At 41.2% G+C, this 144179-nt stretch overlaps 3 protein-coding genes across 3 annotated transcripts; all 3 read right to left on the reverse strand.

The window, feature by feature from the left end:
• Positions 1 to 1251: 1251 nt before the first annotated feature.
• On the reverse strand, positions 1252 to 91079 carry slit1a (slit homolog 1a (Drosophila)). Its single transcript, XM_035529789.1, is given in 44 exon segments — positions 1252 to 2839; positions 2841 to 2861; positions 2863 to 3025; positions 3611 to 3622; positions 3736 to 3952; positions 4199 to 4240; positions 4243 to 4303; positions 4306 to 4406; positions 4409 to 4468; positions 4471 to 4488; positions 6059 to 6249; positions 7640 to 7770; positions 8383 to 8611; positions 10493 to 10630; positions 10859 to 10952; positions 11225 to 11364; positions 13043 to 13137; positions 13828 to 13952; positions 14145 to 14308; positions 15513 to 15584; positions 18366 to 18437; positions 18695 to 18766; positions 18886 to 18954; positions 20321 to 20453; positions 21081 to 21247; positions 21540 to 21683; positions 21889 to 22032; positions 22121 to 22195; positions 22541 to 22685; positions 24904 to 24927; positions 25884 to 26047; positions 27424 to 27567; positions 27799 to 27870; positions 28183 to 28254; positions 30400 to 30471; positions 34931 to 35078; positions 40103 to 40266; positions 41891 to 41962; positions 42858 to 42929; positions 43588 to 43659; positions 77280 to 77351; positions 78217 to 78288; positions 80081 to 80152; positions 90351 to 91079. Coding segments are annotated over 44 exon segments (4647 nt in total). The 5' UTR covers positions 90554 to 91079; the 3' UTR covers positions 1252 to 2782.
• A 5496-nt stretch (positions 91080 to 96575) lies between these two features.
• On the reverse strand, positions 96576 to 102906 carry arhgap19 (Rho GTPase activating protein 19). Its single transcript, XM_027022862.2, has 11 exons — positions 102832 to 102906; positions 101654 to 101904; positions 101253 to 101333; positions 100587 to 100796; positions 99284 to 99510; positions 98931 to 99017; positions 98694 to 98759; positions 98088 to 98261; positions 97731 to 97820; positions 97512 to 97589; positions 96576 to 97165 (listed from the first exon to the last, which is right to left on the reverse strand). Exons 1-11 carry the CDS (start codon positions 102873 to 102875, stop codon positions 97100 to 97102), a joined length of 1374 nt encoding a protein of 457 aa, XP_026878663.2. The 5' UTR covers positions 102876 to 102906; the 3' UTR covers positions 96576 to 97099.
• A 913-nt stretch (positions 102907 to 103819) lies between these two features.
• Positions 103820 to 105595, reverse strand: LOC113585412 (neurotensin receptor type 1-like). Its single transcript, XM_035530251.1, has 3 exons — positions 104694 to 105595; positions 104528 to 104611; positions 103820 to 104411 (listed from the first exon to the last, which is right to left on the reverse strand). Exons 1-3 carry the CDS (start codon positions 105547 to 105549, stop codon positions 104353 to 104355), a joined length of 999 nt encoding a protein of 332 aa, XP_035386144.1. The 5' UTR covers positions 105550 to 105595; the 3' UTR covers positions 103820 to 104352.
• Positions 105596 to 144179: the final 38584 nt, after the last annotated feature.

Here is a 144179-nt window from a genome sequence, read left to right on the forward strand (position 1 = left end):
AAGACAACATATACATTATTAATCATTCCCCTAAATCAATACTGGCTCCAGTTAGGACAAGACCTCCCATTCTTTTCTGATTTTGGCCAAATTACTAAATTACTGTAGCTTTTAATGTGCTATGAGCAAGTGAGTTAAATGGCAAAATAAAACCTCAAGGAAGCCCACTAAATGTCATTCTGCCTTTTCAATAGTAACTTCCAAAAAACACAGATTAACTCTTTAACATATAAAAATACTATACCAAAATGAAATACAAATATATATTAGAATCTGTTAGGCATTTTCGTATAAAGAGAGGGCTAAAGGAGTTAGGTTACATCAGGACCAAAAATAATAAAACACAAGAAAGCAATGCAAAAAAAGCATTGAAATTAGGGGAAAAACATAGTAATAAAAGATGTTTACATATTAAATTGCAAGTGTTTTAAACATGCAATAATTTGCACAAGTAATACTGCAGGCATTGAGAGAGGAATGCAAGATTCCTCCTGCTCACATGGCGGGGTGGGGGGGGGGGGGGGGGGCAGATTATTTCCCTTTAACTAAGGCAATGCATGCTGGGAGAATGGTGGGCACAGGGCACTGCTAAGGTGGCACATGATCGTTGATCCCCCTACATCTCTCATCCTTTGACTTCCTGTTGCAGTCTGATAGAATAAACTGGAAGAATCAGAGACATCCCTCAATGGAGGAATCATGAGTTTATGTAGATATGTATGTGCCTGAATGTATTAAATAGTAGACCACTACTAATAGTAGACCACTTTTGCGTTGCATAATTAACAGTAATTCAGTTAACATGCTAACGATATTCATTGACTTGCTAGTTAAGCATGCTATTTATATCTGCACTTTCTGTTTACTGTATTTGACTAAGTTACACTTTACTAACAACATTATCCAGCAACATCTGGAAGCTTATTTGCTTCAGGGGCTTCAGCAAAGAACTGTAAAAATTATGCTATGAAACTACTTTTGCAACAAACCATAAAAAAGCTCAAAGCATTTTATTTCATTTTAAAAAAATCATATGTAGCTAAATCATTCATTCTATATGTTTAGGCCAATTTAATTCTTGTAAAATAGCTTTTATAATTGTTTTCGATAAATATTAGAAGACTATTGGTTTAGCCTACCTGAAACTAGCTGATAGCAAGTCAATATGATTTTATACAATAGCTAGAGTCCTTGGGATGCAGCCTGTGCAGGGGGATACACGATATGGCAACACACTGGTTAGTCTGTACATTGTTCCACTGACACCACTCAGACATTTAGTATGGGGTCAAACAACGAACCTGTAGGAGGGCTGTTTGTTCAAACACATTAATTAACTCCCAGAACTAATTGACAACACTGAAAAAATGTACTAATGGGGGCAATGTGCTTGGCTGTGTTTGGCTACAGGGCTGATTCCCCTATTTTACAGCAAGAAGAATATTAATTACAGTCCCTATGTGATGGTGGACATTACATCATGATGAGCATGCAACTTAAGAAACTACTCCAGTCAATCCTGCACTTATTTCAGTTGCCCTGCTTTACAAATTTCTCCTTTTTCTTCGGAAAATGCCCTCCATTTACACTGGGTAACAGAAATGACAGTGCAAAAACAAGAAGAAGAAAATTAGTCTCCACATTTGTGGACAAATTACAAAGAGATGAAAGAGCCAAAACCTGAATGTCACTTGACTTTCAGTGGAAGTTTCTAAATGATGGTAAGCCCTCTCTGTAAGTAACTGTACAAGTTAATGGCACCAGAAGCCTGTGCTCTTAATACCATTAGGTGGAAAGCTAAGAGGAACAGGTGCCCCATAACAGCTGATGCCCCATAACAGCTAGTTAACTCCTTGCTATAGCTCCTAAGTTTGGGGCACATGCACAGGTCTCTTGTAACCACTGATGTAAGCATCTGTGCTGTCACCAACGTTAGAAGCTCTCTGCCCTCACCAGTCACCTCCTTTAGCTTCTCAAACTACTTCAATGTTTTAGCTAATTTCTGTATACACAACGTGCCAGTAGTATCATCTGTGCCTGTTTGGATGTGGCACAGTAAGGTAGGTTAGTGAGTATATGCTGTGTCTGCAAGTCTATGTGTATATGTGTATAGATACTTAATGTACCTGTCTTTCAGTGATGATGATAGTGGGGCCATATGTATCATCACTATTACCAAGATGCCTTTGAAGCACCTTGCCTAGAAAGAGGACAGTCCTTGTGCTATGGGAATGCAGACAAAAGCCTTGCTTTTTTTACCCACCTCTCCTCGAATCCCCTACCATGCCTGCTTTGGGCCTGAACAAGCCAGGGGTGAGGCGGACCTCTCTATTAACGGAACATGACATTGTGTTGAGGCTATCTGAAGCCTAATAGATGGGCAGAAAGGGTCAAAATCTCAGGGGGCAAATGGGAATCGCGCAACACCTGCAAGGAACACAACACTTCTTGAAACTTAGCCGCCCTTGTTTTTGCTAAAGCAAAGTTTCACAGATACAATGCTTTTTTGTTGGTGTTGTTTCGTATTTTAATGTTCTTTTTTGGTCTTATGCCATACACCCCTTGGAAGGGAGGAAAAGTCCTATATTTTACAAACAATGTTGTCCATAATATATAGATAGGGTTTTTTTTTTTTATATATATTTTCTGTATATTCTCTACTTGCGCTGGGTCTCATTCTCACTACCCCGGTTTCTCTCTGACACTGCAACAATGATAGTGGGTTGGGGTTCACGTGAGGTGGTGGTGGTCGGTGGGGGGTCACACTAGCGAGAGAAGCGTGCTACATGCAGCCCACACAGCCGCACTTGATCGTCTTCTCCACCTCCTCGCTAAAGGAGGGTGCCATCACTGCACTCAAAGGGTGTATTTCCGGCGCTTCATCCTCTGACTGGCACAGCAGGCTCCTGTGTCACAGGCTCCACTGCACTCCACCCACGACACCATGCGTGTTGTTTGGCAGATGGCATAGCCTCGCTGCACCTGGTAGAAGTCCCGCACAGGCTTCCCCATGACACTCGGACTCCTGAGCGGAAGGGCAGAACAGAAACGCTTGAGTGGAGGTGGTGTAATTCCCATGGTTAAGTGGCAAACATCAGGTTAGACATGGAAGCAGGCACTCTCTTGGTTAAGGAGGAGCATATCTCAGTTTACTGTTAAAAAAGAAGCTAACAACTATTCTCTGCTCACAGATTTACATACTGTCTGGTGTATAGTGTAAGCTTAGATGGTAACAGAATCTTGCCTGTTATACTCTCATCAGCTATACAGAAGCACAAAACTATACAGAGGTTTTTGTTTGTTTGTTTGCTTGTTTTAATCAGTACACAAACCCATAGCAAGCAGTTGTCTACTTTGGACACAATGACAACAACTAGCATTTGTAACAAAATAGTTACTGCACTGAAAAGGTTTAGTTTGAAGCAGTTCAATAAAAAGAGTGCCATATTCATTGATGAGAACTACCACACAAATTTGGCTTGTGAGACGGCTAACAATCTACAACAAACTGACTAAGATTCTCTTGTTATAACCCATTAAATATGTAGACACTACATAAAAGAATAACAAGAAAACAAGGCAACTTGTAAGATCTGTAGAATATACACACTGGTAGCACACTCTAGATTTTGTGAAAATCATAGTAATTGCCCTCCGTTCTTATCATAATCAAATGAACTCATATTTAGGCAGTAGAAACACTTTATCCACCATTCCCACCTGCATCACACAAACTCTCCAGTATAGCCACTCTCACAGTGGCAGTAGGCATCGCCTGTGTCTGAAATTTGACAGCGGCCATGTTTGCACTGTAGCCATTTGCATGGGTTGTAGAGCTCCCCCTGCTGGTTGCACAGGGCACCACGATAACCCTCTTGGCATTCACAGCGGTAGGACTGCATGTCCAGTGGAATACATTTTCCATGGACGCACTGCACAAAAACAAAAGTTCCTGATTGAGCAATAATGGCTCTCTTGACAATGGTAACCATACTTAAACTATTACAAATGGATCTGAAATAATCTGCTGCTCCACGTTTTACACATTCATGTAATTTTTTGTTCTAAGCAAAAAAGTCGCATTATGCTTAGCCGAAATGGGCCCAGATCAGGCACATTAGAGACCAACAAATAGGGAAAGCAACCAACCCGCAAGTCAGCGTGAGCAGCTGGTGCAACTCTCTGCAATGTTACTCACTTGCTGCCCTGGCAGGGTTAGCAGCCGGCTGATCACAGTGTGACCACCCCAGCCCGGCTGGCAGTGGCAGACGGGGCCCAGTGCGGCATCCGGCTGGCAAGATGCCATTGCAGGCAGTAGATTTTGCGGCAGGGTTCGCAGCCCGGCACTACACCAGGCTTCATCTGTGTCTTGGTGAAGTCCTGCAGCTCGTTGTTGATGTAGAGGTCTGGATGCAGCCGTGGAAACTGGAGCCGTTCTGGATCTGCCACAAGCGCAGGGCGGGAGGAAGTGCACATCCACAGGCATGCCTGCCATTCCAGGTGGAGAGGAGAGTGACAGAAGGAACCTGGTCAGAGCCCAATGGAGATAGAGCCAGCGGCACACTGACACAGTTAACAGAGGGCTGGCACGGGAGTGATGGAGAATGGGGAGAGGGATATTTCAAAGAGCCATTGTCCCACATCTGAACTTACACCAGTGAGGTACAATAAGCACCTTAACTTGTACTTAATCCAAACTTATTTTTATGCAAACCATATAGTCAGTAGACTAGCAATGTAACCAAGTGTGCCATCATGATTTGTGCTATGGTACTACAAATATACAGCAAAACCTTATCATGATCTAATACATTTTTCTAAACTACAGTCAGACTTGTGTGAGTTTCAATGAGAGATGTTGCTAAACATTATTTTAAACATTTTATTACAATATGTGTAGCAGTAGTCTAATAAAAGTGCTACACATACTTCACAGGTCTGAAGAATGATGTTTCTACTTCTTGATCTCTTGAGGGATTGCATCCTCAGAACTAGCAGTGAGGTTCACATTCAAGACCAAGAGTTGACCTAAATATTTTGCTACAGTAAACATTCAGACAACTAAATCAAGGCAAGACTTTATTAGATTTCCTGTCAAATAAGTATGTAGAGATATAGCAGCATGAACTAATACTAGAGTCAATGATGTGGCACTCAGCATCTTTAAAATACTACGACAGGGTTTGACAATCATGCAAAAGTATTCTTGCAGCACAGCAGACAACAGTAACACTGCTTAAAACAACACAATGTGAAAATCACACAGAAAAATACAAGGGGCCACTCATGAGATTATCATATATCATATATATTTAATTTATTTTAAAAAGAAAGATGAAAGTTTTTTCACTAGTTTTTACCACTAGGGACAGTGGTAGCTCAGTGGTACTTGACTTGTAATTAGAAGGTTGCTGGTTCAAGCCTCACCAAGTTGCCACTGTTGGGTTCCTAAACAAGACCCTTAACCCTTAATTGCTCAAATTGTACTCAGTCATAATTGTAAGTCGCTTTGGATAAAACCGTCAGCTAAAATGTATAAATATAACATGCCATAAATGTAAATGTTTTTTGCATATATCACTTGTAATCACATACAAACCGTCCAGAATCTCAAGTACAAAGAATGCTCATGAGAATGTGATAGTTAGCATCCTCGTAATCCTTCATATTTTTTTGTGAATCAGCACTAGATTCCCCATTGGCAGCCTAATTATTTCAAGAGTAGCCAAAGTAACAAATGGTAACAACCTAATTTTAAAGAATACAAAAACACCACCATGCAGAGACACTTTCATTTCAAAGTTTAGACTGTATCTGATAGGGACTTATAAGTATGGACTGAACAACACTTGCCTGTAGGCTAGTTAATATTATGCAACTGTTCAATAAAAACTGGATATTTTGGGTGGGATGTGGGCCATAGCAAACACAGTCTAAAAAATGGTCTGAGGGGGAATTAGGTAGGTGGGGGAATATTGGGTGTGGTGTGACAGGGTGACAAGGGTATTGAAGGGAGGTGGGGGTGGGGGGTGATTGACAGTAGTGTAATTTAGAGTGCCTGCAGTGGAGGTAGGTATCTGCGGTGGGCCCCTACCCCCCACGTATAGCGGAGCCTCTCCATTCAGGGGCCGCAGCTTGCCGAAGCTGTCCATGGTGGTGGGAATGCCGCCATCAATAGACAGGTTCACCATCTGGTCAAAGGTCACTAGCTCCACTGTGTGGAACTGACCATCATTAATGGTCTCTGTGCTGGAGATGAATATACAGAAAAGGATACATTAAAGAACCACTGACCCCTAAAGATGTTTTTGATCACTGAAAGTCTCAGGTCCCAGTCTCAACTCTCCCATTTATAATTCTAATTTTTTTTAATCATTTATTTTTTTTAAATCATTTAATCATCATTTAATTAATCATTTAATAAAAGGTAGAAAGAATGCTTACTACATGACTCAAGAATACTTATTTTTCTCTAATGTTGCACAGCTGAGTGACTCTGCAGATAACAAAGCCATTTTTATAGTTGCTGCATAGTTTTGCAGTCTCAGGATAGAAAGCTGCTTAAAGGAGATGTTTAGCAATGGATAGTGTTTCCAAAGCATTGTTATTTCATGTGAGTTAAATGTCTGCAAGCTACCACATGCAAGCATCGTCCTATTGTGCCAATGTCTTGGATCAAACAGTTCGGTTAGCTCAATTAAGTTAATTTTGCTTTGTATCACCCAGTTAGCAGTTTGTGTGACCAGAAAAGCTTGAACTTCCACTGGCTACGTGGGAGAAAAAGCTGCCTGCTAGCTTCTCCCCTTCTCTTCCTTTACCACACTGTCGCCATGTAGGCTTCAAATACCCAGTGTGCTGAGAGAATTGGGACATTTCTCCAAGACATTGAGAGTTATTTTCCAGATTTATAAGAAGGGGATATCAAGCAAACATTTCTGTCACTATAAGGATAGTATTAAGCCACTGCTGCTCATTCCTAACTAGCTAACCTAGCTATTGTATTTCGTATTATCATGTTGTAGTGTTGGTGAAGTAGACATGTAAAACTCAATTTCTGTTCTAAGAAGGGCTTTTATTATCAAGTCTCCTTTACGTAGCAGTGCAAAGCCTTGGGACTGAGTTCAGCAGGGAAAATGGGTGGTAGATAAAAAAAATACAAGCACACACACAAAAATAACACTTGTAAAATGCAAGTTAAACTAAAAGAAAGGGGGGTTTGATTGAACAAAAAGACATTCACACAATCCAACTACCAGCATGGAGAACAACAAATTAAACATTACATTTAAGAACTACATCTGTGGAAAGGTACATATGAGAGTCCAAACAGTGCTCATTTCCACTTCCACAGCACAGTATCTCCAAATTGTTATCCTTGAGGGGCAACTCTATATGGAACAATAAAAACCTCAAACTTGTGCTGTACAAAAACTGCATTTTTACTCAGGAAACTGCTGTTTTCAAAACATACTTTGATCACTAGCTGAATGCTACTGGTGTAGCAGGGTAGAACATTACTGGAAGTGACACTGTTGTTGACAATATACTGGCGTAGCTCTAGGCTTACACAGATACCCATCTTAAAGCTAGAAATTCAATTTTCACTGTTATAACCTGGGCTGCAATGGTCATAACTCACCTGTAGATGGCATGGCCTGGTTGACTGCCAGGGTCGTAGCTGACCTTCACGTGACCCTGGTAGAGTTCCACAGCAATGTGGTCGTTATCGCCATTGTACAGAAGGATGCCATTGTCTTCGGCAGTGGACACCTTAATTACAGGCAGATGCAGAGCTACATCAGGACATGCAGAAGACCTTTGGGCTCAGAAGACCTTTGAGTTTGCAGTTTAGACTGACCCTCTTCCATGGGCCCAGATACCACTTGCACAACCCAATCCCAACAAACCATTTTAGGAGGAAATGAAAAGCTGTCCTTGAATCATTAGTAATATCCCATGATGCTCTAGCCCTTTATAACTTTCCACAAGACCTGTTTATTACTATCCTGAGCCCTTATGATAACATTTTTGATATGCAACATTATAAACACAACTTGGCCAGTTTAGGCCAAACTGTGTTTATACATTATAAACCATAAAGTTAGTGCACTAAAAAAGTGAATTATCCATGTGTAAAAGAAAATGGTGTTTAAAGGAAGTGTTGGGCATACTGTATACTGTAGTGTCTAAAAGATTTACAGTAATCACTACGTATGAGATAATGAATCACTGTTCACTTACAGCACTCCCCAGTCATGAAACTGAAACTCTCTTGAATGGTCACAATAGAAAACAACTAAGCAAGTAAGCAAACAGATAAGCAGGCAAAGAATTAATCAACCAGTCGAGCCGATCAGACTGACGGTTGCCAGTTGGCGGTACCTGCAGGGTGATGTTTGCCTGGGGCCAGTTCTTCATGTCACTCAGTAGCAGGTAGGAGTCACGATCCACGAAATTGACGCTCACCAGCTTCTCGCAGCGTGGCCCGCCAAATCCTGGAAGACACTGGCAGAGCGCCCGGCCTGCCCGCTCCACACATGGCGCCTCGTTCTGGCACTCTGCCAGGTCGCAGGGGGAGCGTGGTGATGGCAGCACCTCACACAGCTGCCCGCTGGGGCATGGGGGGGGGGGGGATGTCAGGGTTAGCTGGAGGGTTAGCTGTTATGGGGTGTTTTTCCTGACATTTTTCCTGAGAATGAAGGTGTTGCTGGGAGCTTTGTAATTTACCTGCACCCAAGTGGGCCATGTTTCTCTTAAAGAGAAGCTTAAAGGAAAGATTCAATGAAGGCCTCCAAAGTTTAAAAAAAAAAAGAAAAGTTCTTTCCTTACTTAGTACACTGAACTGGCAAGAGCCATATTTAGGGTCCAGTCACTTGGTGCTTGGAATCTTGTTGGAATTGTGCAGATTTTCCTCTTATGATTACTGTTTTCTCCAGTAAAATGAAATATGCAGCAAGGTGCAGCATCTGTGAAATGACTCAGCCAAGTAAAAAGACTTTTATTGGCCTGATGGTGGTGCAGCACATCTTTTAATATTTTGGTGATTTTCTGCCATAAAGTAAGGCGTACAGACAGATTTCCACTTTCATTGCATTCCTTGACCAAAGCCACATCAAAAAGGTCCAAAGAACACTTTGGACACTTACATTTTCTGATAATTTGCATAATATACAAAACCTATTTTTGTGAACTTGTCCTAGGGTTTTCATCCGATCTGCACAGATTTGGTGACAAAATATTCACCAGTTTGAACATTAACTATAAAAAACATTTTTAATATTTGCATACAAGCCGGCTGTCAAGTCAATTAACAATTCTGAGGCAGAGATTTCATTTACTTAAACAGTTGAATCTTAACATATTTTTGATCAACCTTTAAATTTGTCAGGCTGATAGGAAACATTGAAATGCTATGCCAAAATGCACAACAAGCATGCAAAAAAAAAGGTTTCTCATCAACTTTCAGTCAAGTTGAAAGCTTGCCAACCACATCTGTGGGACATCTCCTATTGGGATACTAAATAATGACTTTATAACTGCCACAACATGGCATCCATTAGTCAGTTAATTCTCATCAGGCTTACTATTGGCCTATTGACAAGAAGCTTGAATGCTGTGTAGAGTGAGGAATTTGGTACAAGCCTACAAATTATTACATTTGGCCAAAAGGGGGCACTATTACTATTACTAATTCAAAAATCAAGCATCTCTCTTACATGGTTTATCTTAGGGCTATGAAATTACAGACTGACGACTTTTGCTGTTAAGTATTGCTATAAACTATTTTTTTTCATCTGTTGCTGATTGTTTGCAGCACACACTTTTCAAGCTAGTCCTAGGAATTTTTTTCAATCACATGAAAAGGTCATCAAATAATGTACAGTGTCTGAAACTAAGACAACATTTACAGGAGACATGCCAAAGTAGGCTTTTAAATTGTAATGTTAAACTGTACACACACATATATATATATATATATATATATATATATATACACACACACACACACACACACACACACACACCAAATTTAGGGGTATGCTTAAAATTACATTCTGTGAATGTATGCCAAATTAGGTTTGAATTGGCCTAAGTCTTAGTTCTCAGTTTTAAATCCTAATAATATGACTGTTGAACTGCCTTCTATAAAACAGAGAGATGATTGGTTTGGTAATGCAAAACTCCTTAGCTGCAAAACCTCAAAACCAACCACTCAGACTGGTGAACCCTATATCATATGCAGCACTGTCACATCAGCTGTGATGTTCCAAAGATGTCCTAAACAGTGCTTGGACCCTTTATTGCTGCTTGAATAGCATTCTGCATTCTTTGGCCCAATGTTATTTTAAATTTCTGTAAGACCAAACTCCAGAAATGTCACAAACCACACATTTGGCTAGCCTCAAGGGAAGGCTAGCCATAAATGTATCTTAACATTTGTATTTGCATAACTAAGCTTGGAGATTTGTAGAAAAGGGAAGTGGTAGCTGACCTGTAGCCTCTGGTGCAGGTGCAGGAATAGCCGTTGATTTCGTCCACACACTCGCCGTTGTTCTGGCACTTGTGCTCCTGACAGTCATTGTAATTTATGCTGCAGTCATCGCCTACATATCCAGGTGCACACACACACCTAATACACACACAAAGGCACAAATTCTGTGGTCAGCATCAAAAATATTGGATGTAATATAATGGAAACAAACTTCAAACCTTTAACTAAAGTTTTACTAGTCTTAGCAGTCATTTTGTAATTGCTATTGTTTGTATATTAATATAAAGCTTTATACACTTTTAAATGTATAAATGAATGAACAAATAAATTAATACTCAGGTACATTTTTGAATAGAACATGCTTACTTAGGACCCATTGCAGTGATGAGACAGGTTGATTGCTGCTTGCAAGGGCTGCGTCCAGGCGCACAAATGTCTTCTATCTCTTCACACATCTCCCCTACAGACACGCACACATACAGAGTGAAATAGTGAGATATGAAAAACAAAAATCTACCTTCTTTGCCTAGCTCGAAATATATTATTATATAATATTATATAATAATATTATATATATATATAATATATATATATATATATATATATATATATATATATATATATATATATATATATATATATATATATATATATATATATATCCAGATAAGTGCACACAATGGCTGCTGCAGACAGCACAAACTGGAGAAGCTGTAAATGTGTGCCATGTACCTGTGTAGTAGGGTGCACATAGGCATGTGTAGTTGTTGACGCCGTCTTTACAGGTCGCACCATTCTCACAGTCATTGTCCTCACATTCATCAGTATTGATTTCACAGTTGGAGCCTTCAAAGCCCAGAGGACAGGAACAGCTGAGGGTAGAAACACTGAATGGTGATTTAAAGCTACAGTCCATGTGTTTCATGAACAAATTTCCTCATCTGGATAATTTGGGTAGCTGTAGACATGCTTTTTTTTCACTTAACTACATAAATATACCTAAGCAATGGACATTTGATAATTAATGCATATACAGTATACAACAGAAGTATGCCGCAGTTGAACAGTAGCGTTTTTGCTCTTATACAAAATAGATTTGCTATATTGAAATTCAGGCCCACAGTAGGAACTCAATATAACAAGATTCAGTACACCTTTTATTACTAAGTTTCAAAGATTTAATTTTTTTAAATACTTCATACCTTTTATTTTTTAAAACAGACTCAACCTTCATCAGCATGGAGGATACCACTGTTGCCAAACTACCTGGAGAGATGTTCTGGCATTTTTAGAGTGTTTTTTCAACTGATTTTTGCTGGGGTTGTGTTGCTCTAACCTTCCCTTTAAAATTCTTAAAAGTTACTCTATTGGATTAAAGTCTGACAAGGTCACAGTCTTTACTTTTTATTCTTTCTTCAGTCATCTTGTCAGTATTTTGGTATATCCACAGGCATTTATGGTGCTATCCTATAAATGTCGTTTCCCCAACACCTTTTGCCCTCATGCAGCCCTATATCACCATACTCCCACCTCCGTGCTTCATTGTTGGGTCTGTGCATTTACTGTGGTATGAACAGTGTCCTGGCCAGATTCACAAAAACATGCTGGATCCTATCTGAGCTGAACACATTTACGTCTGATCAAAGAAAGTGCTCAACATATATCAGGCTTCTTTTCAAATTTAATCTAGTAGTTTTGTGACAGAGTAAGCAAGGATATTTCTTGAACCTAGAGATTGACTTATAATATCCTTTCCATTGGTAACCCCTGTGCCAAGACTGAAGAACTTGTCCATCTAGAGCTAGTTTTTGCAGGATGGCCACTACAGCTCTGGTTAGAGTAGTGGTACTGTGGATTATGCTAAACCTGCTGCTGTAAGTGCGTATCAACTGATTTTTAGTTTGTAACGAATCTTCCTGTGTCCTTTTCCATCTTTGTGAAGTCTCACAATTCCTCTGGCAAGACATGTGAAGTCTCACAGTTCCTCTGTCATTTCTTGTCCATGTAGAGCCATGATGTGAACATGCAGATAGGTAAAGCCGATAGGTCCAAAAATGTGTTCGTAGGTCCTTTTATAACCATGTTCATGCAATTATGCTAATTGAAAATTACAGGTGTACTCAATTTTGTTTCAGTGATCACAGGATTTCTAAGTTGTGTCTGATCACAGGTGTATCCCTTTGTCCATCTGAGTTTCTATTTTGGGGCCTGTATTTTCAATACATGCTTCTAAAGTTTTCACAGGGGTGTACTCACTTCTGTTGTACACTGTAAATTAAATAGGGTGCTAGATAGTAAGAACCAGCTTTAAGTAATAATTGTACCTAATAAATCACTTCAAAAAAATTCTCAACTCATTTGAGGTGCTAATTTGTGGTGGTTTCACTTATTTGGAGATCAAAAAAAGTAAAGGCCTAATTGCAGATTGTAATATCTGGCACTATGTTCGCTCAGCATTTCTATTTGCCTTTGCATAATTGGTAATTTAGTACCAATTTAGTAGCAATTGTGCATATATTATAGTGCAGTACAAAGATGAGGCACACATACATGTAGGTGTCCCCCTCTCCAGTGACTTCACACATCCCGCCATTAGCACACGGGTTACTGATGCAGACATTGAGAGCAGTCTCGCAGTTCTTTCCCTGGGTAACAACATAGGTGGGCTTTAAAAGAAATCTTGGGTAGTGTTAGTTAGTTTGGCAGGTTACATTTACATTCACTAAGACATTATAGGCAACATACCTATAGTTTTAAACTGATTCAGATTTATCCTATAATGCAAATTTGTACACACACACACACACACACACACACGCACGCACACACACACACACACACACACACACACACACACACACACACACACAGGGCCTTGAAAAAGTATTCATACCCCTTGAACTTTTCCACATTTTTTCATGTTACACCTACGAACTTAAATACATTTTATTGGGATTTTATGTGGTAAACGAACACAAAGTAGCAAGTTATTGTGAAGTGAAAAGAAAATGATGCATGGTTTTCAAATTGTGGGCCTTTTCTAATTATGCCCAATCACAGGTCAACTTCAGTGAGATTGTTGGATTTAAAGGACCACTGAAAGGAGAAGGATGTAGTGGAGGGTCTGAATATTTAATTATGTAAATACTATGTGCAAACTGATGAAATAAATATAATTTGAATCCATTTCAAGATTAGTCTGAAATATACCAAAAGTGGAAAATAAAAAAGGTCTGAAGATTTTACATATGCAATTAATATACAAATGGATATTTATATATTTTATTTTATCATATATACTATTCTATGGTTATTGGCAGGCTCTGTGCTCTTACCTTGAAGCCATCTATACAAGTACACCTGTACAGTTCTGTTAAATCTGTTTGGCAGACACCATGGTTCCAACAAGGACTGGACAGGCATGGATTACACTTAGCCAGGACAGCAGGGTCAACATCATCTGCAGCACACACACACATCCATCATTAATTTAAAGTAAATTCACTAACATGGTCCTCAACAACCTAAGCAGAATAAATAAAGGTTATTATTTATTTAACCTTTATATTTATATAAAGGTTAAATCAATATAGGCAACGCATTAGGAAAGGCTGCTCCAAAGCACCAATCAACATACTGGATATTAGTTTACCTTGGCATTCGAACTTCTTGGCAGGGGTGGTGAGGAGCAGCTTGCCCTCCATGCCCAAGGGACCAGTGCAGCGGGCGATCCCTGGCTCCTTGTACCCTGTTTTCACCCAGTCTGACAGCCAGCGCAAGCGGCAGTCACAGTACAGGGGATTGGCACCGATGGCCCTGCATAACATCCAACAACTTCCGGCTAAAAACAAACTTCTCTGTAATAGACACTCATTAGGCTTTCATGCATTTTTTTTGGCTCATCTATTCTATTCAGAAATGGGGCAGGTGGTTTGCTCTAGTATATCTATAATGAGTGAAATAATAAGTTAAAGGCTGCACAGTGATGTGAACATTGCCACAATGGTTCTTTAATATAAATATTGTACATGTAATGTAATATTTTTTTTGCCAATAGATGGCTCTCCAGAGCCACCCATAATAATGGGTCGAGTTGGTTCAGTTGTAAGGTCCTTTAGGATGAAACTGACATCAGCCTGTCTGAATCAGTTAACAACATACAACCAATAAAGAGTGAAATTTATGCGGGTATTTTGGAGTTCCCATCATACGTGTGTGTGTGTGTGTGTGTGTGTGTGTGTGTGTGTGTGTGTAATCTATAGTGAAATCATTCACTATATCTTCTGAGCATGTTTTAAAAAGCAAGCAGTCTTTCAACTGCACCATTGTTTGTGTCTTACAGCTGCAAGCACAGGTTCCATATGCATGATAAATTGGCTCAAATGCTTCTGTAACAGAAAGCTGTCTGATCAGTTTGACAAAGTTGTGTCAGTTAATATGTAATTTTACTATCTCTGTGACTTGGGAGTGCAGGGCTACTACATTTTCTAAAGTACACATCATCACACTCTAAGCATGTGCATGCAAGTATGTAGTGTGTACACACACACACACACACACACACACACACACACACACACATTATGCTTTCGGAATTAAGAAAACATGGTAGACATGTGTAGGAGTTGTTGGAGTGAGGACAGACAGTGGCCAGTGCTGTGTATAAAAGCCACAGATAACTGGCAGATCACAGCATGCCTACACCATGTGAAGTGCCTATGATGGCAATGACAGTTGAAGCTCTGGGTGTGTGTGGGTGGGGGTGTATTTGCATGCTTAGATTTAACACAGAACAGATGTAACCAACATTGGCAGTGGCTCACACGGAGGAGCTTCATTTATGGTGTGTGTGTGTGTGTGTGTGTGTGTGTGTGTGTGTGTGTGCGTGTGTGTTTCTTTTCTTATTTAAACAGCATATGTTACTGACTTAGAGAAATCATTCACAAAAGAGTTTTGTTCAGGGTATATGTGTGAATGTGTGTGTGTGTGTGTGTACAGTTGACATTGTAGCAGTACTCACAGGTGCGACAGAGACACCACGTCATTGAAGATCCCATCAGGAAGCTCCGAGATGTCATTACCATGCAAAGACCTGAGAGACAAGCAATAGCAATCAGCAAGGCACACAGATGACCTGCAGTGTTTCAAACACTTCACGACGTTATTTATAACATTCCTTCACACATCAATGGCCATGTCGTTTGCAACATTCCTATCACACATAGAACTCATTATCCTTTTAATAGTGGTTACATTATAAGGTTTGAAGATTTAAGATTGAACAATTGGGAGCAGTCAGTGCAAATGAAGTAAGTGTAAGTGAATGCAAACTCTACAATAACAGTTGGGAGAAAGTTCCTGTCTCTTTAAGAGGTGCATCTGAGTAGCCACTGTGTATGTTTATTTGTGTGTGAGGCTCTTGTTCTGGTGATTTTTGGGAATGGCATGTTTTTGGCACTGAGGTTTGTAATGATGGTCACAGGGAGAGGTTTCATGGACTGAAGAATGCAAAGAATCCCCCACCCCACAGTTAGACTAGTTGTTTATCAGCAGCCAGGCTGGCTGGTCATAACATTTTTTATTCTGTTTATCATGAAGCTTCAGTTATCCCTCTCTTTCCCAGCCATCTAATCAAGACAAGGAACTTCAATTCATGGCTGAATCCAGATGCTCGCCTCTTCATGCATGAAACTAGCTTGATTCTTTCCTTTTTCTCTTGTTTTTCTTTGTGGACACCTGTCGCTGGTGCCACGCCGGACATTCAAGCTATCTATTTTCGCGCTGTGGGCTTGGCAGTGTGCTTGTGTGGAATTCAGGGGAGCTGGGTGTTGAGTTACCGTGGATGAACCACACTGGTCTGGCTGAGAAAGAGAGAGAGAGAGAGAGAAAGTGAAGTAGAGAGAGGGAAACTTTCTTCCCTGTCTCTCAGCAGGGTGATTAAGTGACAAGATGGAGAGGGCTTAAATGGCTGTTAAACAATATGACCACCTTAATCCATTGGGTCATTCCTGCATGATGCCAAAAAGACCTATAGCCGGAGCTGAGGTTGCTCATTCCCGACAACTTCCTGGTCCTTCCTGTTCCCTTAAACCACATAGCCACATTGGCCCTAGGTTGGCCCATTGCTTCTGGGAACAAAGCAGGTCCTGGGCTACTGAAGTCAGAGACCTGGTGCTGAGGAGCCTCCTAGGTGAAAGATGATCTTGGCTTAACCAAAGCCTCTTGCACGCATACTTCGCCAGCTCACTCTCTCTCCTCGTTGCCTATATTCTCATCTTTTTTTGCTCTCTCTCTCGGTCTCTCTTTCTCCTCCTCCCTCTCTTTTTTTTCCCATTTTCTTTTTTTTTCTCCTGCTATCTGCTGCTGATTGTGTGTCACCTCACCCTGCCATCCTTGAAAGGCCAGTTAGTAGCCAATTAATACCACATCTATGGCAGATGCAAAAAGAAGCTCAGGGCTGCCCAAATCCAGGTTAATTATTTTTCTATTCTACTATTCCAGCAGAAAAATAAAAGAAAGAAAGAAAGAAAGAGACTAGCCAAAGTGATACTTTACGACTGATGCTTCGACACCTATGTGCAGTTTTAGTGAAGGCACGGCTTGAAAATGTTGAAAGGGCCACTTTGAACCTCTGAGTCCTTTTGTAAATTGGCCATGTTTGTTATCGAGACACGACATGCATTAGGTGCTTTCATTTAACTGAAACAGTGTGGGGGAAAAAAACCGGCTTTGATGGATCAGACTAGCAATAAAGAGATCAAAGTTTTGGGTGACTGTGTGTCCTTCTGTTGGAGCTAAATGATGGAGACAAAATGGTGGTCAACTCTAAGGGGGCGGGGGTGTGTGGCTTTAAGAGATCATTGCAAAGGGATATGCTGCAAATGAGACTTACATGGTGCGTAACTGAGTAAGAGCAAGCGTTGATGCATATTTATTGACATCAAAGCCAGGGTGCAGGGCAGAAAGAATGTATATTTTCTAATGGTTGTCAGCTTTCAGTGCCATTTAGCTATGAAAGAGTGGGGGATGTTCATGGCTTTGATGCAGGCTGTAAAAAAAGCATGTCTGGTGGGCCACATGTCACAAGTCTGTTGCTTTTCTGTCCCCCTAACATGCATGCAAGCAATGGGGGCTAAGATATAAGGTCTGAAGAACATGTCCTGAATACACACACACACATACACACACACAGAGAGAGAGAGAGAGTGTCCCATCTGTCACAGTGTCCTCACTGTCTCCTGAGCCAGCCCTGTTCACAGATGGCTTCTCGTTTTGCTTGCATGCAGTGGTGGATAGTGGGGGGCGGGTCTCCAAATGAAAACACAGTTTGGTAACCCTCTCCTCACCATTTCAACTCCTTAACATTGTGGCATGCTTAAAGTGCATATGAGAATCCTGACATCATCTGTGGGGCTCTTAAAGTTGGAACTTTAACCCAACCGGTACTGAAATTTCTTAGACCCCTATCAAGCATCTTAGTATAGTAACAACGATGTAGGATCAGACCTACACTGATGGTGTAACTGTGCTCATTAGACTATAAAAGATTGAATTTTCTATCTGTAATTCTACTCTGAGAAGGAGTTGAAGCTCTGGAATACAAACTTCCTTTTAAGCATCTATAGAATCACTGGAAGCTTCTGGCATCTCCTCCACCATGCCCAGCATCCCAGCTGAATTCATATCCAAAACCCAACACTGACACATTGGTAGACTGGAGATGTGGTCCTGGGCTTGATCGCCTGCTCATTCAAAGCCTAGTATAATAACTGATGGTCGCAAATCGTGAAAGATTACGTTTTTTGAAGTACAGCAAATGGTATGAACTTGGAGAGCGAGGGCTGTGAATGGAGGAAATACGAGGGAGACGTACAGCAGACGGAGGGATCGAAGACCAGCAAAGGCGAGGCCTGGAATGCAACGAAGTGCATTATAACTCAGAATCCTGTAGAGGGGTAACCAGAGACAAGGAACAGTTCTCAAACTTTGACTTTGTGTTGTTAACATATCTGGTACTGGTAGGTCACAAGGTTAGAGAGTAGCTTTAAAGAATTAAAAATTTTCATTTGAAAATGACACATTTCATATGGACAAAAAATTTGAAGCTAGCATGCAAGATTTTTCCCTACTGTTAGCCATACTAGCATTTCCAGCTATACTTGTACATAATGTAATAACTGCCCATAAATTGTGGAAACATACAGGGTGGTGAGTTGACTCATGTTGGCAAAGGATGAGTTTGTCAAAGAGTTGATCTTGTTGTTACTCAGGTCACTAAAAAGAAACAAGTCCAAATACAACACCCTTCTTGCAAAAATCATTTCATGTTAAAGAATGGTGGACAGCAAACAATAGAAGATGAGGGGGTTGTTTAAGAGGTGGGGGGTACTCACACCAGCTGCAGATATTTGAAGGCAGCGAGCTCTTTTGGCACTGTGCTAAACTGGTTGCCATCCAGATACCTGTAGAGAGACGCAGTCACAGTTAAAGGCCTGTCCTCATTCCATAGCATGAATGAGAAAGCATATCTCTTTTCCTTGACAATAGACTTCCATGTCAAGTTCGTTGCCCACAGCGCATGTGACAATGGGGAGCTCTTTTGCTGCTTGGCTAGTTCCAGAAAGATTCTCTGGGGGATGCCTGGATTCAGTGGGCTGTGGGTTCCTTAGCCTTGGCTGGAGGATGAGGGAAGATAGAAAGATCATGAAAAAGCTTCGCTGGGTAAGCTTGGTGGGGTTCTGTGAAACAGTAGCATTAGCTTGTCCACATATGATAGCCTGAAGCATTTTGTGTGTGTGTGCATGTGTGTAACTCTATGTGGGTCTAAGAGTGTTACACTGATGCATGTTTGTATGCACTACAGCCTGTGTGTTTAGCATTGTATACCTCTGTCTGGATGATTGATGACCACATGCTTTGTGGCGTGCCTGTTTGTGATAGTTTGTGGAATGTGTCGCTCCCTCAAACATTACCCCCACCACCCCCCAACACACAGGAAGGACATTTTAACACCTTGGCTACACTGTGCACTCCCTCCCAGTATGTATTTTGATGAGGACTATACAATAGCTGCCACCAGGTTGGTGTGACTTGCTAGGGGTTCAGTGAAATTGGATGATTCCTTCACACCCGCTCACTCCTCCCATGGGTCATGCTCAGGGCAGACCCCATTGTTTTCGGCTTGGCCAAGGGCTCGCTGGGGAAAAGGGAGAGAGTTTGGGGTACTAACAGGGCAGAAAATAGGGAAGGAGGGTTCCAGATGCCCAGATGAACTTGAACCATGGATTTGAGACACATGAAAACATTTGCTTGGGGAATGGCAGCATGGTTTGTACAAAAAGAGCTCAACTGTCACGCAAGGTGGAAAGCTGAAAGACATTAGTCCATTGTATGTGAGTGTCCACAGCAAATATCTACAGGGCATCATTTCAACTTGGTAAACTTCTGGCTGTGAAGGTGATTAGAGCCTTGCTTATTGACATCTACCCCATGCCTCCAGCACTGAGCTTGAGAATGACATCAGCTGCAGCTCCTGTAGCTCTTGGGATCCTCACTCTGAAGAATGTGATGGTGAGACCCTGCTATTTATTTTTTTTCCATTTATAGCAAAACCAGCCATTCCAGTGCTCAGGAAGAGGAGGGCAAAAAAGGCAAAAAAATGCAGCGAATGCAAAGCTCAAGTATCTGGTGCCAATGCATCCAGCTCATCTGCATGTCCACCCTTGTTTGGATGTCAGTCTGATTACTTTTTCAACCTGAATAGATACTTGGCTAGTTCTTGCATGCTACAGAGAAGGTAATGGCATACTGGGCATCATCCAGACTTACAGCTCGGTAACGTTGCGAGGAATGCCCTTGGGGAGGGCTCGCAGGTGCTTGTTACTACAGCGCACCACTGTCTCCAGGCAAGTGCACTCGCTGGGACACTGAGGGCGTGGCATGCAGCTGACATCCTCTTGGCCTGTATTGCAGCAGACGGGAGAGAGTCAGAGAGGAAGAGAGTTGGGGAGAAAAGTGAGGAGTGGTTAGCATAGGTAGGGGAGGAAGGAGGTGAAAGATGGATGGAGGCAGGAATGATAGGGCAGAGGGCGACATTATGGGGTTGTTAGGACAGATGGAGATACAAAGAGAAGGTGATAAATGAGATGGAAACTTTTTCTAAGAGAAATAGAGTAAAGGAAAGAGAAGCAGGGGTGTGGACACAAGAAGTGTTGAATGGTTAAGACAGAACGGGTGAAGATTTAGATAGGTAGGAAGTGACAAAGGAATAGAGAAGACAACCACATGAGAGACACAGAGAGAAAAGAACAAGAAATACACATCCATTCAAGAGAGATAAGGATGGAGAGTGTCCAGCACAGTCTAATACAGTATTGATCTGGACTACAAAAACAAATGACTAAGCGAAACAGACAAAGGTTCTTGTTCACCGTATGAACTGAATACTTGACAAATGAAATATAGCTGATGGATCAATAGAGCGGTTAAATATTTATTGACTGAAAAGTCAGCCAACAGACCCATCCCTTAGCTGGGTGCATCAGCGAGTTGCTTCTTGGGTTAGCTAGGGCGAGAGAGTACACTCTACCATCTTCGCAGTGGAAATCTGGCAAGGCCACATCTTGCAGCGGGATCTCCTTCAGGAAAGCCGGCCGCTGGCAGCGTGGATTCCCTGTGACAATCTTGCGGCTCCGCAGCCAGTCACCCAGCCATGCCAGTCGGCAGTCACAGTTGAAGGAGTTAGCCAGTAGGTTCCTGCCACAAGAACATAAATAAGAATTAGAAGACAGAACAGGCTGAGCCTAAAGTCTGTTTTCTGTATGCTAATCAAAGCCAGCTTTTTATTCTCCCAGTCTTCAGTGCAAATCGGACTGGTCTGAAATTCAACACCAATGGAGAAATTGCCACAGCCATGGATAATTCTGAAGACTTCGTCAAACAGATGGTCAGATTTACAGCAAGCTGGTCTTACAAGGCCACAGACACAAAGGCCAAAGTTCTGGCTTGTGTGCGAACAAAAAAACCCAGAATGTGGTTGAGGACATACAGAGTAGAGAGGGTCTGAAGAGTGTCAAATGCTCCCGGTGTAATGGTGGTCAGCTGGTTGTCATAAAGAGACAACAGGCGAACATTATACAAGCCAGTGAAGCTGTTGTTGTGGATGCAGCTGATGCGGTTGTTGCGGAGCATTCTAAAAGGGAGAATTTATTAAATTATTTGTTGGATAATAGTAGGTGAAGCTTAAGTCTGCAATTAAATAAAAGCCTTAATTGTCAATGTACTACTGAAACTACTGATCTTGTAGTTAACATACTATTTAAAACCAATTAAAAATTAGCATGTCATGTCCAGAGAAAAGGGGAGTTAGCCTTCAACTCTAAGATAACTGAACTCACAGCATGCGTAGACCTTCCAAACCCCTGAACATGCCACTGCGTACAGAATCCAGTTGATTGGCTGTCAGATGTAACTCAGTGATGGAAGAGGCACCCTCGAAGACGCCATCTTCAATTTCCGAAATCTTGTTGTTGCTGAGATTTCTGTGAGAAAAATGGTGATGTCAAGCAGGCTTTGCCACACTGCATTTTGAAAAGTGAGCACCACTGTACCTTTGGCAGTCATGCTTACATTTTCTTCAGCTGTGTCAAAGTCTTGAATGCGCCAGTGGCCTCCAGAGATGTGATCTCATTGTTGTTGAGACGACTTCAGGAATAGCAAGGCAAAATAAGGTCAAGACAGGAGTTCACAATCAGGATGTTCAGAAGGAGTTGGCAGATAGCACTATGCCCTGTTCAAGGTCTGTTAAAACAGTAAGCTGCGCTAGCAAGGGAGAACCAAAATGTCCTTCTAAACAAGGACGGGTGTTTATGCTTTCTGCATTAATGACTACAAAAACCACAGCCATAAACTGTATAATAATGAGAGATAGGTTTTACCATTGCATGTACAACATCTACAAGTGAGAGAACCACATTTGGTAGTTGTACTGGACATTTGAGAGGTGAAAATATAAGCAAGGGTTTGTGTGATGTAGTGGAGGGTACTTACAGCTCAGCGGTAGAGGCAGGGATGTGGTCAGGGACCTTAGTGAGACGCAGGTTGGAGCAATCCACCACATTTGACTCACAGCGACACTTAGCTGGGCAGACAGGTTCATCATTGCACTCATTGTTCAGCCTGCTGTCCTCTGAGCCTGAGACAAATGTTCCCAAAATGGTATTCCAAAACAGTGAATGGTATTCTAGGATCAACATGTACAATTTTTTCTGGTCCCCTCAGATAACCTTTAGGCTTCAAACACTGGACCACCAAGACTTAACCATTCAAACTTTATCCTCTTAGTATTACATTTAGCTGATGCTTTTATCCAAAGGGACTTACAGTTATGACTGTATACAACTTGAGCAATTGAGGGTTAAGGACCTTGCTTGGGGCCCAAGAGTGACAACTTGGCAGTGGTGGGACTTGAAGTGGCAACCTTCTGATTTCAAATCAAGTACCTTAACCACTGAGCTACCACTTCCCTAGCCCTAGCCCATCAAGTGTTATGTTGCCTGTAGCATGTTATCTATCAGGACCTTCGCTGACTCATAATGAATTTCCCAGTCAGTAATTCTGCTTTCTTTTGGATCATGTGTTGTGAAACACTGGTAGTTTGGCTATCACAGGTCTGCTTGGGAATTGCTTTGCCAGATAACCATGGACTGTGGAATCAAAGCATTTTAACAGAAGCACTAAGATCTGAGAAGACATTTTTAATGTATGGCATATTACTTAAGCCATACAGACCACTGTCTTAAAAAAACATGTCCAGGAGGACAAGTCTTTTCTCTCACTGTTTGTGATTTGCTAAGAATAGACCGTACATGCCAAAGTGCTTGAAGGCAGTTATATAATAGGTATTCAATAATTGAGCACAAAAATTCCACTCAAAGCCACTTATAGAAGGAGCTATTGTGTGCTTTGGTTGGATGGTGCACTATTGTTGCTCTTGCTATGGCTGTGGGTAGCTGTTAATGGGCCAAAGTACACCCAACTATAATGTGTGGGAGTAAAAGTCCATGCTCACTCACCACAGGCAAGTCCATTTAATGAAAAATGAAAGCTAATTTGTTATTTAATCAAAGTCCACAATTCACAAATGCTGTCCAAAGGAATTTGTTAAAATTGAAGAGAACAGTCCTGGAGCAACTTTATAACTAATTTGTACATTCATGATTATTTATAGGCACCACAGCAATAAATAATGTTCAGTTCATAATTTCTACACCCAACCAATTATTACTGTTTTATTTCACATGAAAGAAGACTGGATCTATTTAGTCCTATTTTGAATTTGGTATGTGATTCTGAGCAATGGCTTAACTCAGAAACAGTAAAAAGATCCTGCTCAAATTTAGGAAGTTCAGACACACTAATGATCTGTATTAGTGACAAGTTTTGGAAGTGACTGGTGGAATTGGAATTTCCTGGTAGAGTAACAACAAAAAAGCAGCATGAGAGGAAGAGAGGAAGCAATAAATTTGTTGGAGCTCTTTGATATTTTTGGGGTGGGGGTGTAGAGATGTGGAGGGACGAGTTCCACTCTGTTCATCACTAGTACTTAGTTCCAATTAAGACCTCATCTATGCTGGAGACACACTGACTCACAGCTCGCCAAGAGCTTCAGCAAAGGGATGAGCACAGACCATTTCAGCTTTCCCGGGGCTGTTTATCTTTCAGAACTTTTTATTGGATAGAGAGGAAAAGGGAAGAAAAGGGAGGAGGGAAATAGAGAGCGGTGAGACTGATGGCATAGGCTTTTATGGCCTTTGGTGTAGCAGTATAAAACCTTAGGGCAGTTACTTTGCCTTATGACATAAAACCTCCCATTATTCTTCTAATAAAAGACCATTCAGCAGAACAGGATTGAGGCACCTTCAGTGTTTCATTATAATCTGGATAGGACAGATAACAAATTAATCAAGTATCTCTTTGATCTTTCCAGTACTTAAATTTCCATTAAAGCTTTCTGCTAATGTCAGCTCTTCATTTCATTCACTGAACGCTTTTCATAAAATTATTTTCTTGGAATATAGGAACATATCCAAATATGAATGTGGTATACCCCTCCTTAAAAAAAAACAAAAAAAACCCCACCACCGCCTTCACCGCAGAGGTGAAGTTCCTACAGAGTGTAACTTAAAAACCAAGCCATCACAAAGAAAATGAATAGCAGTAAAAATAAGCTTGCTTTTGATACCAATTCTGTCTGGAGAGAAGGATTTATGGATACCATTCATTACTGAATTAATATCTACAACCCAGTGTAATGGGGATGAATGGGAGATAGATGGATAGAGGGAGACAGTAATGGACAAAGACAGTGAGAAAAACAAAGAGAATGGGGTGGAATGTTGAAGCCCACTCACCTGGAATGGAGTACTGCTCTTTGGCTGTGATGGAGACAGGAGAAAGCAGTGACATCAGTTAGGGTGCAGTCAAATGGATGTAGCTTTTGACCCAGACAGAAGTGCTCCAACATTTCTGAACTCAAATTGTGCTGTCAACTGTTCATTTTCTTTTGTTTTTATCTTACAATGTGTTTCATGCTAGGAGCAAAATTACTAGGAGCTTCCTCCAGCAAGCATTTCCATACCCTCTTTTGTATCAGCACTACAGTTAAGAAGTTCAGTAAGTTCAAAGTTAAGGAAGTTAGTCCAAAAAACCACTAACAGTCTAATCTTCAGGCCTTAGAGAATAGCTCAGGCAAGCTCGCACGCCTGTGGGTCTCTGTTCTTTAAAAAAGAGCATGTTTGGCAGGGGCTGCTGCTCAGTCTAAAATCCTGCTCTGAGACTGTGTTTACAGGGCTGGGCCCATCCAGACTGGATTAGACAGTTGTTAGAGGAACCACTGGGGAAATATGTGCCAGGCTGCTAAGCTCCAGCACCAACCCATTTCAAATACACCAGGGCATACAGCAATGCACCTGGAGCTTAGGTTTATGCTGGAGTGGTGCTGTGTGTGTGCAGAACTCAATGACAAAGTCGAGTGACATTTCGTGGCTTCCATGTGAATCCAGAAACACTGTGCGCTAATGTGCTAATAAAACCAGACAGAGGAAATGAGAGGGGCAGTGTACGGAGGAAAAAATAAACATAGCATGGACCTCTATCATGTAGGTTCCCAACCACAAGTCGCTCATTCCTGCAGATCACTTTTCAGTTTGCTTTCTGTTGCTATTTGGGAGGATATTGATTAGTCTGGGACCAGTGGTTAGATGCAGTGCTGTTCAGTTTAGCAATGAGAGCAGCCCCAAGAAATGAATGTTAAAGTGACAAAGGAAATGGATGACGTGTAGGAATCTGATGATCTGCCATGGCAAAAACCAAAGCAAAGGTTTAGGTTTACCAGAACAGCGGAACTTCTTGCTCTTGATTTGGCCAATGCGCTTGTTAGCCAGGCGGCGGGGGCTGGCACAACGTGCTCCACTGGTCTCAATCGGGTTGGAACGGAGGTAGTCAGCCAGCCACTTCAGATTACAGTCACAAATAAATGGGTTCTGGGCCAGATGACTGTAGTGTGCATGAGGCAAAGACAATGCATAATCATTTCCTCACTAATTCACATGAATGTAAAACTGGAGAATGGATAATATTTTCCAACAGGTGTACATGTGTAAACTGTACTTAAGACAGTATTAAGCATTACTAAACAGTTGAGCCACATGCTTACTAACAATTTTATAACAATATCTAATGTTATATTTTATATACCTTTTATTAATGTACTCTTAAGTAGTTTATTAATGTGCAGTTACTTTAAAGTGTAAACAGAGAAAGTATTTTCAACAGGTCTTTATCATGTTTCAAAGTTAACCATTCTTTGCTAAAATGATGATGATCCTTCTACTTTATACATAAATCACTATTCTGTATTGTATAAGTTAATAAGCAAATGTCTTCAAAAAAGAACAATAGTATAATTCTCCTTGAACAATTCCTGATAGGGGCTTTAAGGCTATTTGATAATGCTGGTTCAATGACTGGTAATCCTTCTTTGCCACCTGATTGCTAGCCAAGAGCTGATAGAGGTGCCACACAGTAGCTGAGAATGCTTCAACCATAGCTGCTCAGTTGAGCTTTGTGTCTAAATCCAGAGCAATGCATACAGTGCACACTGGGGCCCAGAATTTATTTTAAAGCATTGTCTCTGAACTTGGTATAAATGTACTGATCATTTTAATAAGCGCAACTCAATACTCTTCTCATTTTTCTATGCATAATTAAATCTGAATGTTGAGTTCATGTTTGTTAGGAGAGACTTAAATAAAGATTTATCACCTTTATTTATCTGTAAATGTGTGTTCAGCAGTGCTACTATTTCCACTGGTGGCTCAGCATTGGTGGGAAACAATGGCGAAAATGTACTAGACAAAAGATAGGCAAGAAACATGTGGTCTGGCTTGGAGATTATTTCAAAGTGTGTGGGCTGAAGGTTATTCTCCTTCATATTCCATTGGGTATGGAACAGTTAGTGGAGGACGAGCTATTGCTTGATGTGCCTGCCAGGCTAATATTACCAGGCTGAAAGATTTATGATGCTCTTTACATCCCCTCTCCGCTGCTGTATTATTAGATAAGGTTACAGGTAAACAAAATGAGCCTGTACATGTTTTCTTGTGCCAGTAGGAGCAGTCTTCTGGTTGAGAAAGTGTAGTTTTAAACTAGTTGGGGAAGTAATACCTTTGCTCTATTTGCCAAGTGTATGCTCTAGGAGCACAATTATCATGAAGATAATGCAAAACGTTTTGAGTTTTTCTGCGTCCCCAGAGATGTGCCCTGGAATAAACTGTAAGTAAGTGTGTGTGGTGAATCAGACAGAGGTGAGTCAGCTGACACTGGTGTGGGACTCTGAACAGAGCTCAGAAGAATGACAGGTTGGCACTCACAGGGTCTGGATAGCACGAAGGGAAGCGAAGGTGCCTTTGGCCAGAGTCTGGATCTTATTATCATACAGAGAGAGCAGAGAGAGGTTCTGCAAGTCTTGGAATGCGTTAGCACGTACACAGTGGATCTTATTGGCATTCAGAAGACTGGGGGGAGAATACACACAATGGAAAGGGAGACAGAGAAAGGAGATAGGCAGACTAATCAGAGTAGGTCAAACAAGACAAGCTGTAAACACCATTTTCTATTATGCTTGCAATAAATTGAATAAAATCTTATTGATTCAGCATGCTTGCTCTTCTAAAAAATTCACATCCAAACTAGGTTTGCAGTAGTTATAGAACTGTCTCCTTCCTAAAAGATTCTGTTAAACTTACAGCAGCTGGAGGGCATAAAGTCCGTCAAATACACCTTTGGGCAACTCTGTGATCTTGTTCCCATATAGGACTCTGTGGGTCAGGGAAACAGTTTTTGTAGAACACAATGCCTGAATCACATCTGGTATTGATATTTCAAGAAAGTTTAACTCTTTCAAGCTTTCAGACTAGATGTGTAGAGTGATATGCAGTTTAAACAATTAAATGTACTCATAAAAGTAAACAAAGAAGTTTTAGAAATGGGGCTGAAAAAGGTTTCGGACTATGGACTATATAAGAGTTCAGTTTAATTGGACAAGAGCACATACACAAGTCCCATACAGACCTGAACATGTACACGTGTGCATGCGTGCACACACACACAGTTTGACAAGAAACACTTACAAGGAGTTGAGGGAACGCAGACCTTGGAAGGCGTCAGGAGCAATCTCAGAGATCTGGTTGTTGCTGAGGTCTCTGTGAGTAGAAAAAAAATGGGAAAGAAGAGAGAATGAGAGACAGAAGATGAGAAAGAAAGAGATGAGAAATAATCCGAAAGAGAGGCAGATACAGACATGCCATAAGCGGTCTGACCCATATTTGCCCCCCCCCCCCCCACCACCACCACCAAGACAGTAGCACCAGTAGAATATCAGTCACACATGACTGTCTCCACACAAGTTCCAGGCAGAAAGCTCTCAGCACATACTCAAACTGACACTCGATCGGCTTGCTGTTAATGGGCATGGGGCTTTGTGGCCTCTGCCTGCTTACATGGCTGCCCGCAGGAAGCTGGGCCTGGGCTGGCTGCCGACTCCACAGCACCGGGGCATGGCCGCAGGCTGGCTCTATCCTCTGGCCCTGCAGTGGAGGTGGTGACGTAGGGATATTAAAAAGGCATAGGGCTCCCCCAACCCCCAAATAGAATGAAGTTTAATAAACTTCGCGAGCCAGTGGCCCTCTCTCCAAACCACAGTGGGCATCCTCCCTCCTGTGAGCTCCTAGTGAAGAGAGAAGGGTAGGGGAGGAGGAGATTTACTATGAGGATGACACTGCAGCAAAGACGAGGTTGGTTCAGAAGGGAACCGTCTTCACCCATTTATGGGTCAAATGTTTGTAATTGTGTACTCTTGAAGAAACGGATGTTTGTCTTCTGACAGAAGCCTTGGACTTTCCGGGTAGTTGGCCAGGGCGGATAACAAGCCCGTGAGATGAACCGTACACCACACCTCGGGCCGCCTCCAGCCAGCCGTGGGTTTAAGGCGGAGGTCTCCCTGAGCCGCAAATATGTCTCGCACCTAAAAGTGACCAAACATGTGAGCATGAACCCCATGAAGGTCAATATATCTGCACCTTTGATACATATACATATACGGAGGACAGGAAGCACTACAGAAAAGTGGCGAATGGCTCATATCTACCTACAGGAATGTTGAGGCACATGCTTTTATTTTTTTTCCCCTCGGCCCTCACATCGGTGGATTTCTTTGACTTTTCCAGCCTGGTGAGCTAAAGAGGGACAGCTGGAAAAGCAGAGGGGACGTGGGGATACGTGGACGTGTGAGCATTAATTTTATGAGCAGGTCATATGGGGTCGTGGCTTGTTTGGCTACCAGGTTGCTGCTAAAGGACGAGCGAGAGGAGTGGCATCGGAAGGAAAAAAAAACCTTCTCCCCCATTTTCCCATGGCTGCTATTTGAGGGTTGGAGCTGGACAAAGGCCGAGGTTTGGTGGGTGTGTCCGCTAACAGAAGCCTGTGGGTCACTCTGGTCGCTGAGTTCTCCCTCTGTAAAGCTCGCCTTCCCATGGACTGTGATCACATTGGCCACGATTTATGGTGTGTTGAGTGAGTTGCTCCCACGCGCTGCTCTCCACACCTCTGCTCAACAAGGGGTGCATCGGGCAAGAATCCATGCTAAATATAGCCCCTCGAGCATCGCCATCAACTGCAAACCGTTGTAGCATATTTATGGGAATAAGGAGAAATGTCAGTATATGAGCAAAAGGGGAAACTCCACCCAAAAGAAAAATACTTTTTTTCTTCTTTTTCTTTTCTTTTGACTGCTTGATGCTGTAGTGCTACTTTTGCTTTCTAAGACACAGTTCTTATTTCCAGGTCTTGATGTGCTAAAAATCTCAAAAGATGTCATTTGGTTAGTCCTAAAATAGAAATATGCTTATTTAATAGGTTTTATTTTCCACAGTCAGGAAAGAGTTGCTTTCTCTTCTAAAAAGCATAAATCAGGATTTTCTCTCCTTTTATTTGTCATTAACATTGACAGGCAAATATGGAAAATAAATATTTTGTATATAATCCTGCATTAAAATTCAGTAATAATACACACTGCTGTTCAGCATGAATGCAATAACATACAGGGCATGCTCAACTTTTGTGCAGGATCCATTCCACATGCAACATTTACAAAATGTGTTGCAAAAAAATTGCAGGGTTTTGTAATTAGTGAGAAAACCCATTCATTATTATACCATGTAAAATAATGACTTTATGGTAGGCAAAATAATTAATGAAACCATTTTCTTAATGCACTTAAGGAAAATAAAAGGAGCTGTTCTTTTAGCGATGTGTTATTTTCCAATGGGTTGTGGGACCCATCAACTCACATTCTGCGGAGCTTCTTGTAAGGCGAGAACGCTCCCGGAGGAATGGACTTGATGCCGTTCTGTTCGAGTCGTCTGCGGAGGGAGAGAGGGGAGGGACATTGTTGCAAGTCAGACAACCAGACAACAAAAGAACGCCATGGTAACAAAGCTCATTAGTGTGCCTTAGCCAGGGCTGGATTGCGTAATGGTCAGGTGTGTCTCATTATCCCTGCCTTAACTAGATAATATTTACATAATGTCCTGCAGTAGGGCCAACAGAAAATGGCAATGCAAATCACAGGGATGCCTCAGATAATTTGCATGACAGAGTCTGTTTCCTTGGGCTGATACTTTGGACATATTTGCTCTTGAACTATGCTGAACAGGTCACTGCACCATGAGCACAGTGTTAAACCAAAGGCATTTACAGCATTTGACAGATGCTTTTACGTATATTAATATGTATGACATGAGGTATGTACCCTGGGAACTGAACCAATGACCTTGGTGTTGCTAGCATCATGTAAGTTGTGGGAGCACAAGACAGTTTGCTTAGTTCACTCAGACTCAGGTCCTCAGTTCAAAAGGATGTCTCATCAAACTGCTATTCATCGCTAATAATGAATGAGGACCAATAGGACGTATCTATAACATGGCATGGATCTGTTCTTGAACAGAGCACAATATTGGCTCCTGCTACAGGCTCTCGCTAACTCCAATAGCTCGACAGCATAGCGGTGGAACGCTAAGGCAAGAGAACAGGCCATAGGCAGGAGGAGAAAGGGTTTGAGCTGGGCAGTTATGGTAAGGTGCCTACGCGTCATGTGGAACATTCATGTTAAGAGATGCTGTCAGTGAGGGCTAAGCAAAGTCGCAGGCCTCTAATCCTAATGGCCCCTCCCCACGTGGCAGCTAATCTCAGCCAGAGCGGCTCACGCTGTCTAAAATCCATACCTGTTCAAAAACACACATACAGATACACACACGGATGTATTCTCACAGGCATGCACTCGTGCATGCACGCCAGTTAAGCAGTTGACCTGTTGTTCACCTCATCTATAAGAACTGCTAACTTCTCCATTTTCTGTCTCCTAGGCAACACAGGAAAAAGACTAAATAACAAGTGGCATCTGTGAGAACCTGCACAGGCACAGGTTAAGGTGTCTGAACCCAATGGGTTTGGTATTCATGGAGTTTATATTATAAAGTAGTGAAACTGCACCACCAAACTTACTGCAGAAATCTGAGGTCCTCCAAACCACTACACTGTTGGGATAATCAGAAACCTCAAATTGCTGTGGGTCCTTTCCACTTGCAGGCACCCAGCAGGGGAGTTAACATTAAGCCACACGCAATCAGTTCTCACCATCAATCTACCCAAGTGTCAGTTCCAGGCTCCGTCTCCATGGCTTTATCTCCATGCACCTGCCTTTGTGCACCACTATACACTTATGCATACATATATTGTTGCCATGCATATTAATGTGTATTGTATATACACACTCATGGACTAAATTTTTTACAAGCATGTAAGTCTCATATTTGTATGCTGATGATGTACTATCTTTGGCTTTTCCCCTAATTATGTGGATGTGTGCCATTGGCTATGTATGTATCTTTGTGTGTGTGTGTGTGAGAGACAGACAATAGCCAGTGAGCTGTGAGCCAAGGGTCTGATTCTGAACTGGTGGGATCATCCGGACTCTGCAAATCTGTCTTATAAATCGCATGTGTGCTACCCTCCCGTTACCCTTTCACTCACTCGCAGCAGAACCTTCAGGAACTGGACCGACCTAATCAGCATCAGCTGCACTGGAAAAAGCCAGGCAATGCTGTAAAGGCTCATTTCTCTCACCCTCTGAGAATCCCATTAGAGACTATGCAGGCTGGCCTGTTTTTTTTTTTTGTTTTTTTTTGCTTTTGCTTAATGACGGCATATTTTGCCCCCGTGGAGGGGCCCGAAACAGGCAGCTGCCTTTGAGACCCGATGGCCCCAAAGTCTTATTAAATGGGGGAATTTTAAAAGCTGTGAAGTGCCCCGGGTCGCTGATGCTGACCAAACCTCCCCGCTTGCATGCATGAACCTCTAAATTGTGCAATGTTTACAACATATTGCTTCCCCTTTCTTGCCGATGAGTCGCATAGATGACGAGATGACAAAGTTAAATGCGGATGCTTTTAAATAATGGTTCTGAGAAGTCTGGAGACATTCCCTTTCTTGTGAGTCTATGAAAGCTGAAAGCTGGGGTGAGTCAGGACTGACTTGGACAATTTTCAATTAAGCCTGTTTCTCAACTTCAAAGAGCAACTTAGTGGGAATTACAGCAATATGATTTCAAATTTGTGGACTGCAGCAACTCTAGACCACACGGACACAGCCATGTGCATTCCTGGGGTGCTCATGTTTTGGCCTTTATTTATAAGTGATCATCCAAATGAATTTATTGCTGATTTCACATTTGCTTTGACAGCTGTGTCTCAGCCGGCGCCTCAATTTCCAGGGCAACTACAATATGTGTGCACATACATATGTGTGTGGGCTTGCAATAAGGGCAAGACATATTGTAGCACCCCACACACACACTTCAAATCATACCAAATCAATATTTGTGGTGACTTTAAGCCCTATCATGACACAGGGATCAGATGATAGATATGGAGGCCTGGAGAATGGCAGATTGAAATCGATTAAGGGTCAAAGCAGAACTTGCAGGGAAGAAGAGAAACACTCCTGCAATAATCCCTTGGTGGATGATCAGCACATACCATACCATTCATCAACTCTGATCAGTGCTCAAACAGGTGGACAGAAGGCTAGACTGCGTGTCTGTGTTCAACTGGGGGATATTGGTAAGTGGCTGACAAAGGCATTGTAAAAGAAAAGCCCCATTGGCTGAGCAGTTCTTTAAGGGAGAAAAAAAAGCAAGTTTCTGTTTAGTCTTCTAATATCTGCAGATGTGAGTTGTTGTTTTACAAGTCAGTATTTCACCTCTATACAAGATTATATTAGAGTTACTGAAGTTGTAAGGGAGTGTATTAATCGTATATTTCAACTGAAAAGTGAAGCCTTCTGTCAAGATCACTGAAAATAAAAACAGCCATGGATGAACAATCTTTGAAAGCCAGAGGAAGGAGAGAGAGATCACACCTGGCTGTACATAGCCTAAGCACATGAGATTCATGGGAAAAAAGTAAAGAAATGGAGGAAATGCAAATAAATGATCAAAAACCTGAAGCTGTACAAGACTTTCTGCACTCTCTGTGTGTGTGTGTGTGTATGTGTTTGTGTGTGCGTCTACATCGGCACCCGTCTGAAGATCCCCCCATGAGATCCCAGGGTTGGACATAAACAGAGCTACTGAGCCACTTCAAACATGAACCCCTCATCCGGACTCCCATGCCACCTCGAAAATCTCAGTACCCCCCCCACTCAACAGCACTGCCAAGGCTTCGAAAATGGGTCAGGGTTATTAAGGAACACCAGTACATGTATATTTTTAAACAGTCGCTTTCTTAGAACCTAAAATGCAGAAACCAGTTCACCTTCTCCCTTGGCTTAATGAGGTGAAAGGAGAAGTTTGCTTTCTTTCACCTCTGAACCTACAGGAACCCAGAGATACCTTGTTGGTATGTGTTTATGGAACTTAATACTCATACTATAATTACATGAACTGAGGAACTATGTGGAGTAGAAACTGTTTGCCTGAAAAATGATCTGATTGTCCAAATATGCTAGCTCATTATAGCTGTAATGCCATCATGGCTGATCAGAACTCTGCTTTGGACTGAAGTGCAGGCTGCTAAAAAAAATCTGTCAGAAAAATATATTTCACTTTAGATATAATGTTACTAAATTCCTTTATTTAATAAATATGTATAAGCTACATTTGCTACGTATATGAATGAGCAATGTAGAATTTTGATAGAATGTAAAAGTGATCATAGGAGTGCTTTTTGAAAAAGCAGCTGGACTCAAAACTGGTTACCTAGGAGCAGTCAGTTTCCCTAATCAGGCTTACAACCCTTCATGTACTGGTCCATATCTATATGCAGATGAACCACCATTGGTTTCAAAATAAGTGTTCACATGTGTTCCCTGCATGAAGAGGGCAACAGAGGAAGCCCAAGATGATCAGTGTCCCCATGGGAACTGTGCTAGACCAAAATCTGCCGCTGCGCAAATGCCAGGCTCCTCCTTCATCCCGCCGGCAGCTGCCTGGGTAGATGGACGGCTCGGTTTGGATGTGTCTCCCTTTCCGTCCAGCTTTGCTGTGATTGGGTGCCAAATTCCTTCAAGCAGCCAATATATTTCCCTACAGAGTCCCTGTGCCTTCAACCTCCAGAGAGCTTGATGATAAAAGCTAATCTTCAAGCCAACGATCACAACTATAGTCGGTGCTTTTTGTCAGGTACTGTGACTAGACATGCCAATGCAGTGCTGAATTATTCATTGCCATGTTTGACAGATACAGCGTAACTGTGACATGGTAGTAATGTTAGCAGTAAGTGGTTATATGTGCTCAGTGCTGAGCTCAGGTCAGTCAACACTCACATCTCAGCCATGTTGTCGGGGAGGTTGGCAGGGATGGCTGTCAATCCTTTGCCCCTGCAGTCCACTATGTTGTTGCTGCAGGTACACATGGCAGGACAGGAGCCAGCGGCAAGATTGCAAGACTGGGGGCTGGAGTTCTCCAAATGACCTGCAAACATTGATTATTATAAACAGAAGTCAATGTAATGAACCAGTGCATTTCCTACATGTCTAAATACCATTTCCTATTCCCTGTCCCATGTATTGGAAGGTCATTCACTTTAGCAAACTGGACAGCTCCTCAAGTATTTGCAACAACTGAACTGAACTTCTCTCTGTACTTCCTAAGACACATAGTATTTAAAAGTCTCAGTTTCACTTACTGTATGTCTTTATTTGGTGGAACCTCACCATAACATTTATTATATTTATTTTATTGAAAACTGTGAAATGATGAATAAGGTTACTGATCATGTATATATTGTGACATTATTAAAATATATGGTGCTTTGATTAATCCATTCCCTTCCTGCTTATCTTTTCCCATTTCCTTTTACTGTATCATGCATGATGAAGTGAAGCAGAGCTGCCACCTAAAGCTTCCTGCCTCAGACGTGCTGTGGGAAAACAGAATGGAGCTCCTGCTACCACTCAACATTAGCCTAGGGAGGGAGGGATTATGGCTTTGGCTGGAAATGTCATTAGTTTTGACAAGACACTGGAAGAATGAGATTGGGCCTTAAGCTCCTTCCTTTCATCACAGGAGCTGCAATGGTTTCCATAACAGTCAAATAAAAATATATACCAACTGACTTGCAGATGAGAGCAGAGTGAGGATCCTGACATTGAACCATATGGGTAGGGGGAGGACAAGAAAGAAAGAAATGCAAAGCACGACAGAAAACACAAAGCATGTCATTCTACACTACTTTCAAGAACACTTCAGTTCCCTCTCAGCAAAGGTTTGACTCTGCATTCAACCAGCGTCTGCTGTTAACATGCTTCAATGGGAAAAAAAACAAGACTGAATATCTGAATAGTTCATTTTGCAAAAGGTCTCATACAGGCATTAAAATCTAAGTTGGTTGATTTGGTTAGTATTTGGTATGAAATGCCAATGTATCAACCAAATTTCAAGCCAATATCTCAGTTGAAATGAGGTCGAGTGCCCCGAGGGTTGTAATATTATCTTTGCAATTCCAAGGACGCGTCCTGTCAAATCATCTCCGTGATACCCTGAATATTAAGGATGTATTAATGCAGTTCACAGATGTGGCTGTGCTCCACTGGGCACTGTTTTGCCAACCAAAGGGACACTTTGAAATACGCACATTCAGCGCTTCACGTCGCGACCCTTTTTTTTTCATCTGAAACCAAAGACGCCACAGATTTACATACGATATGATACGTGTTCTCAAGGTAGCCGCGGGTAACTGATACCCAATCTGCAGTCTAACCCAGAAAACGAATAAAACAGACTTTTAAATGGGCTAATTTGTGCTGCAATACATAAATCTGGCTCTTTGGAGCCCTTTGGTCAATGAATATTTGATTCGCCTACTCTCCCAGAGTTCTGGTTGGGCCAGGTGGGAGCAGCAAGGCTGCCTGCTGGTTAATTCATAACCAGAGACACTTATCTGGTACATAGGCGGAGGGGAAAAGGCGCCTGAACAGCTTCGGTACCAGGAAGCATGTAGAGCAGAAGCAGGGAAAAACGGCAGGGAAATGCAGCATGGTGTCGTCCCTGCCTCAGATTTGAAACTGCGGGTGCCTTCTCGGCCATGGGGATTAAGAGGAGTTTGCAGAAGCAAGAAAGGAAACTCATGTTTATGTATCCATAATAATCACCCAAGTGCAGATTTACACTCCCAAACAGACACATTGACTAATATGCTTGCTACTGTCTGGCTCTGTTTGCATGGCAGACCCTTTTCCCTGAGTCTGGGGATATTGACCTGAACTCTACACCAAAAGGGTGCGTAAAGAAACTCTTGGCACCAGTTCATGGCAAATTGACCTAATTACAGTCATTCAAACACTTAAACAATCATAAGATCTTGCATTTGACTGATGTGATAGATTCATAATGTAGACATTGAATGTAGAATGTAGATAGAACACTAAGGAGTGAGCCAAACTTCAAGAAAACAAATAAAAATAAATGAAAATATACAGTGCCTTTAAGAACTTGGAGAAAGATAAGAACTGCTATTTGTTGGCAAGGTCATACAGTTGGGAAACGAATAACTAAAATACGAACAGTGGATATTTGGAAGGAATTTTGTCAGAAAATGCAAAATATTTTCTTTTCTTAGTCTTAAAGCAGTGCATTGTAACGCTGTAAGTCTCTTTCCATATATGTGTGTGTGTGTGTGCACGCATGTGCGTTTGTGAATTTAAAAAGGAAACGTGGAGTTGACCAAGGCAGCCATACATGAAGCCCGAAGTGCTGGAGTTCTGCTAGCTTGCATCTGAACAGGACCATGTGTCCCACTCAACCCTCTAGCCCACCCTAAATCCCACACAGGTGTCTCATCATGTGCACACACACACACACCACCTCTCAGCAATGCATCCAGAATGCATGTGTGTGCCAGCGAGTCACTCAGTAATGACTCTGCACTGTGAGTTCATGTGCTGGTCAAGTCTCTGGTGATATGGAGTAAGTCCGTGTGTGTGTGTGTGTGTGTATTTGGGAACTAAAGTTGAATACCTGGTGCTTGTGTGTAATAGTTTATACTAGGGCTGTTGATTAATTTTTTAATACTTCTAAGCATGTTCCCCTGTCAATCTGCACAGGTACTTGCTTAGCCTTTTGGTGGTTTTTGCCTTGCATAAGAATCATAGTTTTTTTTCTTTATATAAAAGTCAAAATATATGGTATGTTTTATATTCTTATGCACACTATGATTTCCAAAAAGTTTGCTCTGCTACTCAGTAAATAGTGCATAAGAAGGGCAAGCTTTGCAATGGTTAGTTTCATTTTAAAACTTCAAATTGCTAATGGGACAGATATATGTGCTGGCAAATTCAAATCATACAAGTTTAGCATCTTTGACTTATCATTTGGCAGCCAAACCTGCTAGTGTTAAAAGTGCTAACATTAGGCAACAGCTTGACATGGGGATTTTGTTAACACTGGTGTCTTTAACACTGGTATATCAGGCTCTGAAATAATAGACACCCTTATTACCTTACAATTAAGATTGTACCATTGGCTTACATATGCAGTGATTTCTGGTTACATTACTGTACTTCAGTCTTGCTACCACCAGAAAGAGCTTAACACTAATTAGAACAATAGAGGAAGATGCATTTTAACTTATGAAGTCAGTTTGAGTGGCGATTTGAAATATCGGCAAAATCAAATTGTTTCCTCACAGATCCTATTGTATCATGGCGAAGCCTAAGACTTACCCCATTATTGCTTATGGGAACTTTGACTCCATAAGGGTAATGGTAATGTATAAAATCCATTTAATACATCAACATAGACTGTGTATTGCTATTTTATATGGCTGAAATATCATAGATCATAAAAATAATGTAACCTGAGTCTTTTCACTTTCAATTCAAAGCTAAGTTCCTAAATTCATCATCATTAGCTCAAACACTGAATCCACACTATTAACTTAGCGTAAGCTTCCTATGGAGCTCTCACATTACGTATGATTAGGAGCCTCACAGTTTTCCTGCTTCTACATCATCTGCTCTGGAATGGCTTAGCTTGCCTATAGCTCACGGACTCTCAGTGGATAGTTCATGTTCTGTCATGCTGCATGCTCTTGTGAAAATTACGAGGCATGTAAAAAGGGCTCAGCATTTTTCTGGGCCCAGAACCCGAGCTGGCTCCCAAGCTCGGCTGTTATGACAGACCGCGGGTCGTGAATACCTTACGTAAATACACCTTGTCCTGTTCAGCTGAGAGCTGTTAGACTGACTATTATTTCACTAGAGGCCCTAGGGAGCCCAAAGGAGACAGGCCTGTTCGTCAGAACTCTGGGAAAACTAGTTCCCTGTGAATGCAACCTGCTTCCTTTAATAAGGGATACCTGTTAAAAATTCAATTTCTAAAAAAAAAAAATATTGACATTAGTATGAATTTTGTGTGTAATGCATATGTTATTTGTTATATGTTATTATAAACATATCTGACTAAAGTAACCATTCACGACTGACAACATCAGATCACTGATGATGATGATGATGCTATAAAAGCCGTAATGAACCATGGTAAAAGTTGGAATCAAGCCTCCAAACAACCATTAGTTGATACTTCCAGCAGATAGCAGAATGAACGCATTCTCAGGATTCTCGGGATTCTGAGGTTGGACCTCAATAGCTTGAGCAAAATTTTAGATGAGCTGTCTGTCTTCCGGCTACCAAAAACCATAAGCCCTGATGCAGACCCTCTGGTGCACATATGCTGTTATTGGTAGTTGACCTTGTAAGCCAGAATGGATATCATGCAGGCTCAGCATGTTCTCTGGGTGATAAAATCATAGTGATGTGGGTACCTGCCATCCTGTACTCCCCCATGAAACACAAACGTAACACCTGTCTCCATTAAGCCGTCAGATCTGGTAGTGAGTCAAGCCTGTTTTACCATTGATTTTAAGGTTTTATGTTTTCATTTTGATCTTGGAAAGACAGTTGTCTCCAGAGTGTGTGTGTGTGTGTGTGTGTGTGTGTGTGTGTGTGTGTGTGTGTGTGTGTGTGTGTGTGTGTGTGTGTGTGTGTGTGTGTGTGTGTGTGTGTGGCTACTAAGTGCACAGAGAATGAGGATGAGGAGAACCCTGTCAGCACAAAATATGGGAGACCATTACTTAGCTCTATAAAAATGATATCATCTGCAAAAACGATTTAAGTTGTATATTACCAAAAAAAGAAACAAGCAAAATAAAGTAAGATGCAGTTTAAATGGTCTGCCAGTTATAGCAAATCACTGGGTTATCAAGTAACATTTTGGTATTGTGGTATCAAGTCATCAGATCCAGGACATGATGCTGACATCATGTCCTGTTGAATCACACAAGAGGTACTTGAGACCAACATCCAAGAAAAGCTTCAGTGACAGCTGCAATTTAACTTGCACTGTCAGCATGGGACACAACAACCTTATATCCCTCTCCAGTAGAAGAGAGGAAAGGAGGACCTCTAGATGCAGTGGGTTCAGGGGAAGTGGGTGTTTACCTGAGCAGGTGAACTCATGCTTCTGGATCTCAGCCACGTTGATCCCTCTGAGCTGGGGTGGTGAGGAACACTGTGTGAACAGGCCAAGCATGGGCCTCTGACGCAGCCACTGGGACAGCCAAGAGAGGTGGCAGTCGCAGTTCAGGTTGTTTGAGTGCAAGCGGCTAGAGAACGGAAAAGTGAGTCATAATTGGGGGGTGCTGCCATAACAGCGACCATATTTTAGGTTCCTGTTGATGTCTGCCTGTTTTTTCTCCTTCCCTGGTATGAGAAGCCATGCTGGACTCCATTGTAGGGGATTCTGTAAGTAAGATCATGGCCCAAACCATCTTTAGTTCTGTATTACTGCAACAGTGTTAAGCTACACTTATACTAAGAAACAGCATATGACATACCTACTTCTACTATACCATTAGCAAACACATGAAGTTCCAACTTATTGATTATTCCTCTTAATAAAAGACATTCTGTTAGGTTACAGCATGCCAAAATAAAATAAAAATATAAGGGCTTAGATTTATAGGATCCAACTTCCTGAAATATACAGTGTGTTTTTTTAACCAGTGAGAGCCTATTTACTGAAAAAGCTGGATAATATTTTTTTTCTGTCCTTGTCCTCTAAACATCCATACCTCAGGGTGGAGAAAAAGCCACTGGTCCTGTCTGGTTTCCATTAGCTAAAACCATTACAGTCTATTCTTTCCTCAAGACTTCATGGCTCGGCATCTTTGACAAAATCATAGAACGTTCATCATATCTGTAATTGTGTCTAATGTCCTGTAATGTGGAACTGTTCAGATTTCCCAAATCATAACTCCTAAAAACAACAGCGCAAGGGAAAAATTGTGTGGATGTGGGGGGCAAAAAAACTATATGCAAAATGAATCATGGGAGGTAGTTATTTTTTCCCTGTCAAATTTCAGTGAAGCACAAACCTCTTTATTTCAACATGCTTTCACATTTGGCAAATACATCTAGACAATAGACCCGGGGAGGGGGGGGGGGTGTATTTAGTTCATTTGCAGTCCTCCGAAGGCCATTTGAGGAAATGGTTTCTGGCATGGTTGCAGACCCCAATGTGGCTTATGGCTGCCCACCAAGATTCCATGGAATGACACAGTATGTGTCTTCTGGCCCAAAACACTGTGGGATGGTGGTTTTGCTAGCTGCCGGGCTGCTTGCTGAATAGACCAAAAAGATAGACCCCTCCAAGTAAATAAAATGTCATAAATACTCAAGGAGTACGGTCCAACAAAACTCCAAAAGATATCTTTCAATCAGCTTTTGTGGCAACAGAGCTGCCATGAGAAATGTTTCAGTGTCTGAAAATGTCTACAATCTGTCACAGTGATAAATATTTCCCTTGACAGCTAGAAGGACTGAAATGTTTGAGAAAGAATGTTCAGAAATTTGAAATAGCTAAACATTTATCAGTGGTTCCTGTTTTTAATCTGTTCACATTTCACTGATTTATGAACTAAATATTGGCTTGAAGATAAAACCTATTGGAATACAATTCATATTTGATTAGTGTGGAGTGTTCAAAACAATGGGCTTATGTACTTGCTCAGTTGTGTATATTATAACTCAGTTTCACTTGTGGGTAAGGCCCAAACACAATAATGGTTCTGAAGCACAGGTGTGTTTAAGGTTCAAAAAACACATGCTTCTTTTATTCCTGTGGGAAAATTGGTAATTGAATCACATTTTTAAAAGTGGTGATTTGTTGTGCATTTGTATATTGTATCTATGTGTGTTTGTGTGTGTGTGTAAGTGTAATTTACTTACAAGGTTCTTAGCTTGGGCATGTGGTTGAAACTTGACACTGGTATGGCACTGATGTTGTTGTTGTTCAGGGTTCTGAGGAACACAAAGCAAAGGAGGCACAATTACTATCAGTCATTCATTCTGCCCAAGGCTCATTCACTTTAACTGACTCAGATCCTGCCACCCAGAGTGAACATGCCCATTCCTCTCCCCAGATGTTTTTTAAAGACTGATCTAGGGCCAGTTTTCCTTTCTATCTTATAGCAATACAGGTTTAGACTGGATTGCACTAAACTGCTCAGAGGCTAATTTGGCAGCGTTTGTGTACCTGTACTAAAAGTAGCACCTCTCTTGTCTGCCACTTCACCACCACCTGCCTTTACCCCCACCCCAACCCCACTGCTGTGGATGGCATCCTGTGTCCCTCACACCCCTAGCAGGCTTGTAGCACTTTCCATCTCCTGCAGATGGAGAGCAACCAGGAGTGGGAGCCAGCCATTATGAGCGCTGCACGGCAAATTAAACCAGGCCAGAAATGTTAAAAGGTGCTCTGATTTTGAAATAGCTTTTTAGAAAGTCTGTTTTCAAGGCATGTAAAGGCTAATGTATGATTATGAAGTGTCCGGAAGAGTGCAATAGTTTCCTAATAGGAAGCAGAGACATCTTTTGTTCCCTGGGCTGCTATTGGAGGTCATTTAATCAGATTCTACCTTGTTTTCTGTAATGCGACACACCCACACACACACACACACACACACACACACACACACACATAAGGGAACAGATATACACACATCCACACAAATACTAAGCCATACACAACATTATATCTACATTCTAATTTCTTTAGGTATTTTCAGATTAATGATGCTTGATGAAGATTATATCTTAATATATGGTATATGGGGGTGGGTGGTGGGTGGTGGGTGGTGGTAGTGGTCGAAAGTGTGAGAATATGTCTGAGGGGGTGTAGGTGTGTGTAACTTACAAAACCTCCAGGCCCCGAAGGGCTCGGAAGGCACCATCTTCGATACAGCTGATATGATTCTTGTCCAACTGTCTGTAGAGTAGAAAGAAAACTTGAAAGAATTAGTGAAAAGACTGAATGGTCCAAAATCACACACACACACACACACACACACACACACACACACACACACACACACACACACAAACACACACACACTTACACACTTTAAGATGTGACTGTGATCAATACACACAATCTGTTCCAAAATGAATATATAACAATGGAAGTGATGAGATCACAGCACACCCCACCATTGACTACTTTATTATTCTTGTACTCTATATAATAACAGTAATTCCCATAAGCAAGAGCTTATTATAGATGAGAACTAAGCATGCTGTCAGGTGAAATCAATACAGATTTTGTCATTATGACTAGTAAGGCCATTTGGATCTGCACCTACTCCCAGTGGTATTTTTGGTGGCTCAATTATGAATTAAGATGTATTGATGACGTGAATGGAGAGGCAATTAATTATGTCTTTGCTGCTTGCACATGAGTTAAGAGGAGGCACTTAGAAAAGATAATTTTGCACTACCAGAGCTGACAGCAATGGCAAAGATTCCTGCACCAAATAGCTGATTAACAGCTAAATACAGTTTGCTTACTTGGTTTTATTTGTTTGTTTATTTATTTCCTTATAGGTATTATGTTAGTGAGATGTGTTGGAGTTAGACAGTGAACTCACAGGTTATTGATGTCTGTAGCGCCACGGAAGGCCTTGCGAGGAATGGCCTGGATGAAGTTCTCACTCAGGTCTCTGTTAAGATAAAGAGGATGATACATTAATGCAAGAACCCTGCCATTCTTTCAACAAAGCAGAAAACTCTGAAGACCATGGTCCCATAACAGTTTTAATTACTGAAATTTCTTTATACATCCTTACACCTATACCAACATGATGTGCCAACATCTGTGACTGTGCATTTTTTTCCATGACTAAAATCTCAGTTCCAACACAAAAGCATGTCAAACGGCAAAAATGTGTGGCTGCTCCAATGTGGGGTCCCATTCAGACTGAAGGGGTGGACCCATTTAGTTGCTTCCAAAAGCTATTGATGGCACTATTTGGGAGGGGCGCTAGAGTGTGGATGGCGAGAGAGAAGTGGGGAAGAAGAGAGGGAAGCAGAAGAGCCCAATGAGGTTAATTAGCATGAGCTTTTGTTTGGGTACTCAATGGGGAGCTCAACACTTTCAGAGCAGGGCAGTTACCCTACCACCCGCTCACATAGCTTCTATGACAAACAACCAATGCACACACTTTCCCACAGAACATATTTTATCTTCTTGCAACCTTTTACCTTCCAGAGATTACCATAATCAATAAAAAACACAGACATTAAAACCAAAACCTTCCTGCAATATTTTAACAGTGTGAAAACTGGACAACTCACATTATAAAGTAATTTTAATACTTGGCATTTAATGGATATGTAGAGGAACCAGTTCCAATCGCAGCTCTGAACAAAATGCATTACCAAAAGCATTCACTTTAGAAAAAGCTTCAAGCTCTCTCCTAATTAATTAGCAATGAAGACCACTAATGAAGACCAGACAGAAAAATGGAGAACCTGCTGCTACAGTTTAAAACATCAACTACTGCAGTTTAAAACATCAACTACAAATACTTCTTACTTGCTCTGTACTTTTGCTTGCTGCTATAACCTATGAATTTCCCTCTGGGTTTAATAAAGTGACCTATCTAACAAATCACTGAGTGATTCTCTCTTCATGGTAGAGTGACAAATAAAACAAACAGCAAATGTCAAATATGTTATGTCAAAGGGGAGTTTGTAATTTTAATATATTGTGCTTGGATATGTATTACTCCTCCATTACACATTAACCAATGAATGTCAACAACATTCTAATAAGGGCTTAGGGGAACATTGCCAAGGTAACTGTGCTGTGTATTGTTGTATGGTATGTAGGGGTAATAGAGAGTACTATACAAGCCATGACTTGCTAAGGCTGACTGCACTATAAGATGGATTCCTATACAAGAGAATAATTCTAAATGTGGTGTACAAAGTGTGGCCTAAGTTAAACAACCTAGACAACATCCAATTATCTCAATGACCCTACATTTTTCTTTAGACACATCAAGTTAACTGGCTTTCATTCAGGAAAAAAAAAAATCCACATAATCATGAAATCATGTCATTGCCGCTTATCTGTAATCCAGATGTCCTTGGGCGTATTTTCTGTAACAGGAGAAGAGGTTTCTGGGACTTGTATAGAAATAGACCAAGCAATAAAAGAAGCTTAATGCCAACATTTTGTTTAGAAATTCATAGAGTAATGACCTGCACTTGGTGCATAACTAAAGGAAATTGAATTTCTACAGATTGTATGTAATGAGCGTTCAGTACAAAGGCTGACTGTCATTTCCGCCAGTTCAGCCTTTTGGTGTTTGGGCTCCTGTAGTGCTGATAATTGGCATCGGCTTGACGTGTTTTTATAGACTCGCTTTCTTACCACATCACTGGGTTTTGACTGTTAATTACCCTCCTAAGGGAGAGTACAAAGAGCAAAAAGAGACCTAGTGCTTAAAACAATTGCTGTCTGTTGCATGCTGTGCCATTTGTGCATCATGTGCTGTACCTGTATAATGTTAAAGTGAAGATTTTACAATAAGTCAGTGTTTTGCCCATTAATATACTAGCAATATGTATATTCTATATGAAGATTAAACTGTGCAAACACTCTAAGCAGTGTAATAAGGCTCAAAAATGGAACTACTGTGCAAAAGTTAAAAACAAGAAGCAACAGACTGACAAGCCGCATGTGTGCACAGACAACCATTGGGAAGTGTTGGAGAATGGTTGCAAATCAGCATCCTAAATCCTGTTAGTGCACATTAAGGTGATCGGCGGGCATGTACAAAGCGTGGCTATATTAGCTTGAACAGATTACGCGCTGATGTCATGGGGAGCTAATTGCATGTCTCACAACGAGCTAATGAGAAGGCTGAGGATGACAAATGTGGCATCTTCCTTCCTCAAGTGACTGTCTCCTTCTTTCCCTCCCACACATAATAGATTATTAATTATTGAGGCAGACCTTTGTGGAACTTCAACACTGTTCTCTTTGGGGATTTATGGAGGGAGTTGTGTGTTTCCAGTGCTAGAGAATTATTCAATTTAGCTGCTTTCTACTTCTGTATTTATACATATTTGAAAGACCAAGTGTGGCATTGTTGTGTGTGACCATAAATTACTTGAGATTGCTGATTGTGGGTGTTTGCTGGAGACATTTGCTCTATTTCAGCTAGATTGCACTAAAGGACATATTAGTATGCAGCAATGGCCACCCAAGAAATCAGAAGATGATTACAACTGTACAAATTACCTTACTTTATGATGAAATCCAGTTGCAAAAAGGAACACAATCAGAATTTATTCATGAATCCTGAAGAATGTGGAAAATCAAGCTTGCATATACTTATCTTGTAAATAGCCCATAGCCAGAGAGGTGCCTTTGTTTCATGAATGTAAATATATGCTATATTGTAGGATTTATGGATCCGCAAGATGACTGTAGGATGAGCTTAAGGTGTCACTAAGCTGATCTAAATTACCTCTTGTTTTGAAGCTACCTAAACCTCTCTGCCACAGTGATTCAGACTACCTTAAACTGATCCTGTGTGCTTGCTAAACCATGAAAATCTGGCTTTGTCATATAACTCACTCAGCAATGATAATGTGTTACAAAAATACAGACTTACCTGGCTACTTGTATCAGAGATATCAGTAAAACTACTCATCAGTCTACAGCATTTAAAACCAATTCTCTTTCTATATTTCTCACTCTTTCCAAAACAGACAACCGGGTAATGTTATTTTATGCCTTTCTTATTGAAGTCTACACCCTCCAGATCAGATCTTTGGTGCCTGGATTCTGACTAAAGTTTCAAAGGTCGAAATGGTGTCCTGTGGCAGCAGCTCAGAACAGTGGGCAAAAGGCGAGCAGAACTAATTGCAGCTGGAAGCTGCATATGTTAGAGTGGCAGTGCCCTCAAATCTCTGCCAGACAGGAGGCCTTATGGGTTATCAGATCATTCTGTTCTGGAGCGAAACAGCAGACAGCGTTAAGTTACAGCCATGGCGGTGACCAAGGCCATGTGGTACCCCCTTCGCACACAATAACAAGATCTCTGTAAACTCTTAATTATCCTGTGGAATTTGTCAATGTTCCTCCCCACCTCCAACTCAGCACACAGGAGGGTTCACTGTGTCTGTAAGGCTGGTTGCTGGCTTAGTGCCTTTAGGGATACTGTTCTGCCGTGCCTGGTGTCCCAGCTGGCTATGTAACACTTCAGCCCCAAAGTGCGAGAAAAGTTACTAATGAGCCCAAGGTTTCTTGACCCAAGCCCCCACCCTCCATTCCCATTTTGACATTTCAGTAAGCATACGTGGTCAGATAGAACTGGGTCTAAAGATTATATGTGTCATCAATATAAGCTACAGTCCTAAACACTTTATGCTTTTGTTTCTATCCAACTCCAGCAGCTGTTTGATTACGACTGCATGCAATCTGAAGTGAGAACACGAGAACTGCTCCAGACTTACCTCACTGAGATCAGAGAGCATTGCACTGCATGATTTATCAAGACTGTGATGCCTATAGTTCATATTTTACTGGACATGGCCTGTTATGGTTTTCGCAGTTCATTCCATTGCAGCTTTTATGATGAGGTCAATACAAATGTTTTTTGTCCTTAAGCTTGGAGTCTTTCAAGTTCTAGTAAAGTGAAAATTCAGCATACCTTCAAACTTAAAACTGTTTACTCCCTTCAAGTTAAATCCAAACTGTTTGAAAACTAAAGAGAGTATTCTAGAAGGAATATACACACTTCATAAGTCTTATAATTCTCTAAGCTTTATCAGGACCTGGGAAATGCGCCTAAACCCCACTAATGCCACTTGATCCTTCACAGGAAATACACTTAAAAAGAGAGGCACTACTAAACCAACAGACTTAGAGAAAAGAACACAAAACTGGGTTTTACATAGCCACTGCTGTGGTTATATGTTGTTATAATTACAGCACATTTTGCAAGCTGTATTTTATTATTTATTTCAAGATCAGAAAAAGCCCTGTGTAAGATTGCAGGTTGATCCAATTCATTATGCCCAATGCAAAATGTATACAATGTATACAAGACTTATCCTAAAGCTTAAATATATCTTCATATCTTCCCGTATTGCTCCAGATGCCTTTTATAGTGATGTGACTCTATTAAGGAGTCTATGTTAGGGATCAGTAACTGATCTGAGGGTAGTCCACAGAGCTGTTGACTATATGGCCATACTCCAACTAGTAATTGCAGAAGTATAGTAACTAGAGAGAACGCTAGGGCCAAGTCAGCGGAACAGATGCAATTCTTTCAGAGAGTCACAACACCAGTTAAAAGGCTTGCAGTTGGCTGTCATATATGATTCAAATCAGACAAAATATACTCATGTGGTGCTTGAAGGATATAATAAGAAGTTATTATCTGCATAAGGCAAAGTAATTTGCCAGTTCATCTAAAAAAAAAAAAAATTACAATCATGTCTACCACATCCTTTATAAACCAAGAACTGTAGAATGGCATAAGAATGCCTATGCACTCATTTTACCAAAAACTGTTGTACTAGGATTAAGGTTCTTCTCAAGATTTCTTTCTTGCCACTGCTTGACCCAAGATGTCTTTTTTAAAAAAGCCTGTTGTAAAAAGCACTATATAAATGCATTTTTTAAAAAAATTGGATTTGAAAAATGCTACACTGCTTTCAATTTTAAACTTAAGGCTCAATTAAAAATCTGACATAACTAAAGGCAAATCAATCAAATATATTAGTGAGCACTCCCTGTAGGCTAGTGGTGTGACAGGTCTCTTTAATAGAGGCCTGAAACAGTTAGTATGGAGTTCCTCTAATGTGTAATCTAGACACATCTACTTTCTCACAGAGCAGCAAGAAGGAGTGACCTCTAGTGAAAACCAAGCCCTTCACGCCTTTTGTCTCTGCAGTCATGACCCCAGTCACATTGCTTTAGGGCTTGATACACTTCACCAATAATCGTCTTGTGGTTACACAGACTGCCTGTGGTCACGCTCCATTAGGCTACTTACTACACTTTCTGTCTGCGTACCTCTTTATCTTTCTCTCTCTCTCCACACCTGCTTCTATCCATCTCCTTTCTCAAACAGGAACAAATAACCCAATTATCTCAGCAAAAACCCTGCAATTTAGCCCTATTTCAGCTGTGTTCTCGTGCCATTTGCAGTACTTTAAGTTGCTATAAAAGCATCAGATGCTTTTAGAGGCCTCAAAGTATCTTATAAATGGAGATCTCCATGGAATCAAACCAACCACTCTTCACATGTTCTCTTGAACCTTCTAGTGCCTAAATCAAATACCGATGCACATTTGTCTACTGTGTGTGTATGCTCAAAAGAGTACAAAGAGGGCCTTTAATATCTGGGCTGAATGACTGCAGAAGATGAACTGCTGCAAAATGAATACATTTGAAGAATGGAATGGATAAACTTTGAGAAAGAGAGGGAATAAAAGGTAACAGGTCTAAATTATTACTCTGAATAGACATAATACAACAATCAGTGCATGATAGTATGATTGGGGCCGTTAAGTATAAAGAAGAAAAAAGAGAGCAAGTAAGATGGTAAGAAAGAGAAATAGAGAAGTAAGAGAGAATGTCATTTGCTTTTTGATAATGGCGTATTCATGTCTGTGGCTGCTGTTTGAACACAGTGGCTTGTAATTAGACTATTACTAACTCATTACTAATAAATGAGGTGTAGAAAACAGTTAACAGGATATGACAGGGTTCAGCAAACTCTTACAATCCTCCTTTTATCTGGCTTAGAGAACTCACAAATGTATAAACAATGTATAAATGTATAAACAAATGAGTGCAAAAGTGCACACTGGGAACTATGCAGCTGACATAAGGAAATTTGACTAGATGGGAAAATTACATAGTAATGATGGCTCTGACTTGGCAGTGTAATTGAATGAGGGGGTTGTCAAATACAGCTAGGTCTATAACATTGCTGAGCTTAGCCTTGACCAGCACTAACACAAACACCTTAGTTCAGGAATGGCAAGGTGTGTAGCTGATGAGTTGAAGCAAGCCTGCTACATTAGGGAAAGCACTACACTATGCAGTGCTGTGACTCTTAAAATGAGAGTCTGGCACTAGGCAAACAGGGAACACTCCAACCCCATACGTCATTTTACTTAGAGTGCAGGAGAAGTGCTGCAAATGCCATAAGAGTAGGGCAACAATGATTAGCAGGGCCAAGTAGGAACTTTGGCAGAAGGTAGAAGTGGAAGTGTCAATTATACGCTTGGGGGCAAGATTCCTGCTGAATGACATAATGCTAGTCTGGGCGAGTCAGTCTGTCAGAAATCTTGCCAGACAGTTCCATGATGTCCACCATGGCAGCCAGAGCATGTAGACACATGCTGCCCTGTTTGGTATAGGACAGGAGGGCTCTGGATTGTGGTCCTAACACTGCCACCAGAGTTTCCCTCTGTTCATTCTAACAGTGAAGCCATTTCAAGCTAACTGCGAGGGTCAGCACGGCTCTGATGGACATTAGGAGCCAAGGCATGGATACTCAAAACATCTTAAGTCAAACTGAGCCATCAAGTCAAATCAGGTGTGAAAGTTCAGGGAAAACAATATGTTCTGTAAAACAACGACTGAGTGAGCAAATGGGAGTTTTATGATGACCACTAGTGTTAGAAAGACCATGAGGTAAGAGTGAGGCCAAACTCTTAAGCTTTGTGGGAGAGATAATCTCATAAAAGGAGAAAAAGAATAAGTGAGAAAGATGAAAGCAAGAGAAAAGTATTTATTTATTTATTATATTGCAGGAATCAGACAGCAGGTGGAAAACATCCGTACCCACTGTGAATCTCTCCAGGAATCAATAAATACCTCAGCAATTTGACATCAGGCCTTGCCGACACACTCCAACTCCCTAATAATGAGCCAATAAGGATTGTGGAAAGCATCGCATGCTATCCATCTTCTCACACAGTGGCAGACCTGCGTCCTCTGCTCTTGGTGGCTCTCATAAAGTCAGCCAGCCTGAAACCCAAAAGCGCCCAGCATGACAAATCACCTCTTGCTGCTTTCCCTCAGCATCTCTCCAGAGAAGGGGAAAGTGGTTAAGGAGTGGGGAGGAGAGGAAAAGCAAGGAGGGTGAGAAAGACAAGGCCAGGGTTTGAGGCACGACAGGTGGAAGGAGCGGAGCAGATGACAGTATGCTGGGAGCCCGATGAGATGAAAAGACAGAGAAGGTGTTAAAAGCAAGGGATTAAGGCAAAGGAGAGAGACAGGGGGAGAGAGAGACAGGAGTAGCAGTGGGATGAAGCAGAGAGCTCAATCATTGCTGGATGGCCTCAAGGTTTTTTGGGTGGATGCCAAAATACAGGATGGGTTTCTGTGGCAGCACTAGGTCTCAAGCTTGGATGTGTGTGGTCTACAAAACCTCAAAGTTAGACTCCTACACTCCTTGTGGGGGCTAGAATACGGTGTGTGTGTAGTCTATATACACTGCTCATGATTCTCTCCAACATGTAGTCCTAGCCTCTTCAATCATATTGTTATCTCCAGAGACCAGCAAATAGTAGTACCACCTCAACAACTAGTCTTTCATTGAGGCTCTACCATTAGACCTTGAATACTCCCCCACAATGTTAGACAGTCCCTCACAGGATGGAACTAAAGGTCTCTACAGATGGTCCTCCTTCACTTAACTCATCCCTCTTCCATTTAAACCCACAGCTAAGCACAGAGGAAGGCTCTTTAAAGGGGGCATCATATAGATTAAACAAATGTAAGCAATAAGGCTATATTTCCTTAAAGAATCCCCTTTGAATTCTCACACTGAAGTCTCACACCGTCTCAGCTTTCTCTTTCTCTAAACTTAAGGAAATTTGTCATGGGAAATGCTAATTGCTATCATGAAAAGAGAGATAGTGGGCTCAGTTAGTATTATGTTACAGGGTAAATGCTAACTAGTGCCCACCTTCCATGCCTTATTGATATCTGAAGCACTTGCTCCATAGCTGATACTATACTTGCCATTTTATAATACATGTTCTCTATAGGTTCTGGGATCTCTTATGAAAAGTAACTTCCTCTACTAATTAAGTATCACATTTAGCAAGACTACAATCAAGATTTGAATTAAATCTAAAATAACGTATTAGTATGCTATAATTAAACATGATTTTTGAATGAGCAAAGAATAAATTTAGCCAACATATGAAACTAGATTACTGAGTTTCACCTTCAAGCAGTTGCTTTGAAACAATTCTGCCAGTGCCTTTGGGCAAACAGCTCTATCAACAGAGGAGAACTTCCTATGTCAATATATGCTTTACATTTCCAAATCATCTGAGAGCTCGGGCATTTCATACCAGTAATGCATGCACATTTTCATGTCCTGTCAGGCCAGCTCAACTCGTTTTATTTATTTGAAGTAGTGAGTAGTCAGCAGGAAAGAACTCATTAGGCTGAATTATCTTGATTTGGCCAAGAGGTGGGGTGGGGGGTATGGGGTGGGGGTCGAATCAGATCACATGAACAGACCCTCCACTTCAGTTCCTTCTGAGTTAACTCTTGACATTCTGCTTGGAAAACTAATGCACATAAACCAATGTTATTCAAATAGTGAAAAATGATCTGTGCAGGCCTAGTAAATACAGGGTTATCTGTTTGCTACTGTCATCTAAAAGAAACTACAGAAAGTATCACACAACAAACATCTTTAACATACATGATACTGAGTTATTTCTTTTCTGGTAGTCTATGGTTGTTCTCTCAACCTTTACTACCTGGATTATTAAACTTCTGCTAAAAACATTCCACTAATATGGATGTCTCCCCAAATCTATTGGCTCAACTAAAAAATCTCAATGACATAAGACTCCTTAAATACACCCAGTCTGCTAGCAGCTGAAAAGCAGATATTGGCAGTCTGGAGGCAGACTTGCAAGACAAAAGAAATCGACTAAGCTTAAGTTGCAGTGATTGATTGCCAAATGGTTGGAGGCCGATCGATTCATCTCAGGATGTGTGTGTGTGTGTACATATGTACAGAGCTGATGTACAGAGATTTTTGTAACCTGTCAGAATATGGGTTGAAAGAAAGACGAAGAAATGCTGTGGACAAAATGAAAGGTGTAACTGTAGTTCAGGCTAATAGCCCATTACCCCATTAAAGCACTTTAGTACTTGGGCAGGCCAGCTCCAGTTTGTGACCACATAGTGCAGCCAACAAACATTTCAGTGAATTGGAATAAAACTAAATGACTTCAGCATCTCTATAGTACAACATGCACTTTTGTCCATCTCTGGGAACAGCTATCCAAAACAAGCGACATAGTTTGAGTTGGATATTGCTTTTTATTTTTTAATAGTGACCAGGTGCCAGGAGAGTTGGGGAATTATGCAATGTTACCTTGAAGAGGGAAGCAGATCTCATAGATGGATGCTGCCCCAGTCCTTCCAGAAACACATGTCCACACATTCTCCCTCTGACAGATCCCTGTCCCTGAGCCACAAAAAGTCAGCACGGGATACCAGCCGCAACCACATCAACGGAAGCTATGCCAATCAGCATAACTTTGTAAACAGCTGTTAGACATGCTTCATGCTCACAGCATCCAGCGATGCAATCCTAAAGCCTATCTGCATCAATAGGCAATTTAGCGGCTTTGCAAAATAGTATCTGCAGTGGCAAGACAATCAAAGCGACTGACCCTGCGAGCAACAGAACACAAACAGGCACTTGTAGTCCTGCTCAACAGACTTATTGCTAAATAAGGCTAGCAATATATGAATGTAATGGTTCTATAATTTAATTGCATTCTTACTTTATTTGGCAGTATTATTCCTCCAACAGATTGGCTGTAGTTAAGGTGCTGCTATGAAAAAGTCTGGCCCTGTTTGCAAGAGTCATGGGGCGCCGTTTAGGCCTGGAAAGATGACCGATTCGGTAGGACTGGCATCCCAGGAAGAGCCACAAAGGAGCCTACAGCCATGGGGAAGGGAACTGCCTCCCACCTTTAAATCATCTTCAGCATACAAACTGCCATGCAGAGACATGCTTCCACAACATAGAGAGGATGTGCCTCACACTGTAACGTCCAAACCCTTATTGATTTTGGCATAATCAAGGCCCAGGGTTGCGGTGGTTAGCCGCAGACAATCAATTGCGAAGCCTTGGACCAAACAGAAAAAAAACCCAAAAAACGCTACAACATCAACAACAAAAAAAAAAACAGACAGTCCAAGGGTTTAGACGGTGCTCATTATTGCAGCCTTGTTCGAAGGTAAGTGACGCCCGCCTTTTGTGTTACCCTCCACTCACTGTGGTATGGGCAGACTTTGGCCAGACAAAAGGAGTCGGAATGCAATCATAGCCATCCCCCCCCCCCCCCCCCCCACTTATCACTCCATTCTTTCAGAGCCTTGACTACTGCCTTTCAAAATGCGGCTCTTCCTTTGTCTTGCTTCCTTTCACTACTCTCTCACTTAAACCCTCTCAGATGCAGTAGCATTTCGACAGCATCAGACAATCATCTCTGCAGTAATGAAATTTCCCAGTCACCTCAGTATGGTAAGTGTGCGGCGAATGCTTTCGATAATCGAGAGAGGCAAACGATCCTCATTGAATTAAGTTAATAGTTTGCCCTCCCTCAGAGTTGTCTGTACTGATTTATCAGTGTGCTTGGGTCGCAGCTCTTATGACAGCTTCAAAGACGAGAACACTCTTATTCACTGAACAGTGAAAATCTCTCTCATCTATCCCCTCCCTGTACTAAACAGAATGAAACTTTATAGATGCACAGCCCACCCAAAACTGTTTTCCTCTTTTCCTTCACCTCTACCACCATAATTCCTCTATTCCTCTTCATGTTCTGAAGCGTGACCTCCTCTGGCCCTCCCCCTCATGACCTCCTCCTGTTATGATGGAGGAGGATAATATGGATTATGTGTGTGGATAGAGGGAGACTGTCACCCCTCAGGTATGCAAACGGGAGACAGGGGGAAGCATGGTGGTATAAATAAGAGCTAAAAACAATAAAGATATCAGTCCTGAGGACTAGCATACTGCGACAACATCTATAAATCACAAACACACACCCATCTCAAAGGACCTCCACGCTCTTCCTATCTCTATAGTGCACATGCTCTGTCCAAAGTCTCTCTCTCACACACACACACACACAATCCGCACGAGTAATAAAACAACTGCATTGTGTTTTAGAGAGAACTGATCAATCTTTACGTGCATTTGTCAGACTTATCAGGGGGCAGGAAATATCTCACCATCCACAGCATGAGTCAAAGCAGTTGTATGTGTGACATGCACTGACTCAATCCTTCTCTGACTTGTGACAACTTAAAATGTTGTAATGGCTCATTGCAAGCCAATATGGAAACTAGTATAAGACTGACTATGAAAGTGTCAGAGAGAGGTGACAAATGATTTAGACATCAGCAATCTGACTTCCTGTGTCCCTGTATAATCATGTGTATCTGCAACAAAATGCTTCAGTTGTTATAGGGTGTAATGTAAATAAGACAGAAGTGAACAGAAAGAGAGCACAAGAGAGAACGATCAGAGGGCTAAGAAAAAAGAGACACTGTATGTGTCTGTGTGTGGGGGGTGTATGTGCATGGTTTTCTTCAATGACATGAAGTCACACAGTTTAAGCAAGCAAGTTTCTGGATACACTTAACCCCTTGTTAATACAAACTACTTACACACATATCAATAAATGACTACCTCAATGGGAGAAACTGACAGAAATTCCATGTTCAGGCCTAGTTCTGTCACACCACCACAATGCATGTGACATATATGCTGATATACTCTACTAAATGCATGGTTACTCAGCCCATATTATTGTCAGTGAACACTCATTTTAAATATGGAGCACCTCCTAATTGTGTAAGAAACAGCCAGAAACATCTTGCAGGTTTTTAACAATAAAAATAAAACACTGTATTAGTGTAATGTTGCATCATTATATAAAAGTCAGTAAAGGGCTGTCTTAACTTTTGGCAGCTACATTCATGTACTTGTGAAACATGATTCAGATACAACAGGATCTGAGCCGCTGAAATGCTGAGCGCCTTCTGTGTGTGTCGATAACTGAAGTTACATCCCATGTCCTGAGCATATGTTCGAGACCAGGCACAGCATACAGACTCATGGCTACAAGGGCTGGCCTCTCTGTAATGGCTTATTACAGAATTCAGTCCAAGTTAACAATGAGAATGATCTTATTCATATGGATTGTATGAGACCAAGTTAACTTTGCTGAATGGCCTTTCCCAAAGGAGGGGAAAAAAAGTAATGAGCTTTGTTTTTGATGTTTTTTTCCACCCCAGTCCTGGGAAGCTGCTTTCCTCAACAGACATTCAAAACCAAACCCACAGCATGACATTCGACTAACAAGGCTAAAATACAGCAGTGGCATATTCACGCCTGTCCCAGGGAGACGGAAAAGGTCTTCCCAGGAAGGCGCATGGGCCAGTTGCTGAGCACTGCGATACAGACATCTGGAGGCTCTCCCGACCAGCAAAGGTTTGCTGCCAGAGGTGCCTCCAGTCAAATTTCTGAGGTTGAGGTTGCTAGGAGACCAAAGGTACCCAGCTGGAACTGTGACTAAGCCTTCGGGGGAGCGTGGGTGCGTTTGGGCGCACTTGTGTGTGTGTGTGTATGTGTGTGCGTTTTTGTGTGTGTGTGTGTGTGTGTGTGTGTGTGTGTATTGGTGAGTGCAAGAACAATGGAGTTGGTCCCAGCTGTGCCGCAGTGGGAAGAGGGCAAGGTCCAGGGAGCTGGGGTAAGAGGGGACAATAGGGGCTAGGCGGGACACAATGACCAGAATCTCATATTTACTCTGCTCTTCAGAGGTCATAAATCCCTCTCTCTCGCTGTCTCTCACTCTACCCCAGTGCTCTTCATCATCACCATCTCGCCAAGACGATAATGGCGAGAAAGGCAAACTTCCCATGCGGACAAACAGAACCTCCTTATTCAGTGAAAAGAGGTCAAACTTCGCTCCTCTCCTTAATATACGGTATATTTGCATTGAGCAATGCTGCATTTACAGAAGGAGAGAAAAAAAGAAAAAAAAACCTAGGCAACAATACATGAGAGGAACAAAGAAATCAGTTAGACCTAGACGTGCAGAGTACCCAGTAGACCAGGAAACTGTAAGGCATGAATATACATAAATTCATCATTTAAACACGCAGTTTGAATGAACTGCAGAGAGGATATTAAAACTAGCAGACTTTACTGAAAGCCATCACTGCTAATTCCCAGTCTGCTTTGCCCCAATATACCTTGCAGGTGGATGAGTAACCACTGTCAGTGTCTTATTAGGTCTGGCTGGTCTTAAAGCCTTTGAAACAGGGCAGGAACTAAGCTGCTTTCACTCCTGCCACTGTGCAACACTGGACCATCTGTGTTGCTGCTAGTGCACTAGCACAGCAGCACAAACAGTGCCTGGGTTGCTGGGGCAATGTCTGCTCTCTACCCTGAGGACTGACTCAACCGTTACCTGAACCCTGCCTTCTCTTGTTTTTACACACACACACTTGCATACATGCTTTCCCTTTACACCAATATAATAATAAGGCCTTATACTATCCTCCTTCTGGCTAGGAATTCTACAGTTAAGCATTCTATTGAAAAAAAAGAATAAAAGAGAGAGTGATGAAAACTTTGAGCAGGGAAACCACTTTTAAGTGCAACTCAGGAATGAGAGGCGTGTCATTGAGACAGTGCTAATTATGATTGCTCACAACCCGATACCGACTGGCGTCTGGTCAAAGCTGTGGCGAGTGTACCCTGTACTGACACATGGAAGAGCAGGTGTGTCTGTCAGCAATGCAGCTGAAATGCCAGAAAGCATTCGTGGGATTGAGGACAGACACAGGCACTAGCTTCTTCTTAACTGACTGTTCCCTCCTGATCACCACCCCCAACCCCTTTCTCATTTTGGAGATCATTACGCAGGTTTTCTTTATAGCCGTTCATGGGCTGGGGTGTGTGTGTGTGTGTGTGTGTTGGAAATGACAGTTGAAAGGAATCAGGGTTGTCATGGTTAATGAACTCCTGGGGCCGCGGTGGCCGGAGGGGTGACTGGAGCCCTGGGGCCAGAGCTAACGCTTCTGCTCAGGCAGCATGGGGTGAAATCCCCCATTGCACCGCCCACCAGCCAAGGAGACACGAATGGATCCATCAGGAGGAGGACAGAGGTAATGAAGCTTAGTGTCACAAATATGCTGCCTTCAGCAGTCCTCTGTGCCAGCACAGGGTTGGAAAGAATATGGGGGTAGAAGGTCTGTGATTCTCCAGATTAGAAAAATCTTCTTTGTGCGTACCCATAATATATGTTCCCTTATGAGGTTTTTCTTCACTAAACTACAATGCCAAAAAAGGACTTCCTATAGATAACTTTAAAGAAAAAGAAAAAAAAAAACTATTAAGGCATTACATTTCCATTAGTTCTATAGTACTTCTACAACAGTTCAATAGTCAACAGAACTTTTAGTCATTAATCTTCTTCACAATCTGGATATGAGGTCTGCAAAGGCAGTAATCTATTGCAGTGTCTCTGAAGCCTCCTCTTCTCTGCACACAGACCTTTGGGCCTGTCAAAACATATTTACTGCATTTAGCAGATGCTGTTGTCCGGAGTGACGTACATGGGTGCTTTGTTGTCTCTGTGGATATCCTTCTGCTAGCACAACTAGGCCAGAGACCAAGGACACCATTAGGCCAGAGCCTGATGATACAGGGACTCAGTGGAGCAAAATACATTTCCTAAAAACAATATGAGTCCTACATCCCAGTCTGAACAGATAACCCTGCTCTCTTACTTCAAATGTGCTTCTTTACAGGCAAATCTTGAGCTCTGGGTAAGAACACATGTTAACTTTGAGGTGTTGTTTGGAGCTACACAAAACAATGAAGTCACTCTTTTTATTTGTCCATTAATATGAGAAAGGCTTTTTGGTGTAACAGTTAAAATAGCCAACCACACAAATGGAATATTATGAAAAGTGGGGGCCAAAATATAACCGCACCACATTATACATACCCTCTCCAAAGCACCAACCCCCACCACAGAGCCAAGATAAAGCAAATGCCTCAACACAATAGGAAATAAATGAAAATATGGAATAAAATCACCAATCATTCATTAGTTCATTCATTAACAATTATATTGCACCTGGTGGCTGTATAACTGGGAACTATTTATGAACAAACAAATGAAGAGGGCATTAATAAAACACTATGTGTTGTTTAATTAAAGGAGGCGTTTCCTTTCCTGGGACAAACCAGCCAATCAGCAACTCAGGAGCAGTGAGGGTGCCTTCACACAGTAGGTTTTGAAGCAGAAGAATTTCAGAATGCCTTGATTTATGAGGCAAGGGAAGCATCCATGTCAAATGTGGATTGCACACCCACAATTAAAACAGAGGAGAAACAAAAGGAAAAAATGCAGAGCAGGAGATGCAAGCAGACTGAAAATAGGCTGGTTGGCATAAGGCTGGTTCAGTTTCACGAGCACCTCATTAAAAGTTCTCCTGACGAGGAGAAGTCGTTACCCAGCAAGGCCAACAAAAATGGACATGGCATTTTTTTTTATGAAACCAACTTTTCCCCGACCTCTCTGCTCACTGTTTTTTTTGTGTCCATCATGCTTGTGTACACCCCAATGATCCCAAGTGTTTCCTTTAACCATCAATAAGGTCAGTCAGCCTCCACCAATCAATCAGTTCCTCCCTGTTCCTGCTCATTTGTGCATGTGGGTGATGGCGTATGCCTTTCGCTTAAGTATGCATGTGGGTGCTGTGTGGACATGAGACGGCTCATTACATGGCTCAGATGGCTTAATTGGATGCCGACTCCTCATGATTCGGGCAGCATGGGGTTAAAGGGGGGGTGTGGGTGCTGGAAGTCGCGTGTCACCACGTGAAGCTGGCACATGCAGGGGCACCAACTGCCAGAGCAGAGGGGCATGAAATTAAAGCCCATGACTGGAGAGCAGAGCCTGGGGGAGTTTGGATAGGGCAGGGGGTGGATGGAGGGGTTGAAGTAGAGGGAGATGGGAGACAAAGACTAATAAAGATACAAGCCTCAAACCACTGGGGCCCATAAAGGCATAAGGCTGTGAAATGAGAAAGCCACATGAAATGCTGCATGCTCTGAGTATCAGTGCTTACTGACTACAAACCCTCCCCTTAAAAAAAAGAAAAATATATACTCTGCAGACAGGCTGACATCATCATTGACTTGAAGGGGATTAGAGCTAATAAGAAAAAAGGGGGGGGACTTTGACCAAAGAATGGCACTGGGTTTGTGGTGCAGATGGTAAAATGAAGAACAGCCCATGCTGTCCAGGCAGCTGCATCCACATTTAACTTGGCTTTGAACTGCGTGGACATACCAGGTTTGCGCTTTCCCGAGAGGACGGGCTTCTTCCTCTCACACCAACATTTGGGACTTGTTTTCTTTATGATGACTATGCATCACCCCCACCCTCAAAGATTGATCTCCTATCTTTGAAAGCCTGGAAGGGCTACTAAATCTTCCAGGCCGGGGGAGGGGTTTCACATGCACTGCCAAGCCAGGGGTGACTTGACCTCAGCTTCCACCAGAAGCAGTGATGCAAATCCCAGACGGAGAGGACAACTAGAGGGAGCAGCCGCAGACCTTGAGGACATGGAGAGGACAGAGAATGGTTTAGGGAGGAAGATGACCATAAGGTTAGGAGTTGGCTTTAAAAAAAGCATGTAAGGGGGACCACCAAACAATAAAGTCCAACTTAATTGAACATCCTCTTGCTGCTATGCCCCAGAGCCTTGGGGGATATCTATTTTTCTAGCCATGACATTTACAACCCCACAGCTCGGCGAGTAATCCTACTTCCCCCCACTCAATGCTGCCCTGTGGTTGGGAAGTATTTACAGAGAAAATAGCAAAACCTAGGAGGCCTCACACCACAGTTACTCCACTGTGACTTAGCTGTGGATGGCATCTCAGCATCACCTCCTCAGCCTCCCGCTCCTTTGCCCCTTTCCGTCCATCCCTCACCCTCCACCCTGAGCCTTCAAATGCATGCTGACCTCATCCACCTTCTGGCTTTCCTCAGGCACCTCACAGAGGGCCTCGGCTGACCGATCCATCTTGGGGTCACTGACACAGATGGGAATGACATTTAGCCCAGAGGCCAAGAGGTGAGAGGATCAGAACACAGGCTGCCACATCCCGTTTGCCATGGCTGTTTAAGCAGCCACACCTCCCATGTCCTGTGGTGGGAACTGCTGTTCACACTCTTTGGGACATGACGGAAATCCGACGACAGAAGAATTACCTGCTGGCCACATCAGGATTATTTTGTAATCTGAAAATGGTAATGGCTGGCAAGCAGAGACATGTCACATTGAACAACAGACAAAGACGTGGGGCGGGGGGGGGGGGGGGGATACAAGAGGCGGAAATGGATCTTAAGGAGAAGTGTCAGAGAATGAGAGAGGGAGGGGGTGGTAAGGACGAGTCAGGGAACATGACTGACAAGCAAGTCAGGAATGCCTTTGTTTCTCTGGGCTAATATTTGTGCATGGATTTCGCTTTTTCCCCCCGTTTGACGTTCAGTGTTTGCTAAAGGGAATGAAAAGGCAGATAGCTGATGGGTTACCTAGCAGCATGGGGCCACTGGGAGGAGAAAAAGGGGAAAAAATAGTGGAGAAGACTTTGAGAATATGTTTATTACTCTAAGTGTGGGTCACCCTGTCATTTCTGTCCTTCTGTCACAAAGAGGGAGGGACAGGAATGAAGTCACTTACACATGAGATCATGATTGTGCTTGATTGAACACATGCAACAAATCCAAGAGAGTTCAAAACATGTCAGGGCGCACAAGGTAAAAAAAAACTCCTTGAGAGCATTTGTTTCTTCTGTTCATGCTAATTTGCTCTCTGAAAAGCAGTTCCAGTCCTCCCCTGACCTCACATCCAACTTCTCAGCCAGCCTTTGATAGAGGGAATGAAACAGCAACATCTCCATCTGCAGCACCGCTCGGTTATGTTTGGCTGCCAGCCGCTGTTATTCGCACTGGCCTTGAGACTTAGCACTAATATACTGAGAGACAATGAGGTTGGGGGACTTTGTGTTTTAACGCCAATTACCTGAACATCCAAGAGCATCTCTGGGCCATGAACTTCACTTGTGGTCATAAAAGGCACCCACAGAAAAAGGGAAGGCTTTGGGTTTCACACTTTGTTTTATTTTGTTTCCTCTTTAATGAGGGAGAACAGTCTGGAGGTGGTGGCCAAGTTTCTTACCCTGAAACAATAAACAAGTTGTTTATTTCCACTATCAGCCAAGAGACATGGGTGTTTATGTGACATTAAAAGCTACAGCCAATTAAGAAACTTGCGGTTGTTTGAGATTTGCCTCTGATATTAAGCAAGCTGCTTTAAGTGGTGCTTAAAAGATGACCAAAGGATGTTCAAATCCACTTATCTGTTTGAAGGCATGTCATCCATTTGCACTTGAGGCCTTGCAATTGCCATCCTGAGAAGAATGAGTAACAACCCCATTCATCTGTCTGCCAGCTGTTCCAAATTAGCCCAAACCTAAACAGCTTTGGCATACCCCAAAACCCCAAAGCCACTCAACCAAATAATTGCAATAAACATGAGCCTTGTCTTAACATTTCTTGTGTAATAATGCAATTTCCTCATTTTGGACCTGACCTCTCTATTCACCACCTTTGAATAATCAGGTTTTATAAAGCTTAATAATATGATTTCACCTCCTTGAGTGAGTCCGGAATCCCAGACATGGCACGGCCCAGCGTCTCACTGGATCCGAGGGAGGAAATACCTGATCTAGGCCATCAGGGCCTTGCTGTATGCTGGCATTTACCACAGGGCTTCTGCTACCTGTGTCTCTGTCTTTCTATATCACATTGGCTCCTTCCTGGCCTCTGATAGCTTGCCAGCCTGGGGGGAAGCAAGGGACAGACTCTGGGTCTCAAGGGTCTCATCTTTGGATCAGGCTGCTAGTGCCTGACCCTGCAAAAGGTAATGCAATACTCTGTCGCATGTTTGGAGTAACAAGTTAGTGGAATGCAGAGAGAGAGGGAGCTCCCTTTCTTTGCTCCATCTCTCTATGCATTCCACTGACTCGTTACTCCAAACACGCGACAGAGCCCAACTGTAAATATTTAAGTAGACGGTTCCTCCGCCTGTAATTAAAAATGCAGCAGTTTGCCAGCTGGGCTTCCCAAGGCTGAAGTGTTCAGGAAGCGATCAGGGGCCACACTATCGTGTAAACAATGGGCAGTTGAAAATTGCTCGTCCACTCTTCATGTCCTCACCCTCTCTTTGACAACCCAAATGAAAGGCAGCATCAATCCAGGCAAATGTTTGTGGAAGGGAGGATAGAAGGATAGATACTTTGTAGCTATCACCAATCCCATTCCCAATGAGGGGTGATACACTAGCTAACTCTTAGAATAAACATGGCCGTCTGGCTCAAGGGGATAAACTGCATTTTGCAGGCGCAAAATCCTCACTTTGACACGCACCATTGTGAACGGGGGCAAATCCTCGGACCAGCTCCCTTCATGCCATCAATGTCCCTCCCAATCAATTGCTGAAACAAACATGAAAACATGGGACAAACTTGCAGTTCATGGGACAAACTTGCATGCCTTAACTGGCCATGCCAGGCTCCTGCTAACTCCCACAGCAGCCGCTTGGCCAGGCCTGTTGAGGCCTGCTCTGATTTCAAACATCAGTTATTTATTCAAATGAAGCTTCTGCTGCTCTGCTGTGCAGATGAGCTTTTGAGTGACAGAGGCTCTAGTGTTTATTTTGCCATGCCCCAGTGATCAACCTCATTGCCGTCTCTCCATTCCACTGCCCCCTCATTGATGACGTGCTTTGTCACACCATGTGGAGTCAGGAACAAAGAAATGGAGCTGCTTGAATTTTTATAAAGCAACTGCTAAGAATATATTATCCAATCTCATCTTTTAAACAGGGGAGACGAGAAAAATCTCATTTACAGAATGGAATGAATTTGTTTCAATTTGTCTGAGGTAGTTGATTCTCCCTGATTGCTGAGGATTACTGACCTCAAAGACTGTGAATACAAAAAAAACAAAGTGTTCATTAAATTATCTGTATTAAAATTTTAAAAGTGTTGAGAATTGGACTTGCTTTGTGGTTGAAGAATAACCCTTAGATCTTGACCAGCAAGGTTGGAAACAACTGTGCCAAACAAATTCCTTCGCCATACACCCTATGAAACTGCGAACTCAAATTTAATTAAGAATTCTTAAAATAACTAATGGCTTTTTATGGGAGGAAGAAGACAAGCAGTCATTTCATACCTCATCTGGGTTTGCCACAAAAGTTGTAACTGGTGTGAGTAAACAGTTTTCTTCCCCCCCAGAGGGCGGGGGCTCCATTGCTGGTTTCCTGGCACCAATTCCCCTGTGCATTAGTCGGATGGCATCCGATGACACCCACTCCATCACTCTGTGCACACATGGGGTTGGCTGTGACAAAGGGTCTGGAAACCGGAGCGGAGACGGAGCTAGGAGTTATGCATGAAGCCTAGAGGCAAACGTGCATCAGTGAGAAGAGATTCATAGCCTACTTCCTCACTAGCAGCATAGCATAATATCTACAATTAGGGCACAATTATGCCTTAAATAGAGGCAATATGAGGACTGAGACCATGTTTCTTCATTTATTGTGTTGCAACTGCTTGATTGAATAACAGCAGCGGAGTCTGATATGAGCCCTTGTACATTAAGATATAACTGTGACTTATTTTCCGGATGAAGGAAAAATCTGTTCTAACAGAAACATTGTTCTCATGAGCTGCCTTAAAGCAAAATACAATGATGCTTAAGTCTCTGAAATGCAATCTTGCTACAATTGATCTGAAATTCACTGCGAGTAAATCCAGGCACACAAACAGTTATGAAAGTGGGAGACTCCCATCGTGCAAATGTACTGTGTTGTCTGTTTTCTTTGGTGTATGATAAAATTAAACAATGACTAGAGAGATAGGTAGTAATTGAGTCAAAGCACACAGGAGTACATATGAGTATGAGGCAGAGAGAGAGAGGGGAAAAAACAGGTAAAAGAATGAGAGAGAAAACCGGTAGAAAGAGAAAGAAAATGAAAGAGGGTGGGAGGCTGGAAGCGTGTGAGTTTGGCAGGTAAGCACCTTTTGCCAGCAAGAGGGAAGGCAGTATGCGCAAAATGCCCATCATACTGGAAGTTTATGGAATAAGAGCACCGCTTCATTGAGGTCATTTCTTTCCAGCGCTCTCTCACTCCCTGCGTGCTCAACAGGACTGTAACAATGAGTTGCACTTTGGGAACTCTTCAAGCCAGGCGTGCATGGCCTTACGACTGCTGATCGGAATTTTGTGCCACATGCAGAGAGGCCCGTCTCTCCTGCGGTGGTTCAAAAGGCCCCAGTGGAACATCCCAGGAGCCCCTTCCGATGTGCACGCGGCAAGCACGGTGGTTTTACACCAACCAACCCCAGGCGCACACTTACCCTGGGAGGTGTTTGCTGGCCTGACTAGTGCCCCCAACCCAGACTGGTGGACCCTCGCTGGGCCTCACTGCGGGGTTCCCGCAAGAGACGAGCGGACGCCGAGCGGTCTAATAAACGAGCGAGGAGGTTCTGGACACGCCCCATCCCATTGTGCCATCTTTATCGTGCCTGACCCAAAACCAAATACCCAGGGCCCCCCCAATCTCCTTGGCGACATAAGCAAGGCCACCCCGTCGCTTAGCGACCAAGAACAATGAGTCCCTGGGAAAGCACACTGCTTGTGCAAAGGGCAGTCTTTTCACTTTGCCAGAGGAGAGGTGGTAGAGGAACTGAGAGAGAGAGAGAAAGAGAGAGAGAGAGAGAAAGCGAGAGAGAAAGAACAAGAGTGGCCTAATGACTAGCTTTCCATTACATATTCCTATACAAGCAAATGTTGAAAGTAATTAAATAAATAAAACCATGCTGCTTAAATCACTCAAGTTGTAGGTAGTTAATAATTAATCTGTTCACATCCAGAAGTGGTCAGCAAGAGGGTTACAGGAGCTTGTTGGTTACATAAAGGAATTCCAAATAAAATAAAAACAGACACGGCATGATCCTAAATGAAGTGCTCAAACATTTGAATGGAGCTTTTTCTTATTGGAATGTATCTAGTGGTTGTTATTCATTAATTATGCAACATCATGTCCTTGCTAGTCTGAAGTCTAAAATCCACATATTTCTTTCAAATTAATTTATTGCGATATTATTACTGTGGTTTCTCAATGGGCAACTCAGTTAAGGCCATTTGGGAAAGGCCTTTTGCGTGAAAAAACCATCAGCATATTATGTTTTGCTCTTTGGCTTTGGAGCCAAGCTAAAGCGCACCACAAGGTGAAAGTCAGGACCAAAGCTTCAAGCTGCCTGCACATCCAGACAACTTATTTCACAGAGATAACAGTCTCGGCAAGAGGAACACATGTCCTGCATTGGTATTCTGGTCAAATGTCTCGAGATTCCACTCAAATTAGCTCTGGAAGATGACCGGCGGAGAATGCCCTGAGATATCTAGATCCTACTGTACCTGATGCGCAGAGATCAACTTTAAAACTGATATACAGAGTGAGATACAGAAATGCACAAATGCTTTGAAACAAAAGAACTGACCATGCAGAGCCAAGGAGAGACAGATCAATGCACCCCATGGACGGTAGCCAAACAAACCGTATTGTCCATAGTTTCCATGGCAACCAACATGTTATCAACACATTTTGTGCCAAGTGATTACAATTCGAGGGAGACAAAGGTGAGTGAAACATTTCAGGGACTGGAGAGGAAATCAAACTGCAGTTTCCTGAGTAAAACACAAATGAAGAGGCACCCGAGTGAACCCGAGTTCCATGTTAAAAGCCATTCCCGTGAAGACAAAGCCAAATGCACTGAAGAGCCGAACATGAAGGTGAGAAAAAAATGAGAAGTCAGCAGGAAGAGATAAGCTGGTAGACATAAAGGAAGTAGTTTGTTCTGACACTGATGTCTAGTAGCGTTTTTGTGTGAAAAGCCTTTGTCAAGTTAAACAAAGGTTTTCTTTTTTTAAAAGCAACATTAAAAGCAACTTTATTGACTGCAACTGTTCAGTGTGTGTCCCCCCTTCTTGACTAAAGCAAGCACTCATCATAGGTAACCAGATGGTGAGATAAACCAGGACTAGGCAGGAGGGGTCCAAGCACACCTCCTTACAAGGAAAAGCCTCAGCAGAGGCAAACGTGCTAGCACTTTTTTCATATTTCTGTTTTATATTCAATCATCTAAGCTAACTGCTGAAGTGTCTCTCCAGAAGTAACAGTGCCATGAAATGATTACTTTTTATCCTGTGCTTCAAAGCTGAGGCATTCTTGATGTATTTAATCTCTGTGACCTTAATATTTAACCCAAAGACCACAATTTGTCTGAAAGGTCAAAGTTAAAAAAAAATAAAAAAAGGGGGGGGGGGGGATAATGCCAGTCAGCAGCTGGAGAGATTTATTTGTCCTATAACCCCACTATGTAGCTCATGTAGTTCCTTTCACTTCTATACCTCAATCATTTAGTAGCCTTCCTTTAATCCAGTAGACACACTGGTGTCATGATGTTGTCATAAGAGTCCAACAAAAGCTTACCTTTGAAGCCAGACTAAATCTTTGAAATAATCCCTATGCAACAAGAATGATTAAGGTATCAGGAGAAAGCTCAGAACTGTTCAGGGCTGGGTGTGGAGGGATTAAAATGCATGCCCATTTAGGCATAAAGGATTGGGTGTGGGTATTTAAGAAGACAAAATCCTATGACACAATCTTCGTCCTCATTCTTAGAAAAAAATTATTATATGTAGATTTTTTTTAATATTCAGATTTTGCATGAGTCAAGATATCTGCCCTATAAGTTCTTTTCTACATAAGAAATAAAAGCCAAACACATAAGAAAACACTACCAACAAATTTCTATCTGTATTGTTTCCTTTAAAATGCAGCATGTTTTAACTATTGTATATATTTTATTTATATTGCTTTTTGGATGCCTAACAACATCAGTTAAAGGGAATATCAGCCTGATGAAAACGAGCCTCTTGGCTAACTGGTATATTTACATTTATTTAAACAGAAAAAGCATATGTAATAATGTTACTACAGAACAAAAAGGGAAACAAGTCACCAGAAAGTGCCAAGTGGACTAGCAAATGGTCTCATTGATGTTTTCTGCAGCCCGGAGATGTAGGGTGTCCCTTGAATTTCTTTCTCCTGCCTCCTTCCCTACTCCAAGGCTTATCCTGCTGTGGGCTCTGCCAGTAAGGCCTGCCTCAGACCCTAGTACAGAACCAGCCCTGATGAATGACCGGAGCCTTGTTTGTTTAGGCAGAAGCTTTACGGTTTGTTGACACGCTCAGCAAGCAGGGAGGGAAACGAACAGCGTCTCTCTCCCCTCTGTGGAAGTCCGAGCCACAGCTGCTGTCCTTGCCAAAACATTTAACTTTCCTCTTTTCCAAAGGTCCAGGCTTAAGAGACACTCTGACTCTGTCTTTTGCTGGTCCCCCAATACCATCCCCCCTCCACCCCACCCCTCAACATCTTGCTTTCCTAACAACCAAGGTCCCAAGTGACAGCATTAGACTTGAACACTCCTAAGAGGAAACCACTGCTTCAGAGCAATGATAGAACTTAAAGGAAGCTGCAGATCACAGCCATGGAACAAGACACTGCAGCAGAGACCTACGAGGGAAAAAAAGCATGTGTCATCACCTACAGCAATTAACATGTGGTAAAGTTAATCACTGTTTAGTTACTGGTATGCTATCTTTAAGTCCAGTCCAGAATCGATGGGTCCCTTCATTTCCATATTAAAGTGAGAGAAGCCATGAGCCCACAGAGCTTCAGGCCTCCTTCAGCACCAATTAGAAGTTCCAGCAACCTAGAACCTAGGACTGCTAATTCAATGACTATCAGTAAGGAATGAGAGAGCGAGGAAGAGTTTTTCGGGGAGGGGGGGAGCTCAGTTCCTATCATGTCATTTCTGTTTCATCCTCACAAAGACTCTGTGTCACACTGGCATCCCACTGACTGCACCGTTTGAAGTGCAAATCCAGGTGCCCCTGCTTTCACGAGGGGGTGGATTAAAATGTACCAATTTCAAAGGCCCTAAAAATGACCCCCCCCCCCCCCCCCCCCCCCGCTCCATGTCCGACTAGCTTTCTCTTCTTTCCCCCCCTATCTGTCCTTTTTCAACCCTACCATGGTGAGAACAGAGCCCCATACCCTTCTGACCATGAGGCCACTAAGGAACCTTTACTCTGAATCCTCTCGCAGCCAGTATGAAAAAGGCTGTATCTGCTCACGGCTGCTGCGTGCTGCCTCCACATTCTGATCCATATGGGAGCCTCTCTGACAGGCTTATATGGCCATAACATGAAGGATGAGGGCACATGAACGCACGCATGCCATGAGTTTAAATGGCATCATCTTCTCTGTCTTGTCTGGGTGAATAGTCAGTGGGCGAGGAAATCAATTGCTTCAACTTCCCTGAAGACATGCCCTCTACTCGATGGCAATAGGACGAGGGTGGGGTCAGCAAGATCATAGAGTCTCTGGCCTCCCGGGCCATAGGCTACTTCGCTGAAGTCTGCCCCATGGCTTCTCTCCCTGCTCCCCCACCCTGCTGAGAGGAAAATGAGATCAGAACCACACCCTGCATCACTGCAGGTGGCGCACATGCTGTCGGTCTCGGTGCTTTGAGCTGATATGTGAGGCAGCTGAGCTTGCGGAGGGAGTTGTTTTGCAATCAATGGTTTCAGGGGCCAAATCTCAGGGAATTGATATCACACTGTTTCTGTCAGGGTGGAGAGCAAAGCTGAAATTGGGGGAAAAATGGATTTGGACAAGGCAGATACATTAACCAAGAAACACCCAATAGGCTTGGGGATAGACTGCTAACCGCACTCACATCTAAACATACTGTAGCAAACAAAAAAAAAATCTCACATCATACTCCATTTTGAGTACACTGAACAGATATTTATATAAGAAAATAGAGCTTACAGTTTATTACCGTACCCTTCCACAACTGTGTTTTTCTTAATATAACAGATATTCAAACAGAACAAGGACCTTCAAATTCAAACTTTCCCATGCAACTGTAGCGGCACATAAGCTTGCTTGTCCTCTTAAAACAAATACACTTATTCTTCATAGATGCCTGCACTTACTTGGCAGCAAGATGTAAACCAACCCAATAAGTAAAAGGCATCTCAGTCTTAGCTGATTGGGACCAGAACAAGGCTTTGGTTATTCGACCAGGCTGAACCAGTCTCAGCCCTGCTGTATGGCTCACCTGCACTTTCTGCCAACCTCCCACAAAGTCTTTGCACAGAAAGGGGGCTTAGAAGAATGCAAATGGTAGGTGTAGACCACTGAAAACGCTCACTTAAGAGAGGCTGGTAGACACAGTGGGGATTTTCTTTCCAACTTGACATTCCCTCAATAACTGACCAAACAAGTAGGAAGGGTGTCTCCTTGGTTCTGGACAAGCCAGCTCCACCCAGAATTAAGCTTTTGCACAACTATCATTGGAGGTAAAGACCAATTACTTTAAAACATGTTTAATGCTAAACTTTGCAGAATAGTAGAACCCCAGGAGCAGGGCTGGGCAGTCTTGGAAAAAGGCATTTCCACAGCTTCAACAGGCAAAAGCCAGCTGCCTGTGACAGGGAGGGAGGGCTGAGCTCACCTACAGGGCTGTTCATTAGGGCTCACAGGCCTCCTGTAGGATAGGCAGGAATCAAGAGGAGCCTGTGGCTTCCGGGAGAGCCCCAAGCCTTCCTGCAGGACAAAAGAGGAATCTCAGGTATTTAAAGACTGGGAGAGTGATTGAGAACAACAAACAAGAAACATGAGCTTGGAGACAACACCAACAAAAAAAAAAAAAGGAGCCAGAGGTAAAATAAGAGAAAAGAGTTTAAATGTGTTTCCCCAGGAAATGTCCTAAGAGCCTAATTATGGAGCCTAGATCACAGGCACAATGGCATCAGCCAACATGCCCTGCACTCGCTGTTTGAACTCTCTCAGTATCTCTTTCTCTCCCTCTCTCTCTCTCCCCTTCCATCTCTTCCCCAACTAAACAAGTCTTTATGTATCTGCTGCTTATGTAGACTTATGTATTTCCTGTCGCCTGGGAATGTAGACTTGGGAGGTGGCTGCTGTTGACAGAAGTGCAGGTTAGCGTAGGCTAATGCTACCCTGCTCGACTGGTGGCACGGTGTGTGTGGGCTCTGTTCGCCTCTTGCAGTTTGCTTGTTTACACACACCAAAGAATGAGAGACAAAACAAGGAGTAGGAGACACTGCTTCCTCAGCACCTTGTTTACACAAATGCTTCATTCTGAGAAACAGCTAGAATCTTGTTGCTCAGAGTGACACTGGAAGGTGTCTGGCCCATCTGTGAGGGAGTCTCGCCACATCTCTGAAAAAGCTTGTAATCCCAGTCCGAGATGCATTATCAGCTGGCAAATAATGTGTACCTAATTACAGGCAGCCTCTTTTTCATGTTAAATCAAATGAAGGATGAAAAATGTTCAGAATTGTCCTCCTTCTGACAGAGCAGAGGTAACACAAACTATGGGTTTACATTCAGCCAAGACAGAGAAAGTAGCCAAAAGGGCGGATAAAAGAGTAGGGTTCGTAAGTGTTAGCCCTGCCATCTTCACACAAGCCAGCCACTATGGGAGTTATTATTCCTGGCTGCAGTCTCAAAATTCCGACCCACCACCAGCAAACAGTTAGGCTGGGTAAGGGGGCGGTGGTGGTGGAGTGAGGGTGTTTCACCATGAAACAGGGCAGTGAAACAGAGCAATAAAACAGAGCTCCTTATGCATCATTCACAATCGAATATGGCTGTGGCTGAATCAGCCAAATTCCCAACTCCTGATACCTTCACTCCCATTCGCCCCTGTGTAAAATCCTCTGTAAAATTTCTCTGCTTGTTTACTTTTGATAGGCTTTCTAGATGATAACTCATGCATGCCCTATCAATTCATAGTAACCGGCATATTTCCCAGAACACTCATGTTAAATAAAGCAGTTATGAGCGGGACAGGAAGGGGAAGCCATTCATTAAAGATATCCCGGAGCTCGCTAGGCTCTAGATGCATCCAGTTCATCCCATTTGTGTAGGTCCTGACAGGGCAGGCACTTTGTAGACACCTCCATCTCCATTGAAAGGCTTGATGTTTCAGCCCTTTATTGTGAATATTTAACAGGCTTGAATCTTAATTTGCATTATTGATGAGGGAGAAACACAGAGCTGCTAGTACATGCAAACAGAAGCTTCTCCCTCCACAACAGCAGCCCATCCCATGACCATGCCCCTCACACCCCTTCCTTCTCCCTCTGCTCAGTCTGAATATTTCAGAGTAGTTTCTAAATTACCCCTCTGGATTCCGCTCCCTTTGCATGGTTTTATGGCAGTTCTGTTTCATTCACACGCCGTGCGGCCCATAAAAGGTAGTGACAACTCATAAAATCCACTTTTATCACCTGAGCAGGGCAAGGGGCTGGAGAAGTGGCCAATGGCTGCAGGCTAATGGGTGGACAGGCGGCTCAGCCACTGACCTTTATGCAACACTTTCCAGAAGAAAAGAGCCCACAAACATGCAGTTTTCTCATACATAGCATGGTTTTACCAGCTCTTTTAAAACAATAAAGGATATGACTTTTCCTTCATTAATCTGTAAATCCAACTTTAGAATAATATCAAAAGAGTAAAAGAATGAATAGTGTATGATGAGTGTACTATTATCTTAAAACAGTGTAGAGAAAGAGTTCTTAATAGCCTTTAGTTGCCTGAGCAGTATCAGTCTTCTGAAAGCTTGGCATTCCACTAAACAGGAGTGGGAACACTGACTTTAAATGACCTTTTACTGCCTATTACTGTAGTCAAGCATGATAGCACAGTATACTACAGAGCATCTTAATGTTCTTGTGAGCCTTTGTGAGTAAGTGTATGTGTATGTGTGTGTGTGTGTTTGTATTTGTAGCGACATTGAAAAGACACATTTGAAAGCCAATGGTTTCTTCACAGGTCTTTTCCGGCTGCCTTTATTAAAATGACGACAAAGTCATAGTACACCCTAACCCTTTTATTCCAAAACCAGTCTTCATCTTTCAGCTTGCTATTGAAGAACAGCCTATACATCACCAACTGACTGCAACACTCTCAGCCATTTATCCATTTATAATGCAAAATTATGCACTGAGCTATAACTAACAGCTGCAAACACACACACATGCACACACAAGTCACTGAAGTTGCCCACCAAAGGGGAGCCCACCATTAGCGTGCAAGCGGTCTCTGGCATGCCTTTATTGGGCATTCATCTGAATAAAAAGGAGGAAGAAAGAAGCCAGCCTGCACTATTAACAGCCTGCCAGGGCCACTGTGCAGGACAGCAGAGGTCAGGGAAGGAGGGAGCCAGGGGCTGGGACAGAGTGCGAGCATTCTGGGACAGCCAACATCACTAGGGTCACAGAACACTATCACTCAGGAGGTAATGCATTTATGGCTTGTAACAACAGCTAGCTTTTAAAAGTGATTTTTGTGAGCCGATGTGAACTGAACCTTATGAATGATTATGTAAAGTTATGAAGCTCGAGTCAAGTTTTGCAGTGTTAAGCTTTCCTTATCACTTAAAAACATATTCATTTCCCATAAAATTTGTCACTTCTCATGAATTCTTTGTAAATTGTGATGACAATTCACATCCATGCATACAAACATCAACATTCTCTTAAGACTACCCAGCATGACATGATGCCCTGCAAAGTAAGTGTAATAGAGTCAGAAATCTGGGAAAATTCCCCTTACTGTCACATGTAGATGACTGATGCTATTATACCTTTTAACTGAAAGTGCTTAGCCCTGGTTGGGCAGAGGGTATGAGAAAGATGCAGTGTGTATCCAGCATGAGGTGGAAATGAGGCTTGAAGGCAAAGGCATGAGTGAGACAAAGTGGATGGCACTTTTTTTTGGAAACAAAAAAGACCTAAAAAAGACCTAAAACAATATGGATATTGTTCCTATGACCTAGGCCCTTTGCAGAAAGATATCTGCAAGGTCATTTATGAAGCTTGTGAAAACACTGATACATCTTGGAAGCCTCAAAAGTATAGTAAGGGTTGAGCAAGGGAGAAAAGTCTGCAGGTGTGACCACACATCAAAAACATCCTTTCTCTCCCCTACATATTCACAGGAAGAAAAAAACAATCCCTTAAACAGGCTTGACATCCGTGCATCAAGAGAAAGGAGGTATAATTAGAGCTAATCTTTGTGTACTCTCTGTGTTTGTGTATCTGACACCTGCTATCGCCAGGCAGTAGCATGGAAGCAGGGGATGCCACTACCACCCACCCAATTCTCACTGGCACACACAACACAAAACACCACACACACAGACCCACATGCATACATATGTACCTTTCTACAATCTGCATTGTCTTAATCTGGAAAAGTATGAAAGACAGAACTAAAGAAAAAGGACAGAAACAAGGAGAAAAAAAAGAAAGAAAAATTTTGGGGCTTCACTTGCCACTGGCAACTGGAAGACCGCTGGTCTGAATCATATGTGGCAATGAATTTAGCAATAGGTGACCATATTCCTAGGGGAACATCTAATGCTTTGGGTAAAGCCATTGCCGATTTCACGTCTCTGTGTGGGTGAAGCCTCGACCCCTTCACTGGCCAGACAGAGTGATAAATCTGCTGATGTTGTGTGCTACCTAAACACACACACACACAAGCTTTCTCCAAACCAGATGCTATTCCCCGAAGGCACCCATCAGGCTTGCTTTAACTCCTCCTCTCCGAACTCTCCCAGCCCCTCGCCTCTGCTATACTCACAGTATGAATGCGCTAATTACAGACATGGCTGGGGCAGATTACAGGGACCATGGGCCTTTCTTTCTTAGGATGGGGGTTGGGGGGGGGGGTATGCAACAGGTCGTTACCCCTGATGGATGACACCCCTTCTTGCTTGTTATTGTTCCACCAAGTCAGTCCTCACTCTCTCCGGGTTCCCATACTCTCGCTACTAATGCCCACCCCGACACCCCACCAAATATATATATATATATATATATATATATATATATATATATATATATATATATATATCGTGATTATATACCGCTGACATTTCATTCTTCATCCAACAGCATCATAGAGTTATGTAGACAGATAACCATCTTGCTTCCTTAGTGTCATATCACAATACTGCATACTGATAGAGGTATTTTTTTCCAATTCATCTTTGAAACAGCTTTACAACTCCTGATCACCTCCAGAAGCCAGTGTTTTCTGACAGCCCATTGTAATGAAACAAGCTTGCTACCAGGTATGCTGTAATAGGTTGAAGATTTCTCTTTAACCCAAGGAGTGTTACTGCAGTTCTAGAATGTCTGAATTGACTAGACTCCATTGTTACATCATAATGGAGCTCTCAATTACATAACATTGTAAACACACTGATGCATCAGAACTCATAGGCTTTGCTGACTCCCCTAAAATGAAGTACTCTAAATACCATAGCAACGTTTGAAGCATTGAAGTTCAGGAATCACTGAGAAACTAGCCTAGGTCACCGGCTTATTTGATGGCTCCTTTTTGTGTCATTTGCATAATTAATGACTTGACCAAGGCCTGGTAGACCTGATAGATATAATGTGGCTCCCTTATAAAACTGGGCCAATTACACCACAGCAATATGAGATAGAATGGAGGGGCAGCGGGGGACAACTAATGCTCCATGCAAGAGAAAACATCTGGGTTAACCTAGTCTACCTAAGCGCAACAACATTAAGCCTACTTGTTAGGGGCATTAACAAAAAGCACCTTAACAAGCCCCATTGAGTGCTCTAAGAAAGTGCAAAGGAAGGTCTTCCTGTGGGATAAGAAAGCCTTTTAATAGCGTTCCAATATCCCAACTCAAACGAGATGCTTCTGTAATTTAACTGAACTCCATCTCTTTGGCAGAGGTTGGGCTGCATCACAGATGTCATATGACTTAGCTGCATAAGAGCACATTCATGCCTAATTCTCACCGTCTCCTGAATTTCATAATCATGGTTGCACATGTAAAAATCAAACCTGTACACTCCAAAGCCTTGCAAAGTGAGGATACTCCTTTTGAATATCAAATGGAATCATTTTTTTTCTATGCAAAACAAAGAAGAAGAAAAGGAAAATATAGCAAGATGAGACACACGATGAGACAATAGATGATACCATGCAGTCTGCTCATGACACTTTTCACTTTCCACAGTGGTAAAAGTCAGTAAGTCAAGGCTGTTGTCTGGTAAATTGTTCAAACAGCTGTCTCTACTGCTAAAGGATCATAAGGTGCACCTATGTTTCCAAACGTTCCTGACCGAACGGCATACTTTGGAATAATGTGAACAGAGCCCTTAAGTGAGAGATTGGCCTTGTAGAGTCCAGTTCTGAGTGTGTGTCAGGATAGGGATTGGTATCAGGAAAGGGAAATAGTTTTTCCATGTCCCAAAAATGGAAATTCCCACTAATGGCTACAGGTAAACCTTAACTCAAATGACCATCAGAAAGGGCATAGACTATATCAATTATCTGAGGAAATGGTACAGGCTTTCAGACATAAATAAAAATTTAGCATGATTGCAGTTCTCTGGCTCAAAAGGGGGTGCTATTTCTGATCACTAGTCTTTCTCCCAAAAGTACAGAAAAAAGGTCTGTCCAACCCACCAGAGCAGAAAAAGTTTATTTTCAAGGAGGCGCTTGACCGTCCACTCCACCAAAAACCCCAAATGTTTTCCATCAAAGAAAACATTTATAACCATGAAGAATAAAATATCACTCAAACTTCATAATCTTCTCAAGGAACTAAGTTGGCATAATACTGTATTCATAATCTTCCAAGACCATCATGTACGTGATTTGGCACACCCAGGTCTGCATGCAAAACCACAGCACTGTATTTGCCTCTTAAAACTCCACTGAGCCATACCTCTCCAAACCCTATCTGAAACCAACATGATCATTAAAATCAAATCTCCCCTTTAACAAACTTGCCAAAATAGTGCCACAATATTTTGTCCCATTGAGTAAAGCTGTTTAAGAGTGGTATCGAAAACCAAAAGAAAAGCATTTCAAAACACCACATTAAAGTATATAGAGTTGAGATATGGGGAATGACAAGGAGCTTACAGTCGTGACAAAGCGGCATTCTTCTGGAAAAGCAACTCTGGGAGTTGGTGAAGCTGGTTCCTGTTCAGTCGTCTGTTAAAGGAGGTGGGAAAAAAAGGAGAAAATCTGAAGTCATTACAGTAAAGAAGGAGTGTGTAAACAGCAAGCAGAGAAACAAAACCTTTTCTTGAAGTGCGACTGGGAGATCCACATGGAGAACAGCTTGTGTGGATTAGGGAATATAAAAGGCAGCTGGCTAAAATGTGGTGAAGAGTGTGCTAAAGCTATTTGAATGCCTCAAAGCCCTGGTAGGTGCAAACAAAGTGACAACATAGTGTAATTAGCGAAATCAGGGACAGATTGGGACTAAATTACTGAATGAGACTGCAGTCTTGAAGTCCATACAGCACAGCAAAGACACACATGGAAGTTGAAGACCTAGTGATTTTGGAGCATTACAGAGGAGGGAAGATGATGGACTCGCCTGGCTTCTTCACTGAGAGGGATCTGTTCACGTGCTGCGCATTAAAGCCAGCAACTTCGAGCAGCGGATTCTTTGCTAGCTTGAGTGGCTCACCGCACAATGAGCACTGAACAGGAGTGTGCCTGTGATGTGGCTTGCCGGTGTGAACGGCAAGCGCGCACACGTTCACTTTCCATGTGGCCGCAGCCACCCGTTACTGGTAGGCCTTTATTCACAGCTCCCAAAGCCAATGGACTGGCCAGTGTGTGGGCGCTGTTAATGACCATAAACCTTCCCTGCCGCGTGTTTTTTTGCTAAGTTTCCTGGTTGGCCAGAAAAAATCGGCGAGCTCAGATGGCTTGCCTGCACATTTTTTGCCTCTTATTTGCAGGGCGGCTGTAACAGCCAGAATCTTATGGCCTCCAAGCACCCGTGCATTCTTGGTTGGCTTCCCGGCTGCCTAGTAAAAGCAGACGGCAACCTCAGAGCACTTACACCCTCTCCAGCTCTCTCATGTCGTCGAAAGCCCCTCTCTCAATGGCTCCGATCTGGTTCTCCATCAGCTGCCTACGAAGAGAAGAGATGTCACTGTACAGACTGCCTGAAGGGCCGTGGGCCGCAAGCAGTGGTGGAAGTTGCCCCAGGCAGCCAAAGTCCCCCATCTGACATGCTGTTCAGAAAAGTTTAAGGGGCAAAAGGCATGCTTTGTGGTCCAAGGAAGGTGGTGGAACATTGGAGCTAGACCACGGAGGGAGTCTGGCCAGGAAAAGTGGGCAATGGGAAGATGGTAGGGAGGGCTGGGAGACTGTGGTGGTAGTGTGTGCCCAGTGCAGAGGCCTGCTGTGGTCTGGGATGCTGGCAGGTTCACTGAACACTGGTCTGGGGTATGAACTATGGAGGCTAGCAGCTCTGGGACATTAAGGCCACTGGCTGACAGACACAGTGGGGAAAGTGGGGCACCTCTGTGCCTGCGGGCGCTAAACTGAAGCAACTCATTCAAGGCAGTTCAGGCAACCAGTCACAACCACAGATTTCACATGGACCTTCTGTACAGAGTGCAAATGGTTTCACCATTGGGACTGCCAAAACAAATGAGAAAAAAAGGCACTTGAAAGGCCACCGATGCGTTTGGAAGCAACATGATCTAGCACCTTGGGAGATGTGCATCTTTGGCTTCAAGGCAACAAAAGAGTTGTTCATTAAAATGAGCTTTCATGAAACAGCTCTGAGGACTCTGAATGAGGTCCAACAATTTGATTTTTATTTTCCTGGGATGAAATGCAAATGCAAATCACAGATCAGAGACCATAAATACATTTTCAAAAGGAACAAATTTAAAAATGGGCATTGATTTTCTCCAAAACTGATGGTAAATTTTGACGGACATATTACCGAGAATTTTTCTTCTTCTTCTTCTTGTTAATTAATAATACAAATTTGTGTTATGATTATTTATAGATGAACTTCAGCCTAAAGAAATTTTTTGAACGAATTTAAACAAATGCAGAAATGTTCACTGGCTGACTCGACCACAAGAAGAGTGTGAGTCTCCTCAGAACTGAAAATCATGCCAAACAAGATTTTAGGATGTAGACAAACTAAATGACCACTCTTTGTTTTCTCAGTGTCTGTGCAAGGCCTTGTGATTGTAAGCATAAACCGCTTTTCCTGTCAGTGCCTTCTCCACCGAGGGCAAAGGTTCACGCCCAATTTTTGCAGTGAGGCAGCCAACTCTCAGGGGTCAGAAATGTGAGAGCCTCCTCACCCCACCCCACCCTACCCACAGTTTTGCCCCCATCTTAATCATGTTAACAACCCACCACAAAATGTAAGAGCCAGAGGGAGACCTTGGAGCCCCTTAGGAAAACCAACATGGGGGTGGGGATGGGAGTGGGTGAACCTTGTGCTCTCGCTTTTGGGCCTCATGAAGAAAGTTCTTGCCACAATCAAGATGACTCTGTGTGTGTGTGTGTGTGTGTGTGTGTGTGTATGCACATGTGTGCTTTCTGTGCACGTCTGTGCATGTAAGTGAGTGAATGTATGGAGGGATCAAATAGAAATAAATCAGCTTGAATGGTGTTTTAATAAATTGAAACCATTTAGAAATACCACATAATTTCAATAATTAAGCAATTTTCAGGATTAACCTTATAAATTTTTCCAAAGCCATGAGGACCTACATGATATTCTCCAAAACCTCTTATAATAAATAATATAAATAAATCCAACTTTCACTAAAGTATTATCAGAGAGATGAAATCCATATATGCATATTATTGCACCTTTCACCTCAAGAAAGTACCAACTAATATACTAGTCATCACAGTATATTATTGCAGAACATTAGAGAAACACTTACAGAACACGAAGGTATTTGAGTCCAGAAAGGTCATTCTTGTTGATGCGGGTGAAGTTATTTCCATTCAGTTCCCTGCAAGAGAAACATCAAATATTAATGAAGATTGTCTCTACTGGGATTTACATGAAAGATGCAGTGTATGATGGTCACAAGTGGTATTTCTTGAATCAAGGATTCTGTTACATAACAATCAAACACTCTTAAAGCATATTAAATGTTTCTGATGTGACACCAATCTGTATGCACTTAAGACAGTTTGGCCCACATTGTAACGTTTAGCCTACATCAGTAATAAGGTGACTTACAGTAAATAATCAAGTAGTTATCTGCACATCCGTCTGTATCCCCAGACTCCCCTGAGTCAGATTTATTTAATTATACCAAGCGAGTATTTGTTTTAAAAAAGAGACAGAGCAAAAGAAAGTGGAAGAATGAGACAGAAGGAAAAAAGAAAACCTTGTCTTTGACATCATTGTTCAATTATGCAGTCTCACTTACTTGATTTTGCAGAGATTTTAAGAACCCATTTTAGAGTATCTGCTCTTAGAACCTGTGAACAGCTTGCATTTTAAACAAGGAATGCAAGCAACCCTCTTGAGCTCCCACACAATTGACTGCACCTCCGTGAAAGTCAAATATGTAGTGTGATTAGTGCAGTGCAGAGATTAGGAGAGGAGATGGCACAGATATAGAGAGCTAATAATTTGTCTACATCCCCCCTGCTGTGGGTGTCATCAGCAGTGACATCCAGGAAAGGGTGGGGGTGGTTGTCAGGCTATGTTTACACTTGTCTTTTGGGCCAACATCTCTCCTGACTGAATCAAATGAAAGCCGTTCAATTAAGATAGTGGGATTACCATGCAGTGCAGGTAGCAGTGGGAGCTCTTTGAGGACATAAGAACAGGGACTGGCAAGAGCACCAGAGTGTAGTGGACACATAGTTATATGATGTAACCATGGAGCAGAAAAGATTCATTCTAGCCTACATCTATCACACAAGCCAAGATGTAGGATGAGGAGCTCCCACTTCTAGCTACTGTGGTTTAGCTAATAAAAAAACACCATGTGTCATGCCAGAATGAGGATTTCTGGACAAGTCCTATAGCAAAATTTCCTCCCCCTATGAACTGGCAAAGCATACTCACATATAACCACACACACAGGCCTAAATGGACAAAAATTGGATTGAGAGCCCAAACTTGACTTCTTATGGTGCAGTTCTAATGATCACTCTTGGGACTTTGCGAGCAAGAGAGCGAGAGAGAGAGAGAGAGAGAGAGAGAGAGAGAGAGAGAAAGAAGGAGAGAGGTCATTGCCGACAGATGGTCTGTGTACACAGGTGCATGGACAGAGAGAAATAAATAATGGAGTGGGGTTCATTAGCTGTGGCCTGATATACACATGTGCTGTTTATTGCTGGGCACTTAATCCAGCCTTTCTCATGGTTTCTCAAGAACACATCTACTGGGTGGCCCCCTCTACTGGAGCCCATGGGAATGAGGGGCCTGCAAAAGACAATAAAAACAGCAAGTAACTCACTGACTAGGGAAGTAGCAAAACAAACCTATAGATAAAATGTTTGTTTTCATGCTATTACAGTAGAGGTTAGATCTATTCATTAGAATAGAATAGAGTAGAATAGAATAGATCCAATTAGATGGGAATCAAGTTCCAAGTTTCAAGTTTGGTTTATTTGTCACGTACACAGTCATACACGGTATAACTCGCAGTGAAATGGTTTTGTGAGTGCTCTGTCCAAACTGAGGAAAGAAACAGGGGTGCATAAGGAAATATATATATACAAAAATATATAACAATGTATGTACAGTATATGTATAATATGTATATATACACAATGTACAATGTATATATGGATATATGTGTATGTACACAATGTACAATTCCAGTTTACAAATTTACAGATTTACAGTCACATGGTGGTGGTGGTCCGCACAGTTTATCAGTTGCCCTGATTCAGGGCCCGAATGGCCTGTGGGAAGAAGCTCCTCTTCATTCTCTCTGTATTGGTCTTCAGGGAGCAAAAGCGCTTCCCTGACCTCAACAGAGAGAAGAGCCTATTGTTGGGATGGGTGGGGTCCTTCACAATCCTCCTGGCTCAATCCTCCAGCAGATCTATTTCCCATAGGCATAAAAATCTTTAATACCTGTGTTTATCAGCAAATTTGAAGTCACTTAAAGCATTCTGGTTCAGAGTACACATCTGTTTTTCCCATTAAATGTGAATGTTTTCTTTAAAAAAAATAGAGTACAGCTATTAACAGCTGTCACAAGCTAATGCTTCATAAAAACATTAAATGGCCCATTTCATTCATTTACATTTATGACACTTAGTACACACACTTATCCGGAGTGACTTATTTATCAGGGTGACAATGCATGTATTGCTTAGGAATTGAACTCATGACCTTAATGTTACTAGCACCGTGTTGTACTTGCTTTACCAGGTAATGGCCCTTATTTGTCTTCATTCAATATTTTTAAGCCCCTCCCACCAGGCATCTAAAGGAAAAGTTTAAAAGCTGCAAACATGGCTGAGGGATTTCCATTGCTAAACAGGTTCATTTCAACTGTTGGGCTATGAAAATGAAGCAGAGTAGGATCTTTTTGGGAGGTCCATTAGACATTTACATCACCCTTCTGCCGTTTCTCTCCATAAATGGGGAGAAGTCCTATCATACATAGCCCGGGAGCCAAAAAAGTGCCATTGTTCATTTCCTGTCATCCCATCACAGCGTGACAGAGAGCTGGGGACCTACATGCTTCATGTTCCCCCAAGAGTCCTGATTTCTCAATAATTTCAAGAGCTATGGAGGAGTCCGGTAAAAAACTCATTATGTTTATTTCTGCCATCTGCTAAAAATCCTGCTGCGACAGGGAGGCCTGTTTCGAATTGAGCGATATAACATGAAATGAAATCCAAGGCAGACAGAAGGGAAATGCACATGCAAACTCTATTACTCCCTCTCTCTCACACATGTTCATACACACATACACACACCACCCCCTGCCAGCCACACATACAACCCACTCAAAAACATACATACGCGTGACAAAGGGGGACTGCAGCACAGCGCGTTTTGTTTTGGAAGCCTCCAAAGAAAATGAGCGCCTGATTCCAGAGCCATTTGTTGGGAACAGCTTTGGGCTGGCAGGAGAAGAGGAAACGAAGGACGATCTCGGGTCAGCGTGACTCCATGGACGGTGCACCTTGCTGGGCCTACAAGCTGCTGACCACTGGCCACAGGAGCACACATGCTGTGCATTACATCACACTCTAGCGGACTGTGCTAGAGTGGAAGGATGCCAATTTCCGAAAGAAGATGTTACGGTCTGGCATGTGTACCCAAGAGTCACACAGAATCCTGGCATGGAGAATTTGAATATTCAGTTCTGCTTCAGTGTTTCCTACAGCCATATGCTAAGAGCTTCACTATATGATAAGCTGACTAGGCATGTTGATTTATTATCATTATAAGAATGTACAGTGGATCCAATTTGGTTATCCAAAAGGAAAGGCATGACCAAAAATAACTATATCCTTATTCTCAAATGTATCAAGTGTCAACACATGCTGTGACCACAAAAATAAAACTTAAAATTTATTTGCTAGTGCTGATAAATTTATGAAACAGTGTGCTTGTTTTTCTCACTTGCCCAGTTCCCATGACAGGTGGATATGCCAGTCATGAAGTCCAACCAGGGAGTATCTGAGCTCTGTATAGATAAGAGGTGAGCAAAGGACTTACAGATGAAAGATACACTAAACCAATTTAAAATACTTTCTTGTAATGCAAAATACTTTGTTGTTGTTTTTTCAAATCGTAAACTTAAGTGGACCAAACATTGTGCCTAGTTGCACACCTCTCCAAATCTTTGGCTATAATTTTTTTCTCCTATAACATCTTCTGATCCTGACACTGTAAGGAAGAGAAGGCCCAGTGTAACAGAACAGACTCCAGAGACCCAAAGCTCAATGAGAGAGAAACATTGACCTATATAGCAGACCAATAAGTGCTTGCATGCACATACAGCTATGCATCTACCTACAGAAAGTCAAACCAGACCAGAAAGACAAAAATAACTGCCAAGAAACCTATTTGGATAATTTCTGTGATGATTCTCTGAACTGTGTCTCTTTTAAGTTGCCATTTGTATTTCATACCCCTGTTTTGCGTTTATGAGCCTAATGAGAATAGTAAATTCAGTTTCATTCCTTGCACTATTAGATTTAGAAATAGAAGATTGGAAATTAACTTTTTTGCCACATCAGCTAAAACAACACCACTCTTGCAAACAGAGCGCTGACTAAACAGAACCACACTTTGCACTATCAGGCACTCTATCTGTTCCTCTATGGAGTACATTCAAAAATAAGTTAGTCTAAACATTTGTAGCTATTCATATCTTCATTTGCTTTCCAGAGCAGCGGAACATTTAGAGGGAAAAAAGAAAACATAAAAGATCAAAACACTTGAGATACAGAAGGACCAAAAACAGGACAAAGCCATGTAGTTCTATCCAATTCTAAGACCAACAAAGCCATCCTTGTTTGATATTGGAGCTGCATTCACCATTTGCTATTGCTAGACACTGTCACATGCCAGTATATTGTGTAAAAAAACAAAACAATACAAAACCAGTTACATAGAAGGATGCTCAATAAGCATTACACCAACAGCATCTGCTGCAATCCCTGAGGAGTACCTGGTAAAAGATGTGAGGTAACCAATTGTGTGAATATAGACTTGTAAATGGATTGTTCAAATCACCCAGAGGCAGAATGGAGTACAAACTCAATCTGGATTTAAACAGAATGGAGGGGGAGGGGCTGTAGTTGACACTGTTCTGTGATCGGTCTAGATGTCAGGCAGACTTGAACCATGCTTGGATCCAGCATTGCAAACCCATAGTCTGACCCCCCACTACCCCACAACAAGGTCATCGAAACAGCACTCAGCCATGTGTGAAATGAACCCCATATTCTATGAGTTGCAGATTCACAGTGAAAGGCGTACCATATAGAAGGAGCAGTAGTGAAGAGGAGGGGACTGGGGCATGCCAGTGTGAAGGCTGCAAGCCCCCACCCCCACTACACCCCATGCTCAATCCCTTTAACAAAATTAAGCAATTACTTCATTCATATGATTACAAATGACTGCAGTGTGGATTCACTTAATCTAATTAAGTTAATTTAGAAGAAGTATATTGTGATGCTGTATAAACAGGCATGTGCCACAGGTACTGCAAAAACCATTAGTCTCTAAACACTAGTGACTGGTTAATGATATTTAACCATATACAGGAGTCAGAAAGGGAACCTATATCACAAGGTGCTCCTAAGAGCTCAGAGTTGCAACAATGTGAAAGGTGGCAAAGAGCGGCCTGTTTTATCTTTAATCAATTGAACATCTATGCCTGTTACCCATTCTGTCAGAATGTTAGAAAATGCCATGCTTCAAGGATGTGGTGTATTTCAGCACATGGAGACAGAGCAGACACCCTTGAACACATTCTCCTGGAGCTAACACAGGGTTTATACCTATGCTTTGGAGATCATGCTGCTACATTCCTGCGTACAGCATGCGTGTGTGTTTGTTTATTTGTGTAAATGTACTCTTTCATCATTAGACATGTGATGTGTACGGTGATGGGTTCTGGGGAACTGTGGCCTTCACAAACATGGAGAGCCCAGATGTGAGGTGCCTCAGTGCTTTGATGGGTGCTGTTGCTGCACTAAATGCGAAAGGGCCTGTTTCTGAGTCCCGCTGGGCACAGTCATTTCCATATGGCATCCTGACACTCATTTCATATAATCACTATGCCCCAATACCGCAATTGTCACTCTATACCATTACTATGATCTCCACGCTAAAGGCTCTTTGTGTACAATTTTCTGACATGTGTCACAAGGCCTCAGCACAGCTCATGAGTTAAACCCCCACAATGAAATATAAGGAAAGTAAGGCAAAAGAAGGAGCACAAAAATAGCTTGATGGAGACTGAAATGACACCAGTCCTGCTTGCTGCTCAAGTCAGGACAGCAAAGGTTCAAATCTGCTCATAAAAGAGTCTTGTTACTGGGATTTCTGCCTATGTGAGCAGCAGCAATGCAAAAGCCTTTGACACACTGTGTCAGCTCAAAGCACCTGATCTTTCAGCTGTATCAGGTGACAGAGCTGCTAAGGAATCTCTCTGATTCGCTGGATGCCAAGTTATTACTTCATTGAAGAGATGCCCTCATGAAAACTGGTTTAATCACTCAAGCATGCATTTTTAGGCATGGCCACCCAGCCCTTAAGCCCGAAGGCAATCCTTCCTAACCCAAATGTAAGTCTTTCATCTTGTCAGTGAGATTCAGTCTGTTGCAGGGGGGTGGGGGGTGTTTTTAAATGCGGTAGGCTGCATTCGACCCTTCATGTACCACATGTGTCCCAGAAAAAGCACACAAAGTAAGAAGAGACTGACATGGTCCCTGCGCCTTGCTCCCCTCATTCACTGAGAAAAAGGACCAGCACACAGGCATGGAGGAGAGGTGGTAAGAGAGAACTGGCCACTCCACACACACTGTACAATTCTTCACCATCTTCATCATCAGTACCTGCTTCCTATGAATGATCCTCCTTCCTTGCGCTGGAACATCTGTGAGGAGCACAAAGTCATATTTTGTTGCAGGGAGGAAGTCATCCAGTCACCAGGGGCAGTTTGATCCTTTAAATTAGGTTTACTCATTCATTTGCTTCTGGCACACACACACGTTTTTGTCTCTCATCCAAAAGCACGCTAATCCCTTCATAGCTTATTAGCACCTAGCGCCCATGCCAAGATCCTTGTAAGGGAACTCTCCCTCTTGCTTTCTTTCCGGATTTGCTCTGTCCTGTTGAAGTTAAATTATGGATCTAGTAAGTGGAGTGCTGTCAGTTATTCCAGCACAGATCCACGGTGCCAAAAGTGCCTGAGGCCTTGCCTGGCACCACCGTAGCACTGAAAGCACAAAGGCGGCGCCTGTTCCCAAAATCCGAAATCCTCACTCATGTATGTATTTCTTCCCACATCTGTCTGAAGGCCATCTCCGTCTGGCAGCAAGCCGCCATTCAACCCTCCCGAAGATCCAGGGAACCCCCACCCCCCCCACCCTCTTCAAATACAGGCTTTATTAGCCAAAGGAATGTAGCAGGATAATGATAAAAAGCATACGTAAGAACATAAGCATGTGCTCACGCTGACACACACCTCTCATGCCTCTGTAGTCAAAAATCACACGCAGTATTAAATTAGGCCTAGTCCTGAACTATTAAACCAATTCCAAAGAAGAGTCTCAATGAATAAGGTGGTGATGTCCATGACAATTAAATCTACAAACCTGCTCAATTGACCCTACACGTAAAGCTATATTTCACTACTTGGCTTTCAAAGACAGCTGCTTCTCTGTTGCGCTGTTCTTCTCCCTTCTACAGTTGCACCAGTCTTTCAACATCACCCCTCCACCCCCCCCCCACCCCCCCCACCACCACCAAACGAATCAATAAACAATCAGTGCCAAGCAAGCAAGGACATTTGGCCATCATGTGGAATACTTGAGGGCGCCTGTGGAAGACAAAGCAGCGGGGGTGATCCCTTGCCCCAAGTTCAGCCGTCCCGCTACAAAGAGAATCCCCAATCAGGCGGCTCGCCCCCGACACGTCCGCCCATGTTTGATCTTGGCACTGCAGCGTTCACAGCATATATAAATAGATTAGTGCAGATAAAGTAGGAGAGAGGAGTTCTCTGGACATCTGCTATAGAACATGGTTAGTGGAGTAAGAGAAGGGGGTGAGGGTGGGTCTCAGCCAGGCCACAGAAAAGCCAGAGAGGCATGTACAGATTTACAGAACATCAGATTTACTGGCGCACAGAAATGTGGTAGAGCAAAAAATCCAAAATAAAAACATGGCTGAGGAATTGAGTAGCCATGTGCTACTCCTCAACTGCCATGCATCTCATGCTATTACAGCGCACCTTCCATTCGGGCCCATCGAAAGCGCTTTGTTAAGTGGCGTGCATTGTAGGTAACTGGTAGGCGTTGGGTGGGGGGTGATGCTCATTGTGTACAAGAAGCATATTTTAACAGGCCTTGGATTGACAGCAGGTTAATGGGGAAACCTTATGGGTTAAAAAAAAGGAAAAAAGAGAGAAAGAGAATGTGAGAAAGATGGACAGAGAGAGAAACAAAGAAAGAAAGAAAGAGAGAGAGAGAAGATTGTGATTTTGACATCCAATGATGCGCAGGTCATGGTGTGCGGGCTCAAAGGTCAGGCCTGATTACAAATGCCTTCTGACAACTGTAAATGGGATTCCTTGGTCTTCTCCCCCCCCACCCCCATGACTAATGCGCCACCATGTCACAACCCCCCACACATGCATGTTAGCAGGACCTTTTCAGGGTGGATAACGCTTGTACAGGGCTCAGTGCAGAGGGCCGGCATCCCCCCACCTAGCTGCTTGAGACGTGCTGTGGTGAACAATCGACCCCAGCAGAGCCACACTGTCCCGGCCAGTCTGGGAGTCCCTGCTATACAGAGCATCTCCCTACCTTACACACTCTTCTGAATATTACAATTATTGTCTAAACAGGTGCTTAGAGATACTTAAAAATCAGAAAAAGGTTTTATATGGAAGAAAAATGCTGTTCTGCATTGTATTGGTAATAACATACCAATAATATTGGTAACAATAATAAATTATTGTTTTTATGTGAAAATGACCCTAGCTCCAGCAAACTGCAAGTAGAAACTTTTTTTCCTCTCAAAGTAATGATTTTTGCTACAGACTTACCAAATCAAATTTTATTTAGCCACCAATGTTAATAATTACTTCTAATGCAAATGTAAGCAGGGTTAAACATTCAGTGAGTTTCCACATGAAAGTGCCAAAGGCAATAACACTAAGCTGCACAATCGCCGCCATTCAGTTAAACTCTGAGTTTCTCTCAGTAAGCACACTATAAAGACAATAAACAGAAGGAAATAAACAGAAAGGTCCTGCAGAAAGACCAAATGCAATTAATGCAACCCTGGGGGCTTCGTCCATTTGTCATACAACATAGGGGAAATCACAGGGGACTTGCATGTGGTGAATTTGACTTGAGCATTCACCTTGAAAAATGACCCCACATAATGGGCCGGTAGGACGGGAATAGTTCTCACGTTAAGAAATCTATCCACAGAGACCAGATCACTTTTACACAAACTACTTATGAAAGACTTAAAACAGCCCAAATCTGACTGATCTGGAAAGCAAAGAGCTTTGTAACATGCACCGCAGCAACCCAAGTGGAGGAGCTCTGCACGGGCATTCTCTGCGTGAAGGTGTTCTTAGAAATCAACTTTGAATCACCTGAAACACTACTCTTTCCCTTGCCTCTCCAAAGGACACAGGATGGCCTACCCACCATGTACAATTCTGAGTTATTCTAAACCTGAAATAGAACAATCTATTTCCAGCCCACAAAATTGATTGCAAGTTGTATATTTCAAAGAATTACAAAAAAAGGGAAAGAAAAATCCAGTAAGAGGAAAAAAGAGTGAAGAGTGAGAGAGAGAAGCCCAGAGTGGGTTGGTGATTACTTTCACTTTTCCTGAAAGTACCCTTCTTGATGAGAGACTCAGTAGCCACACACTTAAGCACCAGATTTGCTTATTAATTTTCTAGATGATTTAACAATTATGTGTACTGAAGAGGGGTGGGGTGGGGGGTGTACTCAGAGACAGATTTAAAGGCATTCTGTCCAAAGAAGAGATCTCTTCACTAAGCTCTAGTGCCCATGTAGGGTAAGAATATCCCCAAATCATTAAGTGGTTAATGATGTAGTATGAATATTTATTCTGATAAGATAGCATCTTCTAAATTTCATCTTCAACATTTTTCATATAGCAAAAAATAAATTTGTCATAAAATTTCCAGCTAGAGTTAAATTTAAACAATTAAGACTTTACAACACGTGGTAATGACAGAGCTCACCCACTAATGCCAGCAGCATGCACACACACACGCACACACACACACACACACACAAGTAGGTATGTAAATTACAGACATGTCCATTGCACACATCTGCTCTTTCCCTCTGTACCTTATACCTCTTTATACCTGCCCAGGAGAGCAATCTTTCCTCTCTCAAACCAGTCATTGTTCTCACTCATCCCTCATTCTAATCCCCTCCACTGGCTCAAGTCTAGAACAGACGGTGGCGGCGGAGTGGACGGTTACTCACAGTCTCTCCACGTTGCGAGGTATGTTCCGGGGCACGCTCTTCAGCCCCAGACCGTGGCAGTCCACGGTGGTGCCGCTGCAGGTGCAGAGTGCGGGGCAGGCGCCGGTGCCGGCTGCCAGCAGCACGCCGCACAGGAGCAGAGCCAAGCCCCACGGCCCTGGCAATGGGGGCCCGCAGCTTCCTGAGTAGCCTCTCCCGGGCATGATCCGCTCCTCCTGCTGCTCCTCCTCACCTCCCACGCCGCCTTGCTGTTGCTGCTGTTGCCTCCTGTGCTCCGGAGCTCCGGAGCCCCCCCTCACTGAGAGCCTACTTTTGCTGCTGCCTTTACCAGCAGAAGTCCTGGCACTGCAGGCTGAGCAAACACACCGCAGCGTATGGGAGATCTAACTAAGTGTGTTGGGGTGGGGGGGCAGGAAAAAGAAAAAAAAAAAAAAAGAGAAATAAGTGTGTTTTTGTCCTCAAGAGGAAGGGCGAATGGATACTTTAAGTCACACTAGTCTTCTACTGTTTGGAGGTTCTTGGGGAGGGGGGGGGGGATAAAGCTTGTCCTCTTCTGCCGTGCTTGACTTCCTAAAGAAAACTCTCTCACCCTGCCTCTGTCTCCTCTCTCTTTGTGGAGTTGCTTCTCTCACGCGGAGCTCGGTGTCTACGTCTGGTTCCCTCCCTCTCTAGTCCTCCACTGGCTGCCTACAGAGAGGGGAACAGCAAAGAGGGAAAAGGATCTCTGTCTCTCTCTCTCTCAATCTCTCTCTCTCTCTTACACACACGCGCTCATACACACACACACAGCAGTCATCCATCACAAGGATCTACAAATAGCAGCTCCCGGCTCCTCCCACCTCCCCTCCCCCCCCACCTACTTCTCCCTCCCCCTGCCCAAATGCACCTCCCCACACTCTCCTCACACCCCCCTCACACCCACCGTGCCTGAGTCCACCCCTCCACCCACCCACGATCCCTTGGGCGTCCCAGCCCGGCTCATAGAAGCTACACCCCCCACACCAAGAGACTACAATGCAGTGGCCCACAGCTCAGCCCTTGTCCCGAGACACCCCCACAAAAAACCCCATGTGGAATAAGGTCAGCCCAAGGGAGAAGGGTCGATAGGGATGAGGCATGATGTCCATATCCCCTTCCCCCGGGGACCATAGCATCCAGCAACGGCAGCGTGTGCTGGAAGTGGGGGTTGGGGGGGGGGGGGGGGGGCGTCTGGCTGGTTATATAGAGCAAGACACAGAGCTTTTGTAGAAGCAGGGCAAGGAGAAAAGGGGGTGGGGGGCATGACTGTGCTGTGCAGACTCCTGCCCATAGGGCAGGTATGTGTGTTTATGTGTGTGGTCAGACAGTGGTGTCTGTCGCTGCCAAGTGGAACACCAAATGAAGCAAAGAAAGGTAAATGGGAGAGAAAGAAACAGAGACTGTCTCAGAGAGTAAAAAATGTTGAAATACAGTATCCTATAAGTTATTTGACAGTGCATAATCTGTTGATCTGAGACATGTTAATCCAATCAGTCAAGAAAAAAGGTTTTATAGCCTTAATAGAACAGTTTGTTCAATTTGTGTTTAAAAATGTAATAATCCCTTAATATGTGAGCAACAGCTGTTGATTTATTTTAAGAGGAAAAAAAATCCAGCTAGAATAATCATTTTTCAAATAAACAGAAATGAAAGAACATCCCATTTATGGGAAGAAAAAGTGATCTGGATAGTCTAAAATGACCTAACCCATGCAAATGGAGAGAGGCTGTTCATTGTGACTGCATGGAATCAAAAAGACAAGACTGAACAAATATTTTGGAAACTACACATTAATCAAAGGACCTTGTTCCTTTTCAGCCCTTGTTTGAGAGAATACATTGCTGTCACTAAATCACAAACTTGCAAACACACACACACCATTTTGCTTGTACCGAGGTGTCAAATAGTCTCCGAAGAAGCAGTGGTAGAAGTAGTGCTCTGCTTGCTTCTACCACCTCTACATTAGCTTTGACTACAGGGGAAACAGCGAGGTTCAGAAGGTTTAACAAAGGAATAATGCTTTTATGGACTTTGCCTGTTGCACCTGTCTTTTATATCTTACCCTGGTTTTACCACAATCTCAGCAATTGCACGCGTCAACATTTCTAACTGATTTTTGGATTCCTCATGTGAGATTAGAAGCCACAATATTAATATCCTGACTGAAAAAAGAGACATTGGAAAGCAAACACTGGCATGAAGATGTCGAGCAAAACAGGGTCCAAAAAATCAGGACTTTTCCTTCTTCAGACATGTCCACTCCTTGGACCTGACTACATCTAGCCTAGTAAAACTGATACAATCATACAGATCATTTATCACCATATCTAATTAAGGAGTAAACATTTAATGGAAATGGGTGCGTCATTCCTTCAGTGTCTGTGACGACTGATATTTCTTATTTTAAAAAATTGTAGCAATGCAATATGAATACTCATCAATAAGCTTTATTAACCTAAGTCATGTTACTGTTGTCTTTTTAAGATAATTACAATATGGGTATTAAACAAAATAATTTAAAAAAAGAAAAAAAAGAAATTAATCTAAATTAGACTTATTCTAAACACAGGGAAAACCACTTTGCATTTATTATAAGTGAGCTATTAATGAGACATATGACCTTATCCAAAGCCTTACAATCCATTAGCCAAGTCCTGTTCACAGTATCTTTTGGGGTACACATCTTAAAATACAGAGAAACCTTACATGTTTTGATTTACTTGGTGTATACCAAGTAATATACTTGTGGCTAAATCAATGCATCTCCCAGCTATGTATTAGCTAAACATGCTGCAGTTAATCAGATCAACCCAGCATTAACATACTGAGTAAAATAAAAATTGGTAAAAAGCTGCCAGCCAGAGAACAAAGTGCTGGTGATGAGTCTATGCAGATGGAGGGCAAATGCCAAAGAAAACCAGCCACACCACTCTCGATTTTGAAACTCTAAACATAGATTCTCCAAATTCCGCATTCAGTCATGTTGACAGAAAACAGTTCTTTTTTGGGGTGTCTGTGAGATAGACATGTACAACATGTAGTTACATTGCCAGGAATGAAATAGCAAAAAAGTCCATAATAATACACCAGTGCATTCCTTGCAGTTGTGAAGTTTTCAAAATGTTTCTACATTGCTGCAACTCTGCTCTATCCTGAAGACTAGAGATCCTTTGTAATAACATGAGCTGGGTAATCCCTACCAGCAGCCAGAAACAGGGTATTTATCAATAAAGCACCAAAAAAAGATAACATTTATAATTAATTCATTGTCACTAATAAGTGGTGTGTAGGTGTGTGGACCTTTATAGACTTGTTGCGTGGACAATCTTACAGCAAGTGAGAGGAGGATCCTGTGCTCATGACAGAAGACTGCATTTTCTTCTCCTCCCCCTTGTGGTGAATATTAAAATAGCACCAAGCACTAGCAATGTGTGTCCTAACACATAAAAAAGGAAAATAGCTTAAGGAAAATAACTTATGGAAAATAAGAATCAGGAAGCTTTTCCTTCCCAAAGTGTTTCTAAGCACCACACTTTGACAAATTAACATTGGTGAGAAAAAACCTACTCTCTCTAAATTTTCATTTAATTTTATTTCCACCTTTGTTTTCCCTTGTTTAGAGAAAGTCATTTTAATGTAAGGTTATTAAAATTTAACAAATGAAGTTTTAAAGAACATCACTAGAATTTAATAGGTAATTAGATCATTTGAATGAAGAATTAAATAAAGATAACTTGGGGATGTTTTAGCAGTGAAGGTGATAAACATTTTATTTGCATTTCTGCTAGATACAAACAGAACACTAAATAGCTGACAATTTGCCCATTGAGCAAAACCTAAAGGCTGGGATTAAATTCTTGACATTTGCCCTCTCCAAACTGTCAGTTCATTCCAGTAAATAAGTGCACACAGGACTTATCAATGATAGACAGATATTAAGAGTTTAGTACCATTTCTCAAACATTACTCTGCTGTGAGAAGTCCCTGCAACCCATTAGGTTCTACTCTAGCCAGTCGCTGTTCCCACCGTAAGTCATTGCAAAACCTATGATGGCTAAAACTAGTGTCCAAAACCTCACAGAAGTGTGTTTGTGTACACAAGTTATAGAAACTGCTTGCTGAGCTAGAATTATGGCTACAATTTGCTTTTGGCTGCAGTTCATGACTGCAAGCATCTTCAGAACTCCTGGAGTCACTCAGCCATTTATGGAAAAAAAGGCTCAGATTTTCCTGAAGGGTCAGAGGGTGGAACTGTGTCATTCTTTAGAAGCAATCGAATGATGCCTGAAATGACTTGGTGAGAATCGGTGGTGATGCAGTCTTAAGCCTCAAAAAATGTTTGAGAAAATCGTAGTTGACAAAAGAAATGAATAACAGGAAAAGCTAAGATAATACAATTGTAAATGTCACAGACATAAGGAATACTAAATATATTATTCAAAATGATACACACTATTAAAGGCAATTTGACCTACTGATTCTAAACATAGCCTAATCATATTTTAACTCTACAATAATCCAGACCTTAAATTTTTAGAACTAAGGTTTTAATAAATCACATTTATTATCCATAGCAATCAATTTCTTATATCTGAACTTGTATCTGGAGGGAGCTGAACTCTTGCAGCCTAATAAAACTTGTGGGTGTACAAAAGACACACAGAAAACACAGAATGTAAGTGCACTGGACCTTCAAACCTCCAGGCACCTGATAGTAGGCCTACACTTGGGGGGGAGATTACGTGACCCATACCGGAACGGCGAGACAGAGATATGTACATTTGTATATCGTAGGAGTGGATGCATTTCACATACATACTTTAATAAACTGCTACATCTGCTACCTGAGGGAGACGAATGATATTTGAGCTCCAGCAAAATTGATTACATTAAAAGGACAGTTATGTTCTTGGATCACTGTCCCATCCACTTTACAAGTTCTTTGAATACATTGGATGGAATTAGCAGCTATTAAATGCATTAATAACTATCAAAATATAGACACAATTTTTACATACTCATTAAAAAAAACATTGCTTTTTGAGGCATCTAGAGCACAGAAATACCCCAATATTGTATTCTTAACTGCAAAAATTGTTACTGACTAACAATCATGTCATTGCCTTAAACCTTTAATGAAAGACAGCTTTGTGGTTACTTGACAAGATCAATTTTTATCTAGGGTTAAAGGATACATACAATTATGATCTGGTCTGCAGCACCCATATGTTTAGGTGAAATGAGTGACAATATTATCCTGTATTAATCAGGATAATTAATCAGGATAATTAAAAGCAATTCTATAAACACAAATGACTGCAAAAGTTTTGAATCATCTTGATTTAATGTCACAAGATGAAAGCATTGCATTGCAGGTCCATTTGAACGCTATCAAACAGCTATGACTGTTTTGCATAAACCAAGATGTAAATATGCAATAGCAATCATCTGCTTGTAATTTAGGTCTAAAAACTAAAGTTGGATAGCTTTAAGTTCTGCAAAACCTGGAGGAAAAGAGTTCATAAAATCAAATATACCAACAAAAAAACCTCACACCCATGGCAGGCATATATACTGAGTTGAAATATTAAACTGTTTAACACATAAAAGTATTAAAAAGAAATAACTTAAAGCAATCTGAAAGTAACAGTGGTTAACTTAAAGAAAGTCACAGTTAACAAGTTAAGACTATCAAAAAAAAAAAAATTTAAACATTCGTTCAACTGAAAAATTGTAAAGAAAATTCTCACAAAAAAGCACCAGTGTTAGTAAATAATGGCCTAATTAAAAAATGTACAAAATAAAAATTGTTATAAATTGTAGAAATCCCAAAGAAAGATATAATCCCAACTGAAGGTCACATTTGTTTCAAAATGTTATTCAAATACATACTAAGCAACATTTTACTATATTCAAGGCCAACATGTTGGTGATTAATCAAGAGGGATTTTTGGGAAAAGAAACAACAAAAAAAAAACCCTCTTTGAGGAGCTTTCCTTTATTGCCTCATTTCACATAACCCTTTAAAACGAGATGGAAAGGTAGGAGAAGATCCTATTCCCTCCTGATTAAGAACATTTTAAAATGCAGCACAACTTGCATAAGGAAGCGGGGAAGGGGGAGACACACAACACATCTCTCGAAAGCACCAAAAAGCAAACATTCTTAAACATGGCTTTCTTTACAGATGCAATTATCATTTGTCTGCCAAAAAAAAAAAAAAAAAAGCCCCCCCCAAAATGCAGATATCACACTCTTAGAGACTGAAGAACAGTTCACTGTAGCAGACCTAGATTACCTTCCAGATAGGTCGGAAATGAAGCCATGTCTGGTCACTAGACTGCTCATGAAATTCACATAAACCTTTTTGACCTACATTAAGGGCCAACTGTTCAAATACTAATGGAAGCTGAAGTACACTTAGTAGCCAAAATCACAGAAAAGGGATTCACCTTGACCTTTATTACTACATGTGAATATAGGGCTTATAGGAGAGTATATAGGTTTGCATATACTGCCTTTTTTTCTATTTTTATTTCTTTCACAAACAGATTAGCAGTTCTGAATTAACCAGATTTTTCAGGTTGGGGAAATTACCTAATGAAGTAAATCACACTGTTTTGGAAATTCTTATTTGCGTAGTCAGCATCTGAGAGATCACCTTTGTTGGCCAAGTTCAAATAATTATATTATCTAAAGCTTTTCCAAAATGGTTACTTGCCAAAATAACGTTAGGGTAAGCTTAAACTGGACTGCTGGGCTGGTGAAAGAGGAGTCCTTTTCAGAGATGAGGAGCTCTGAAAGAAGGAATGACAAACAAAGATTCAATGACAAATTTAAACAATAAATAGTTCTTAAGATTAATTGATTTTCCTAATGCACCATCCCCAAGTCTACACAGTTGGGATGAAGGAGTGAGGTAAATCTTGACCCTTTTCAGTTACCATGTGCTTGAATGGGGAGATATTTCACTACATAATTAAAAAGGTTTTCTTTGTGATTTTGCACCTTCAAGACATAAAAGGTTAATTTGTAAATACACATGTGATTTGGTCCATTTGTCCCACTTCAGTCCAATTGAGTTTAAAACAGAGGTCTGTGCAAGATGGCATATGTCCAAAAGGAATTTCATTTGGAACTTACATTTTTTGTCATCTCCTTGGTTTGGCTTGCCCTGGTTCCAGCTCTCTCACCTGTTTGCTGGTTCCCCAAAACTTTTTTCTGTTTAAAGAAAATATACTTTAAGGAGAAGTAATGGTGAAACCCAGTTGTTAAAGAACATTAAAGATAGACAGACATTCACACATTCAAGTACTTAATTAACAATCAATACAACTGCATAAATTTAAAAGAAAAACAGACCTTGATTAAGCCCCCAAAGGACCGGGAACGACTATGTTTCGGGTTTGAAGGCTTGGAGAGTTCCCGTACTGGAGTTCCCTGCTTGTTGAACTACAGAAGAACACCTCCATTCAGCACAGTTCACAGACAATCTAAAGAATACTGTCTGTCTTGGCAACAGTACATCGCCTACTCTTGTGATTAGGGACAAAATCAGTAAACACATTAAAGCACAACTTCAGGTCACTTTCCATCTTGGCTGTTATGCCTGCAAGATCAAAGATCTCCCGTCAGCCGAAACCAATGCTAACAGTTTGTTAGTTATATTTGTCAGTTATCCTGCAGCAACAGATTAAAGCAGAAAAAGTGAAGAGCTACCTGACGAATGAGTTTCTTCTTCTTGGCAGACTCAGGCATGTGGCTGACATGAATGAAGAGGTCGCGAAGTGCCTCATGGGTGTGTTGTTGCTCGCCGCCGCATTGCTCATCACTGTTCCGCTTGGAGGACAACAGGCCTCGGCTGACCGCCCCAGTGTAAAGTGCCATGTCGTCCTAGAGCAGCACATTAAAATCAACGGCGCAGTGTTAAAAATCTGGTCAGTTTCTCCACAGTGACAGTGTCAAAAAAGAAAAAGACAACAGCAGCCCTTTGAAGTTTCATCAAAGCCAAGCTCAAACAAGACAAAGGATTTACTGCATGACAATGAAAGGCAAGCTTAATTTATATGCAGATCTTAGGTAGTCTGTATTCAAATAACTAATCCTTTTTTTTTTTATTAAAGCAGCTGTGGAACAAAGGTTTTAATTAAGTTTATGTATGAGGTTGGACATGACCAATTGAAATTCATAAAACTCAAACTTGGGGATGTAAAGGGGATTTGATATGAGCTGAAGTGACAGCAAAAACATAATTCTAAGAGACAATGCATTCCTTTGAATCAAATGGCACAGTAAAATTAAAGTGCATAATAATACTATCATAACCTTTGATTGAGGAGTGTTTGATCCTGCAAAGAGCATCCGTGCATGATCTTTGATATATGGTGGTGCCTTGAAAAACATAGAACAAAGGTTGAACGTACATGCTCAAAAGATCTTTATGTAAAAGATCCCTTTGCATTAAATTACTACATTCTTTGGAAGTAATTTGTCTATCCCTTATAATCTATTCTGAGGACACATTTTTATTGACTTTTGAACAGGAGTTTAAAAAGTTCTTACCCGAAACAACTTCTGTGAGTGCTTAATCAGAAATGCGATGCCATTATTCAGTTTATTCAAATTATCCTGCAGATCATTCGCAGTCACCTGTATGTAGACAGAAGTTTCTTGACAAATTTCTTTGCAGTACAAGGACATAACGAAGGCTGCCACCCTATCTGGGACTCGAACCCAGGTGTGACAGGAGACGAACCTGAGCTCTGACCACCGGACCAAAAGACAGATCTCTGGCATAGTAGCCACAAAGAAAATGACAATATGTTATGGTGTCATTTGCATATTGCAGCCAGCAGCCAGGCCAGTATTGCAAACAGGTAACAAAAGATAATCGAGCAACCCTACATCATACCTACATTTTTTGGCCAAATGATGTGCGGCGCAAACATTAGGGCCAAGTTGAAGGCGGACATTTTGTTTTTGTCTTGCTGCTTGGCGGTCTGGTAGAGCAGATCCAGGAGCAGCTTGAGGAGAGCGCGGTTGGCAGGTGGGAGCAACATGAAAAGCAGCTGCAGTGCTTCAATCTGACGCTCTTTGTTAGGGACACACGTTTTATTGCCTTTCTCGTCTAACAGAGTCATCTCTGTGATACGAAAGAAGCACAGAGAAGGAATACTTTTCACCTGCAATGCATCTTACCATCATTGTTTACATTTTATTTAACTTAAAACTGAAGTATTCTTTAGTGAAATAAATGTGTAAACCTTTTCCAGATGGAGGAACAAGTACTAATCGGACAGAATTACTTTTCTGAACATATGTCCGCAAAGTAATTTTACCATAAGACCTTTTTAAAGTTTATGACCGATTAACAAGAGATAGCAAAAAGAAAAATCACATTACAGATTAGAGAGATGAAAGCGGCTACTGAATTAATACTGTTACTCTGCATACTGTTGCTATAATCCTTACACAACTGTCTTAAATCCAACACATCATTTATAAAAAATTTTAATTAAAATAATTTAAGATTAGCAGGCTCCATATATGTAGTACAATTCACCTAAAGTTGCCAGATGTGTTGCTCCTACTAGAAGGCCTTGGGCGAGTAAATGCCAAAGTACATAACGCAAGTAAATTCTTGCTCAAGCATTTCCTTACTTAAGAGAGAGTATAAAAACAACGTCTGCACAGAATATGGTGGAATATTTATTGACTAAATTAAAGTTATCTGGGGTTATCTCTACAGAGCATTTATAGTAGGCAACAGGCACCTTTACAGATCTGGGAGGGACACGGTGTATTTGGACATGACTAAAATCACTGAGGATTGCAGGTAATAATTATATTACCCAGGCTCTTCAACTAAAACTGATCCCATTGGAACAGGGCTTTAGTCAAATAAGCACAATTATTACTGAAGCAAATTTAAAACAACTGCAAATGCACAGGTCGACATTCCATATTGCCCGGTACCCATGGCTACGTCATCTCTCATTTTGGCAACGAAAAATGCAAAATCTGTGGCCCATGTAGGCATTTTTTTCTTGATTTTAAATGACAAGACCAACTAAATTTCCACATATTCTCAAATATGCACAATTAAAATATTAAACAAATAACTTGTTCTATGCTCACTCACAAGATCCACAATTTTGACAAGGAACGAATTTTGGATTCCACCAACTCTGCGGTGCACTGTGCTCAGCAAAGACGTACCGGCTATTTTTAGATGCGCGTGATAATGGCGGTGAGTCAGCAGCGGCTCTGGCAGCTCCCCCAAGAAGATCTTAAGCAGCGTGGCCACGTCATGGGGGTAGTAGTCCCCGGACTCCAGGTCTATGTCTGCCCCACCGTTCAGCATCTCCCTCAGGGCCTGCTGTCTGATGCTGTTCCCAGGAACACGGAACAGGCCCTCCACATGCAGGTCTGACAGACAGTGGAAGAGCAAAGTGCTTTTGAGATGAATAATTCAGCCTCCACCACATTCCCAGCACCATTCAGTCCCTGTATACTTTCATGCTGATGACATCATTTGGTCCCCAAAATGAACTGAGCTCACGCTTCAGAACTTGATCACTCTGGGTCAAAAGCTGTGGGACACAGATAGGCCTGCAGAGAATCCCTTTTTCAATGTGAACAAATGGTAAGAAAATGTAGAGCCATAGAAAAGCTCTCTCTCCATCCCTGGAAGAAAAGTAAATCTTACAGGCATTTGCATTTTAGCACATGAAACACCTGGTATAGAGGCAAGCCCTTTCTGAAGTGGTTAATTAACCTAATTTAATATCCCCTAGTCAGCTGCATTTTGAAGCTTGGATGTATGCAAGCAAAACAGGACAGATGCTTTAGCACAAGCTAAAAGAGAAGAGGGAGATTGCTTACTTTTTCCAAGATATTCAATGAGCTGGTAAATTTGTGCTATGCCCTCCTCAGTTAAGGGTGCCCCAAAGATCACTCCTTTTTCTGTAATAATTAAAACACAAAGCAAAATGAGTCAAGACTGTTTCTCTATTGCAATTTTCTTAGAAGGGCAGCTACAATTTTTAAACCAATGATAAAAACAGTTTAGAATGCAAATTACAGTATAATATATGCATGACAACGTATACACATTGTCAAACAGACAATGATTAGTGCGTTAATTAATTCAGGCTAGGCTTAGCTTATACTATTGCCATTACACAGGACCACTATAAAAAATCCAAACATCTCCAATAAGTAAACACCAAGTAGTGTGTACCATTACTGAGCATCCTTGGTTTGTGTGGTGGGTGTTTAGTTACCTTTGCGCTTCAGGAAGCTTGGTAGGCGGAGGAAACCTGTGGATACAGGAAGCTTGAGGTCAGCTTCCCCCTGGAGCTGGGAGAATTCCGCTCCAGGTAGATCAATTAGCCTGGTTATGTTACTTAACAGCAGCTCTGTAAAAACTTGGGGTCGCTCATGCCTCAGTTTCTCCACAAAAAAATCAGGGTTGAAGATGACTGGCTGGGTTTGATGCATTTCCTGGCTTATGATTATATTACATACTGTTCCCCTTTGAAAGAACGAAGACAATGACAGCAGATTATAAAAACCTGGAATATTTTTACAGCTAAATATCGTAGCTAGCTAACTACCAGTTTCAAAGCCATGACACAACCACGTGTATGCCCACTACGCCATAAATAGATTTAGAGACGAATTAAATAATCATAATAGTTGAACTCGCTTATCAACTTGCAACAAACATAACCTAGCTAGCTAGACACACTTTAGGCTTAACATACCTTAGATAGCTAACCTAGCTAGCATAGTGGGTACGAGCTAGTGAATGCAGTCATGTCATTGCAGTTTTACCAAATGTTTTTTAAGCGAAAGGGTTTACATCACGATACATATCTTAACTAACATATCCAATATATCCATCTTAACTAGCATATCCATCCATATCTTAACTTAGTATAACGAACGAGGCAAACTAATTCAAATGTCTAGTTATATCGCTACTAGCTAGCTACGTAGCTAGCTAACGCTAGAGAACTATAGAAAGATTAAATTTGGCTAAGACTGAAGATTAACCACGACATAGCCAGTTAGTTAGCTATCTAACGCAGAGTAACCCTGGAAGTAACTGGAAGTTCTAAGACCCACCAGAAACAGACCGATAAGTAGGCTAACTTATCAAACATATCTAGCTAGAAGTCTAATTGATTAGCCGGCTATCGGTATAGTTGATTACTGCTACACACTTATGGTTAACGAGTGAAGTGCAGATATGAACAACAACGCAAACTGACAAGCAAACTGTCACGTTCGAACGAAACCTGTTTGTGTAGCTAGCTTTAACATTAAATTTCCGCACATTAGCGAGAAACATTTTGGGGAGAACTCTGGAATTTAATTATTTTATTATTTTGCGCGTCATCATATTCATTTTCTTAAATAACGTAACTAATAAACACACCACGGAAGAAAACGTTACCTTCTACTCTGTTTGTTTTCGTCAGGTTCTTTCTCAGCCGCCATGTTAAGTTTGAATTTTCCACTAAAACGCCATTTGAACCGCCCTCTGCTTCTAATTGGTTTGGACGCTGAGGGCGGTGCTTGGCGCTTTTCTTTGTTCCTTTTTTAGATGCAATGGCGAACGCTTTTGCTATGGACCGCAATTTTAAATTAAAGGATATGAATAAGTAGAATTCTTATCTCAGCAAGCCAAATGTAATTACTGGGCTGTTTTATCGTTACAATCAGTCATCCACATACTGTATCCACATCCATTCACGGTGAATTAATATTTACATATTTATATTTCATATTTATTTTCAGTTTACCATATTAAATTTACATAGATAACCTAAAGTTGAATACAAGCCTAATAATTAAATATAGTTAAAAAAAAACCCGCTGCATTCAGATATTTGTAGTTTTACGTAGTTTTTTCATATCGTGTTCTGAATTTTCAGCCACTAGGGGTAGTCCGTATACTACCCCGGAAGACTAAACGACTGGCCACCCAAGGTTGTGGTACTGATGAAAGTGACATTTTACAAAACAAAGTACACGTCAATTCCTATCGCGAATGCGATCTTGGATATCTTTACATTTTTTGTGAAAAGTGAAAGGACTACAGTAACTAAACAAATAATAAAATGGTACGCAGAATGGTTCGACATGAAAGCTGACAGATGCGGGGAAAATGACATCACATGCAAGTAAAATAAAATGACAAAGGCATTAGTACTCTTTTCTTTTCATTATAATGTTGCCTTTCAATAAATAACCTATAAACGTTTGTGGAATATTTCAGCAATTCATGTTCACAAGAAGTAGTTAATTGTCAAGGTCTCAAAATGAATATACAAATGCAGGTGCAGCATTGAACATTATTTGATCATTAATGGTGCATCTTCAGATTTAACACAACAAAACCACTAGACCACAGCATCACTGGGTTTTTAATTAAAAAAAAAACTAATAATGTTCTTTGTAATATTTCACTATAACTGAACAAAAAATCATGGGTATACATTTTTGTTCATTACAACAAAAACAACATCATAACAACAACAGCAGCAGAAGCAGCAATCAAATATTAAAAGAGAGAGACAATGCTGCCTGCATCTTGAAAACAGAAAACTTCAATGTCTTCAATGGGGATATATTTATATTGATCTGTAAACTGTCTTTGCAAATGTGACCAATAATCATCTCCCCAATGCAGAATATCCTTTAGACAAAGATGATAAAGGGAATGAAGCTATTTCCATTTGAATTCACTAACAGAAATACTTCTGAAGCAACGAAAGACACCTAAAGCAACCTGGTAGCACAACATGAACACAATTTACAATATCTGAAACAAATTGCCAATTTTACGGTAGTCAGTATATAGTGATTTCAGGGAAATGTTTCTCCTTTTATAACAGAGAGAGGCCCTCAGGCTGACATGCTGAGTGCTCCTGCAGAGGTCTGGCTAACCATGCTCGTCACCGACGTTGTGCTCCTATGTCTGCAGAACCGCAGCCATGGGGGCCTGAATGGGCCAATAGTTGTCCAGCAGGCCTTACGGAACATGTTGGAGGAAATGCAGAAGAGAATGGGGTCGAGGGCGCTGTTTACATACCAGAGGGGCAGTGACAGGTAGGACTTGAGCACAGTGTAGACAGTCAGCACCGTACCTGACCACGAGCTCACATACACCTGCATGAGTGATGAGGCGATGTCAGGGAAGTTAAACATGAAGAAAGCCACCACCACTGCACCTGCAAGACAGGAAAAGAGCAGCTGACAAATGATGCCACCCTAAGAATTCCATGGGAGTCCGCCACAAACACGCTGTCTCACCCATGAGCCGCAGTGCCCGCTTCTCCTGGAGCAGCAGCTTGCCATTCTGGAGGCACTGTGTGGTTCTGCCATCACCACTGGCGACCGCCCTGGTGATGCCCATGGCTGTGCGTTGGCGACTGTTGTATCTGAAGTGAGCAATGATGAGGATGTAGAGGGTGAAGATGCACATGAGGGGCACTAGAAAGCACAGGATGCCTCGAAGTAGCAGAGCGCCCTTGTAGACGGGGGACGGCTCCTCTTCTGTCATCTCGCACATGGTAGATACTACAAAGGCCTTGTCGGGTGATGTAGCCCCATAGTCCAGGATGCATGCCCGTGCATGCCTGTAGACGAGAGCAAAGGGCACAGACGAGCCCAGTGACAGCAGCCAGATCCAGGCCAACAGGCAGGGCAGTCGAGACCTCTGGAGGCTGGATAGGGAGCGCATTGTGTGGCAGATGGCCATGTAGCGCTCACCTGTGAATGCCAGGATGACCCAGCTGGTGGTGGCACAGTACATTTGGCGCACCATGAAGTAAGCCTTGCACAAGGGCTCACCCAGCCTCCATGGGTAGCTCTCCCAATAGTAACGGTACACAGTGATGGGGATGGTCAGGAGCTGGAGGACATCAGACAGAACCAGGCTGAGGAGGTATAGCTGGATGGCACTGGCCTTCATGCGGACGTCCGTGAGGAGTGTCAGGATGCTGATGCCATTGAATAGAACCCCGAAGACAAAGAGGATAGCATAGAACACAGTCATAGGGATGGCGATGTGGTAAGGCTCCTGCTTGGTGACACTGATGTAAAGGTCAGGCACCAGGCTGGGGCTTGTGTTGCAGGAGAGCTGGAATGTCCCTAGCGACTCATTCATGCTAGCTGATGAGTAGAATGTGGAGCCTAATAGCCTGAATCACTCTCCACACTGACGTGTCGTTGCCAAGCACTCCTCTCAGCGGGAATCTGAAAATGTTCAGAGGAAAGGAGAGAAAAAAAGCACCTAATAAAGGAAGTTCCAAGTTATAGCATACTATGTATAATTGACATTTTACCATCTTAGGAGCTATTTCAGTGATTGTGCAAGTTACAAACTGTAATGTTGAAACATCAAAGCTTGGCTAAAGATTATACAGATCCTCAACATGTTCCCCAGATCCTAATGAGCTATTTTTACTTTCTGTAAAATGTCTCTTTCACCCAGTTTGTTGCTTTTTGTTTAATTGTCATTCTCTGTGACTTGGAATGTTTACATATAGCAAGGACCTATTGCTGACAACATGCACCTGAGTACTGGATTGTGGGAATAAAACGTACAGGGAAACCAGGAAAAAGCATAACCCACAACTGTGATCCTTAAAAAATAATTTTGAAAGAAAATGCATAATTTTTCAATCTGTGGATTTATCATTATTTAATTCTGTTAACTACAGCTAATTTGTAAACATTTTAAAGACATTGAAATGCATTTTAATTGACTACTGATGATAATCCATGGTCTGGATAAATCACATTTATAGAGTAAAGCAAACAGGTGGCTTTAAAACTTGTCAGGTAAAAACATGCTAACACCGTCTACTGCCTAAAATCCCATAGGCATTTTGTTACAAAACACAATTACCATAATAGCATATTTAATTAAAGTAATGACTTACTGTGAAAAGAACTGGGAACAGTTCAGTGTCAAAAGACATCTGTGTGCATCCAAGTCTGATTCAAACACCAAATGAAACATTGCGTGTGAACATCAACCCCTCCACACTCAGTTTGCTCTCTCTCTTTCTCTCTCTCTCTCTCTTTCTTTCTCTCTCTCTCTCTCTCTCTCTCTCTCTCTCTCTCTCTCTCTCTCTCTCTCTCTCTCTCTCTCTCTTCACTGTCTGCATGTTGTGCAATTTACACAGATCTCCAGAGGAAAGAGTAAGGGAATTCTATAGCCAAACTGCAGGTATGCAGATTGATTAATTCCGCTTACATTTTGTCCAAATTCACACTCCATACTTAACATCTACAGAACCTTGTTGGTGCTGAAAGTATGTATGCTTTTATTATATAACACTACTTTAACTTTCAAAAAACAAAAAACAAAAACAAAAAAAGCAAATACACCAAAACCCAAAGGAAATGTAAGTCATTTTTTAAGCTAAATGCCAGAAGGCAGCAATTTTAAAAAGAAATGAAAAAATACAAACGAGATTCAAAATGATAAATCTTGCTGTGTAAAAACTGTGGCTCTTCAATACTGGCCATGCAGTAGGAGCAACATGCTTCTGTGATGATGGCAAACTATTTATGGACTACAGATTTGTATATGAGTGAAGAGATGAGTGAAGAGATGTTCTGCAATATAAATACAGTACTGACACACTCAGAATGCATCTAAGAAGTACACTTCTCAAATGCAGTACACAATAATAATTTGAACAAAGAGAAGTAAAGGGGAGACCACAGTGCATGCAGCTCTCCCAGCCTGGCAGATAGCATGTCATAACCCCACCTTTCCCCCATTATGGGCACACACATTCACATGACAATGATGAGGGCATGAATGCTAAGACAAAGATAGATCCCTGTGTCTCCATGGAGACTTTCATTTACACATGAACCTGGGCTCTTAGCAAATGGATTTACGAGGAGTCAAGTTGGAGAAATGGATTTCTGACACGACTGGGAGCATCATAAGCAATGGGAACCACAGAAATGCTTTCTACTATATAGATCATCAAGTGCTGCCCTGGCCTATCAATTACAAAATGGTGAAAATGGGAAAGAATCTCCTCAGATATACTGTATTTGTACTACATGCTGCTCATGTCCCTACAACACATCTATTACACAATTCATTTATTTGTTTTATGACAATATTAATCTTAAGCTTTTCCAAGTATGTTTATCTATTATTTGGAACCATTGTAGATCTACAAGCGGGAGGAACTAAGCCATGTTTCCAATCAAGGGAGCAGAGCCTGTGGCTCTCCCTTGTATGGGTTCGTTAGTATCCAGACTTGGTTTCTGGTGATTTGACACCCCTCCTTATCCAGACACTGTTGAATGCCACAACATGATTGGTGGAGAATGGCAAGCCAAGCAAAACTGAGCCCCAGCAGCAGAGCTCATTGCATTACTGAGCTGTGTCTTTCTCCATGTGGGTTTCATTCATGTCAGTCTTCATCAGGAAACTATAGAACAGTGAACAGCAAGTATAAGCCATTCTTATACAACCTATCACAGATAAGCTTGCTTTTTAATCAGAGAAAGAGAGATGTAAAGAAAGATGATAGCAACTGAGCGAGTGAGTATGAATGGAAGGAAATTAAATCACACCTGATCCTAAGCTTGTGTTGACAGATCATGATTGAAAATCAAAGCCACACCTCTTCATTTATTAGATTGAAATGGATGTTCTATTAATTACTTTTCTTAGTACATTATTATTTTTATTATTCCTCAGCATTTGAGAATTTAAATTTGATCATATAGTCTGCATGCATTTTTTAAAATATACAATTAGCAAAAACAGCAATTTAACAATGCCTAATTCCATATTATATTCCAGTGTATTCTTAGACTTCATTACCGGATGTTGAATCCATGGTACAACACAATCATCATGCACAGGCTACCAGTGTACTTCCTGGTTCCCTTCTGGGCTAGATAAACACACAGCACATTACTAGTGGCTGTATGGAAATTAATCTAACTGGCTTCCTAAACCCAGTCTATCTCCATTCTCCTGCATGCTCTCAATAGGCTCTTAGAGCATGGCAGACAGATAAATTAGCAGCCAAACAGCATGGTGGATCAAAGCACAAACATGATGAAAGACCTTCCCTGAGTCCTACTTGGATTTAGACAGCTCACACAAAATATTCATGTCATGAAATGAGAGGGAACATGCATGTGTTTTCCCAAATGTCTTCCCTGTGCAGAGATCAGTTCCCACCCTAATCTGCCACATCTAGCTCAGATACTTGAATGATTCTTAAAACCTTGATTTGCTGGATTAAATTGTAGAAAGTTTACAGTATGACTATTTAATCATGAGGGGCTAGTATCTGCAGGTGCTCCACACCTTCAGAGTTCCACATCTCATTAATAACCACACCCCCTTAACCATAAAAAAGCATTGTTTAGTGAAATCAGTTGCTTCTCTGAAGAAATGGTCCCAAAACCTGTAGACACTAGAGCTTCTTAAGAACTATTTCAATAGCCTGATCTACATTGCTGCTGTTTGTAAAGAACATAATCAGGATTGTTTATTAGTGCTCAATGTGGTAACTTTCCCTTAATATCTTGGTTATTATATATCTTAATATTTTAGTCATTCGTAAGGACAAACACACAATTTTGTGCTTGTACCATAAAGATGATATAAGCAGAACAAAGAGAAGATCAAATAATGCTTTTACGGGTAAATCATATAAAACTCATCTAACAGTTCAAGTTATCTACAAAAATGAAATATATCTGTTTTAAAAGGTTTGGAACTTAAATTTCTAGATGAATCATAGTCATTTAACTATATGGTTGAATGAAGGCCTGAAGGGTAGCTATCACATCTAATCATAGCAATATGGCAATGCTATGGTTAAGTTCACTAAGTTCTTAATTGAGCCATGTGATCCTAAGAGCCGTGCAAATTTATTTCCCAATTTTATGTGCCTACAAATGTCTTCAGTTTGAATCAGCAAGGTCTTTTTTCATTTTACATCACCAATATTAATAACAACATTGATTCCACAACACCAAATATAGACACATATTAAAACAGCACAAACATATTTTAACAGAATAACCTGAGTGTTTAGCACTAGTGCTTAATAGCTTTATAGGCTACTTCATGTGTTCACAGCTCAAAATTCCTGTCAATAAGGAAATAACATGGTTTGCATCAAAATATCTTGTTATAACTTATTTCTAGAAAGGAATAACAAACTGCAAAAAGCAAAAGGTGTTCAATTTTATGGTTAAATTCATGGACTAAATTACAAACAAAAATTTGTATTTTGGTTTTTTTTTTGTGTGTGAGAGAGATCTGGGTTTATGGGCTGAGGGATTGACTAGAAAGCCTGTTGTGTTATACTGGCCCAAGATACAAATAAATAAATATGTAGAAGAAAAGAAAGCAAAAACTTTATTACTACCCAATAGGTCACACACAGAAAAGATACTTATTAGAAAAGGTCTAGATGACATCACAGATTATTTTCCCCTTGACTGCTTAATTTCTTTAAAAGGTTAAGTTAAAACTGGAACATGTAAAATGTAGTGACATCATCTGCAACAGTAAGCCCTTTCTGGTTCAGTACTCTTCCAATTATTAACAATTATTGTGGAGTGGTGCTCTGCTTAGCTCATTTGTATTGGCATCATAGCAGAACACTGTCAACCACAATCAAGCATACCACTTCTTGTTTCATTGTCAAATGCTCTGGGCTGCCACTTCTGCAGTGCTCAAAGTACTGTATATTGTATCGATGAGATTTCAGCTTCTTTTGCCAGGGAATAGAAGCAGCCCCTTTCCTCAAACAGTACACTGGGGGAATCAGACTCGACTATTTTCTCAGCATCCAACATCATCACCCTGTGAAGAGAAATGGAAATTTTGAGTTGCAGTGAAAAATAAGAAGGGCTTTCTTAAGTTTTATTTTATAATAGTTCTTAAGGTGTAATAGCATATTGTCACTTCCACTGTCACTTTTAATAATTTTTTTTAAACCATTTGAAAATGCCTGCTTTACATTTACTTCATAATAATTGGACCAACAAAAAAGGTTCCAAATGATATGGATTTACACTGGTAGATGTTAGATGAAATACATTAGATGTTAAAAATGTTTCTTCTCCCAAAAATTCTATTTTTTAAAAACACAACTTCTTATGACAGCAACAATATATGGGTCTTGTGGAATCATAGAGCTGGTTAGTTGAAATATAGCTTTATTGGAAATGCAGCACTGAACATGCATCAAACACTTGTTTTGAAGATAAAATTGTTAGGTTCCAGTAATTCAAAACATGTTCTAAACATGTAGGCAAAAACTACACATGCATGGACGCAAATACAAAAGCGTTTACAGTGCGTTACAGGTTTGGCCAATTCCCTGCACAAATGAAACAAAATGTGGTCCAAACTGTATGAGCATTCAACATGCTGAAGATGATGTTGCCACAGATGATGAGCACTTTTCGCAAGAAGAGCCATTAGTGCCATGGGACTCACATCTATAAACCATCTTGCTTTTCTTGAACCTTTGAGTGGATGCTGAGAGTATAGGTAATGGTCTGTAACAACTACAACATAGCAAACGTGAGAAATGGATCTCAACTTTGCCAGTAAAAGTGGAATCTTTATGTTATGTTCAGGTCTCAATATGTTTGGATGCAATCATGTAACAGACAGCATTAGTGCCCTGCAGTAAGGTTAAGGCCATCCTAAAGAGAAATGTCATCAGTAAAGTCTGGTATGGACAACTTTTTCACATTAATCATGCTCAAAAAAGCAGAATGACTCATCTCCCCCTTCTCACCATGAGCTGTCCAGGATGGTGTGTGTGAACATGGTGCAGTGGGCAAACCCATTCCGGTTGGCGCTCTGGATCAGGCTGTATGTCTCCAGGTCCATGGCGGCCCTGACCTCATCCAGGATCAGGATACTCTGGTAAGGTAAGGCAGTGGCAGCTGACCCATGCTGAGAAGGACAGCACATGGGTGAGGTCAGTTTTTCATTCTAGTCCAAGGAACACACCAGCCAAACCACAGTTTTGTTCTATCCTAGCTCCTAGTATGCCTATATCAGTTATTTACTAAAGGCTTGCTTCAGGTACAGTGGAAAATGGGTTTGAGCAAACATATGGACCATCTATTGTGTCCCGAGATAAAGATATACTGGATTAGGCTACTACAGCAGCTGCTTCTGCAATGAAGCACACACGGCCACTCACACATTAATGCTTTGCTTGCTATTTTAGCAATGAAAAGCTAAAGAGGTAACAAAACATATAGCAGCAATATATGGAAAACGCAACATATGGAAAACAGAATTACAGCTCCATCTATCTCCAAATATACATATATCTCCAAAACAACCACTGTAGCTCCAAGACAACCAGTACTGCTACTCATTGTTCTCTTTAAATAAAATTAACAGATGTTTACAAGAATCTTTTGAGAGTTGGCTAGAAAGGTCTGACTGTTGTTAATAGAAAACACAAGCAAGCAGTCTACACCACAATTTTGTATAAAACATATGGTATGATTTAAACTAAAAAAAAATTAATCTACAAAAAACAGGAAAAGTAATGAAATTAATAAAACCTAAAATTCTTATAATAATTCAGATTATTTATGTCGTGGTACGCCCCCCACCAACATCTCCATGTGTGTGTGTTCGTCTGCATGGTCACGCCCTCTCGTGTTTCTCACCTGATCCTTGTTTTGTGTCATTATCGTGCATGTATATATGTCTCTTGTCTTACTGTGGATGTTGTCAGTATTTGACCCAATTAGCCTGCACGCTACGTCGTGTTTGTTATATGTGCAAAAATAAATGTGTGTTATTGTTTCTGCAACTCATCCGTGCATTCTGCTTAACCCCTGCGTCACATGAGGGTTACACGGACAGTGGAGAGATGGAGGAGCACAGCGACAGTAGTCTGCGGTCGGACTTTAAGTCTGATTGTGAGGAGGACCCATCAATGGAGGTGGAGGAAGTCCTCCATAGGGGCCCTCCCTCTTATAACTGCAGACTACAAGAGCGATGAGCCTCCAGCACCCAAGGCTCCATATAAGGCTCTGCCCAGGGCGCGCCGCTTCGGAGCAAGCAAGCTGCCCTGGGTGACTTGCAAGGAGGCATTGTCATTGTCATCAGAGGAAGACACTCCCCCTAGCCCCAGAGTGCATGCGCCTACGCCTAAGCCTCATAGAGGCAAAAAGGCAGCAGCACCAGCCTGCCCCAGAAATGGGCAAAACAGCTTGTGCACTTCACCATTAGTGTGCGCGTCCCTGTGTCTGTTGTTGTTCTGGTCCCTGTCCTTCCTCTCGCTGGCCCGTATCGGGTCATTTGGCCCTCTTGCCTTGCCATTTGCCGTTACTCTCAGGGCCGCAACCGATAGCCTGGCGCGCCAGGACTTGCGCCGCTGGGGAGGGGGTCTGTCATGGTATGGCCCCTCCCCCCTCAAATGTCTACGTGTGTGTGGGTTCATCTGCATGGTCACACCCTCTCGTGTTTCTCACCTGATCCTTGTTTTGGGTCATTATCGTGCCTGTATATATCTTGTCTTATCGTGGATGTTGTTGGTGTTTGAGCCAGTTAGCATGCATGCTACGGCGTGTATGTTATATGCGCAAAAATAAATGTGTGTTATTGTTTCTGTGACTCGTCCCCGCATTCTGCTTAACCTCTGCGTCACAATTTAAATCTGTAGACTTCTAATGCCTGATTGCAAATGGCCAGAAACTGCTGAATTAAAGGTTGTTTACTGTGCAAACCAACCTGAGAAACCCAGACACCTCATGTTGAAGCCCTGCTACCAGACTCCCTACAGATCTCTTCATTACTAAACAAGTTCAAATTCAAGTTCAAGAAGTTTTATTGTCATTTCAGCTATATACAAGTACACAACAAAAATGAGAAAATGTTCCTCCAGGTCCATGGTGCAACATAAAAACAACAACAGACAACATGCTACACAAGTGCAAACAGTCCAATGGACTTCTCAAACGGATCCAAATTCATCCACAGATCTCAGAGAACAGCATTGGGTCCTGCCAGAAAAGAGAAAAAAATGCCCCCAAAAATGTAGACTACAGGAACCTTTGAGAAAATAAGATTATTTTCTCTAGGATAGTTTTTAGTTGGTTAAAAAGTACAAGATGCTGGTCTTAATGCCTTCCACAGCAGGGTAGCACATTCACTTGCTTTATTCAACACATGCCCCCACAGGAACACCTCTATTTGAATGTCTACAGCATCCACAAGCAGGTGCAATGACAGAAAATGCAGATGTACTTAAACAATAATCAAATCAGAGCTGGAGTTAGATAGAACATCAAAGAATCACCTTAGTTTGCTTAGTCTGCTCCTGAGGTCATGGAGGCCCAAGATGGCAATGTTCACCCCGTCTATGAGGATTCATTCCTCAGCTGCCTCAATGATGCAGAACAGTCGGTCAGACTTTTCATATCTGGTGCGACCCACAATGCCAATCTGCAAATTAGAGATCCACCAAAAGGCATGACACTGAAGTAGCCAGAGACCCTAAAACCCCTAACAACACCTGTGGTTTAGAATATGAAAGACAATAGACTAATCTAGGTTAGATTAGGTCAGATTAGCCACATCAGAGAGGACTTCAAAGGAAGTAAAAAACAAAGGAGACATACAACAGTTGCGAACATGTATGTAGGACTGCAGTAAGGAAACATAACAATGAATGAAAAGTCTTGTAATGAACAAAATATAGTTCTGCCTATGGACAGTTTTGACATGTTTGTATCTGAACCTCTGAGTGGTTCATTTTTGCTACTAGACATTTAGAACAGTTCTACTCAAGCAATTATATTCTCTCCCAATTTTTAGGATATGGAATATTAAAGGAGGCTGAAGTTGACCATACACTAAATAACTGAGGACTTCCAGGAGACCCATCTACATTTAAAATTCCTGTTGGAACAGAAAACATGGCTATGGAAAAGTTCACTTAGAATATGAGTGTTGACACAGTTTTGACAAGACACTGAGATTTTAACAAATCTATTCTTCTAAATGTGCAACCTGTGGAAAATTTACTTGTCACAATCAGTCCCTCCCGTGTTCCGTGTTCCGTGTTTTCCCTGTTTTGTGTTTTTTTAGTTCCATGCCATAGTTTCGTTTTCTCTTCCCCTCGTTTGATTTTCCACACCTGTCCCTCGTTAGGTTCATGTATTTAAACCACTTCTTGAACCCTGTGTTTTTGCTGCTCAATTGAAAGGTTGTATGTATAGTTCCTATGGTTGGTGGTTTGTACTCTGTTTCCTAGCCCTGAGTTTTCCCTAGACTTAGTTATAGCCTGATTCCCCTGTTTGCCTACATGTGTGTTTATTTTGTTTACTCATGTACTCATGGATTTTGGATTTGCCCCTATACTGCTCAACGTTACAGTACTCTCTCTCTCTCTCTCTCTCTCTCTCTCTCTCTCTCTCTCTCTCATTATATTTATATATATATATATATATATATATAATACATCAAATAGTGTGTGTGTGTGTGTGTGTATATATATACACACAATTTTAGACATGATCCCATCAACTTGGAAGGGATAAAGGAGGAAAGAACTGATGTATTGCAAATGGGAGCAGAACAAGAGAAGCAATTAAGATGAGGAAGACACTGGACTGTTGGCAGCTATGCCACATCATCTGCCCAACAGATGTGGCTGAACGTATTGAGTGGGAGGTGTCTGGAGGCTCCTGGCCTCCCCCTTCATGCCACTGTCAAAACTGCCAGCTGATTTCCTGGACTAACAATTGTAATTTAATTATAATAATTATAACTGTTGTCTGTAATATAATTAAAATGTGTATGCTCTTCACATTTAGGCTACAGTAGCCGTCATGAAAGAAGCTATGAAGCTATAAAGAAGAATAAAAAAAAGAGCTGTGTTTTTTCTTTGGTCACTGGATTTTTTTGATGACGATTGATTTTACAACATACTTGATCAAAAGAAGAGAAAAAATGGTTTGGATTTTACAAAACACCTTGTGTTCTTTCCCAAGGATTAATGTGATCAATGTAAGCAAGCAGTGTTCAATGGGCAACCTGTCTCTTGTTCTGGTGAGGTCTGTTGCCTTCTAGAGCCTTTACAGTGGCATTTTATTTCTTTGGATTTGCAGAGCAACTTCTCCCCCACTACCCAAGACAGTTCAAAAATATCAGAGCTTGCTTTTCATTTACAACCCATTCTCAAATTGCATGAAACAACCCTTCCTCATCTCTGTTGTTTCTTCTTGTTGACAGAGTGCCCCCCATAGCCTCTTGAATTAAAAACATCCCCTTACTATCTGTGCTTTTTGATTACACTCAGAAGTGTGTTGACACTTTTCCCTGCTCTTGAGACCCAAGTGCTATAAGGCTTTTATCGAGATATCATATCAATGGCATAGGCCATCGAGCCAAAACTTCTTGCTAACAGACCTTAGGTAATGGAACTTTGGTTATGGACCTTGTAGTCCTCAAAGTGTACCCATGCTTGGCCAGTCAGCTGAAGGGCGTTTCCCTGTGATCCACGGAGCCTAAAAGCACCACAAAGGAAGAAACACAGGAGTTAAACCAACTTCATGCAAGGCTCCAGCAAACCACAATCTTGAATGTTGTTAACAAAATAAGCATTATTAAAGTCAAACCCTTTATCCCACTATGACCACACATCCATAAAAAATGTGATATGGGAGGGATAGTTATGCAGTTTTAGAGAAACTACCGAAATTATTAGGCCAATCTTGTATATGAAACAGCTGACTTGGAGTAGTGTAGCATTGTGAAATAGTACACGATATTTATGTTTATGAACTGATCAACTGTTTCTCCAAAGTGGGAGTCCAGCTGCCTCAGCTGCCAAGATGTGGCCACATGGGACCTCTGCAATGTGAGAATCACACTTGTGATTGGCTCAGAACTGATGAACATTTTGAAATGGGCAGGACTCTTGCAGCTGTTCTACATAACAGATTTTCATTCCAGCATAGTAATGCTGTTACCAAATAGCATTTAAAACCTACAGAAAATAGCTTTAGAAAGATGACATTAGAAGAGAAAAGCTTTTATATGTGACAATGATTCAGCCTGACTGTGGTGCATATGGACTTTATTATTTAGTGCCCAGTGCTACTAAAAAACCTAGGAGGGAATAAATGGGACTGTCTGTGTTCAGCTTGTGTTAGAACCTAAAAATGTGAGGTCTTACTGGAATGAGGTCAAGACACTTTCTATATCAGGCTGCTTTGTAGTCTGATGCTACAGTATTACCTGCATGAAGTAGTAGACCACCATGAGAGGCACAATGATTGCAGTGAGAAGCAAAGTGACAAGGCAGATGACAAACAGGGTACAGAGCACACCCAGCAGACAGACCTGGGGTTCATCTCATCCACTGTAAACATATTCTGCAGGAGAACAGATATCACTAATGGACCGCACTACTACTAAAGCATGCAGCTCACACAGAGGCAAAAGGAACAGGTACACTGGCAGCTGCTGGTGTCACCTGCAAGAACCCCAAGAATAAGACCCGTGTGTGATATTTAAGACATAGATGCTCGAAAAACATAAAAACACCAACGTTTTTTTGAACAAAAATGAAAAGAAAGTTAATGTCTATAAATGGGCAAAATGGGCATAATCTTCAATGCTAGAAAAAAAAAAATTGTGTAGCTTTGTGAAGCAGTTGACCACCCTTCCTGATGGTGTGGTGTCAACGAACATCATGGGCACCCTGAGGATGTTGAACATCAAATGAGTGTGTAGACTCCTGGAGGCATGGATAGCTCTGTTATCTAGGATCAGTGTGCCCTGAAACACCAAGAAGCCTGACAGAAACAAGTATGAGAGTCACACTCATCCATTAAGGCCTTTGTAAAGACACTCCTATGATTTTAGTTGATAGACAGAAAGCAATGACATCACAGATGTGCTAATGGCTTTTTTTTCCTCAACAGACATTTTCTTATTCTTAAGGGTATAACACATAGGCTCTATTGACATTGTAGTCTGTTATCAGAATATATCTACTTCTTCTAAATACCATGAATAAGACCTCTCCTGTCTTCATTATTTATGCACTCAAGGTGAACCATTACAGTGTACTAAATAAGGCCTTTAATCCTCTGAAGTGATTATATTTTTAAAAAAGCTTTTTGTTTTGTTTGTCAGGAGTGGTTGGTTGTTTACAGTGGCAGTTGGTCATAACAGGCAGGTGGGCTTAGCCCCACCTATTGTCACCATAAACAACTGTGGAAACAAATAATTATTAGGCTAACTTTCAAATTATTATCTGCTATAATTTATTATCTAAGAATACAGAACCTTTCTAAACTGCATATCATTTCTACTAGAATTTGTTCTCTCTTAATTTCTCTGGTAGCACAACTGCAATGCTATTTCATATTTCAGAGTTGATTGTCTGTGTCTCTGAGTCTCTCTGACAGAGAACCAATCAATACAGTCAGCTATTAATTACTGACAGTTAACTTTTTTTACAATCAGTTAATTATTATTATCATTATTATTATTTACATTTGTATAGCGGCTTTCTCAGACTCAATGACGCTTTATAGACAGATATCAGCTTTTACAAACACTCACACACCGATGACAAGCGGTAGCCAATTTGCACACAGTGTACTCTCTATCTAATGCCAGGAAACCTGAGAAAATAAACTAAATGAATATCAAACTCTGGCACAGGTTGGGTGGAGAAATTCAAATTAAAGTGCTCTGGAGACAAAAAGCCATGGTATAATATCATCTTTCATACTCGTGATAAAACTACCACCAGTTTAATGTTGGGTAGTTTTCGAAGAAAACATGGATAACATAGCTAGCTAGCTAGCATACAAAAGAATACATCGTTTTGCAGGTCTCCTGTTTAGTGGAGATGGTACTTGGACCAGGACAGGTTACAAAGATCTGAAACGTTCCTGAGAGGATTGCAAAACATGAGAGCAGTGGAATCATTTGGGCAATGCTGTGAAATTGGACTTTGATGAGTAAAAGCATATTTTATCATCCTTTTTGTGGTGCTGGTCCATGCATTGGCAATACTGTTGTACTGGATCGATTGATATAGATGGTGACGAGTATCAGTTTTATCATGCTTATTTAGCTATTAAATATGCAATGGGTAGGACTGGGAAGACAGTGGATTTAGGCTTAGCTATCTTGACACTCCCAGGTATGATTGGTTGTTTTGATACTAGCGCAGTGGATTCTTGTAAATGCAATTAGTAAGACTAGGTGGCACCAGGGGAGATTATACGTCACATATACATATGTATATGTCAGGACACAGGGACAGTTTTAGCAAATATGACAATAACATTATTTTTACAGGCTACCTTCTGCTACTTTAAAGTTGTAGTCATATGCTCCTGCGTCTGGGTCCTGTCCCTGCTCCGCGTCTTGCCTGTTCTGTTCCTGTTGGTGTCTCGTTCTAGTCTTGTTTTGGTTTTCGTGTTTCTTGTTTTGCGAGCCCCGGTGTTGCATGCTTTGTGGGTGGGGGTGAGGGGGGGGGTGGTTACTGTCACAATCAGTCCCTCCATGTTCCGTGTTTTCCCTGTCATGTGTTTAGTTCCGTTCCATAGTTTCGTTTTGTCCTCACATTGATTGCGTACACCTGTCCCTCAGTTCGAGTTCATGTATTTAAACCCTGTTGTGTGCCTTGGTCGTGGCTGTTCATTGTTTTATGGTTTCATTGTTTGAATGTTTGGACTGTTTGAACGTGTTTAGTTATTGTTGTTTCTTTGTACTCCATGTCTGTGTTTATCTTAGCCTTTGTGTTTCCTAGCCTGCTCCCCGTGTGTGCCTTCGTGTGTTGGTTTTGTTTAATCATGTTTCCTTGTACTCTCCATGTCAGCTCTATGACCCTGGACCATATAAACAACTCTGATTTTGGATTTGCCCCTATTAAATCTCACTCCTTTCAGCACATGCGTACCGCTCAACGCTACACAGACTGAATTTACAATCAGAGATTTTGGATTTAGAACCAATAAGTAGAAGTTTTGTTTTGTCAGGATTTAATTTTAGGAAGTTTAGGAAGTTCATCCACTGTTTGAGATCTTGATACCAGAGAGTAAAGCTGGTAGTAAGGTAGTGCTTTGATGTTAATATAATGAGTTTCAAATGTGACACTTAAATCTGGAAGGAGGAGAATATTCAGTTCACCAGAATCAGAGAGAAGATGATGAGTCAGGTAGATGTGCTAGATTTTGTTGTAAAATTAGGGAAGGATGGGTGAGAGAAAACTATCAAACACTGTCAGCACATCTGTAAAACACTCGACCATTATTCTCTCTTCTGAAATCTCTATAAAGCCCTCCTTCAGTCTCTATTTGGCAAATCAGATCACTCAGAAATGCTACTGCCTCCCTCTATAAGAAGAAGAGCAGAATACCGTGCTGGACTGACCAGTAAACACATTCTGGGACTGTTTTGATCATGTAGACTGGAAATGATTCACTCTGCCACTAGTTATGAATATAACTAGCTACTTATTCTGTTAGTTACAAGATTTATTTGAAAGTGTTTAGAGGATGTTGTGCTGATCAAAACTATTTGGATCCATCCCAACCAGAAACCATGAATTATGTCCAGTGTCCAAAGAGTCATAAATTGCCAAACTCCCGTTTTTGCCCCTGAAAATACAAAGGAATACAAGAATTACCGCTATGCTCTCTGTAAGGACTATTAGTTAAATTAGCTGAATGTATATAAAGAGCGAAAATGGAAGAGAAGTTCTACAATGGCATGGTTTGGAGCCTCTGGCACAAACTGCAAACACCAAACTGATCAGCATCGCTCCTGAATGAGTTCTATAACTGTTTTGAAATAAATAACACAGATCTCTCAGTGAAATCCCCCATCACAGCTGTCAACAGTGTTTTATCAGTCTCCATGCAGCCTTTATCCTGGCAAGGACTGGATGGAATCCACAGATGCCTCCCCTAAACATGCACAGATCACTTATCAGGTGTGCTTAAAGACAATTTTTATTTCCCCTTGTCTACTTGTCTGCTTGCTTTAAACAATCCATGCCCAAGCATAATCAAGTAACCTGCTAAAATGACTGATGTCCTACTGCACTTATCCTCATCATTAGTAATTGCTTTGAGAGACATGTTAGGAACAATATCTGCTCCTGAAACACATGATTCCTGAAACACTAGTTCCACTGCAGTTTGTGTAGTCAGAATACCTGTTGTAGGTACCATGCCAAGACAGCAGGTGACAGCACCATCAGCACCACATAGAGCAAGCTTGTGTGAAGAAGGAAGGTGTCTAAAAGCACATGGAATTCAGGTGTTTTAAATATCTTGATTAACAGATCCTCATCCTCTCTCTGGTTTTTCCTCCAAGTTTAGACATAGTTTATAAAAAGGGCACAGTTTATCTAAACTGCACCATTTAATTAATTGACATAGGTGAATAGTTGAGATGTATCCATGTTTGTTCCAGCAATCTTTGTTTAGATATTCTTAAAATTGGTATACACTGGAAATTCCTTCTCTGCCCTCACATCCTGTTCAATGATGATGGGGAAAAACATACTAATGCATTCTAATGCACTCTAATTTAGCATTCAAGTATTTAATCTATTTCATCATATGTTACTGATCTGTGCAGTCTGAGCACACCAAATTACATGAGTACCATGCTGCTGAAGTCTGCTTGGGATCATCATTTGCTGTGTCTCAGCACTTTCTTAAAAATGCCTTGCTGTCATGGACATGTGAAGTGCCACTTTACATTAACAAATCAATAGATGCTGTGCTCATGCCCCAGTCCCAGAGAGAGGAAACAGATGACAGTGCAGATGGAGTGGTTTGCTGGTGCTGACGTATCCAGTGAGTGATTGCATGTGCTTGGACTGTGGCAGTCTGAGGGTAACATCTTGTTTGGCAAAAGTCCAGGAGCATATTGCATCGCACTATGTCTCTTTGGAGTTCTGTTATATATGGGCTATTGTAACAAATGTTGATGTTGTAGTAATAAATTTTGGTCTTTGCATCTGTTCCTCACCAGACATATGGGCTTCTTGTCACACCTGTTGATTCAATTGCTGCTGGCCTGCATGTCAATGTCAAATTTATTTATATAGTGCTTTTTACAATAGCCATTGTCACAAAGCAGCTTTACACATGTCTGTTCCAACTTTCTCTAAATAGTGGTTGATAGCTCAGCTTTGCAGGATGGAGCCTTGTCATGGACAAGTTTTTTAAAATTTTCACCATACATTTTGACCCAGATCTGGAGTGTTTGTTGGTTATTGTTATTTAGCTGATATGCCTTTCTTGAAGAAATGCTTTAACACTGTTTAATCTGTCGTACATTACATGACCATCACTAAACCTATTGTCTATTGATGCAAGGAGAAAATTGTCCACCATGTCAATGTGTGTTGACATATTGTCAACTGTGCATTGACTAATGAGGTAATAATTGCTATCTCCCCTGGTCTTTTATCTTACATGCATTACATCCATGTCATAAATGAGTGTGGACATTTGGTTGTTTTCATTAAAATGGAACCAGCATTATCTCCTTGGTCAATGCAGATTCATAATTCATCACTGAATATCACTTTCCAATCATCCACACCATGATTGTTCCTTTTTAGCCCATTGCAACCTTGTTTCTTTCTGTTTAAGGGGTTAGTGCTGGTTTTCATTTGGCTTTTCTGTATGTAAATTTCACTTCATTCAGCTGATTTCTTACTATAATAAACACTGACTCCTGTTCTCTGCCCATTTGTTTTTCATTTGTTTTGTGTATTTTCTATTTTCAAGGCATATAGCTTTGTTTTCTGTCCTGATGCTTTGACATTTTCCTTGGTCAACCACTGTGCTTTGCTTTTATAGCATTCCATTTTTGTTTATACTTGCACCAAATGTTAGACACAGCTGTTTGAGAATAACCAACATCTTTATCCATACTCCTTGTTGGATTTTGTTTGTGAATGAGTTTTATAATCTATTCCATTGTTTCAGTTGATAACTCTTGTTGGGGCCATGTTTTCAAGTCTAACAAGTCCAAAAGTTTGATAAATTCTGCCAGTATTTGCAAATTACAAGGTGATTCCATATTTTTTTCCTCTACATGATCTGGAAAAAAAACATTACTAGACTTACAAGACATCAGAAAACAATGTAAGGTCTTAACACTCAGTACTGTTTCTCTAGCCTATGGTGGTCATCATTCACCACAGAGGCCTGAAGTCGATTGTGGCCATGCCTTCGAACGGAAGATGCTGCAGATGCCATGTAAACATAAACAGAAGCAAAGGAAGCAGGATACCGCTTCCTGACTTATTACTTGTTGTGTGATCACTTGAAAACAAGCTGGATAAACTGAGACTTGGGCTAATGACAGATTGCCAAACCAAGAACTGCTGTGTTTTTATTTGTACTGAATTCTGGCTTCATAGCAGAATACCAGATTCATAGCTTACCAGATGCTAGAGGTGCTAACGTCACACCACTTGGACCATACAGCTGCATTCTACCCCCTGCCCCCATCCGGTAAGAGTAACCTCATATCTCTATTGATGAAGCCGACATACTGACAGCTTCTGAAACAGGTTAAAGCCACACTGAGAACAGTGCAATTGTGGCCTGAAGTAGTTTAAGTAGTCAGTGCTACAGTACCAGATACTGCATGTAGGTGATGTGATTTAAACAATGCAATTTCATACACCTCCAAACCAAAATCGATGGATGAACAGTGAAGTCTGAAGTCTGCTGAAAACATGAGATTCAGCCTTCAAATCTGGCAGCAGCAATGAACTTAAAGCTGCCAAAAACATACCTAAAGGCTGGCATCAGGGCTGCAAAAAATAAAGCACAAATATTGCAGCCTGCTTGAGCACCAACATGAATCTTTGTGATCATAGATGCCTCCTTCCCTGCCAGACTGAACAATTTCTAAACCTATTTTGAGACCATTTCTCAGGGTCAACAAACTAACGCTGCATTGCCTGCCTCCTCAGAAGAGCTTACACTAATACTGGTTACAGATGAGGTGAAGACAGCACTGTCAACCCAGAAAGCAGTGAGTGGCAAAGCAGATGGCATCCCAGGTTGGTTCCTGAAAGTGTGTGGCATCAAACTGGCTGCCACCTTCAAAGAAATCTTAAACCATTCCTTGGCACAGTTCACTCACCTGGCCAAACAATGCCTCAACCTCCTCTAAAGGCTGAGGAGAGTTAACCTTCCACAACAGGTTGTCTGCAACTTCTACAGATCCGGTGTGGGGTTCATCCTGACCAGCTGCATTATGGTCTGGTGGTTGAGGCACCACTGCACATGTACTCAAGGTCAAACAGAGGGAGGTAAACACTACCCAGCATATCACCACAGCTGTTTTCATATGCATTCAAGACATCTTTAACAAGAGATGTCTAACGAAAGCCAGCAACATCTCCTCTGACCCCACACACCCCAGCCACTTACTTTTCCAACCTCTGCCATCTGGAAAGTACTAGAACATCCTAGCCAGAATGACCAGATTCAAGAGCAGTTTTTATCTGTGAGTTGTTAAATTGATCATGCCAGTAAATAAAAAAGAACATGCATTCACTCATACACTCATTACTATGTTTATGTAAATCTGACTGAAACTTGCTTATGTTTAATACTGTAGTATGGAGCACTGAGGCCACAATGTTTTGATATATACATTCAATTGTACATTATTGCTTCTTAACAATGCACCAAACATGATTTTGAGACACAACATTTTAGTTATTTCTCTGATTTATTACTTTGTCAGCTTCATGACAGACTGCTTTACTGACTGTTGACAATTCTTTGGTCTTCTTGTTGAGAGCAAAAGACTCTCTCTTTACCCTAGTCTCATGTTTTGTATATTTCCACCCTTCATTGTTTTCACTTGTTTGTTTTCCCCCAATCAACCTCTTCCAGTCTTGTTTGTTGGTTGTTCTCTGCTTGGTTTTGTGTTTCTGACTGATGTAACTTCATATTTGGTTTTTTTTCCATTTTAAATTTGCTTCATTGTTCCTTTGCATCCGTATAGCTTAATTGTGCTGTAAAAATACATCAGTATTACCAACTGTCCACTACAAACCCATTGTCATCAGCTTGCTTGTCTAAAAACTAACTAATAATGCATATATACCATAAATTATGTCTCTAAATGTCTCTCACTGTGGAGCTTGGAAGTTCTTGAAGATTCAGGAAACTCCAATGGTGTGTTTAAGTACCAAACATGCTCTTAGGAGGTTATACATTCTTGACTTAATATATGTTTACATCTTCCCATGAAAAACCTTTGACCATGATTCTTGCAGAAAACTGCATAATACCAACAGTAATTAATGTTTACATTACAATAGAATTAATCTATTACCTTTTATATGGCAAGTTTTATTTTAAACCTGAACACCTTTTAATTTTGTAGGCTAATGCTCTATTTAGTTATTTTTCATTGCAAAGATGTTATAGCAGATGTTTTCTCTCCAGTCATTTGTCTTCCAGTATTTAATCAGGTTCATATGGACACAGAAACTTACTAGTTTTATCCAAATCATTTTTACTCTCTTTAACTGTGATTTTTTTTTTTAGCCAGTTCCTTGCTCAAAAGTCCTAACTTACCTCATCAGCATCCCTTTCATGTGTCAGATGTGTTAAAATAGAAAAATACAAAGGAATAAATGAAAACCACTGAACCAACCAATTGTGGTGCAGAGGATATGCTATCTACAGAATACACCAGTCTATAGCTGTGCTTCATCACCCTGGTTACCTTGACATTGATGGATCCAGAGTGGCTGTGCATTTATCCCAGAAAAGCAGAGATAAGCGAGGATGTGCCTGATGCCACCACGACCAAACGACTGGGATTAAAGTCTAGCAAAATACTGAGAGAAAGCACACAGACACCCTTTCAAAACTCAAAAGCAAAAGATAACCAGTCTAGCCAAGAAGCAAATACACACCTATATGGTGTAATACACATACACAAACATACCTGAATGTACATGTATACAAAAACACATCTGTCTGATTGCAGTATAAGCAGCACTAATCAAATGTTGACAATGAGCAAAAGATGGCCCCCCAAGGCATAGAGTTGCAGAATCTGCAATGAGGTCAAACAGGACAGAGTGTGGAGGGGAGGAGGCATAAAAGGAGAGCTGAAAATAGATGTTGAAAAAATAAGAGCAAGGGGGCCCATACATGTAGGCACTTTGTACACCGGCAGAACTGCAGATGGCTCAGTCACTTCCAAAGCAGCTCATTCAGCAGAAAAATATGCTTGACATTTCACAGATAACAGATCAGTAAAATGCTTTGCATGAATTTACTGCAGCCCTTGATGATGGCCAGACTGCATATTATCTTCTGTGCTGATGTAATCTAACAGGCAGAACATAAGGCATGTAACCAATGCAACAATATAAATCTCTTGGCTGAATTGTTCAAACTAAAGGGATTTGTCTATTTGTTCATTTTTAGGCTAGAATGGACTGACATGACTTGCTTATGGAAAGAGATTTGAGGTGGCTCGCATTCATACCATTCAAGATTTCATTCATGGTTTTAATGTGCTTGTCCTTTGTTCTTTATGTTTTTCATCTGGAAGAAGGATAACAATACATTCCATGGTGAATAACAAACAAGCTAAAAATTACACCATCTATAGTATATGTCTGTCTAGCACTAAACCTTCAGTATAGTCTGTAAAATAATGACAGCGACTAGATTATTTGGCATCACACTTTTTTTACCTCAAAAAAAAAAAAACCTCCTTAAATGGTTTAACGGTGTATTCCAGGGCATTTTGCTGGTGTAAGACAATGTGTCAGAATTCATTCAACACTCACACCATCACTAATAATATGTTGAGCTTGTTCTACACGCCTACATGCAAGTCATCATGTTTCTCAAATGAGGTGGTATGCTCTGGATAATGAACAGCTCCCTTTTTTCTCTATTTTTTTCCTCTATACTTTCTTATTGTCATCACTCAGGTAATGGCTGCACCTTATCGACTCTAACCTTGACAAAATATTTTTTGCACATTTAATTCATTTGAAACATGTCCTTTCTGTTCTTGAGGCTTACTGTTTTGGTCTATGGCTCAAGCCCATTTACCATATTGCTTCTTTACAATCTTTGATTATTTTAATTTTGTAGTATTACAATAGCATGCATTACAAACATAGGCATTGCTTATGTCTCATCAAGTTGAGAAACAACTCCAGAGTCCAGGTGCTAGAATCAGATAGAATCCTTTAGCTGGGACCATTATGCCTAAACACCTTCGTCTCTTGTGCAAAGACACAGAGCTGCCCAAGAAACAATGGAGCCTACTGAAAATTATGGTCTACTGAAATGAAATGAAATTAAAAGTGCTTCCTAGATGGTTCACCCAGTATTGATGTAAGGACCTTCACACTGATATTCTTTGCTTTCAGTCATTGCTTCATTTATAATGTTTGCCACAGTACAAATCCAAAACAGTAAAATGTGTCAGTGTCCAATGAGTTGGATTGCACTGTAATTTTGCAGACAGATGCTAAACAGAAAGGAAAATGAAAACATAAATGTAGTACATATTAAGGTGGTTAGACATGGTTATTAGACAGGATTATAAAATTGCATTGAGAATTCACAAGAGTGAAGCACCTGGAGGACTTTAGACTTGGTTACCAACAGTCCATGATCAGCAAGATGGCCAGGACAGTGGGACCTAATTCAACACACAGGAAAACTATGAACAGGGTGATTTGCAATGGGAACAACCATAGAAGGTTGATGTATTTTGAGCCATTGTAGAGCTGAGCATCGCCTGACCTCAGATTCCCTATCTTATATATCTATCCTACAGTGGATTATTTCATAGGATTGATGGATATGAACAAAACCTGAAAGGAGACAGTACACCATTCAAGGTTCATGAAGCCAAGTATCAAGACTCTTCTGTATCCAAACACCCATTTGATAAAATTAACTTCTATTGTCTGAGAAAGAGTCCCTCACAGTCTTCAAAGACTTCAACTCATCTCTTTCAAAAGCATTTATATTTAACCTATTCAAGTACTTGTAAGAAGATTTTATATTTACACCTGACCTTTCTTGTTTAGTAATAACACTCAAATTTTCTTGTATTCTTTAAGCATTATATTGTGTTGTCTCTCAATCTAAGTTTCAGCACTGACAATTATTTCTGGCAGCTTCTCAATTAAGAGAACTTTGGACTCTAACCTAGTATCCTTAGCTAGAAAAAATAAGTAAACAACTTAATCACTTATTTAAAAGTTGCCCTGACTTATTTAAAAGTTGCATTTGCTAAATGACTTAAATGTAAATATAAATGTGACAGAGCACCTTACTTGTAAATTATCTAAAAACTTTTGTTGGTTGAGTGAGTTTTGAGTAAATCAAAATTTAAACCTGTTAATTTGATAGTGAATTTTACTTTGAACTGCTGGAAGCCAAATTTAAAGTGAGTAACTGGTGATGTCATGTAGGACCATCTAACACTAAGAAGTCAGGTTGAGGAAAATTTTCTATTGATTGTACATCTTAAAGTTATTGTTTTACATGTTAAAAAGTCATGCCAGGTCGAGGCCCACTCCAGCCACCAGAGGGAGGCCTCGAATCAGCCACGCCACTAATCAGGCTTAACACCCAACAGCTGGGCTAGACCTTATATAAGCGCAGTGACGCAATTATTCAGTGCTGGGTTTTTGCCAAAGTTATGAGCAAAGCCCCTAGCTAGTAACTTCTGGTATTGTGGTCTGTGAGCCCTTGTGCTACACCTCACTTCTTATCTGTGAGGGTGTTTGTGTTTTTACACATCCCCTCTCAAGTCTGTCTCTCTCCTGAGGCTTCCCTTAGCCATTCAAGTTCCTCCCTGTTTTCTGGTTTTGTTAAGGAAGTTTTAGTTTGGTTTTCTCCAGGGCATCGGGGTTGCCATTTCTTCCCATAGTATCCTTTGTTCTCCCTTCTTCCATGTGGTGTTTAGTTTTTTTCCTTTTGTTTTACCTGAGCCAAGATCTAACTGTTCTGCACATGGGCCCACCATTGTTAGAGCATGGTTGCTCACCCAGTAGGCTGTTGGGGTCATCACCTGGGTTCGAGCCCACCTTACACAACGCTGGTAGAATTGCCACAATTAGGAGCAGTACTGCATATAAGTACACATCCCACTCATAAATGAGTTTGTCTTGAGTGAAGGATATCATGAACCTGGGACAGACCAAACATGTCAAGGGGAACTTGGTGGAACTTCAGATATGAACAAAATCTAAGGAGAAATGACTATATGGAACTGTATCTGGAGTTGAGTGGCCTTTTGAGGTTTAGAATTTAGTAAAACATTCATTTGAGGAGCTATGGGCTCACAATGCAAAGAAGTTCTTGTAGAAGTTTGAAAATGGTGGACTAAGTACTAGACAGGACTTGGGATAATTAGTCATTCTTCTTTTTTTCTCCTGTCTCCTCCTAATTGTTCAAAGCAGAGGGTAGTTCATCTGAGAAAGTGGAAAATCTCTCAAGTCAAGCCCCCAAACAATTCAAATAAAGCAGCATCACACAAGCTCACAGAGTAGGTGGTTCTGAGGGTGTTTAATGAATCTATCACAATCCAAATGTTCAAGCTGTGAAATAGATGGAGTGGCCTTCATAAGGTTAGCCTCTGCATATTTCTACTAAAACCTGTTTATATTGAAAACAATTACCAGTTTCTGTTGCAGTATTTATGATGGATTCCACCTTGTTTTAGTAGAACCATTTATACATTTTACAGATAATATGATATATTTTGCCTAGACATACACTTTATGTGAAATTAATTGATGAAATGGAAGCCTTGGAACAGGAATTTTTATGACCTATACATAATTTTATAAGAAATGAGCGAGGACTTTGAGTTTCAAGGAAAAACACAAGACAGCTCTTCCTTTCACTATTGTTATTCATTAAACTGTGTGAGGCTGTTCCCTCATCGTGAGGAGGATATCCTGACTGATTCCCTTTGTCATGCCACTCTGGTCAGGATAATGCTCCATCCTGGATTTCTTCGTCTCATTCTGTAATTTATCCAGTCTTCTACAAGGTTCCTTCAGCTCATAGTTTATGATCTCCTTGAATTCCTGGCAGATGTAGATGGTGGTCTCTTTCTGATTCAGCTCCCACATATCCTCCTGCACCAGGAGCCTCTTGTATCCATTGATAGCCATCCTTTAGGAAACAGATTGAGCATGGAAAATAGTTTTGTAGTGACAAATGCAGTCCTGCAGGAAACAGGCTATTAAAAATGGCCAGCAAATTTTTTAAGAGGAGGCAAAAATTGGAAGGATAAGATTTGAAATTCTGTACCTCACTGATATCTTCACCATACTGTGCAATAGATGCTCACTACATTTATGTGGTGTGAATTTTGAAAATGGCTTGTCAGTAAAAAATTTGTGTTCATTAGTACTTATGTACCCCTTAATGAGAAGAATATAGATTTTTATGAAAAAGTCTTTTGTGAAATCTAATTTGTTCAGGGGCTTTGTTAAGATAGAACTAAAAATAACCACAAGGCGCTTAGTTAGTCTAACAAGCAGTGAATTCCAACAAACAAGCAGTTTTGGTCCCATCTTTTAAATTATTAGCACAATGTCTGACTTATGAAGTAACAGTATATTGTGTTTCTATTAGATGACACTATTGACATATCAGTTAAAATCATGCCCATTCTAGCAGCCTGTGATGCTAATGACCAATTCTTTCAGCATTCTGCATTTATTTTTTTGTGTGACTGATGTAATGTTGAGCGGTAAAGAGGGGGACGCATGTGCAGAGTTGTTGTCGTTTGAACAATCCAGGGTCAGTGAACCAATACGCAGAGTCTAGGAATACATGATTAACTGAATGAAACAACACATGATGACAAACAGTAGCTAGGAATAACACAGAAACAAGGAATCACACACACGGAGGCTAGGAATCATGAACAACTAGGAATAACAAATAGTCTAAAAATCATACAGCTGCTAGAATTACAACAACCAGCAAAAACACAGCAAACAAGATGGTTTAAATACATGAACGAATAAGGGTTAAACAAGACCCAGGTGCAAATAATGAGGGGCTGAGAAAACGAAACTAAGGAATGGAAATAAAACAAAGACATCAGACAGGGAAACCATGACAATATTGAAGCTATGAGGGGCCAAAGGTGACAAATGAAAGAAAAAATGTACTTTACCCAAGTAAAAAACTTACTTTTTTTAACCCATGTGAATAAGCAAAAAATCAAAAACCAACAGGTAATGGGGCCCGTCGAAAATATTTTTGTGATGGCATTACAGGGTTTCTATATAGGCAATGTATAGAAAAAAGGTTTGATAGAATAAATAGAGAAGAGAACATACAACAAAACCCATTAAATGTCATTCTGCTGAAAAACACGGCACAAGCTTCTGAGCCCTGCATAGATTTGAAAACAAAGAAAGAAAAAAAAAAATTAGTAGAACAGGTAGAACATCTGCTACGGCTGACAATACCAAAGCGACCACCTGCAGCCTATAGATTATGTACAGAGACAGAGCTTTGGCAGATCTTTTATCTCTTCCTAAGAAAAATATCACAAGATTTTAACCTGAACACACGAGCACAATCATTAGAGATGTACCACAGTGTGCTGAACATCAGTACCTGCTGTAATACCTCTCAGCATGGTCTGGAAAAGGAAGATTTCACAGATAACCTTCCATATTAAGACGAGAAAGAGGCTTCTAGAGTCAACAGTGCGCTCCCTGCATCTCATAGTTTCCTGGAGCAACAACCCCAGCATCAACAGACAGAATGCAACATGGCCAACTCATGCTGTGCACATGCAGCATATAATAGTTTCAAAAGCCAATGCCTTTTCAAAGCCAAACCTGCTCTTCTTAATCAATTGTTTTTAATTACAGTTTACAAGATGTACAATTATGGAACAATTTCTGATGTAGAACTTTATCACTAATCTCTGGATTTGGTGTATAGTTATGACTGTTTATTAGTTTACCCAAGAGACTGCAAACAGCACATAAAGCACAATGTGATTTTTTTCTGACCTGATGAGTCACTTGATGGCCCCATAATCTTCAGCAAGAGTGAGTGTGAGTGCAGCGATGACTGTAAGGAACAAAAACCTTGCCAGTACCTGACAGGAAAATGAGACCTGATCAGTTCATTTCCTACCAAGGCATGTCAAAATTAATTATCACTATAAGGAAAACCTTAGTTTCTATGTTAAAGGTCCTACATGATTACTATTAAATTAAGATACTACTGCAGTTGTGGAGAACAACCTAAAACACAATACATAAGTGAAAAGCAAAAGCCCTCAGTTTCTTTTTACACTGATCATTCAAATTTAAATTTATGTAAAAACAGATGGCTGGATTATATGTGCAGACAGGCGTATGACTTACATTTTCTGGTTGATTAAATAATTTGGTCAAATGGTTTGACAAATTCTAATTGTATTGGGAATCCATCAGTCCTGTCTAATTATGCAAACAAAATTCACATAATAAAATTAATTCAAATAAATGTCTGATCTAACTGCTGTACCTGCTTGCAGATGGGAAGCTTGGAGAGAGAGGTTTTGGGAGGCTTCTACCTGGCCAGGGTGAGCAGAGCCACAAAAAACCCAGTCGGACCCAGACCAGCACTGTTTTCTCCACACACAATGGCAAGTCCAAACCTGGGCAATCCAGGAAAGAGGCATTCTGAAACACATTCACACATCTCTTTAATTGGGTCTAAAAAGCATGTGATGCAGAAAGATTTCTGGCTGTGTGCTTATTTAAAGTCTTCATCTAGATGTTCAGTGTTCTAGAAAAAGGTTTGTTTTTTGTTGCAGCTTCATGTACTGAAATGCTCCATCAAGGGATGTTATATCTTACAACCCTTGGTACAAGTGGAATAGTATAAGAAAAAAAAAATCTGTCATAATTACTAACAGCATGGATCCACCAACCCAAAGTTAATTTTGACTCCACTACTTTCACTTCACTTTCATAGAAAATGAAAATCATAACACCTTGCAAAGGTGAATAATGTAAAAGTGAGTAATGCTCTTTTCATTTTAAAAGAGAGCATTATTGCAAACCTTTTAACTCTAGTGACTAATGGCATAACTTCCATTATCTTTTAAAAATGAATAAATCTCATTTAAAAATAAATAAACAATACAAAGGCCCTGATATGGTCCATGCCATCATGGATGCACAAATGAATTAGCTGCTAACGGATGGAACCCACGCTGAATATTTTTCTAAAGGCCAGACAGTCCTGATCCTGAAGAACATTCCAGAGACATTCCAGTTTCATCCAACTACTGGCTGATAACCTGACACTGCACAACATGAAAGCTTCCATCAGGCATCATTGTAGCTAAGACGAATAGGCATATGGCTCAGTACATGAGTGGGGCCCAGAAAGGTATTGGCAAGAACACTAGATGAACCAAGCACCAGCTACTGGTGGATAATTATACTAACCTGTACACTGCCTGGATTGACTACAAGAAAGCCCCACACATGGATCCTGGAATGCTTGAGACTATATAACATCAATGTACTCTAAGACTAAGAGCCTTCATCAAGAACTCATTGAGGCTGTGGAAGACAACCCTAGAGGCCAACTTCGGACTAACAGCACGAGTCACCATTAAATGTGGAATTACCACGGAGATACCCTGTCCCCGCTGCTGTTCTGCATAGGCCTGAACCCCCTCCATAAAATCTTCACTGAGTGGCTACGGATAATGGCTACGGTATGGAGCAACCGTTGTCCATTTTATTTACATGGGTGACATCAATCTGTATGCTAGAAATGAACGAGACATTGACTCACTGATCTATCTCACCAGAAAATATAGCAGTGACATCAGAGTGTCATTCGGACTGGATAAGTGTTATAAGATGGTTACAAGTGGAGGGAAGGTAGCAAGAACAAAGACGATCATACTACCAGAAAGCAATCCAAATGTTCAGGCTGTGAAATAGATGGAGTGGCCTTCATAAGGTTAGCCTCTGCATATTTCTACTAAAACCTGTTTATATTGAAAACAATTACCAGTTTCTGTTGCAGTATTTATGATGGATTCCACCTTGTTTTAGTAGAACCATTTATACATTTTACAGATAATATGATATATTTTGCCTAGACATACACTTTATGTGAAATTAATTGATGAAATGGAAGCCTTGGAACAGGAATTTTTATGACCTATACATAATTTTATAAGAAATGAGCGAGGACTTTGAGTTTCAAGGAAAAACACAAGACAGCTCTTCCTTTCACTATTGTTATTCATTAAACTGTGTGAGGCTGTTCCCTCATCGTGAGGAGGATATCCTGACTGATTCCCTTTGTCATGCCACTCTGGTCAGGATAATGCTCCATCCTGGATTTCTTCGTCTCATTCTGTAATTTATCCAGTCTTCTACAAGGTTCCTTCAGCTCATAGTTTATGATCTCCTTGAATTCCTGGCAGATGTAGATGGTGGTCTCTTTCTGATTCAGCTCCCACATATCCTCCTGCACCAGGAGCCTCTTGTATCCATTGATAGCCATCCTTTAGGAAACAGATTGAGCATGGAAAATAGTTTTGTAGTGACAAATGCAGTCCTGCAGGAAACAGGCTATTAAAAATGGCCAGCAAATTTTTTAAGAGGAGGCAAAAATTGGAAGGATAAGATTTGAAATTCTGTACCTCACTGATATCTTCACCATACTGTGCAATAGATGCTCACTACATTTATGTGGTGTGAATTTTGAAAATGGCTTGTCAGTAAAAAATTTGTGTTCATTAGTACTTATGTACCCCTTAATGAGAAGAATATAGATTTTTATGAAAAAGTCTTTTGTGAAATCTAATTTGTTCAGGGGCTTTGTTAAGATAGAACTAAAAATAACCACAAGGCGCTTAGTTAGTCTAACAAGCAGTGAATTCCAACAAACAAGCAGTTTTGGTCCCATCTTTTAAATTATTAGCACAATGTCTGACTTATGAAGTAACAGTATATTGTGTTTCTATTAGATGACACTATTGACATATCAGTTAAAATCATGCCCATTCTAGCAGCCTGTGATGCTAATGACCAATTCTTTCAGCATTCTGCATTTATTTTTTTTGTGTGACTGATGTAATGTTGAGCGGTAAAGAGGGGGACGCATGTGCAGAGTTGTTGTCGTTTGAACAATCCAGGGTCAGTGAACCAATACGCAGAGTCTAGGAATACATGATTAACTGAATGAAACAACACATGATGACAAACAGTAGCTAGGAATAACACAGAAACAAGGAATCACACACACGGAGGCTAGGAATCATGAACAACTAGGAATAACAAATAGTCTAAAAATCATACAGCTGCTAGAATTACAACAACCAGCAAAAACACAGCAAACAAGATGGTTTAAATACATGAACGAATAAGGGTTAAACAAGACCCAGGTGCAAATAATGAGGGGCTGAGAAAACGAAACTAAGGAATGGAAATAAAACAAAGACATCAGACAGGGAAACCATGACAATATTGAAGCTATGAGGGGCCAAAGGTGACAAATGAAAGAAAAAATGTACTTTACCCAAGTAAAAAACTTACTTTTTTTAACCCATGTGAATAAGCAAAAAATCAAAAACCAACAGGTAATGGGGCCCGTCGAAAATATTTTTGTGATGGCATTACAGGGTTTCTATATAGGCAATGTATAGAAAAAAGGTTTGATAGAATAAATAGAGAAGAGAACATACAACAAAACCCATTAAATGTCATTCTGCTGAAAAACACGGCACAAGCTTCTGAGCCCTGCATAGATTTGAAAACAAAGAAAGAAAAAAAAAAATTAGTAGAACAGGTAGAACATCTGCTACGGCTGACAATACCAAAGCGACCACCTGCAGCCTATAGATTATGTACAGAGACAGAGCTTTGGCAGATCTTTTATCTCTTCCTAAGAAAAATATCACAAGATTTTAACCTGAACACACGAGCACAATCATTAGAGATGTACCACAGTGTGCTGAACATCAGTACCTGCTGTAATACCTCTCAGCATGGTCTGGAAAAGGAAGATTTCACAGATAACCTTCCATATTAAGACGAGAAAGAGGCTTCTAGAGTCAACAGTGCGCTCCCTGCATCTCATAGTTTCCTGGAGCAACAACCCCAGCATCAACAGACAGAATGCAACATGGCCAACTCATGCTGTGCACATGCAGCATATAATAGTTTCAAAAGCCAATGCCTTTTCAAAGCCAAACCTGCTCTTCTTAATCAATTGTTTTTAATTACAGTTTACAAGATGTACAATTATGGAACAATTTCTGATGTAGAACTTTATCACTAATCTCTGGATTTGGTGTATAGTTATGACTGTTTATTAGTTTACCCAAGAGACTGCAAACAGCACATAAAGCACAATGTGATTTTTTTCTGACCTGATGAGTCACTTGATGGCCCCATAATCTTCAGCAAGAGTGAGTGTGAGTGCAGCGATGACTGTAAGGAACAAAAACCTTGCCAGTACCTGACAGGAAAATGAGACCTGATCAGTTCATTTCCTACCAAGGCATGTCAAAATTAATTATCACTATAAGGAAAACCTTAGTTTCTATGTTAAAGGTCCTACATGATTACTATTAAATTAAGATACTACTGCAGTTGTGGAGAACAACCTAAAACACAATACATAAGTGAAAAGCAAAAGCCCTCAGTTTCTTTTTACACTGATCATTCAAATTTAAATTTATGTAAAAACAGATGGCTGGATTATATGTGCAGACAGGCGTATGACTTACATTTTCTGGTTGATTAAATAATTTGGTCAAATGGTTTGACAAATTCTAATTGTATTGGGAATCCATCAGTCCTGTCTAATTATGCAAACAAAATTCACATAATAAAATTAATTCAAATAAATGTCTGATCTAACTGCTGTACCTGCTTGCAGATGGGAAGCTTGGAGAGAGAGGTTTTGGGAGGCTTCTACCTGGCCAGGGTGAGCAGAGCCACAAAAAACCCAGTCGGACCCAGACCAGCACTGTTTTCTCCACACACAATGGCAAGTCCAAACCTGGGCAATCCAGGAAAGAGGCATTCTGAAACACATTCACACATCTCTTTAATTGGGTCTAAAAAGCATGTGATGCAGAAAGATTTCTGGCTGTGTGCTTATTTAAAGTCTTCATCTAGATGTTCAGTGTTCTAGAAAAAGGTTTGTTTTTTGTTGCAGCTTCATGTACTGAAATGCTCCATCAAGGGATGTTATATCTTACAACCCTTGGTACAAGTGGAATAGTATAAGAAAAAAAAAATCTGTCATAATTACTAACAGCATGGATCCACCAACCCAAAGTTAATTTTGACTCCACTACTTTCACTTCACTTTCATAGAAAATGAAAATCATAACACCTTGCAAAGGTGAATAATGTAAAAGTGAGTAATGCTCTTTTCATTTTAAAAGAGAGCATTATTGCAAACCTTTTAACTCTAGTGACTAATGGCATAACTTCCATTATCTTTTAAAAATGAATAAATCTCATTTAAAAATAAATAAACAATACAAAGGCCCTGATATGGTCCATGCCATCATGGATGCACAAATGAATTAGCTGCTAACGGATGGAACCCACGCTGAATATTTTTCTAAAGGCCAGACAGTCCTGATCCTGAAGAACATTCCAGAGACATTCCAGTTTCATCCAACTACTGGCTGATAACCTGACACTGCACAACATGAAAGCTTCCATCAGGCATCATTGTAGCTAAGACGAATAGGCATATGGCTCAGTACATGAGTGGGGCCCAGAAAGGTATTGGCAAGAACACTAGATGAACCAAGCACCAGCTACTGGTGGATAATTATACTAACCTGTACACTGCCTGGATTGACTACAAGAAAGCCCCACACATGGATCCTGGAATGCTTGAGACTATATAACATCAATGTACTCTAAGACTAAGAGCCTTCATCAAGAACTCATTGAGGCTGTGGAAGACAACCCTAGAGGCCAACTTCGGACTAACAGCACGAGTCACCATTAAATGTGGAATTACCACGGAGATACCCTGTCCCCGCTGCTGTTCTGCATAGGCCTGAACCCCCTCCATAAAATCTTCACTGAGTGGCTACGGATAATGGCTACGGTATGGAGCAACCGTTGTCCATTTTATTTACATGGGTGACATCAATCTGTATGCTAGAAATGAACGAGACATTGACTCACTGATCTATCTCACCAGAAAATATAGCAGTGACATCAGAGTGTCATTCGGACTGGATAAGTGTTATAAGATGGTTACAAGTGGAGGGAAGGTAGCAAGAACAAAGACGATCATACTACCAGAAAGCAATCCAAATGTTCAGGCTGTGAAATAGATGGAGTGGCCTTCATAAGGTTAGCCTCTGCATATTTCTACTAAAACCTGTTTATATTGAAAACAATTACCAGTTTCTGTTGCAGTATTTATGATGGATTCCACCTTGTTTTAGTAGAACCATTTATACATTTTACAGATAATATGATATATTTTGCCTAGACATACACTTTATGTGAAATTAATTGATGAAATGGAAGCCTTGGAACAGGAATTTTTATGACCTATACATAATTTTATAAGAAATGAGCGAGGACTTTGAGTTTCAAGGAAAAACACAAGACAGCTCTTCCTTTCACTATTGTTATTCATTAAACTGTGTGAGGCTGTTCCCTCATCGTGAGGAGGATATCCTGACTGATTCCCTTTGTCATGCCACTCTGGTCAGGATAATGCTCCATCCTGGATTTCTTCGTCTCATTCTGTAATTTATCCAGTCTTCTACAAGGTTCCTTCAGCTCATAGTTTATGATCTCCTTGAATTCCTGGCAGATGTAGATGGTGGTCTCTTTCTGATTCAGCTCCCACATATCCTCCTGCACCAGGAGCCTCTTGTATCCATTGATAGCCATCCTTTAGGAAACAGATTGAGCATGGAAAATAGTTTTGTAGTGACAAATGCAGTCCTGCAGGAAACAGGCTATTAAAAATGGCCAGCAAATTTTTTAAGAGGAGGCAAAAATTGGAAGGATAAGATTTGAAATTCTGTACCTCACTGATATCTTCACCATACTGTGCAATAGATGCTCACTACATTTATGTGGTGTGAATTTTGAAAATGGCTTGTCAGTAAAAAATTTGTGTTCATTAGTACTTATGTACCCCTTAATGAGAAGAATATAGATTTTTATGAAAAAGTCTTTTGTGAAATCTAATTTGTTCAGGGGCTTTGTTAAGATAGAACTAAAAATAACCACAAGGCGCTTAGTTAGTCTAACAAGCAGTGAATTCCAACAAACAAGCAGTTTTGGTCCCATCTTTTAAATTATTAGCACAATGTCTGACTTATGAAGTAACAGTATATTGTGTTTCTATTAGATGACACTATTGACATATCAGTTAAAATCATGCCCATTCTAGCAGCCTGTGATGCTAATGACCAATTCTTTCAGCATTCTGCATTTATTTTTTTGTGTGACTGATGTAATGTTGAGCGGTAAAGAGGGGGACGCATGTGCAGAGTTGTTGTCGTTTGAACAATCCAGGGTCAGTGAACCAATACGCAGAGTCTAGGAATACATGATTAACTGAATGAAACAACACATGATGACAAACAGTAGCTAGGAATAACACAGAAACAAGGAATCACACACACGGAGGCTAGGAATCATGAACAACTAGGAATAACAAATAGTCTAAAAATCATACAGCTGCTAGAATTACAACAACCAGCAAAAACACAGCAAACAAGATGGTTTAAATACATGAACGAATAAGGGTTAAACAAGACCCAGGTGCAAATAATGAGGGGCTGAGAAAACGAAACTAAGGAATGGAAATAAAACAAAGACATCAGACAGGGAAACCATGACAATATTGAAGCTATGAGGGGCCAAAGGTGACAAATGAAAGAAAAAATGTACTTTACCCAAGTAAAAAACTTACTTTTTTTAACCCATGTGAATAAGCAAAAAATCAAAAACCAACAGGTAATGGGGCCCGTCGAAAATATTTTTGTGATGGCATTACAGGGTTTCTATATAGGCAATGTATAGAAAAAAGGTTTGATAGAATAAATAGAGAAGAGAACATACAACAAAACCCATTAAATGTCATTCTGCTGAAAAACACGGCACAAACTTCTGAGCCCTGCATAGATTTGAAAACAAAGAAAGAAAAAAAAAAAATTAGTAGAACAGGTAGAACATCTGCTACGGCTGACAATACCAAAGCGACCACCTGCAGCCTATAGATTATGTACAGAGACAGAGCTTTGGCAGATCTTTTATCTCTTCCTAAGAAAAATATCACAAGATTTTAACCTGAACACACGAGCACAATCATTAGAGATGTACCACAGTGTGCTGAACATCAGTACCTGCTGTAATACCTCTCAGCATGGTCTGGAAAAGGAAGATTTCACAGATAACCTTCCATATTAAGACGAGAAAGAGGCTTCTAGAGTCAACAGTGCGCTCCCTGCATCTCATAGTTTCCTGGAGCAACAACCCCAGCATCAACAGACAGAATGCAACATGGCCAACTCATGCTGTGCACATGCAGCATATAATAGTTTCAAAAGCCAATGCCTTTTCAAAGCCAAACCTGCTCTTCTTAATCAATTGTTTTTAATTACAGTTTACAAGATGTACAATTATGGAACAATTTCTGATGTAGAACTTTATCACTAATCTCTGGATTTGGTGTATAGTTATGACTGTTTATTAGTTTACCCAAGAGACTGCAAACAGCACATAAAGCACAATGTGATTTTTTTCTGACCTGATGAGTCACTTGATGGCCCCATAATCTTCAGCAAGAGTGAGTGTGAGTGCAGCGATGACTGTAAGGAACAAAAACCTTGCCAGTACCTGACAGGAAAATGAGACCTGATCAGTTCATTTCCTACCAAGGCATGTCAAAATTAATTATCACTATAAGGAAAACCTTAGTTTCTATGTTAAAGGTCCTACATGATTACTATTAAATTAAGATACTACTGCAGTTGTGGAGAACAACCTAAAACACAATACATAAGTGAAAAGCAAAAGCCCTCAGTTTCTTTTTACACTGATCATTCAAATTTAAATTTATGTAAAAACAGATGGCTGGATTATATGTGCAGACAGGCGTATGACTTACATTTTCTGGTTGATTAAATAATTTGGTCAAATGGTTTGACAAATTCTAATTGTATTGGGAATCCATCAGTCCTGTCTAATTATGCAAACAAAATTCACATAATAAAATTAATTCAAATAAATGTCTGATCTAACTGCTGTACCTGCTTGCAGATGGGAAGCTTGGAGAGAGAGGTTTTGGGAGGCTTCTACCTGGCCAGGGTGAGCAGAGCCACAAAAAACCCAGTCGGACCCAGACCAGCACTGTTTTCTCCACACACAATGGCAAGTCCAAACCTGGGCAATCCAGGAAAGAGGCATTCTGAAACACATTCACACATCTCTTTAATTGGGTCTAAAAAGCATGTGATGCAGAAAGATTTCTGGCTGTGTGCTTATTTAAAGTCTTCATCTAGATGTTCAGTGTTCTAGAAAAAGGTTTGTTTTTTGTTGCAGCTTCATGTACTGAAATGCTCCATCAAGGGATGTTATATCTTACAACCCTTGGTACAAGTGGAATAGTATAAGAAAAAAAAAATCTGTCATAATTACTAACAGCATGGATCCACCAACCCAAAGTTAATTTTGACTCCACTACTTTCACTTCACTTTCATAGAAAATGAAAATCATAACACCTTGCAAAGGTGAATAATGTAAAAGTGAGTAATGCTCTTTTCATTTTAAAAGAGAGCATTATTGCAAACCTTTTAACTCTAGTGACTAATGGCATAACTTCCATTATCTTTTAAAAATGAATAAATCTCATTTAAAAATAAATAAACAATACAAAGGCCCTGATATGGTCCATGCCATCATGGATGCACAAATGAATTAGCTGCTAACGGATGGAACCCACGCTGAATATTTTTCTAAAGGCCAGACAGTCCTGATCCTGAAGAACATTCCAGAGACATTCCAGTTTCATCCAACTACTGGCTGATAACCTGACACTGCACAACATGAAAGCTTCCATCAGGCATCATTGTAGCTAAGACGAATAGGCATATGGCTCAGTACATGAGTGGGGCCCAGAAAGGTATTGGCAAGAACACTAGATGAACCAAGCACCAGCTACTGGTGGATAATTATACTAACCTGTACACTGCCTGGATTGACTACAAGAAAGCCCCACACATGGATCCTGGAATGCTTGAGACTATATAACATCAATGTACTCTAAGACTAAGAGCCTTCATCAAGAACTCATTGAGGCTGTGGAAGACAACCCTAGAGGCCAACTTCGGACTAACAGCACGAGTCACCATTAAATGTGGAATTACCACGGAGATACCCTGTCCCCGCTGCTGTTCTGCATAGGCCTGAACCCCCTCCATAAAATCTTCACTGAGTGGCTACGGATAATGGCTACGGTATGGAGCAACCGTTGTCCATTTTATTTACATGGGTGACATCAATCTGTATGCTAGAAATGAACGAGACATTGACTCACTGATCTATCTCACCAGAAAATATAGCAGTGACATCAGAGTGTCATTCGGACTGGATAAGTGTTATAAGATGGTTACAAGTGGAGGGAAGGTAGCAAGAACAAAGACGATCATACTACCAGAAAGCAACATAACAGATGATGGCAGCTACAGGTACCTTGGAATCCCACAGGCAAATAGAAATCATGAAGAAGCCACAAGGAAAGCAGCTACAGCCAAATACCTACAAAGAGTGAAGCAAGTCCTGAGAAGTCAGCTGAATGGGAAGAACAAGATTCAGGGTATCAACAGCTAAGCTCTACCAGCCATCAGATACCACATCAATGTAATAAGCTGGCCGAAGGAAAAGACAGAAGCCACTGATATCAAGACAAGGAAATTCCTCACAATGCACAGAGGAAACCAAGGAGGTGGCCTAGTGAGCATCAGAGCCACTATCCAGGATGAAACAAGAAGATCTTGGGGAAGATGGCCCCGAGTGATGAAGTGCTTATTGAGTACCTCAGCAGAATGTAAGGAGCATGGGAATGAGGAAGAGCAGGATCATGGATGTGCCACTGGCAAATAGTTGAAGTGGCTGATATAGAAAATCCTACCAACTGAAAGACAGCACAGTATAGTACTACACATGGTAGTACAGGAACAAGCTCTGAATATAAGATCAATAGAGACTGGGATCCACCACACCAGGCGGGACCCTAGATTCAGATGCCCTGAGACAATTCAGCACATAACAGTGGGATGCAAGATGCTATCAGGCAGAGCATACATGGAACGATATAATCATGTGGCTGGCAAAGTATACATAAACATCTGTACGAGGATGGGCTAGAAGTTCCAAGAACACAGTGGGATACAGCACCAAAAGTGGTGGACTTAATATTATCGTATGTTCATGTATGAGACCTATTTAAGTGCCTTTGAAATTAGCCCACTTTCAGGCTTAAAAGCAATAATCATCTCTATATTGTGATATTACTTTACTCATACCCTTTGAAAACAACATGCCCCCCCCCCCCCCACAAAAAAAAAACCCAAACCCATTATTACAGCAAGTGGCAGCATTCAGATCATCTGCCTACTTGCCCTGAATAAAATTTCAAACTGACCCTCTGGTACTGGGAAACGATATTTTCAACTGGGTCTTTGTATCAGTTTTTTTTGTAGAATGTGGCTTCACACCCTATTCTCTGCTAGGTTTAAAAGCAAGATACCTCCTTACTTGTTCAGAATATCACAGTTTGAGCAAATGGTGAATTTCTGTGTGTAGCATGCACCTGAGTGGTGCACCTCTGTAGCAGACAGCTAGAAGCTGTGTGAAGTCCCACTGAAATAGACAGTACTGTTCTGACTGCAGTGTAATGCTTGCCGCCCTGTTCACAAACATCCTATCAGGTGGCACTTATATGCTGTACACACACTACCTGCAGAGTGATCTTTGTGGCCAACACGTGCATCCGCCATATGCCCAAAACCTATTCGGGCAGTAAGTTTATTTCACTGTTAAAATAGGATAACACTTAAAAATACCAGTACAATAAAACACAAATGCCAATAACATTACATTTTTTAGAGTTTGGCAGCTGCTCTTGTCCAGAGTAACTTAGTGCTTAGTTGTCTGATTAATTAACATTAATGTGATTGTCACAGACAAAGAACATGCAGTAAAAAAAGAAGAAAGCAAGACACACGTCTCAAGCTTAGAAATTTAATAAAAAGAATGAAAATGTAACCGAACATAAAGGTGCACTAACGACAATCAAAAGAGCCAATTTTATGACGACGGTCATAAGAACAACAGAGGCTAAGACAAGACTGTCATGGCATGGCCATCTCCTCCTAGATTCCTTCCTGTGTGTGTGTGTGTGTGTGTGTGTGTGTGTTCATATGCATGGTCACACCCCTCCCATGTATCACACCTGTTCCTTGTTTTATTTTGTTGCCGTGTATATATAAAGTCCTGTTTAGTTGTTAATCTTTGTCGGTGTTTGACCCCATGTTCTACATGCCTCATTGTGTAAGACTGTGATTACTGTGTTTAACCATTTGTTGTGTGTTAATCAGTCAATGCAGTTCTCGTTCTTCGTGTTTGCCGTTTGGTTTGTCATCATGTTAATAAATGTCTAAG

Source organism: Electrophorus electricus, chromosome 9 (genome assembly GCF_013358815.1).
Source record: "Electrophorus electricus isolate fEleEle1 chromosome 9, fEleEle1.pri, whole genome shotgun sequence".
In the NCBI taxonomy this organism is placed as follows: Eukaryota; Metazoa; Chordata; class Actinopteri; order Gymnotiformes; family Gymnotidae; genus Electrophorus; species Electrophorus electricus.

Coding starts and splice junctions, on each gene's coding strand:
- arhgap19 (XM_027022862.2), bottom strand. CDS start 102,875: ATGGCGGCTGAGAAAGAACCTGACGAAAACAAACAGAGTAGAAG. Junction 99,018..99,283: donor ACATCATTTGGCCAAAAAAT/GTAGGTATGATG, acceptor GTCTACATACAG/GTGACTGCGAATGATCTGCA. Junction 98,262..98,693: donor CAAACACTCCTCAATCAAAG/GTTATGATAGTA, acceptor GTGCTGCTCTAG/GACGACATGGCACTTTACAC.
- LOC113585412 (XM_035530251.1), bottom strand. CDS start 105,549: ATGAATGAGTCGCTAGGGACATTCCAGCTCTCCTGCAACACAAGCCCC. Junction 104,612..104,693: donor GCGGGCACTGCGGCTCATGG/GTGAGACAGCGT, acceptor CCTGTCTTGCAG/GTGCAGTGGTGGTGGCTTTC. Junction 104,412..104,527: donor GTATGTGAGCTCGTGGTCAG/GTACGGTGCTGA, acceptor ATGTTCCGTAAG/GCCTGCTGGACAACTATTGG.